The 119,695-nt window shown below is 34.7% G+C and overlaps 8 protein-coding genes, 2 long non-coding RNA genes and 1 other non-coding gene across 26 annotated transcripts; 5 read left to right on the top strand and 6 right to left on the bottom strand.

Moving 5' to 3' along the window:
- Positions 1 to 4,460: 4,460 nt before the first annotated feature.
- On the bottom strand, positions 4,461 to 4,975 carry LOC148779311 (uncharacterized). The gene is made up of 2 exons (XR_016048398.1): positions 4,886 to 4,975; positions 4,461 to 4,764 (listed from the first exon to the last, which is right to left on the bottom strand). It is a non-coding gene; the product is annotated as an uncharacterized LOC148779311 (long non-coding RNA).
- A 561-nt stretch (positions 4,976 to 5,536) lies between these two features.
- LOC148779310 (uncharacterized) lies at positions 5,537 to 10,481 on the top strand. The gene is made up of 3 exons (XR_016048396.1): positions 5,537 to 5,628; positions 5,730 to 5,786; positions 10,148 to 10,481. It is a non-coding gene; the product is annotated as an uncharacterized LOC148779310 (long non-coding RNA).
- Positions 10,482 to 17,824: 7,343 nt separating this feature from the next.
- On the top strand, positions 17,825 to 35,646 carry LACS2 (long-chain acyl-CoA synthetase 2). Of its 7 annotated transcripts, none has more exons than XR_016048394.1 (19): positions 17,825 to 18,074; positions 23,141 to 23,204; positions 23,360 to 23,449; positions 24,483 to 24,536; positions 25,324 to 25,372; positions 26,211 to 26,287; positions 27,692 to 27,731; positions 27,822 to 27,916; positions 30,077 to 30,241; positions 31,162 to 31,272; positions 31,384 to 31,471; positions 31,581 to 31,647; positions 31,762 to 31,850; positions 31,944 to 32,061; positions 32,674 to 32,919; positions 33,156 to 33,295; positions 34,031 to 34,213; positions 35,013 to 35,132; positions 35,331 to 35,646. XR_016048394.1 is itself a non-coding variant. In XM_006856116.4 (19 exons), exons 1-19 carry the CDS (start codon positions 17,929 to 17,931, stop codon positions 35,376 to 35,378), a joined length of 1,977 nt encoding a protein of 658 aa, XP_006856178.2. In that variant the 5' UTR covers positions 17,825 to 17,928; the 3' UTR covers positions 35,379 to 35,646. The 7 variants fall into 7 exon arrangements, 4 of the variants coding, with proteins under 4 accessions (XP_006856178.2, XP_088712919.1, XP_088712920.1 ...); XR_016048393.1 differs by having other exon boundaries at positions 31,759 to 31,850; XM_006856116.4 differs by having other exon boundaries at positions 31,775 to 31,850.
- On the bottom strand, positions 34,731 to 38,421 carry LOC18445991 (uncharacterized). The gene is made up of 5 exons (XM_006856117.4): positions 37,887 to 38,421; positions 37,357 to 37,434; positions 37,090 to 37,192; positions 36,866 to 37,002; positions 34,731 to 36,515 (listed from the first exon to the last, which is right to left on the bottom strand). Exons 1-5 carry the CDS (start codon positions 38,226 to 38,228, stop codon positions 36,282 to 36,284), a joined length of 894 nt encoding a protein of 297 aa, XP_006856179.2. The 5' UTR covers positions 38,229 to 38,421; the 3' UTR covers positions 34,731 to 36,281.
- A 10,343-nt stretch (positions 38,422 to 48,764) lies between these two features.
- On the bottom strand, positions 48,765 to 48,841 carry LOC148779309 (small nucleolar RNA SNOR75). The gene has a single exon (XR_016048698.1). It is a non-coding gene; the product is annotated as a small nucleolar RNA SNOR75 (small nucleolar RNA).
- A 6,235-nt stretch (positions 48,842 to 55,076) lies between these two features.
- On the bottom strand, positions 55,077 to 60,881 carry LOC18445992 (Cold acclimation protein WCOR413 family). Its single transcript, XM_006856118.4, has 4 exons — positions 60,555 to 60,881; positions 56,851 to 56,958; positions 56,679 to 56,749; positions 55,077 to 55,494 (listed from the first exon to the last, which is right to left on the bottom strand). The coding sequence occupies exons 1-4, from the start codon at positions 60,728 to 60,730 to the stop codon at positions 55,241 to 55,243; spliced, it is 609 nt and encodes a 202-aa protein (XP_006856180.1). The 5' UTR covers positions 60,731 to 60,881; the 3' UTR covers positions 55,077 to 55,240.
- Positions 60,882 to 71,553: 10,672 nt separating this feature from the next.
- Positions 71,554 to 76,232, top strand: LOC18445993 (octanoyltransferase LIP2p, chloroplastic). Of its 5 annotated transcripts, none has more exons than XM_006856119.4 (4): positions 71,554 to 72,183; positions 73,327 to 73,591; positions 74,283 to 74,433; positions 75,758 to 76,232. In XM_006856119.4, the coding sequence occupies exons 1-4, from the start codon at positions 72,059 to 72,061 to the stop codon at positions 76,069 to 76,071; spliced, it is 855 nt and encodes a 284-aa protein (XP_006856181.2). In that variant the 5' UTR covers positions 71,554 to 72,058; the 3' UTR covers positions 76,072 to 76,232. The 5 variants fall into 5 exon arrangements, with proteins under 5 accessions (XP_006856181.2, XP_088712917.1, XP_088712915.1 ...); XM_088856789.1 differs by having other exon boundaries at positions 71,556 to 72,183; positions 75,766 to 76,232; XM_088856790.1 differs by having other exon boundaries at positions 71,562 to 72,183; positions 73,369 to 73,591; positions 75,766 to 76,232.
- Positions 76,233 to 76,293: 61 nt separating this feature from the next.
- LOC105421565 (pentatricopeptide repeat-containing protein At2g15690, mitochondrial-like) lies at positions 76,294 to 80,337 on the top strand. The gene has a single exon (XM_011629428.3). The coding sequence runs from the start codon at positions 78,728 to 78,730 to the stop codon at positions 80,222 to 80,224; it is 1,497 nt and encodes a 498-aa protein (XP_011627730.1). The 5' UTR covers positions 76,294 to 78,727; the 3' UTR covers positions 80,225 to 80,337.
- A 1,547-nt stretch (positions 80,338 to 81,884) lies between these two features.
- LOC105421574 (BURP domain-containing protein 2) lies at positions 81,885 to 83,302 on the bottom strand. Of its 2 annotated transcripts, none has more exons than XM_011629472.3 (2): positions 83,155 to 83,302; positions 81,885 to 82,872 (listed from the first exon to the last, which is right to left on the bottom strand). In XM_011629472.3, the coding sequence occupies exons 1-2, from the start codon at positions 83,194 to 83,196 to the stop codon at positions 82,027 to 82,029; spliced, it is 888 nt and encodes a 295-aa protein (XP_011627774.2). In that variant the 5' UTR covers positions 83,197 to 83,302; the 3' UTR covers positions 81,885 to 82,026. The 2 variants fall into 2 exon arrangements, with proteins under 2 accessions (XP_011627774.2, XP_088712914.1); XM_088856788.1 differs by having other exon boundaries at positions 83,175 to 83,301.
- A 4,897-nt stretch (positions 83,303 to 88,199) lies between these two features.
- LOC105421566 (pentatricopeptide repeat-containing protein At2g25580-like) lies at positions 88,200 to 103,014 on the top strand. 4 transcript variants are annotated; one of them, XR_002282973.2, is made up of 4 exons: positions 88,200 to 89,954; positions 101,602 to 101,682; positions 101,771 to 101,935; positions 102,130 to 102,573. XR_002282973.2 is itself a non-coding variant. In XM_088856787.1 (2 exons), exon 1 carries the CDS (start codon positions 88,429 to 88,431, stop codon positions 89,947 to 89,949), a length of 1,521 nt encoding a protein of 506 aa, XP_088712913.1. In that variant the 5' UTR covers positions 88,200 to 88,428; the 3' UTR covers positions 89,950 to 89,954; positions 102,945 to 103,014. The 4 variants fall into 4 exon arrangements, 2 of the variants coding, with proteins under 2 accessions (XP_088712913.1, XP_011627731.1); XR_002282972.2 differs by having other exon boundaries at positions 101,602 to 101,935; positions 102,130 to 102,647; XM_088856787.1 differs by lacking the exons at positions 101,602 to 101,682; positions 101,771 to 101,935; positions 102,130 to 102,573 and adding an exon at positions 102,945 to 103,014.
- Positions 103,015 to 109,018: 6,004 nt separating this feature from the next.
- LOC18445996 (BTB/POZ domain-containing protein At5g66560) lies at positions 109,019 to 116,674 on the bottom strand. Of its 2 annotated transcripts, XM_006856122.4 has the most exons (4): positions 116,567 to 116,674; positions 116,304 to 116,373; positions 113,640 to 115,064; positions 109,019 to 109,703 (listed from the first exon to the last, which is right to left on the bottom strand). In XM_006856122.4, exons 1-4 carry the CDS (start codon positions 116,602 to 116,604, stop codon positions 109,116 to 109,118), a joined length of 2,121 nt encoding a protein of 706 aa, XP_006856184.1. In that variant the 5' UTR covers positions 116,605 to 116,674; the 3' UTR covers positions 109,019 to 109,115. The 2 variants fall into 2 exon arrangements, with proteins under 2 accessions (XP_006856184.1, XP_020530316.1); XM_020674657.2 differs by lacking the exon at positions 116,304 to 116,373.
- Positions 116,675 to 119,695: the final 3,021 nt, after the last annotated feature.

Below are 119,695 nucleotides of genomic sequence, written 5' to 3'. Positions count from 1 at the left end.
ATGAAATCATGAAACATCTTTATCTCCTGCATTGCAATATGTGTGTGGCACATGTGCACATACACACGCATATAGGCTGGCATTCACATATCAAAATAAAGTTTGGGGTTGAAAATATTGTCTAATAGTCACTTAGGAACACACTATGTTCTTGATCCCACATGAAATATAATTACTTAATAGTATTCAGTAAATCTAAGATTTAGGGATCTATGATTTCATCAATATTTTTGTTTTTTTTTAACATTAACACAAACTTTCCGTTACCTCAAAATAGTGTTACACGATAAAAGAGAAACATGAAGTAAGACAAGGGGAAGCATTAGGAAAAATTGATAACCAAAGAAGGGGAGTTAGCTCTTCCTTTGGCTAAGGCACTTGTCGCTCATTCGCCTAATTGAAGCAATGATGCATGATAGCATTGAATGAAAAAATGATAATCTTAATCTCATGAAACAAAATTCTAAGATTCCATGGAACATTGCACTCTCCTCTACTCCAAACTATGACATTGTCGAGTCTCTTTCAATAATCTTATGCCATTCCCAAGTGAAAGGAGTTTTAATCCTTCCAAAAGACCTTTAGCCTTTGCTTCATTTGTTGTAGCAATACTACAAGGGCCTGAATATGAGCATAAAACGCGGCCCAAATGATTTCTAATAAGCCCACCATAGCCTGCTACTTCTGGATTTCCAAAGCTACTGCCATCAAAATTCAATTTAATTAAGCATAAAGGAGAAAGAGACCAAACAACAACTCTTCAGCTAGATTTCATGTTATCCAAGGTTGCCATTGCTTAGGGGTTGTTAATGACAAGACTTTTTGGTATAGAGCCCCTATCTTTGTGAGAGGAGAACCAATCTGCTATTAAAGCTAGTAATAGCTCCTTCCAACACTCTTTGATTTCTCTCCTTTTACACTCCCCAAAGGACACTTACCCACAAAGAACGTCAGAATATATTGGCCACCTTTGGAAAAAAAAAATATATATATATATATAAATGGGTTCAGTTTGTATAGAGCCTAGGCTCTAAACATTCAAATAGTGATGAGAAAATTTTAATATTGGAAATCTTTGAGATAGCCTTCAAATATATTTTCATATTTATTTATAAATTTTAAAGCTTTAAAAATAGTATAGATCGACAGATCTATGAAAACTTGAAAATCTTGAAAATTGACTGACTGTCCAAAAATGTGTTACAAAATACACTATTTCCAAAACTTGAAATCCATTTTTTTCTCATATCAATGTCGAGATGATCGGTTTGAAGATATTTGGGCGTCAAAACAACCTCTTCTTGAAATTTTTGATGTAGAGGCTCAAATTTGATTGTTTAGAGCCTCGGGTCTATATAAACTTCTTCATATATATATATTGGCCACCTTTGGAATACCATGGGATAACCATTGAGCGATGAGCTGACCACCTTTGGAATACCATGGGATAACCATTGAGTGATGAGCAACCTGTAATGTTCTAGAATTGGGATGGATAAATTAAAGCAATGACGAACTCAATTCCAAAGGTCCTAAATGAAAAGGGCAGAAGGGGAATAAATGTTGGGTCGTTTCATCGCTAGCTTTGCACAGAATGCAAACATTTTGTTAAAATGAGACGTCGCTCGCTTAAGTTATCCACAATGGCTAGCTTGTCTTGACATAAGATTCAAAGAAACAATTGTACTTTAAGCGGAACAGGAAGTTTCTTTATTTGGGAAAGTCCTGAATCCAATTATCTATATTGATCACAGAAGATAAGGGCATAAGCTGACGTATCCGAAAAAGCTTCTGAGGTAGTAAGGCCTCTGATCACATCATCCTGTACATTAGGGAAAAGCTGGACATTATTTAACATGTCCAACAATGTTTGATACTCAAGGATAAAAGTATCAGTCATTCTCCTATACCTACAATGAATAGACCAAACAATTTTAATATGAGCATCCCCACTAGCCTCCATCACCGTAGCTAGTGGGTTTGAAACTTTAGGGAACACTTTTGAGAAGGTATTTAAGAGGGTAGTCACCAAACCATTTATCATACCAAAAAAGTGTAGATTCCCCATTACCCACTACTTTCTAAAAGTGACAAAGATAATTAGGTCTCTCAAAATCCATCTCTCTCCAAGTATGGGAAAGATTGGGCTTATTTCTTGGGTTTTATAAAACCATACTACTAGTCGATCCCATATTTTTCTCTCAGAACTTCTACCCAAAAGGAGCATTATTGGGTATAAATTCTCCACTACCATTTTATAAGTAAAGCAGAGTTCATGCTTTTCAATCTACGAATACCCAAACCACCTTCTTTTATAGGTGCACACACCTTAGCCCAACTAACCAAATGAAGTCTTTTCTTTTCTTCATCATCTTCCCACAAAAAGTTCATCATAAGTCTCTCAAGAATGCTAATAATCTATGTATGCATTCTAAATAAAGACATATAGTAGACTGGACGGTTGGATAGAGTAGATTTAATAAGTTTATATCGACCTCCTGAAGACAAAGTCTTGATCTTCCATAAATCCAATTTTTTATTAAATATCTCTACCATTGGATCCCAAATAGACTTTGAACGCCTCGAATCCACCAAAGGGATATCCAAGTATTTGCAAGGCATCTTCTCAACATCACATCCTAGTAAACCAGCCATCCTTGAAACTATATTATGAGGACATCTAATACCGATCAACGTGGTTTTAGAGCGATTAACTTTCAGCGCTGTTGCCATTTCAACACTCTTTAAAAATATCCACAATCTATTGTTTTCCATTACATTTGAATCACAAAAAAATTATGGTATCATATGCATACTGTAAATGTGAAGCAATCAGACCATCGTTCCCAACTTCAATGCATGAAATACGGCTATGTGAGGATACACCTCTTAGCATAACATTGAAACTTTTCGCCACCAATGTGTATAGGAAAAGGTGATAAGGGATCCCTTGTCTGAGGCCTCTAGAGCTCCTAAAGAAGCCAGTTGCCTTACCATTCATGAGAATTGAGAAGACAAAAGATGATAGACATCCCACAATTCAGATCCTCCATCTCGATCTAAAAGCCATATTGGCCATAATACTTTGGAGCATATTCCAATCCACCTTATCGTAAGTTTTTTAAAATCTATTTTATAGAGAAGGCAACCTTTTTTCTCTCAGATTCTAGAATGTATACATTCTTGAACTACCAAAATGCTATCCATAATTTGTTTACCCTGAACAACCAAGTGAATTACCTTTCGCAATCTATTAGCAAGTATTTTTGCAATGATTTTATAAAGACTACCCAATAAGCTGATGGGGTGTATGTCTTTCACATCATCAATTACCTTGTTCTTAGGAATCAAGGCAATGAAGGTGGAATTCATTGCCACATTAATTCTACCTCTCCAATAGAATTCCTCCAATAGTTGAACTAGATCATCTTTTAGGAGATCCCATAATGTTTAAAAGAAAGCTAAGGGAAAGCCATCGGATCCCAGAGCTTTGTCTCTCCCAAGACCAAAAACTGCCCCCTTAATTTCTTCTTCATCAAAATTTCTTTCTAGCCAAAGTGCTTGATCTAGGGGTAGTTTCACAAATGGTAGGTGTTGAATAGACATAATTATCTTATTATCCACCAAGAAAACCTTCTTAAAATGAATTCCTAAAGCATTTTCAATGGCTAGTCCATCTTCACATTCTGCCCCTTGAATTTTCAGGTTTTGGATGGGAATTGCCCATTCTCCTGGCATTAACAATAGCATGGAAGAACTTTGTATTTTATCCCTTTCCTTCAACCACTTCACTCAAGATCTCTATTTCTAATTAATCTCTTCGAACTTGAGTAATTCCTTGTACTTAGCCACCCAAAAACTTCTATTACTTACTTGTTCATGGTTCAAGAAATTTCCCTTAAACTACAAATTATCCATCTCCTTAATACAACCTTTTGCCTCACTAATTTTAGACTGCAAATCTCCCCATACAGTTTATTTCCAACATACAATTTTTTCTTTCAGCAATTGTAGTTTTTCTTTTTGTCATCTGAAAACTTTTCCAACCATCCACTACTATGTCTTTCCAAAATTCATCAATTAAAGAAATAAGAGAATGCTCTTAAAGCCGAGTCAACTCGAATCTAAAGGGAGCATGACCAAGAAGAGGTACATGGTCTGAGGCAATTTTGGGCAGGGCCTTAACACCCCAATTTTGAAAAGAAATGAATAAACTCATAAGTAAATAAAAATCTATCCAGCCTCGTAAGCACAGGGTCATTCAAATTGTGATTAGACCAAGTGAAATTAGTTCCGATTGAAGGAATAACAATCAACTCATGCTGCTGAATAAATGATTCAATGAGACGCATACAAGGAGATATACAAGGATTGGAAGAAGATTCACTAGGCCACCGTATGATGTTAAAATATCCACAAACACACCACGGCAAATTGAAGGTGCCAAAAACAACAGAAAATTCATAAAAAAAAAAAGCACCTCTTTCAACTGATCTATTAGGGCCATAAACCACTGTTAAACACCAAAAAAAAATTATCCAATGGTCCTTGAAAGACAACGGAAATATGTCTTTAAAAAATAATATGCCGAGAGGCTACCTAAAAAGATAGATCCCAAAGCAACCATATGCCACCTGACAAACTTGAAGCATCCACACGCAAAAATTCCATTGGTTTATTACCTCAAACCAAACAAACAAAAGTAATATTCGGGGCCTCCAACTTAGTTTTCCTGAAGCAACAAAAGAAGCGATGTTGAGACCCCTGACATTCCAACACAAGATTTCATTATGTCGGGTAGCCCTCTCTACGTTTGTCAATCTTAAATTAATCAGCAAATACATAAACCCACTGGCAGAGAGTGTGCACGAAGTCTAGAGCTTACCTCCCCTCTGTCATAGTCAATGATGGTTACTAGATTATCGAGCTCCGTTTGAACATGGCCTTTCTTTATGGTCTTCTTCCCCTTGCTACAACACAACCTATCTTCAATTTCTTTCTTATTCTTCAGTTTCAATGCATCCGTGATGTTGTCTAAGGATTCACCGTAATTAACTTGCATGGTATCGAAAAGGATGAATTACGAGGGCCATCTCCTTATCATTATTATCGAAAAGGTCTACATTGGGAAACTCTTCAGTAGGTTCAGCAAAATCTTTTGTTAGGGAGGGGATCATCTTCCCCAGCGTCTCTCGAAAAATGCATGGCAATAGGAGGAACCACGAGGTAAAAACACTTCCTGGTTTACCGGTGATCTCGTTTTCTTCCTAACACAAGTATTCTCTTTTAGGCATTCTCTACACCCAAAATTCTTCCCTATGAGTAGGGATAGCCGCCTCATCCTCTGGATTTTCTTCGACGTAAAAAACCATTACCGGAAGCTCTAAGTTTTTACCTTTCTTCTGTTCTCCAATCAACATCCCTTTTTGTAAAAAGTCTCTTCTTCCTTCTCGTTTTGCTTTCTCTCTTTGATATAGCCAAGCTTCAATGAGGAAGCAGCAATGGCGGTACGGTGTCGAGAGAGAAAAGAAAGTGGTGCAAGATGTGGGAGGAGATGTTTTACTCGAGAAACTCTTTGAAGAAGATACATACATCCATACACGAGGCCAAAGGATGCTTCCTCAAGAGGTGTGTATCTATTGCGGCAAGGGACGTGCACAGTTTTCGATTTTGAATTCAAATTTTTGTTACCACCCATTTTCTCATGATCCGTTTTCCTTGGAGTGTAGACCTGGCGCTAGATTGACCGTTGGATTTCCATGAGTTTCGAGATCTACGTTGGTCAGGTCGTTTCTCTCTCTCTCTCTCTCTGCACCACTCCATTGTTGCTGTAGGAATCTGAAAGTACTGGCTCATCATCTCTTCTACTTCTCTCTTTGTAATCTTGCCTAGAAATCTGAGTCGGACACCAATACTTCCATTAAGAACACGGATCCCTAGTTTAAAATCAAAGCCCCTTAGCATCAGGATACCATCTTTTGGATGATCCAAACCTCACCAAAAAGACAAGAGACTGGTAGTTTGTCGGGTTCCAATCTATTTTGATCAGGCCACCACACAGATTAGCCACTTCTCTAAAAACAGTTGTTGACCATGCTATGATTAGATACAGAAAACCAAGCAGATCTTGGTTTGATCAAAGAGGTCTCTAATGAAGGGACCTACTTTTCTGCCACAAGATCCAAACCTCTATACTTTCAAAAATGTTGTAAAACAACTTTATTAGCTTCTTCACAGGATCCAAAAAAACATATAAGCTTACCTTCGGGGATCGACGATCAACAATGACCAGGAATAATTGTTCACCCACTTTTGCAAAGCACCAATCTCACCCAAGTCATTCTTAAATGTGACTATCCCTTCTGAAAGTATTCTCTTTTTCCGTTCTTTGATGATTTCATCACTAACAAGCACGGTAGGGTTTATGTGAAGGTGGGTTTTAAATGGGTGCGGTTTGTATAGAGCCTAAACTCTAAACAATCAAATTAGAGCCTACCTTCAAATAGTTTTGAGTAATGTGGTTTCAATATTGGAAATCTTTGTGATAGCCTTAAAATATATTTTCATCTTTATTTATAAATTTTAAAGCTTCAAAAATAATGTAGATCGATATATTTATGAAAACTTGAAAATCTTAAAAGTCGATGGTCCAAAAATATGTTACAAAATACGCTATTTCCAAAACATTGACTTTGATATCGAGATGATGAATTTGAAGATATTTGAGCATCAATCATCTTCTAGTGAAATTTTTGAGGCAGGCTTTAATTTGATTGTATATAGCCTCGGCTCTATATAAACTTTTCCCTATTTAAAATAAAAAAGTTAAATTTTAGATTTAAAAAGTTAGAAATAGAATTTTTAGCTGATTGACACATGAGGCAACATAAAATCAAATGATATTTTATATGTTTATACGTGCTATTAGGTGAACCTATGACGTCTTATATCAATATTCAATACTACCCCAACTTATATAGAACACCAACCTTTTGGTGGCACACGTGGGATAAACACATACCCTTAGATACAATACTTTATTCACACGTAGGCACAATTCTGTTTTAAGTATGTAGAGTTATTTTTATGGGTGTGGTTTGTATAGAACCTAGGCTCTAGACAATCAAATTAGAGCCTACCTTCAAATAGTATCGAGAAATGTGGTTTCAATATTGAAAATCTTTGTGATAGTCTTAAAATATATTTTTATATTCATTTATTAAGTTTAAAGCTTCAAAATTAGTGTAGATCGACAGATCTATATAAACTTGAAAATCTTGAAAATTGACGGTCCAAAAATGCATTACAACTCACTATTTCCAAAACTTGAAATCCATTTTTTTCTCATGTCTATACATCTTGATGTCAAGATGATCAATTTGAAGATATTTGAGCATCAAACAACCTTTTCTAGTGAAATTAGGTGGGCTCTAATTTGATTGTTTAGAGCTTCGGCTCTATATAAATTTTTCCCTATTTTTATTAGTATTATATGTAAAAAAATTTACATACATATTATAGTTTCCATTATTAGGGCTCTACCGAATTGTTTCTATTATTATCATCATTTCCATTTTTTTCATGTCACAATAAAAATAAAAAAAAAAACGATTTTATTTTATTTTTCAATTGTTGAACAACGAAAAATCTAAACGTTCAAGAGTTGACACTTCAACTTCTGACAAGCATTTCAATACAACTCGTTGTACCGCCCTAAGCATTAGCTTTAGTTAATATTAATATTATTTTTTTTAACAAAAATCGTCTAATTTAATTTAAATTCGTATCGTTATTGTTTTTAGTACTCTACGTAAATGACTTAAAAAGCAAAAACTTTTTAGAGTTGACACCAAATGCATGAAACAAGTCGATGTCAGTATTTCCTTTGAGTGATCGTTTTATGTCCATTTTTTCTAGTGAACTTTTTATTACTTCTTTCTGAACTGATACAGACCTAGTGAAATAACACTTATCGGGTAATAATTCCATGCAACTGTTGTACAGTTATATGATGCAACAATTTTAAAAAATTATTTTATGGTTATTTGTTTGATCTAAAATTTGAAATATATACTATTTTCATTCTAATGAACAATCACAAAAAAAGAAAAATTTGAAAGCATAATCTAGAAAATATTTTTTTCGCCCAATTAACATAAGCCAATCATTTTGGTGAGATGCTTAGATCTACGCTTTAGAAAGATTTTTTTCATTTCCAATTTTTTGGATGGATTTATTATCATTAGATGAACAATGTTAAAAAATAAAAAAATGATTTTGAGTTTATAAAGGCTAAGATCTTGAAATTCACAAAATGAATGGTTTAGATTCGTTTTTGGAGGGGACTCATTTTGACCATATCTAGAATTCAAATTGATTTTTTTTTTTTTTGGGATTGATTATTGAGATGAAGAGAGTGTGTGCAAAATTGAGGTCATACAAATACCATGAACCTGGTTTTCTAGAAGCGTCGTTGCATTATACTATGATACAACCGTTGTATTGGATTATTGCTCAACACTTACCAATTATCACTGACCGTGTGTAAGACCCGTTAAACCTATAATTAGACAAGCAAAATTTAGAAAAGTTCCTTTTTTTTTTTTTTTTTTTTTAAGGCAAATTCTACAAAGTTATTCAATGAAAATAATAATAATAATAATAATGATGAATGTGATACAACGCTTGCAAGCCTGTCATGCCCTTTTTAGGAGGGGGCACAGATATATATTCAATTAATTACTAAGATTTCCTCCAAAATTATTGTAACTAGTCAATTTTTTTTTCTTCAATTTTATTTTTTATAACTTGCAAGTCTTTTAAATTTGGGGATTGTATACAATGAAACCATTCATCTAATGGCCAAGATTGATTGTAACCACCTTCTACCAAAAATAAATAGTTTTATTATTACTTGATTTTATACGATGCAAATCTTTTACTACATATAACTCAATAATTTTTTGTTTTATAAGTTTCAAATGTTAGATGACTTGCTAATATTTTATTTTTTATGACTTGCAAATCTTTTAAACTTAATATTATCCTTTTATTACCATGCAAATCTTTTGAACTTTATAACTTTCTAAATCTTTTACACTTTACAACTGGCAATTTTTTTACATTTAGGATTTAGCAAGCTAGATCTTTTACTTTTTCATAACTTGCTAATCTAAGCTGGTGCCAAAATATATATTGATCCCCATGAAAAACTTGTACTCGTATCTCAAACTTTTAGTATACCCTAAAGGCCATGTCTCTCTTTCGCTTTCCTCTCTCTTTGGCTACTTGTTAGTCTTCTCGTTCTTTCTCCTGGTACCTTTTAACTCTTCGATGCATTTTTGTAGAGCTCAAGTTTATTAACAATTTCCCTTTTTCATGAATAAATGCTGTACTTAGATTTTTATTACGGGAAATTATAAAAAAGTATACTTTAATTTTTGTCTAATTGAAAAAAAAAACCTCTCAATTTTCATAAACCTCGTCCACACATTTTTTTATTTCTCAAGTTGACATTTTTTTTTTATAAAAATATCCTTCAAAGTAGTCATATTACAGTGAAGGATATATCATTACATTACTTTAAGTAATGTAATGTGGTGGTTATTACCGTAGTACGACTACCGTGAAACTATTTTCATAAAAAAAAAAAAACCAAAATTGAGGAAAAATGATGTAGATGAAGTTTATGAAAGTTTAAGGTTTTTTTTTTTCAATTAGGTGAAAACTAAGGTATATTTATGATAATTTTCCTTTTATTTATTTATTTCAAATTTTTTTTTTTGTTAGATTGATTATAAAATATGATGTGCAAATGAAATGTTTGTTGGAATAAGCTAATTTCGTTTTTTTTTTGGACACACATGAGCACTTTCTCAAAATGAGTTTCCCCACCCCTTCCTTTAATATTGTGAAAGGCGTGCATAAGAGGGGATTTTCGTCCGTGCTGTCGTCCAAAACTCTTGAATAGTCGAAAATGTGTATAGTTGATAATTAAATTTCTTTTAATAAATTTCCCCTTTTTTTTTTAAATGAAGTCAATATGCACTAAATAATTATTCTTCAACTTTTATTATCTTTTCCGTTTTTTCAAAAAAAAAAATTCCTTGACATACATGTGTCTTTTTGTGCTGTTTGGTTTTGGCAGAAGTGAAGCTGGGCTGGTCCCGAGCCGTTGATGGAGAGATTCAACGTGTTGATGAAGGGATAAAGCCCATAATATGTGCCCCATATGGAGATCGCTGCCGTTAGCATTGCAACATTGATGATAGCTGCTACCCTACTAAAGAGAAATGTTTAGGGGATTGCGGTACCATGGCCAAGTAGGAAACACAAATACCTAAAATAAACAAATTTTTCCTATGGTGTTTATATTTTTATGGCATCATGGAATAACTAATTTTATATACAATATTGCCACAAGTAGGGCTGGCAAATTTCCATAATAGTAAGTGTTTCCAATGGTTTTTATCTTTATGGCATCTACAGTGGGAGTATATTGACTATTTATTCTCTTGGACAAAACCCTATTTAGGATTAACCTCCTCAGGATGGTCGGTACCACAATATGATGTCTTGAGTTTCATTTTTAGGTCGGGTAGAGGGCCCTTTCACAATAATTGTGATCTCCTTAGATGACGATGTTATTTTACATGGCACAACCACGGATTTTTTTTCTTTCAAACTTGTTCGCTTAGTTGAGGAGGTTATTTTGTCGAAGGAAAACTTATTATATTTCCCCACCCATATATATTTTTCCTACATCTCCCATCCCCCAGAACTAGATGAACGAATGAAATGATCACAATTGTAATGTCTTTCCCAAACACCTTGATTTTTGTTTTTTCTAGAAATGATATTGATACCAAATTTGGGGCGTTGAATCCTCTATACAACTCGCACTTACGAAAAAACATAAAAATATTCATGACAGAATAAAATGATCAAAATGCCCTTAAAAGATTTAAAGGTATTTTAGTAAATTTATTTTTTACAAAAAATTAATAACTTTTTAGGTGAACCCCATTGAGATGGTGACACAAACCAAACTTCATGTCCATGAGATTTGTAGAAAAAAAAAACTGGAAAATAAAAAACTCTGAGACGTCAAATTTAGATCAAATGGTCAGTGGCTCAATTGTGACATTATGGCCAAAGCCATCCCAGCTATCCATTCAGATTAAATGGTTGGGAGATGGGGATATAGGGAAAATGTATATGGTTAGGTAAGTGACTTAAAATATAAGTCCGACTCTATTTTTGAGAAAAAATTTTATTAAAAAAATTAAAAGCGGCCCTATGTTGGTAACATCAAATAGAGGGCAAATAAAAAAGAAAATAAAAATAAAAAAGGCATGGGGGATGTACCTGTACATAACGCTTGAAAAAATAGGGACCTTTCCATATTTTTCCATTTGTTTTTGCGTGTGGAGGTATATTTTCTTCCATTTTTTAATTATAAATCATGAGGTTGAGATAATCAATTGGAGGGTTTTCCAACATAGAAACAATATTTTTCAAATATGAAATGAGGTCGTGTCATCAGATCAGCTTAGATTGAATCTGGACCGTTGAACCTATGTGTAGCTGTAGGCTAGTAGGCCTACGCTAGCATTTCATATATATATATATATATATATATATATATATATATATATATATATATATATATATATATATATATATATATATGGGGGTATTTTGATCAATCTATATTATATTAATTATTTTTTTTATATTTTTATTAGGTGTGCCTCACGAATATGTACACACGTTCCATATTTCAAATCATTCTAATAAGTAAAAAAAAAAAATTAAAACACTATCAGACAACTATGACTGTGCGATGAAGTTTGGATGGTGATGAGGGTAGGCGAAATCACTGTTCATTTTTTCCTATAAGCGTTTTGTAGTATCTTATATATATATATATATATATATATATATATATATATGGAAAAAGTTTATATACCTTATAATGTAGAACTACGGTTGCCCCTCAAAATCCATCGAAAAATGTAGTTTTAATGTTGAAAAACCCTTTGATTGATTATCTTGATATCGAGATGTATGACTATGAAAATAAAAATATTTTAAGTCTTAGAAATAGTGCATTTTACAACATATTATCTACACCATCCATTTTCAAGATGTTTATATGTTTATAAATCTACTTGATTTTAACCATTTTTTTAATTTAAAATTTTATAATTAGATATAAAAATAGATTTTGAGATAATCCTAAGAACATTTTACATCAAAATTATATGCCATGATAAAATTTGAAGGTGCACCTTACCTATACACCTACAGACGCATTCGCATGCGAACTGCACCATATATATATATATATATATATATATATAGATATATATATATATATATATATATATATATATATATATATATATATATATATATATATATATATATGAAGGTCACAATTACTTATAACCATCTGATGTGAAATCTTAATTTGGATATCACAAAGTTTGAAAAAATTTATTTTGAACTTTGAAGTTGGTTAATGAAATAAATGCAACCACCTAATTGCTCATCTAATGGTCAAGATCAATTGTGACCACTTTGAACAAAAGGTAAATAGTCTCACTATATATATATATATATATATAAGAAAAAAGCTGGGTTAACCCACTAGCTCATATGAACATATAAGCCCAACAGCGTATATTGAATTCCTATATATATGAAAAAAGTTGGGGTTAACCCACTAGCTCATATGAACATATGAGCCCAACGGCCCATATTGAATTCTTATATATATATATATATATATGAAAAGTCTTTTCAACGCCTATAGGCGAAAATGAATAGTGATTTCACCTATCCTCATTACCGTTCAAATTTTATCGCGCGATCACGATTATCTGGTAGTATTTTACTTTTCATTTTTTTTTCTAAAAATCGGAAGGACCTGAAATTTAGTGGGTATGTATATCTTATTGAGGTGTATTTAATAAAAATATAAAAAAAAATCCGTAAAAAATAAATTAACCAAAATATCTCCAAAATGTTTTGGAGGTATTTTGGACAATTTGTTCATGTAAAATATTTTTTTTATAATTTTCAAAGATTTTCTTATGTTTTATGAATATGTGCTCCAAATTTCATATCATTCCGATTCGTAGAAAAAAAATGACAAATGAAACACTACCAAACAATCGTGACCGCACGATGAACTTTGAACGGTGATGGGGGTGGACGAAATCAGTGTTCATTTTCGCCTATAGCCGTTGCGTAGTGTTTTCACTGTTCATTTTCGCCTATAGCCGTTGCGTAGTGTTTTCCATATATATATATATATATATATATATATATATATATATATATATATATATATATATATATATATATATATATATAGAGAGAGAGAGAGAGAGAGAGAGAGAGAGAGGCATTGACAAGGGGGTAGGTCTTCCTTATTGTTGCTATTGAATTTAATAGATACATTAAGAATAGTTCTCAGCTTTATTAAGGAAACCATGCAAGTATTTATCTAGTCCTCAAGTAGTATCCAAATTTAATTGTTCCCACCAATTCACTGTACAAATCCGGTACTTTTTCAATTCTATCGCATTTCCTTATATCATTTTCTACCCAAAAGAAATCAAATTACAACAATTTTCGTGTAATTATGTAAAAGAAAAAGTTTATATAAAGTTTCAATTTTAAAATGTAGAAATAAACGTGCATGTCAAAAATCCTTCATAAAATGTTGTTTGGATGTTTAAAAACCTTTTGATTGATCATCTCAATATTGAGATGTGTGACTACAAAAAAAAAAAAAAAGATTTTGAGTCTTAAAATAGTATAACGTCTATTTTTAATATTTTCAAGTGTTTATAGATCTACTTGTTTTGAACTATTTATTAAATTTAAAATTTTGTAATTAGAGATGAAAATGGATTTTCAAACCATCTTACGATTTTTTTGACACCAAAATTATATTTGTAGAAAGATTTTAGAGATGCCCTTGATTTGGTTGTTTAGGGTTACAACTTACAACCTTATACAAACCACACCTTTGTGTAGATGTGCTTGTGGTCCCCCGGGAGTACGCCACACGCGTCCTTTTTCAAATGCATTCATAAAGTCTTGTTGGCCGTCACGTGTCAAGCAAAAGAGATCTACTCATTTGGCTAAGCCTTTAATCACAAGTGACACGTGGGAAGCGGCAGGCTCAAGAATCCAACGGCTGAGAATGCATCGAGATGGAAATTCCCGCGTAAAGATCTCACTAGCTGCCTAATGCCTGCCAAATAAATGCGACAAGCCATTAGTTACCGAAAATACTCCCTTCTGCTCCAATAAATTTCGAGAATACTCCCAAATCTTGTCAAATGACGAAACACTCCTCAAAATCCTCCTAACTTTGCGTTAATGCCCGCGACGGCGACGACCTATTCCACAATGCCGCGTTTAGGGCATGTTCGTCATCGTCGAGATCTCATGCGATGAGGTTATTTCGTGATATATATACCATTTAATGAAGGTGGTTTTGTAAACCCCAAAACCTGCTATTGTCCAGCTATAGCAATGAGACTAATTCCTTGGAGGACCACAGTATGGAAAATACTCCTTTGCCGTCCCCTTTGGACCGACCAAGACTTTAATTTTTGGATTCATATATCCATTTCCTTTTTAACGAGCAATTTTGTCCCTTATTTTAGTCATTTTTGCTTATTAAATGAAGGGAAAAGTGTATATAAGGTCTCAACCTTATACTATATAGGTAAGGTGCACCTAAAAAACTCACCAATGGTTGTTCCCGGAAGATTATCAACTCAATAATCTTGACATTGAGATTCATAAACATGAAAAAAAAAAAAAAGGATTTATAGCCCTATAAATAGGTCATTTTTTAACATATTATATGGATCATTCATTTTTCAAGATTTTTAAGTGTTTATAGATTTTTGTCACAATTTTTTAAACTTTAAATTTCATAATTGGGGATAACAATAGATTTTTATATTATTGCGAGGCTTTATGGCACAAAACCGCACTTTCAGCATAGAATTGAGGCGCACCTTACTTCAATAACATAAGGTTAACACCTTATACAAAAGCTAAAAAAAAAGTTGTAATAAAAAGAAAAAGTTAAAACCCCCTCGACTCAACTTTTTTAACATCATCCCCCGACAACTTTTTAAAATACTAAAAAAAAACAAATATTGTTTTCTTTTGCACTTTTTTCGGTGGTCAAATAAATTATGACTAGAATACCCCTCTTTCTGCCATATACCCATATTTTCATAGTGCCGGCGAAACACATTTTTTGTGTCGGTCCACATATTTTTTTCACTGAACCAACATGAACTCATTTTTCTGACTGGCACAAAAAAATAAAAGAAAAAATGGTCAACGTAAACATGAGTCAGATGGGATATTTTGGTCCAAAAAAAATATTTTTTTTGAATTGGAAATAGTTGCAAAAAAAACCAGTACTAGGGTTTTTTAGTGTTTTAAAAAGTTGTTGGGGGAAGGATGTTAAGAAAGTTGAGTAAAGAGATGTTTTAGTAATGGAAAAAGTTTATACAATCTTAAAATGTAGAAATAAAGATGCACATCAAAAATCTATTGTAAAAGGTTGTTTGAATGTTGAAATCTCCTCTAATTGATCATCTTGACATCAAGATGTTTAAATATAAAAAAAGAAAATATTTTTAGCCTTAGAAATATTATATCTTGCAACACATTATCTAGACCATCCATTTTCAAGATTTTCATATATTTAGAGATCTACTTGATTTTCCCTACTAAAAGTTAGGCATCTAAGCTGGTTATTATAGACCATGATGAATAATAACGTGCGGATTATAAAATAGATGGAAGCAAAAACTCGAAGTGGGAGTCCACTAAATTGGACTTAATTGGGGCGGACAATGGGTCTAAGTTAGATGAGCTAATAGAGATGAAAATTATCAACATCATTTGAGTTTTAACCCAACTATTTAGAGTCGGCTACATGAATCTTGTTATGTCATTTCACTCTTTCCAGAGCCACATCTTCAATCAAACCATAGGTAACATTTATTTTTCACGACTTCCATCTATGTTTTTTGGAGCCTTCCCCTTTCCCTTTGAGTTACGAGAGTGAAAAATATAGTATGCTTGTTAGAGAAAGAAATGAATTTTTAAAAAATGCAACTTTCTTAGAAGAGTCTTTTGAATTATACACCTAGATCGGATGTCCAAAAATTGGATTGTTTGCATTCAATCCTGTGGCGTGGCTTTTCTCATGACCATCAACGGGGTGTTTGCAAATTAAATTTTTTTTTTCTTAAGTTGTTTGCTAGGTCTTACATCCCCAAAAACCAGTCTTGTAGGTACTCCGATGGTGTTTTACTAGTAGGAGAGAATGTAGTGCTCTCTCTAAAGCATAAAATCTTTTTTGGATCACATTTGTTTTTGATGCATTTCATTTTTGGGGGAGAAATAGGTTCACGCATAATTATTCAATGTTGCATACCAGTGATTTGAAAACGGGTAGCACAGGATCGTCCGGTCCGACCTGAGAATCGGTCATCCTGTTTCAGTTCTACATATAAATAGAAAGATGACCATGTTTAAATGGGAACTAGCTGTTTTATATGGTAAAATAGTGATTCTTTACAGTAAAATGGAGATCCGGACTGTAGTTTCACCTTCCAGACCAGTTTTTGGTAGGTTCACAATTCTTTCATGTGCTTTTTTTGGTGATTCGTAGTTCTTTTTGCACAATAAAACAACGATCCGGACCATTAATTCACTTATCCATACCAATTTTTGAAGTGCCCGATCCAATTTACCACTTTGGGTTTTAAATCACTAGTGAGGACATTTAAAGGAGAGAAAACATACACACTGATAATCATTTTGGACATCAATTTTAAATTTAAAGGTTTGTGGCAGTCATCTAGACCTCCATGGTAATAAAATTGAAAACTTAATGTCTTAAAGATTATCATATTATGTTCCCTTTCGAAACTCAAGCAAAAATAGATTTACATGGATTTAAGCTTAAACAAGGAAAAGTTTATATAGAGCCGAGGTTCTAAATAGTCAAATTAGAGCACACCTCGAAATTTTCATTAGAAGAGGTTGTGTTGATGCTCAAATATCCTCAAATTGATCATCTCGACCTCAAGATGCATGGACAAGAAAAAAAAATGAATTTCAAGATTTGAAAATAGCACATATTGTGTTGCATTTTTGGACAGTCAATTTTTAAGAATTTCATGTTTTTATAGATCTACCTGATCCACATTATTTTTTAAGCTTGAAATTTTATGATTAGATATGAAAATGTATTTTAGATTTGCAGTATTGAAACTCACAAAGATCTAAGATATATTTTGGGTCCAAAATCTCTAACTGAAGTAGATATGTGTGCCTACTGACTCACCAAATGCTTTTCCTTAATTAACTATATTTTTTTGGGCAAATTAGTCAATTAGATCCCCCAAAAAGCACTGCACATTCAATTGGTTTATTACACAAGGACCAACCTGGGTATTAGATGAAAAAAAGGAGGCATTCATTGCCATCCTATTTTACGGCTACAGTGGGTCACAGAAATTTTCGATGACCAAACTACCCCACAACCAATATTTTGGCGTTTATACTCATCCCATCAATGGGAAATCATCGTAGGGGCATTTTAGTAACTTTCCTCCTTTCAAAAAAATTCCTTCCCCTCTTCTTCAATTTAATTTGACAGGTGAATTCCCACCTACAAAAGCCTGAGAAATCATAAAAAACCGCCAAATTTGGTTCAGATCAGAGCCCCTAAATTTATTGCAAACTTTCTCTGTTTCTTTCATTCAAACAAGGCGTCTTCTTCTTCTCATTTCACCTGCACGTAATTGGTTTTTCCCATTGAGAAGAAGCTCTGCTCTTTCAGCTAACCGCTTGAATTGAGAGGAAATGGAGGTTTACACTGTTAAGGTTGGGGAAGCCGAGCCAGCGCAAGGTGAGAGGCCGTCGGCTGGACCTGTTTATCGATGCATTTATGCAAAGGATGGGTTAATGGAGGTGCCGGAAGGGTTTGAATCGCCTTGGGACTTGTTCAGGTCTAGATCAATCTTGATTTCTCCATTTCTTGATTTCTGTTTAATTTAAGATGAATGTTCTGAATTATGATGTCCTTTAGGTTCTTGTAAAGATATTTGATATTTGAAGGCTTCATGAAAATGTGTATATATTTGTATTTCTTTTTTACATGGGTCATGGTGCTTGTTTTTCCAAATATTTGAAGTTTTGAACAAATTTTTATTTGAAATGCTTTGAGATATTATCTTTAGGTTTGCAAATGACATTTAGCATTTCAAAAGATTGGAATGGGTAGCATTTTGTTTTAAGGCATTTGCTGCTAATTATATGGAAATTTACATTTTCCTCTTCTAATTACTAATGTTGTAGTTTTGGGGGCTAATTGCAGGTGAAGTTTCAGAGATCATGGAATTTGAAACAGTGATTCTTATGAATTTTCTCTGTGATTGTGGATTATAAATCTTAAATGAAAGATGAAATAAATATTATGCTCCATGCCATCATTTTCTATCTTCTTTTGCCTTTTCTCGTAGATTCTTATTTGTTACATGTAAACAAAATCAGTTTTGATTATCATGGAAAGCTCATACAGTCTAAAGTTCAGGCCTGATGGAAATTTTTTGAACCACATTGTTGAATGCATGAAAGGATCTTTGTCTAGGAACAGAGAGAGAGAGAGAGAGAGAGAGAGAGAGAGAGAGATTCCTTTTATATTAATCAATGGATGGGATTTGATTTTTTGACAATTGGAGTGGTTTCTTTATTATTGAGATTCATCCTTGAGGGTGAGCTTTCCATGCATCCCCACACATACATTCCATGCATTTTTTAGGCACATCCAGTTGTTTGATACTAATAAGAGCTATCAAGATTGTTCATATATTGATAAATTATAACTTAATAAATACAACCTGTTAGATTATTTTTGGTCCACACTTCCAGCCGTCAGATCAAAAATCAAAACCATCTTATCAAAATCGGATGGCTAGAGATCGTCAAGTGGGTGGACACATGTATGAAGGGTTCCTTTATTTTGATTTGCTCTCTTAGGTAATTATTTTATTGTGGTGATCGAGATGCTGCCTTATTTCCAAATGGTCATAAATGAGTTATAGAATAAGAAGCAATAAAGAAAGAAGAAAACATGGAGAAAAGAGACATTAATGTATGGCTATAACTGTTGGCATTATGAAAGAGTTTTGAGCTAGTTGGCTTCGCCACTTATCCAGGACAGGGACAAGACACTAAATGTTGTATATCATGTTCTCAACTACCACGGTTGCAATGGACATTTATTATGACCAAAAGTTATTCTACTCCTCCCGAGTACACTGTCCATTCACTCCCTTAGGTAAAACCCAATCTAGTGTTGGTTTAAGGATCCCAAATTTTGGGGATATTACCTCTTTAACACATATATTAACCTCAATACAAAATCTTTCGTAATTGCATATTTTAAGCACTTGAAAAAATAATGTCTCAAGATTGAATAGAAACTGTAAGGTGAAATCTAAGTATTAAAAAACTCAAATTTCGAATTTTTTTTTAAAATAATCATCTGATGATTCTAAGGGGGTCACCAAAATTTTAGATTGAAAAAATCCCTCCCAACTAGGTCATCTAAGTGAGAGAGTAGAAGCAAACTGTGCTCCAAGAGGGAGCATGGTATACGTGCTCCTTAATACGATATTATCAAATACCACTATTCTAATGGTTCTTGTTGATTTCTTTTGGCTTTTTTAGAAATGATTTTATGAGATTGGAGTACGTGGGTTTCTATAAACTATAGGTTAAAAAGATAAGGATACATGTATTGGTATGGCATATTTTTTTTGGGAAAGTTTAGTGGTAGGAATTGAACTTGAGATGTAGAACGGCTAAACATAAGCAGCTAACCACTCAAGTTCAAGCCCAGTTTTTGGTGTGACACAATATTAATGTCAAGAGTACTAATTTTAGAATCACCCTTAGCAACACAATACGTCTCTAAATTGTTTAAAGAAACGAGAAGGCGAACAAATTTTTTTTTTTTGGGTAATTCAATGGGAAAGATCGGCATCTACCTGTTTTTTCAAGTAGATTAGGAGTTAGCTTTTTTGACGGTATCAGTGAAGAGAAGGTAAATTTTTAAAATAGCACTTTGAACAATTGGATTTCAAGGAAAAATGTTATGAAAAAGTTTTTTATGTTTCTAAATGCAAGTTACATGCGTCGCATTTTTTGTCAATTGATAAAGGTAGACATCCTTAAACATGTGTGCACCCCGTTATATAGTTTCTTTGTTGATTAATTTTGATTGTTGGAAGTGGATTTAATGAACCAAGGGTGTGAGTGGGTCTCCAAAAGCTAGCCCATTTAGACCCTTCCATATACGATACATGGTAAAGTCTTGATTTAAGGGCACGTTTGGTTGGTGCATAAATATTTTTCAATAAAAAATATTTCTATATGTAAACTTTTTGTAAGAAAAGCTTTTATTACAAACTTGCTTTTCACGATGTTTGTTAACATGTTTAAAAAATAATGTGTAATGAGTTACATATGTTTAGTATTTAAATATATTTTATAAATTATTAAATCTATGCATGCAATATTTAAATATTATAACTAAATATATATAGTTATATTTATTTAAATATTAAATGTTAAATATTAAATATTATTTTAAAATTAAATATAAAATGCTATATAATATATATATTTTATTGTAAATATCTATTACTTAAATAAAATAATTATATAATAAAATATACAATATATAATGTAATATATAAATTAATATACGATATAGTGTTATATAATATATTATAATATAAAATAATATATTATTCATATAAAATATTATTTATATGTTATATGTTAAAAATAAAATATTATATAATATATATTGTATTGTAAATACTGAATCGTAAATAAAAAAAGTGAATCCACGTGTGAAAATAGAAATGTGGGGAATATTTCCTCACCTCAAGAGGTGAGGTTTTGTTTTATTATGAATTTTAGACCATTTTCATGGTAAAAGTTTTTACAATGAGATGTATTTGCATATGCATTATACATCAAACAAATGTATAAAATGCAATTTTCAAGTGAAAATATTTTTTTATAAACTATTTATGCACAAACCAAATGTGCCCTGGGTAGCAATTGGGTTGAGTCGGCAATCTAGGTCTGGATTTGGGCTAGATTAGTCAACCCGGCGGATCAAGTCAAGATTTGGGTCCATCTTAGTCCATATCGGATCCAGTTGGGTCTTACGTCATGTCCGTCACTCACTCTCTCTCTCTCTCTCTCAAAATCCAAACTGACTTTGGCTTAATTAGTATTTGTCAATGTTTTGAACCGTGAATTATTGGAGTGGACCCATAGATCCGTACCAGATTGCTCCATTAGTGATTTAGACAGGTTTGAATTGGTTTGAATTAGTGATTAAAAAAATAAAAATAAAAATAAAAAAAATAAAAGGGTCTAATAAAACATACATAAGTATTAAATTCGATGACTTGGAGTGAGTCACGAAATTCAAAATTTTTTTTTGGAGCTTTTTGCCTAATCAATGATACTCTTACAACTTTCTATTTTGAAATTCAAGGGACAAAATGATTGTGCCTTCTTTGTACAATAGATAAATAGTCTTTTTTTTCAAATCCCATTTTTAAAAAGGATCCGGTTTCTATGCGGCCAAGCTCGCATATGTAGAAATATGGGTCTTTTAGCAAACTATTTTTGAGATGGATTTTAAGACCTAATTTTTAAAGGCATCATGAATATAAAAAAAATAAATTAAAATTGAAAATAATAATTTTAATAAGAAACCATTTAGACCATTAATTTTTATTGTTTTTAGATCGAATACTATTTGCATCCATATTTAAAACGAATGCTTTACATTTTTTGGAACGCATATGTAGAAATACGGTCCAACCCGCATGAAACAATTTTCCTTTTTAAAAAACCCTTCTAAATTTGGCACACAAATAAAATAAGAAAAATCAATTTTTTAATGACACCCCTTTTTCTTAAGGATTTACGACTATCATGCATCTACCATAGAAATAGTGTAATAATTTCATCATATTTTCTTACCATATTTAACAATGGATGGTGGAGACTTGAACAACTCATTTTGACCATCGGTTGTTACTTATTTGAGTAATGGGTTACCAGTACTTATGATATTGCATATGACTATTACATTTGGTACAAGAAAGTCACAATCCGTTTTAATTATCAATAATTTTTTTGTCTCACAAAATTTGAGAGTTTTTTTTTTGGATTTTGAAGTTAGTTAATAGCGCATTTCCTGTTGCCCAATTTCTCCTCTAACTATTAATAATGATTGTGACTTTTTGCATATCATATACAAATAATCATGAGTTATTTGCAATAGAATTGACATGTACAAGATGATACATGTATCCCATAACAGACTAACAAGGCGGTATTGATAACCCATATGACCACAAATTTGTGTGGCCATGTGTTTCTTCCACCATCCAATCTATGGATGGACGGTTAGAGATAAGATCTGCAATTAGGACCGTCCTTTTCAAGTCGACTATCCATGACTGTCCATTAAGCAATGGGACGGCGATTAATGCTTATGACCATTCATTTTCCATGGTCTTCATGACCAGGAATTTTTACTTTCCCCTCTCCATTTTCCCGCTTTCTCGACTGCTGAATCCCCGAAATTTCATGAAGGTTTTCTACTCGATATACTGGTTCAGAGCTCTCACCATACCACAAATAAGAAAAAGGGGAAGCTTGAGAATAGAGAAAAGGGGCCGATATTGCTTTGAATTCCTTTTAGATTCTAACGGAATCACGAATTCGAGAGAATTATCTGTTTATTGGAAGTTGATTTCTCTGGTTTTTTTGGAAAAAATAGTAGTAAACTGTGCTGGGTTATTTTTATGCTGAGCATTAGAAGCATTTTATATTTTTCTTTTTTGAATTTGTGAATGGACAAAGAAAAATCGTTTTCTGTAGGCCTCTAATTTTATTGGCATAAAATTTACCAAGTTCATTTGAATGCTAGAAATGAATTGATCTTTATTTATTTGGAATCGTTTTGATTTTTCAGAAAATCAGTGAAACGGAATCCTCAAAATCGCATGCTTGGTCACCGCGAAATTATCGTGGAGAAGGTATAATATGAAACACTATGAGTTCCAATGTCATGTTACGACTAATTCGCCATTATCTCTTCTAAGTCTACTACGTTTCACTTTGTAGTTTTTGTTTTTCTGGTTTCCTTGATGTGCGAGGTGCTTATTCTAATTGAAGAAAGGAAAATATATAGGTGGGTGGATACGTTTGGCAAACATATGAGGATGTGTACAATAAATCAATCCTACTTGGTTCTGCTATCAGGGCATGCGGCGCAGTTCCGGTATGTAATCGTCTTATATCCATTAAATAGTTTTTTGGAAATTATAGACATGGAGACACTAGTGTTTAACTACTTAGCTGAGTCCACTCAGACACTAGAGCTGGACTCAGCTGAGTTATTCCGACTAGGCTACTTGCCGAGAGAGTACCCGGGTACAACATGGCGTATTAAAAAAAAAAGTTATGCAAATTTGTGGGATCAATGTACAAAAATTATATATGTAATTTGGATTTTTTTATAATGATTTGTGTGTTTTTCTTGTCATACACCCTATTTTTATATTTTTCCTCTTTTTGGATTTTTCTGAAATGTTCTGAACTGTAAATCAATTTTTACTAAATCCATGTTTTTTAATTTTTTTTCAACTTATTTAGAAATTTTATATTGTTTTTGGTTTTGTTTCACTTTTAAAATCTTTATTTATTTTTTAGCAAATTTTTTCTTCTTTTTTTTTTTAAATTTTTTAGGCCCTGTGCATTACTTTGCCAAGTCTTAGTGGACTTTGCTAAGTTACTCGGGTCAGCCTAGGGCCCAGTACGAGGCCTGAGCGAAGTTTAGAAACTTTGATAGATTACCTGCGAGGATTTCTGTAAAAGATTTCCGTATAATATTTCACATAATTCTAAGTTTTCTCTCTAGTGTGTTTGTCTTTATATGTTTCTAATAAATCATGGCATTGCACTACTATTTTCCTTTCTTTTCTTTTCTTTTTTTTTGACTTTTTCCTTTGTCTGAGGATTGACACAGAGGCCCTCAAAAAAAAATTATTTCCATTTCCTATGAGAAAAATTTAAAATTTTCTTCACTAGTCACCTCTTCCAAAATTGTTGCAAACTCATTTAGGGAGCTCTACCTGTTTCAAACAATGCTTTATGCTTACTTTCGGAAAGAGCCAGTAAGGCCTTCCTGCAAAGTTTAGGTGCATCGTGTTGGCAGTTTGCTACGCCTGTTTGCATTAGTGCATACATGCAAAGAGGCTCTTATGTCACTATAATTTTTGAAACTAACACTGCAGAACTTTATGTGTTCCCAGGGAAGTTGTGGCATCTATGGTGCAAATTGTCCAGAATGGATTATCACAATGGAAGTATGTTTTGCTACTAAGGGTGTGTCCTTAAATTTGTATGTAGCTACGTATATAGTTTACATTGCATATGAGCTCATGCACTTAGTGCCCATCTATACAAATATGAGATGAACACGGCGTGGTATTGCACATAACTCTAGAAATGGTTTTAGAAGTGACATTTAGAATTAGAAATATTCATCCAATATTGCAAAATTAAATGGGCATTTAGAAGCAAACCTCCAATTAATAGGGAAACAGAATTTTAAGTTGGAACCATGCTTGCATACTTGCTGCCCAAGCATTTTTTATAGGTGCATTGTGTTTTTATGTAACTATGGTCCTCTGTGAATTTATGATGTATTTGTTATTTCCATTTTAATTTCTTTAATCAAATGCAATAAATGCCAGATATATGATTTTGATTTGTATCTCATTGTGGCACATCTTTCCATTTCTTTGCAGGCTTGCAACAGTCGGGGTTTCTGTTATGTTCCTTTATATGATCCTTTTCTAGAAGTGGCGTTTAGAATTAGAAATATTCATCCAATATTGCAAAATTAAATGGGCATTTAGAAGCAAACCTCCAGTTAATAGAGAAACGGATTTTTAAGTTAGAACCATGCTGCATACATGCTACCCAAGCATTTTTTATAGGTGCATTGTGTTTTTATGTAACTATGGTCCTCTGTTAATTTATGGTGTATTTGTTATTTACATTTTTATTTCTTTAATCAAATGCAATATATGCCAGATTTTTGATTTTGATTCGTATCTCATTGTGGCACATCTTTACATTTTTTTGCAGGCTTGCAACAGCCAGGGTTTCTGTTATGTTCCTTTATATGATACCCTTGGTAGGCATTGATTTTGACAGTGTAGTCTATTATTCTTTGTGGTTATTTCATGTTTCAATGAGCTCTGTAGGAAAATCAGTATAATCATGTGGAAGTAGTACTTAAGTTTGCTGATAAAGATAATGGTTGGGATAATTTTCTCCACTTCTATTTAAGATCATAAACATAATGTTTAAATCACGTCCTTTCACTATGCTGACTTTGTTTTAGACTCTGTTGGTGTAAAATAGTGATGCTGCCTCAGTGTTTTATTTTTCTCCTCTTCCCAGCGATAAATATGAGTACCTTCTGGGCTTCATTGTTGTCTAGCTCCATACCGTATGGTTGTTAAGATGATAGATGCTGGAATATGTTGTAGTTTGTATGCATGCCCGCTCTCTCTCTCTCATATTTTTGATGTATGAATTTATCACATAAGTTTCATGTACATAAGTTTCGTCGTACATATTCTTTTATTTGATACCATAAGAATAATTGATAAACTGGCATGCTCAGGAAACTTGAAAATTATTAATCACTTGGGGTCATTCAGCACCAGACAAGGCTAATTTGACTTAATGATAAAATTTGGATGCGGTGGACACACTTGAATATACCTTGCCAAAGAAACCTAACTTGATGATTTGTTGTACCCAGATATGACTAATAGACTTACTCAAACGTGTCATTTACTTGTACATGCTTAGTTATCAATTCAACATTCTTCATGATTGTTGTTATGGGCCTTATGGGTAGACTAGAATATATAACATGGTTTGATTTATGGTTGCAAGTTTATATCGATTGTTAACTTAGCTTTTCACTGGTACCTGTGATCTAAACTATTATATTGTTGCAGGTGCCCATGCAATCGAGTTTATTATCAACCATGCTGAAGTGTCAATAGCTTTTGTGCAACAGAACAAGATTCAATCTGTATGTTGATCATCCCTTCTACTATTGGCATGTCTAGTACTACATCCACAATTATACATATCCTTAACTCACAAATGTTCTCTAAGCTTTTGAATCTTGAAGGTTGATCTTGTAGGGCAACTTATGATCCTCAAATACAGCTAGGTTATGTCCACCGTATCTGTCTCTTTTACTCTTGTTTTTTTTGGGTAGTTAGGTCTCTTGCACTTCACATACACTTTTAAAGTATAGCAGACAACTGCTACATCCATTTGCATACATGTGCATACAGGGCTCACATGCTGAAAAGGTTTACTGCATGCTGAAAAAGGTTTGCTCATTGGCACTCAATGAGTTGGAAATTTTTTCTACTTATTCTTTACTCCATTCAAACAGAAAGTTAGCTTCTGTTTCTACAAGATTTAAGATGCATGGTTTCCTTTTGTGCCAGGAAGCTCAAATCCTCTGGTCAGGTCTTTTGAAGCAAGGCCAATTCCTGTCATTATGCACACCATTGACTCTCAAAACATAAATTAATATGAATCCTTCAAAAACATTAGTCAGTCAGAATGTAAACCAACTTTCTGTCACAATGAACGGATTATTCCGCAATTTCTCCTCGACTAAGTATGCAATCTCCTTTTCCGTTGACTACCAGTAGGTACCTCATGTATTTGTGTATGCCCCAAAGTAAACGAGATGCAAGAAGAGCTCTTTGATACCCAGATCTCCCTTAGGCACAACTACGATGACTCTATGATGCCATCGATGAACCTCACCCCATAATCCTTGTCTGGTTATGTTTCCCCTTTTTGATCAAATGCCGTCTTGAAAGATTTATCTGTAGGCTGCAAAGCAAAAGCCCAAGTAAATGGTGCTCTCCTAAAAATAACAGTTCTACAATCTCTTAAATATATATAAATCGTAACTCTACTTCATCTCCCTACTTGGCTGCTGCCCTTCCTAGTAGGAGACTGGAATTTCGCTTGAATCATACATAGAACAGGAGATACATGATTCCCTTACCTCGATCCCCTAGAGTGTCGGCAATGAACGTTGCATGGTCTAGTAACCATAATACAGAAACTAATCATTGTGATAGGGTCACTAATCCTCAGATCTATTAACTTTGAAATGACATGATTGCTCACAAAACAGGACTTGGCATATTTTTTACACCTCAGGGGATTTCTATTAGTTTAGGTTTTCAATGAGCTGATATCTTTTATTTTTACTTATTCTGGTAATACTATTACATAACCATTGAGTAATTTTAATTTAAAACTCAAATTATTGTTCATATTTTATTTTTGGGTTTTAGTAAATGGTTCAAAATTCAAAATTTCTGCTCATTTGTATTTGTTTTCATCTTCTTGGATCTTTCTCATTGGTGTTTTGACATCTTCCCATCAATGTTTTATGCAGATGTTATCATGCCTATCAAATTGCACAAAATATCTACGGAGTACGTTGAGAGACTATCAATTTTTTGTTTCAGTGGATATGAGGTTGATCTGTGAGACTAGTATCATATGATTTTTTCATTCTTCTTCAGCACTAGTCAGCTTCGGGAAGGTTACAGGCCAAGAAAAAATGGAAGCTGAACAAGTTGGGGTCTCATGTTACTCATGGGATGAGTTTATTTCCATGGTGAGGTCTTTGTCAGCTTTCTTTCTCTTGATTCATTGGGATATTAAATGTTTGATGATGATTCTTATTTACTGTCATATCATTTTGTCATGTCCAGTGTGTTGGCTTCTACGTAGTTACTAAATGTTTATCTATATCAACAATGCACTTGTTACATTATGACTTCAGTGATGATGATATTATTCTTAAAAATAAAGAAAAAACGAGTTTAATTTGCCATTGTTCAAGTTTGTTTTTCACTGTGTACATGATAAATGCCGAATTCCCCCTTATGTTCAAGGTCAAATGACTCATATCTTTTGTATACATGCAAGGCCTAGCAGAGCAGAAGTATCATAAAGGACATTAATATATGCAACCTTTGCTATATTTGATTTCATCTATCATTTTATGTGTTATGCAGAATATTATTTTGAGGAGATTTTTTTTCTTTTCTGCTTTTTGTTTTTTTTTGGGTTTTTGAGAGGAAGTATACCAACTTGTATTTTTAGGTGTGGCAATGCATCTTATGGCCTTTTGTATCATGAAGTTGCCTGCCACCTTGATGTTGTAGTGAAACATCATACTCTAAACTAAGCAAACTTACCTGCTGCAAATAGAGTTTAATTGCTTTTCTTTTCATACATATTTGAAAGTCTGTTATTTTACTCTGATTATACATTGAGCAGATCAGATGGATGAATCTATCTTCATTACTGAAATGAACTTCTTTTTTTTTTTTTTTGCTTCTGAAGTAAAATAAGGGAAACCTGATGTAAGAGAGACTTGGATTGAGTTATATGTCTCAACTGAGTTGCTCAATGACCCATTTGATGGGATAGCATGTATATGACTTGCATGTCTGTGCCGTTAGTTAGACAATAATCCAGAAAGCATATAATTTAATTTGATTTAATTTGAAACTTTGATTGCATCATACTTGCTTTCCATTGAGAAACCATACTTTTCATTGGATCAATCAACTCCACCAATTGATCGAATTTCACCAGCATGCCGTATAATTCCTATTCAAGATATCTAGTATTGTTTACACTTTCCTTTGGCTTTGTGACAATAACGCCCTTAGAAATTGAGGTGTATATATATATATATAGGAAAATGAACAGTGATTTTGCCTATGCTCATCACTGTCCAAAGTTCATAGCATGGTCAAGGTTGTCCGGTAGTGTTTTATTTTTCATTTTTTTTACAAATTGGAATGATCTGAAATTTGGAGCATATGTACATCTTAGTGAGGCGCATATGAAAAAAATAATTCGCAAAATATAAATTGACCAAAATACCCCCATAAATTTATAGGGGTGGTTTGATCAATTTATATTTTACAAATTATTTTTTGTACATTTTTATTAGATTCGCCTATTTTTGGTGAATAGACACTCCAAATTTCAGATTATTCTAATCTATAAAAAAAAACTGAAAATTAAAAAACTACCGGACAACTGTGACCGTACGATGAAGTTTGGATGGTGATGAGGGTAGACGAAATTACTGTTCATTTTCACCTATAGGCATTTTGTAGTATCATCCATATATATATATATATATATATATCTTACTAACTAGGATAGCGACGAGCATCTTAAATAAGATTTTCACTGAGTTAATAAGTGTACTCATTGCAGAATGCAAGGTAATGATCATAATTGCAATAATGGTCTGGATTTTCAAAATAGAAGTTTTTCAAGTTTGCATTTAAATCTTTCAATGTAGTGCTATTGAGATTCAAGTTTGCATTTGAATTTTTCAATGTAATACTATTGAGAATGGAAACTGCTCAGAAATGTTGGAAACTCCTTTTTTTTTTATCTTTTTTATATTTTGTGACTTTTACCAAAATCAATGTGTTTATGGATCACCTGAGTAGGAGGAACCTGGCATCCTTCATGTGATCGGAGTGGTTATAATGCATTAGCTGGATGCTATTGCCCTTGTGGATGTGTTTTTTCATTGCTTACTATTTGAGCACTTAATGACACAGATTTTGAAAAATGGCTTCTCAACTCGCCTTTGATCTTGTATTACCTTTTATTTTATCAAATGATTTTCAATTCACCTTTGATGTTGTATTAGCTTTTATTTTATCAACTGATCATAACTAGTTATTTTTTCTTTTGAAGTTTTGTGCAAGCTATCATCTAACTACATTTTGTGCTATAGGGGAGTGAAACTTATGAATTTCCTCAAAAGGGGAAAAGTGATATCTGCACGATAATGTACACAAGTGGAACAACTGGAGATCCAAAAGGTGTTCTCTTATCAAATGAGGCCATCATGGCAGCAATTTTTACCATTGAACATCTTCTTTTGGAAACTGATAAAGTTGTAAGTTCTTCAATCTGGACCATGATTGTTATGTATGATTTGATATCTTTTAAGCATCTTTATGTCAATTTTGGTGCCTAGTTGCAAGCATTTGAGAGAATTTTGGTTGATAACATGGATCATAACTCCTATTTGTTCTTTGCTGTATTTTCTTATTGTGAATGATTCCTCGATATTTATCACTTTAACCATTCATTCTCAGTCTAATTTATCCCAGATTGAGTATTATTGCTCTTATATATTTACCTGTGATTGTTTATCATATGGCAGTTAGCTCTTACTAGCTATTGCCGCTTTCTTATATTTGTAACGCATTTCATCATTGGAATGCTGTGCTAGTGCTGGCAAAACGGTTTTGAATATGCAATGGAAAACTTATGGTAGCTTGATCTTGTTAACTTTTGTAATAAGCTGACAATCTTGTTTGGATATCATTCAGAGACAACTACACGCATTATAGAGTAAATTGTCAGGAGCTGTGGTAACATGAAACAATAAGTTGCTCATAGTTGACAAGGAAACAATAAGCCATCCATGAGTTTGAATTTGTCAAATCCTCGAAACAGGGATTCCTATGACTTCTGCAACTTCGTTCATTGTCTTTATTTTCTGTTACTATGCATGTTCGCAATATTTTGGTCGAGATAGTTCCAGAATCTTCAAGAAAATAGGAAATCCCTTTCTTACTATTTTTGTGTGAAGGTTCGTAAGCTTACTACTGAAAACATACTCCTAACTTTGACAGAAGGTAAAATCTGTCACTTTTAGGGATGCATTGATCAATAAAACTGCCCTTGATTTATACTTGCACATTTGGCCAGACATGAAACAAATGAACTTCCTTTATTCTCGTTTAATTTTAGCATTTACTTTTCTCTAAATGGACTGGAAAGGAAAATTGACCTACTTCTTTCTTGCAGGTAACCGAACTGGATACCTATTTTTCTTTTCTCCCTCTAGCCCACATATTTGATCAGATAATTGAGACCTACTTCATATTCAAGGGTGGATCAATCGGATTTTGGCGAGGGGTACTCACAAATTTGTCTATACTTGGAAATTGTACATGATTTTGTTGGTTTCCAATTGTTTATCCTTCATTAAAGTAAGCTTATATTCAATTCTATTGCTTGACGAACTAGGACATTCGGTATTTAATGGAAGATATTCAAGAGTTACAGCCAACAATATTTTGTGGGGTTCCCCGGGTTTTTGACCGCATATATACAGGTTTGTTCCAGTGTTCATGGATTTTATTGGTTCAGTGAATGGTATGCATAACTCTCTTTTGAACTGTCTCATTTGTTTATATCTAAACTCTGCTTGTTTTACAATGAAGGCATAACTACAAAGATTTCGATGGGAGGGCCTTTAAGAAAGAAGTTGTTTGAATATGCTTATGAATAGTAAGTCTCATGGTACAACGCCGTCAATAGCATACAGATAAACAAAGTTCATTATCTGATCTATAAGAATGTGCTACAATTCAAAATTTTAAATGACATTTATTAATGTAGCAGTGTGATTTGACAGCAAGCTGAACAATATGAAGAAGGGTTTGAAACAAGACAAAGCTGCTCCTTTCTTTGATAAACTTGTTTTCAATAAAGTGAGCATATTAAAATCATGCAGAAGTTTATGTGGTTTATGGAATGCCTCTGAAAAAGTTTTTAATGGATGGTTTTCTGTCTTTAATGAGTAGATTAGACAAGGACTTGGGGGACGAGTGCGCATGATGCTATCCGGAGCGGCACCACTGCCTAAGCACATTGAGGAGTTTCTAAGAGTTTCTAGTTGTAGCGTACTATTACAAGGATATGGTAGGCAATATGCATCAGTATCTCATTGAATTTTAATTCCAAGTGCTTAGCACTTCCCCTTATCAATCTAGAAGAACCTGAATATCAGTTTTTTAACCTTTTTTGAAATCTAATGGAGAAACCATAACTACAATAACTAGATTCACAAAAAAATGGCCCTGAAGAGTTATTTGACTAGTCATGATATGATCTTTGTCTGTGTGAACGCATAATAGTCAAGATTTTGAAAGATATAGTTGTCTATATGATATTTACTGTACAGTACTAATTGTTTCAGGACATATTACCTCCATAATAACTTTATATCTGTCTCTCTGTTTCCTTAAAGTCGTCAAACTCTGAAAGGACATTCAACAAAACAGGTTAATGTGAAAATAAGGGGTCACAAATTGCAGGAATGAGTAAAAATTCCAACTTATTTATCTAGCTACAGTTCTTTCTTTTGCACTCCTGAAAATTTTCATATGTCAATGATATAATAAGAACCTTATTAAGTTTGGATTTTGCAAAAATCGAAAAATATTGCAGGATTTCATCATATGTTACTTCACCATAACAACTAACTACTTTATAGATGTGAATGCTTATATTTCTTCTTTGTTTGGTTTGCAGGTCTGACTGAAAGTTGTGCCGGGTGTCTTACATCCGTAGCCAATGAGTTTTCTATGTCGGGAACTGTTGGGATTCCTGTTACAACCATTGAGGCAAGGCTTGAATCTGTTCCTGACATGGGTTACGATGCACTTTCTGATACACCACGTGGTGAGATTTGCTTGAGGGGGAAAACCTTGTTTTCAGGTTACCATAAGCGACCTGACCTAACTGATGAGGTTCTCAAAGACGGTTGGTTCCATACAGGTAAATTTGCATAATGATCTGATCGAACATTTACCTAGTAATTGTAATTAAGATTTACACATTCATTGAAAGTTCTCTACTTGTATATCGCCATATGTGATGGCCATAATGACGTGTACTTGTGTTAATGCTTGGATCTTGTTCATGCATGCTTGTGTTTTGTGTCTCTCATTGAGTGTGTGTGAATCTTTTATGTTCCGTGTATTCTATGTACTAATATTCTAGTGATGATGAAGGTGACATTGGTGAGTGGCTGCCCAGTGGTGCAATGAAGATTATTGACAGGAAAAAGAATATTTTTAAATTGTCCCAAGGAGAATATATTGCAGTGGAGAACCTTGAAAGTGTCTACAGCCGCTCTTCTCTTGTCGCATCGGTAATTTCCAACTGTTGTACATACATGAACAATGTCATATGTTTTAGAAATGTGTTTTACTTTTATGTCATCGGACCTACATTTTTTTATGCTGTTTAGACTAGGTTTAGAGAGCCTTGTAGCTGTTAATTAGCTTTATGTCATTGACAACAGTAAATTGAAAAGGAAGTGAAAGGCAACCTTCTCAAACATGTTCTACAGTTCCAACTTTAGACAATGTACGTCTCAGACAACTGATTAGAGTGAAAAAAGATAATTAGAGTGAAAATCTGGAGATATCAGAAGCATTATATAAAATGATGCGACATTATACACTTAGCTGGGAATATTTCTTAGAACACACGTACATAGCTAGGGCTCCTTTTGGACAGACCCAATTTTGGTATGGGGCCTTTTTTCACTCATTTAGAAGCGAAAAACAGCCCAGCATAGTGTGCTCTACTATTAACAGGCTTCCCTTTTGTAATGCTGCTCATTGACAAAAAGCTGCTAAAATGTCCCTAAACTTGCAAGAAAAGAAAAACACCTGCCTTTTTCCCCATTTATGACCTCCTCCCTTCCTTTTTTTAGAGTATTTAAATTGCTCAAAGGGGCATAACAATTGGACATAAGTCAGTGATATTTTATTTGTTGTTATATGTTTTGGCTTAGCAATAAATGTTTTAGATACTTTCACCCTTTTTTTCATTCTATCTTATTTCTCTCTCTTCCCAATGGAATTTTTGGATTTTGCAGATATGGGTTTATGGGAATAGCTTTGAGTCATTTCTTGTGGCAGTGGTTGTTCCTGATGACATAGCTCTTGAGAAATGGGCAAGCACTTGTGGCATAGCTGGAGATTTTAAATCCCTTTGCAAGAATCCAAAGGCAAATAAATACATTCTTGATGAGCTCAACAACATAGGACGGCATAATAATGTAAGAAATTTTTATTTAGATGATCCAATCCTTGTTCGTTAGAGCATTTCCACAATTAAATAAAATTTTCATTCATTGACGTTGAAGGAAGAGATATTAATTATCATACAAATGATTCAACTACCCTTTATTTTGTATTTTGTACAATCGAGCATAAAAACTATGATTGTTGGAAGACAAATAGACTGATTAATAGATGTACAATCATAACAACTGCCCCTCAAACTTGAAATCTATGGCAAAGTTGGAGATGGGATATCTTATAGACCAAGAACTATGATAATTTTCTTTTTTCTGGGTAGATCAGCAGAAAAACAGTCCGCTATCCATAGTAGGAATGGAACTCATGACATCATGTTGTGACTCTCATCACCCTGACCACTATGCCTTGAGTCCATTCCTAGAACTTATGATAATTGATAATCATGGGCTTACTAAAGAGGGATCGGTAACATTGCTAGGAAGTAAAATATGTGCTAGTGATTCAGCTTTAGAGGAAATATTTTTAACAAATAAATAATCAGGCTCAATATGCTTTCTCTCAGCATGAGGCAGTAGAATATGTGCCAGTGATACAGCTTTAGCGGAAATATCTTTAACAAATAAATAACCAGCCTCAATATGCTTTCTCCCAGCATAAGTGCTTGGACGAAAATGGCCTCAATGATACCTGAGGTGTCTCAATAAGTGGAGGAACTTACTTTTCTGCTTATGTTCTCAATCCATTGTCTTTATCATCATTATCTTCTTCGTCATTTCAGAACTGAATGAATTATCTTCTCTTGATTTGTATTTGCAGCTCAGAGGTTTCGAAATATTAAAAGCAGTTCATCTTGACCCGAATCCTTTTGACATAGGGAGGGATTTGATAACCCCCACTTTCAAACTGAAGAGACCCCAGCTTCTTAAATTCTACAAGGTGCATACATGTATCAGACGATTAGCTTTGTTTCCATATTCCTAAACCACTACACTTCAATAAGTGTACAAGACAAATCATGAAAATAAAACTTGCACATTTGTTTTTTCAATTTATTTTATTTTACTAAGAAAAAACTTATTTATTCATTTTTCTTTGAAACATTTTTCTTAATTTCTTTGTCTTGGTATATTGCAGGATTTCATTGATGAACTATACAGAAGAGCGAAAGGGGCCAAAGCATGAAGAGGCTGAATTCACAGTCAATTAAGGTGTACGGGTTCAGTAAGCATACAATTGGTTTTGAGAGGCAGATATAATTAATTTTACCTATAGTTATATGTTGATATCAAATGCATGGATCTGTCATCAATGGAGAGGTTTCCCCTTTTAAGCTTTAGTTTGAAATTGAAATCCAGTACCCAAGTACCTGATGTAAAAAAGTATGAAATAATTTTGGTGAAAATAAACATTTTCTTTTGCAAGTACATATGAAAACACTCCTTTATCACTCTGGGCAATTCTTTTACTAATTCATTCTTGCTCAGCTCAAAATAAACCAGAATAATGGGTGTTGATTTTCACAGAGATTCAACAAAAGCCAGAGATATACTGGCTCAGTTATCAATATTCAAATGGGTTTATTGTGATTGTTTCAGTGATTTTTGAGGACCAGGTGAGCAATTCTCAAATCGTGAGCAGGTGGCTTTTTTTTGTCAGTCACTCAAGATTATACAGTTAACGGTCCAGATCTCTAAACTCTCCCATACACTAGAGATCTGGAAAAGCACATCGGCTTCAAGATAATCCAAACCATCGATTAAAACCATGATTTCCTTTGTGACAATCCATACAATGCATGCATTCATTTGTGAACTTTGCCATCTCATATAGCAAAATTTACATTTCTTTTGCATGAATAAGTTCTAATACAAAAGAGTTCTCTCACCTTATTTTCTGACAAAGAATATTTTACAAAAAAAAAGAAGATACAAATTGATCCTATATTTGTCTATATCTATTCTTTTCTTTTCCCTATTTCCCTTGACTATAATTGTCAAAAAACCTTGTAGTTGTTTACAGTCTTTTTTTCTTTTCTTTTTTTTCCTGTTTTCATTTACTCCACATGTGAACTCAATTGCATAGATTCTATTTCCACCACCTTATTGGGCCTCTATTTGATGAGGATAGCATTGAGAGAATGAAGATACAAGCTGCAGATGCCAAAATTGCCCCTGCAAAACAGGCCATATCAAGGCCACTAAGGAGCTGCACCTTCTTGCCCTTTTCAAGCACCCCAACCTGCAAAACCATCACAACTGCTTGCCCTATCTTTGTCTTTGCATCCCCTACTGACCCCATTTCCATCCATGCTGGTCTACCCTGAAATAGTCCCATTGAAAACTCTCGATATTATTATTGATGTTGTTAGAGAGAGAGAGATTTGATAATATGACTATGTCGGTATGGGTCCCTCCGGACCCTGATCCAGATCCGCTTGTACTCAACCCAAAAATTTAAAAATATATTTAAATATTTTGTTGAACAAATATATGTATTACTTAAACATTATAACTAAAAAATATATAATTATATTTACTTAAATATTATTTAAATAATAATATTCGAGTCGGGCCTGTAAGGGCCGAACCGCATGGCCCAATTTTTGGACCCATGCCCAGACCCGGGTCCATTGCCATCCCTACTAAAAATATAGGAAGAGTACTACTAACCTTGAGATGGAAGCGACCAAAGAGATTGGAGCTTGACATGGATGATTCATTTTCTGTGTTGATGTCCTTCGATCTTATAAAAAGCTCGTGTAACGCCATTCCAAATATGAGCATTGCAGTTCCAACAAAAAACATGTCTGCATGAAAAATATGTTAGAGAGAGAGAGAGAGAGAGAGATTACTTAAAGGCGGGTATGGAGAGAGAGATGGTAATGGATTCAGACCTATGGCTTCCATTAGCAGGAGGACCATCTGGCCTTCATCGGACCTTCGCCACATGACAACTTTAAAATACTCCACAAACGATTCCAATACGAGGAAGACACCCTGCATGCATATTCACATTATTTCTTTCATGAGAGCAAATTCCATTTTTTTATTCCATAATTATAATTATTCACTTACCCAAATGGCAATAAATTAGAAATAATATAATCGCGGTACCGAGTTTGATAGAGAGAGAGAGAGAAGTTGTGAAGCGTAGAAATTACCTCAAGAAAGCAAAGAATGGAACCAAGGAGTGATCCAGCGACGCCAATAAGTGTGAAAAACCGGCAATCGATAATGGCCTGCGCAAGTTGACGACCAGTTCTTTATTTGCTCACACGTGCCAACAAAGAGTCATTTATAAAAAAAATTTAAATTTTATTGACAGATATAAAATTAACAAATGGTCACCTGATCTATCAAGCATAAAGTCAGAAAAAATAAAAAAAATTCGAGTGGGTTAGTCTTTCCGCATAAATACTGCATACGTTTGGGCCTTAAAGTGGGAAAAACTAAAAAAAAAACACAAGGCTAGTCCTTCAGCATAAATACTACATATCTTTTAGCTTTTTTTTTTGTTATACCGGTAAAATAAAAGGGTTGTAATTTTCCATAATATTTTGTAGGCTAGAGAGAGAGAGAAGTGCGATGTGGTCGAGACTTAGGAGAATGAGAGGAGATAAAGAAAAATGTGCTTCAGATTTGAGAGAGAGAGAGAGAGAGAGAGAGAGAGAAAGAGAGGGATGGAGCATACCCTTTCGACAAATCTCTGTGCTCTGAATCTCGAAGCTTTTCCATTCAAATTCCTCATAACCTTCACCAAACGACCCGCAAACTCTTCCACAATCGGCTTCAGATCAACACTCTTCTCTGCCTGCCTCTCCTCCACTAATAAACTCTCCGTAGTCGAAGCCATCACAGGTTTTTTACCGCCGCCGCCGCCACCACAAAAGCTGTTACCGCAAGGCCCATGAAGGCCCTTCCTCACTCTCACTCTACAGTTCTTCGAAGATGATGAGGAAGAAGAGAGAGAAGAAGAGAGAGGTTCTTCGATCTGTAGTCCTTTCAAAGGGGAGTAAGCCCTAAAGGCCACCATTTCTCAATCTGAATCTTCTTTTTCCTTTCAAGAGAGAGCGAGTTTTTTTTTCTGAACCTTTAGCTTCTCTTTTGAACTTTGTTTAGAGCGAGAAAGCGAGTGTGCACTTTTATAGAGAGAGAAGATTCTTAGCATATTATTTTCCCACGTCGGAGGAAAGGGGTGGGTTTTGAATTTAAAGTCCAATGGAGGCGGGTTTGGAGGTCGAGGGGCTTTGCCCTTTCTTCTTTTAATTTTTATTTTTTTATTGGGAATATTGAAGAGTTCGTGGGTACGGCGCAGCTGAGGACCGAACACGTGTCAGTCTTACATCACGTGGCTTTTGCTGGAAGGGAGTAGTGGGAAAGGGAATACCATATTTACCGCCATGGCTCTCGCACGTCGACCCCGGAGCTACCGTCCATTTAAGAGAGAGAGAGAGTGTGTGTGTTTTTTTTGGCGTGTAGTGAGAGAATGGAATGGTTTCTCGGAGTGGCAGAAATTAGAAGCACGAGTTTCGTGTCTTCTTTCGCGTCAACGATACACAATGTGGCCCGAGGGCTAGGACATCGCAGGTCGGCTTCGGTGGACTTCAGCCCATTAAATCATATTTAGCACGGCGGCTGGGCCATGGTGAGGCCTCTTCAACCGACATGGGCCGGGCTAAGCCATTCCCTGTGGGGACCATGACTGGGGTGACCGGGTTTAAGTGACCCCTATTTTGTAAATTCTTTTACAGACCCGGTTTCTATGCCGCCTAGCGTAGAAAAGCCGGCCTATTAATAAATCTATTTTTGAGATGGATTTTTGGATTTAATTTTTAATGACATAATCTCTAACTTATGAATATGAAAAATAAGCAATTTTTAAAAATTATAAATAATAATTCTCGTAAGAAAACATTTCGACGGTTAGTTTTCATTATTTTTTTAGAAGGAACACCTACCTACTCACGGGCAAATTTTATATGCTTCCATAAAACTTATATACTTCCCCTTTTCCAACCGTCCATTCTGAATGGAGGGCTTAAATTGCCCCAATCACAATGTCACGTCTCTAAACTATTTTATTTTTAATTTTTTTTTCTATAAACTATTTTGACACTAAATTTTGGACGTCCAAGCCTCTATTAAACTCGCACCAGCAAAAACCCACTAGTATAAAATGACCAAATACCCTTGAAAGCTTCAAGGGGTATTTTGGTTATTATATGTTATCGAAAAAATATTTTTTATAAGTGTCTCCCAATGAGAAGATGACACATACCAAATTTCATATTCATAAAATTTATATTAAAAAAACTAAAAATAAAATACTTTGAGACGTCCGATCTAAGATCAAACGGTAAGTGGCTCTCTTGATCAAAATCGGACGGCTTGATAAAAGGGGAAGCATAGATCTTCTATGTTGTAGGGGAAGTATAGAAGCCTTTCCACCTACTTACATCCTTCTTTAAGATGGGTGTTGTAGACTTTTCGGACCGCATATGTCACGCTGTCCAGCCTGCATGAAACAATTTTACTTTTTTTTAGCATTTTTTATTTTAAAAAATACGCATGTGTATTTTAAAATAGAGAAAAGTTTATGTAGAGTCAAAATAATCAAATTAGAGCCTACCTCAAAATTTTCATAAAAAGAGATTATTTGATGTTCAAATGTCCTCAAATTGATCATCTCGACAACAAGATGCATGGACATTAAAAAAGAAAGGATTTCAAGTTTTGGAAATAGTGTATTTTGTAATGCATTTTTGGGCCCTCTATTGAAGTTTTCATAGATATGTCGATTTATGCTATTTTTGAAGCTTTAAACTTTATAAATAAATTCGAAAATATATTTTAAGGTTATCGCAAAGTTTTCCAATATTGAATCCACATTTCTCGATACTATTTGAAGGTAGGCTCTAATTTGATTGTTTAGAGCCTAGGCTCTATACAAACCGCACCCTTTAAAATAGGGAAAAGTTTATATAAGGTTGCAACCTTAAAAAGTAGAATTACATATGCACCTCAAAAATGTATCGGAAATGTTATTTTAATGTTGAAAAAACCCTATAATCGATCATCTTCACATTGAGAAGTATGAATATAAAGAAAAAACAATTTTTGAGTCTCGAAAATAGTGCATCTTGCAATACATTATCTAGACCGTCCATTTTCAAGATTTTCATATATTTATAGATCTACTATATTTTAACCATTTTTGGAATTTAAAATTTTCTAATTAGGTATGAAAATAGATTTTAAGATAATATTAATAATTTTTTATAATAAAATTACATGTTATCTTAAAATTTTAAGGTGCGCCTTAATTGGATTGATTAAGGTTGCAACCTTATAGAAACGGCGCCCTTGAAAATAACATTATAGTTTTCTAAACTATATTTTGTATAAAGAGAAAGATGTGGGTTTTTAGTCTTACATTAAAGATGAGAGTGTAGATTGAGTGGTATTTATGTGTGGTCATTCTCATGTCTTATACTCTTAGAACAATATAGACAATGCTTATAAAAAAAAAACGACGGAGATAATGATGGTGCATGTGCGGAGCACACGAAGCATGCGATGAGCATGCACGCACGTGAGACAGCCCTCACTTGAGCACATGTACAGGTCGGGCTCATGGTTCGATAGCTTTTTGTGAGCATGACTCTTATCATGTAGGACATCGAACCATCATTAGAGCATAGCTCTTTCCATGTGGAGCATCCAAAGTCACTAGATAATAGCTTTTTTCGTATGGGATATTCAACTGTTACTAGAGCATGTTCTTTTCGTGTGGGACATCCAACGGCCACTAACTGTTGAAAAAAATGATACTTGTAACAATAGCCATTGAGTTAAGGGCGTACATATAACTTGTGAATATTAGTGGTGCATGTAATTACTCTTACAATAAATGGGCAGTCTCTAGAAGCTCTATAAAATGGAGTCATTTTTTCCCATTTGCAAATTACACTCTCTAAATATACCATTCTTTGCGAAATTCTAGAGAGCATAACATAATGCTCATCTCTATCTCTATACAACACAAGACTCTAGTGTCTACTATGGACTTCAAGCTCGGATGCATAAAGCTTTACATCATAAAAAGAGACCCTTTTGTTTTTCGGTATCTTGAAGACGAGTTGCCCTTCTTATGTACACCTATTACAGTAGCGAAAAGAGGCAAATATCGTCTGAGATATGACTCATGCAATCCCGAAATCAAGAAGGACCCAAGCTTCAATTTTGTTAACCCCTTTTCACCCAACTGAATTTCCAACATATATTCAAGGGTGCGAGAAGAACATCCCAAATGGTCTTTTATTAGCGGACTTTTAAGAAGTGTTTATGAGAGAAAGTCCCATATGCTCTTTTGTTAACCAACTTTCTAAGAAGGGTGTTTGAGATTTTTTTCATGTACAATAACTTATGCAACTGTTATGTTTTGAATTTGACAGTGTAATTGGCAGCATAAACAGTACTTATTATTTATTTAGGTTTGTATACAATGAGACCATTTACTTTTGATACAAGGTGCTCATAATTTCTTACGACCATTTGATGTGAAATTTGATAGCTTGGATATGTCATGAACTTCGAAAAAATTTCTTTTGAAGTTTGAGCATGGTCAATGTAATAATTACAACCACTCAACTTCACATCTGGGGGTCTAGATTATTGTGACCACCTTGCATCAAAGATAAAATTATCTCATTCTCATCCAATACTTTCTTTATTTATAAATGTGTTATGAGAATGTAGATTACTTTTATTATGGTCGTAGCCATTGGAATGAGCAACATAAATATGTGGTTTATGCAGTGTTCAATTGCACGAACTAGCCATGAAAACCAGCTATAGGCTGGGTCCAGGTAACCCCTTACCGATTCGGGTAAAACAGCCGGACTTGCTAGGCAAAAAATATGTTAAAATTTTTAAAAATCCAAAATATAGGAAATATATGTTTAAAATAAAATTAAATAAAAAAATCTAAATGGGTTAAAAAAAAAAAAAAAAAAACAATCTAGATTTTAAAAAATCAATTTGTGATCAAGCATGTTTTTTAAACAATTTTTTTAAAAAAGAAAATTTAAAGAAAAATATTTATGGCCAAAATATTTTTCAATATTTTCCAAAATAATAGAATACATAAAAAAAATATGTTACAAATAGATTTTTTTTTATAATATTTTTTTTTATGATATATTTTTACAAATTTTCGAGTTGGACATCTAACTCCGCCTACTCGCTGGCGAGCCCGAGTTAAGCGAGCCGATTAGTTGAACACCGGTTTTATTATATTGGTAATTTTTCTATTCGATAATGGTATGCCGTTACTGTTATTTGATATTCTTTTAATACTTTGACGTTGTTTTCTCCTGCATTGTCGCTATAGGTGGCAACGGGTTAATGTAGCCTAGCTTGGTCTGGTCAGCTCGGCCCTAAAATATAGGGGTCTGATCCACAAAATGTGACCAAAGGGTTCGATGGGTGGCAGGCCACGACGGCAATAGGGCTGATCCTGGGCCCGAGGGCTGAGCTTGGGCCAGGGCCAAGCTGGTCAAGCTAGCCTGACCTTTTTGTTCTTTATATTTTACTTCTGTTTTCTCATTTCTTCCATTTGGCCTAGTCCGGTCAGGCCTTGCTAGGGCCAAGACCTCTTTGGCTCTGTTAGTGCTAGGCAGGGCCCGGGCTTAAGGTTGGCCCTACCCAAGCCCTACTTGTTGCAAGCCATTTGTCATCAACCCCTTCCGGTCTACTGTTATGCACAACATGTGTATATGATAAGGGAGGGGCTTCATTTTCTTTCAAGAAAACATACAAAAATCATTTACTTAAAATGATTAGGGAAATCCCCATGCGTGAACCAATCATGCAAGAGAAAGGGTGAGGTTTATATAAGGTGTCAATTTTATACTATTAAAGTAAGGTGCACCTCAAAATTATGTCGAAAATGTAATTTTGGTGTTACAAAGACTTGTGATGATATGAAAATCCATTGTTTCTCCAAATTATGAAATTTATAGTTTCAAAAAATAGTGAAAATATTTGAAAATCTTAAAAATGGACGGTCTAGATAATGTATTGAAAATAAACTATTTTTAAGACTAGAAATCCTTTTTGTTTCATTTCTATGAATCTCGATGTCAAGATGATCGATTTGAGAGTTTTCCGGCGTAAGCACAACCTTCTCTAATGGATTTTTAAGGTGCGTCTTACTTATACAGTATAAGATTGTCACCTAATATAAACATTTTTCCTCAAGAAAAATACACAAATACAAGGAAGTTAGTATGGACCCGCATAGTATCTTTCAATCACCACCGTCCAACAAAGTTGGATGATAGCGATTGAAAGTTAACATGCCGTAAGCCCGCCTTTGAACTTTTTCCCAATTACAATTTTGATTGTAGACAAAGACGTAATTTGTCTACTTCCATCGCACCTACCCATCTCTCTCTCTCATTTTCTAGCCAAGACGTGTGTGCACAGCGGAGCCTAGATACTTAATTTACAATGAAAAAGAAAAGTACACGGTTGGCATGAACCCGCACATGTAGAAATGTAGGCTTGGCAATAATTATATTTTTAAAATATAATTTGATCATGATTTTTAGACAATATATAGGCTTTAATATGGAAATCATAAACGTAAATAAATAAATAAATTTTAAAAATTAAAAATAATAATTATATTAAGAAAATATTTAGACAATTAGTTACTATTCTTTTAGATGAACCACCTATTTACATCTATAGATGCCTTATACCTCTCGAACCGCATATTGTACAAATGCGATTCAGCCCGTGTGAAACAATCGTTCAAAAGGAAAACACTGTAAAACATCCCTAGAAGGTAAAATATATTCAATGGAAGAGAAAAAAGAAGCAAAATATTTTACGCTCTTGTAGGAGCATATTATTTGTTTACTTCATCAAGTAAAATCCAATCTAGGAGGAATTGGGCCTCAAATTTTTGGGGATATAACCTCTTCAATATAGGGTTTAGCCTCACAAGAGAAAAAAAAAATAAAATAAATTACATTCTCTATGTACTCGAAAAAAAATAAGCATAAAGTTTATATAAAGTTGAGGAAACTAAAGCGCACTTCAAAAATTCAAAAGGTTCTTTCAATGCTCAAAAATCTTCAGATCGATCGTCTCCACTTCAAGATGTATGGACATGAGAAAAAATTGATTTCAAGATGTTTGATATACGGATTGAAGGTTACGGCCATAATAAATTTATAGAAATTCCATTTCAGTCCCAATGCACGAACGTAATAGACTTGTGTCTGAATTCGTTGGGGTCGCATAGCCCTCCCCCTTTTTTGATCCCACCCAAACAATTTGTTTCTCACTCGATCATTATTCATTGAGAAATCAGAAATATATCTCTCTTCGACATAAAGAGATTGAACATTTATTTGACTTTGATCCTTGTAGAGTAGAAAAGGCACTATACTGGATCTGCATGGATGCCCTGATAATACCCATAAATGACTTGTTTTAGGTAAGAAAAGAACATTACCATGTGTATATTCGGGTGTATGTTATGTTAGTCCCAATAAAATAAATAAAAAAATAAAATTGATAAATAACTTACTCGGATTTATCCGTAAGTCACACAAGAGACTGGAGGTTCCATACAAAATCCTATAGACCAAGTCTGGTGACAGGCAACTTTAAGAGTCATTTTTGGTGAATCTCATTCACTTTCCATCTCTCTTTTTCTATCTTTTTCTCTATCTTTTCTAGAGAGGTTAACCTCCTTTTATAGAGAGCACATTCATTTTGTAACTCTCGCATTCATAGTGTATTAGAGTTGAGATCCAAGTGTAACTCATGTCTTAATTCCCTTAAGTGCAGCTAATTAGGATTAACAAATTGTCACCGAACTGTTAATCTTATATAATGGGCTAAACTTGTCATTAATCTACTAATGACTCACATAATAGGATGTCATCCAAGTATTCCCACAATTTGATAAAAGATATTTAAAAATTAAATAAACATTGTATTTTTATAATATAAAAACAAATTCTTACAAGGCATCCAAACACACCACGTGGTTTTCCCTACCGTGCAACATTGTATTAAAGCTCAAATATAGATCCAAGCATATGGCCTTGCTTCATGTTAACCGCATAAGATTTCACATATACTTTAATATGGCTTTCATACCATTCTTGAAAAATAAATTTATGAGAGAAAAAAGCTTGATAAGACATTTCCAACATGGTACACATTGGTAGTTCAGTGCATCTCTCCCTCTGAGTCAAAATAAATATGTTTTTGAACCCTTTCCTTTAAAGTGGATGTTCGAGCATTAATCTCAGCAAGTTCTGATTTTACATCTTGATCATTTTGAGCAAAAAAAAAAAACTTTTTGGTGGAATATTCACTTTATGTATAATATCCTGACTCTCAATAGTTACATGCATGTCTATATGACATAGAAAAGTGGGGGAATGTCCATGACGTATATGTGTGGGATGAACTAAATCTTCATTGAATTTGATTTTTCCATTAGAAGGAACTCATAGATGTCCTGCGATACCGCCTGTGAATACTAAGCCCAAATGTTTCCGGTAAGCCACAATGGTACGATCCTAAAAGGGTCATGTAGGATCTAACTAGGTTCGTGCACCTGAAAAACTTCCCAAACCCCTTGAAGACCCAAGAAACTGTTCCGAACCCTCTAGAAGCACCATTTGTCCACCCTAAACCATACTAGAGATCAAATTGAACTTTAAAGTTTATAAACATTAGAAACAAACTAGAGATCTTCAAAAAAAAAAAAAAAAAAACAGAAACAACCTAGAGATCTCATGGAAGTTTCGTAATTCAGAAAATCCTAATTAGTGAGCCCTAAATGCACTTAGGAAGCCTAAACCTGCCTAATTAACCCAGTCCATGATGAAAACAAATCTCATGGAAGTTTCGTAGTTCAAAAAAATCTAATTAGTGGGCCCTAAATGCACTTGGGTAGCCTAAACCTACCTAATTAACCCAGTCCATGATTAAAACTTGCCTAATTTGCCTGCCTTATAGAACTTGCCAAAATATGCTAAGCTACCTCCTAAATCTTCCATTTTAGCCCTAAACTCAAGATTAGGAGTGGTGCTGTCAGGTTCGCTTCTGAATCTTCTTCAGTTAGTGAGAAAAATGAAGCAATTCAATACTTCGGCCGATTTAGGGAAGACTTTGGACTTTTTTTTTAATCTAATGTAAATAAATTAGATATTTATATAGAAGTGTATAAAAATAACAGAAAAAAAAAAAAAATAAAAAAAAAACACTTTTATATAGATTTTTCATTACTTAGGATGAAGAGGCTGAAACTTCGGCTGAATCGGCCCGAAGCAAACCCGAATTTGATCGAAACAACCCAAAGCGGCCCAAATCTGATCGAATTGGCAATACCAAGTTTCACTTCGTTTTAGTTTATGCCTAAAATCCAAAAGTTTCGACCTCTTCGGCTAAAATGAAACAAATTTGACAATATTGATTAGGAGTCTCTAACCTAGATGAGGCCTCTAACTACAATTTTAACAGAGCTAAACCTCAATTGACCGATAAAAATAATAAAATAGATATTAAAATGATATACTAGAGGGATTGAAACCATAAAACCCCATGACCCCACTTTAACACATCTACCACCATGGGGAAACATGGGAGCGTGGCAGGAAACAGCACCCGCTATTCTCAACTGAGTGCACCTAGATCACGCACGACCCACCTAGGATCATGCACGACCCAAAGTACATAAAGTTACACTAGGTTTTGCCAATAAATAGATCCTCTTGACGCCAAGACGACGACCGTGCCTTTGCCCTAAAACCCTATTTTGACCTCCGTTGTCCCTCAAACCCTAATTTTGACCTCCGTTATCCCTCAAACCCTAATTTTGCCGTAAAGCCACAGTGATAATTTTGACCTCCGTTGTCCCTGAAACCCTAATTTTGACCTAAAACCACAGAGATCTCTCCTCACCTCACCTCGTTGACCCTCAAGCATACCCTATTAAGCCCAATATTTAAAGACTATGGACCACTATGGACGGTCCTTACTGGCCTAGAAGGCCTCTCAGACTCCAAATGTTCATGTGAAAGAGCATGTTTAATTGCCTGTATTGTAACTTTTATATGACACATTCAATTTCAAATTCATCATCAGGTACTGGCTTCTTGATACATAAATGGGTCTACTTCAAATATCGAAGTCAGAATGTTTCCACTTCTGTGTGACCCACAAATGACCAGGGCTGGCCCTATGTACATATTGCCAAAAAAACTATTAATTATATAATATGTATTCTTAAACATTATAATTCTTAATAACCCTTGTATACAAATACCTTTCTATAGATATCCCATGGACGTTACTTGCCATTATTATTTTCTTAAGATCAAAATTCTCGAAACGCTCTCTATAGTGAGATTATTAAGAAAAAAAAGAATGATAAATATTTAGACAATGAAAAAAGTAACGGGGGTTTAAACGTCCCTTTTTTTTTAATTTAGGGGTTCTATAAGATTTTTATGGGGACCAGAGATTTGGGATAATAATATTAGAGATGGAGGATTAGGCCTTTTCCTTAAAAAGAATTGGGGCTTGAGTCCACCTCAATTATATTTCGGGCCTATCAAGTCCCTGAACTAGCCCAAGGTGTTTTTGGTCGATACATAGAGATGAAGAAAAGATAAATTTAGGAAATAACATATCTTCTAACGGTTGCGCTATCAATTTTCACTAGTTTCCAGTAATCACAAATCCGCTCAATTTACACAAGTTTCCAAGCATTAATTTAAATTTTATAATCAGAGAGAAAACATTCCATGCCATCACAATGATTTTGAAGCAGAACAATGATCTTTAAATACTATACAGAGGTACGCCTTAGTTTGATTGTTGAGGGCCTCAACCTTCCCATTAAAACTAAGCAAAATAAAAGGGGGGCTTTAAGGCCATTTTTTATGCAGCTCAAAAGTGCTTGAGGTTCATCACGGGCATTTAATTTCCTCGTGAAATAACCGATAGAGAGAATTAATCTCATCACTGCCGCACCAATCAACCTCTTAACCATTGTTTACAACAAAACCAAATCAAAATAACAAAAAAGAAATGGCATTCAAAGAAGTAATCAGAAATGTGGGCAAAACCAAACTGAAATAAACAAAAAAAGCCTAAAAAAGAAATGGCATTCAAATAATTAATCACAAACATGGGAAAAAATGGAATCCAAATAATGCATCAAAAAAGAGAGAAATCTTTTTCTATAAGTATAAAAGGAAACGATAATAGATTTCGTTACTCCGATCTGTTCAAGTTCGATGCACCGAATTTTAGAAAACAAAGGGCGCAAAAAAAAAAAAAATCAAACGGTCACGATAGAAGCTCAAAGAAAAAGAGAGAATATGGAACAAACTTTATAAGAAAAGAAAAACAGAGAGAAAATGGAATAAACGTCAAAAAAGAGAGAGAAAATCGAAAAAATGAAGCACAAATCATTTACAGTAGATGGGCAAGTAAGCAAACAGAGAGAGAGGGGAGAATGGGGTGGGTTTTCTCTCAGACAAATGCCTCGTTTGGCATCAAACGTTAATACGATCAGACTCGTCATCATTTTCTGCATCACTGAGAAAACCCCAATTCCTTCACAATCAAACAAAGGACTCCTAGAATAAACTACTCAAGAAACCTCAAATTAAAGAGAGAGCAGGAGATTCACTCGTCGTCATCATACTGAAACCCTAAATTCTTAGAATGAAACTCCAAAAATTTTCGAGAGAAGGAGAGAGACCATAAAATTGTTACTGGCCGCCAATGATTAGGCCGTGAAAATCTACCTATTCGTCGAAGTCGAAGGGAGACGTGTAGGCCCTTTATAGCACAACTCCAAACTAGGGTTTCTCAGGATTTGGGGCGGCGAGGTTAAAATGACTAAATTACCCTCCGTTTCGCTGGAGATGAGGTTAGGGTTGGGGAGAGAATGACTTAAACTACCCTTAGGATGCAAACCCAATGCTAGGGGTGGCAATGGATCCAGACCCGACCTGAAACGCATTAGGTATATCCGAACAGATCCGGATATGAGTTCAATATTTGGACTTAGCAGGTCGGGTCCGGGTCGGGTCTAACCCCAACTTGTACCTATAAATTGTTGGAGATAAAATACTTCAAGCTTTATTTGTTTGGGTATACTTAAGACGATATATAATAAAAAATTATAATCATCTTTAGTTATTAAACTATAAATAAAACAACTTGAAATCTAACGGCGCATTGTGACCTTGTTGCCAATAATTTGGGTATATGCTGGTAAAGTAAGGGAAAAAAGAAAAAGAAAAATAGGAAGATCATAGTGAGGGTGGCAATGGACCCAACCACATCAGGGACCCGACGAGATAGGCCCGAGTCCCGACGAGTAGGGTAATGGGTCCAACTTTTGGACCTGACGGATCCGGGTCCAAAACCTAGGCCCAAATACATTCGGGTCTGGGTCTGGATTTGGGTCTCGGTCTAGGTCCAGCCGGACTCGACCCATAAAAAAAAAATGGAAACTAACCGTCCAAATGTTTTCTTAATAAAATTATTATTTTTAATTTAAAAAATTTATTTATTTTTTCATGTTCATGACCTCAATGTTAGAGATTACATGTTCTTAAAAATTAAGTAAAAAAAGCCATCTAAAAAATATATTTTTAAGAGGGACTGCATTTCTACATGTGCAGGCTTGACTTGAATGCTGATTGCGTCTTTATACTTTTAGTTTTTCTAAATGTATGACCTTTGATAGAGAAAAATAGAACAATAAAATTCATACAGCTTACTCTAAATAATTAAAGATAAAGCTTGAAGGGTTATAAAAGAAAATATCTCCCTAGTAGCACAATCTGACCTCATCTCTAGCCACTTAAGAGTTAAAACCGGAAGTAGGAACTCGGAAAAACTAAGGAGTCTAAAATCAAAGATTTATTATCTGGATTGGAAAAATATTATGTTTGTGAAAGTTCTAAGAAGTCGAGGAACCTATGTTTGAATGAAATAAATAGCTCGGGATTTGGAAGTTAGCCCGTTTTAATGTTTATTGAAGTTATAATAAACAAAGGGTGCGGTCTGTATAGAGCCGAGGCTCTAAACAATCAAAGTCAAGCCCACCTTCAATTAGTATAGAGAAATATGGTTTCAATAATGAAAATATTTGTGATAGCATTAAAATATATTTTTCTCTCTAATTATAAAATTTAAAGCTTCAAATATTGTGTAGATCAAGTAGATCTATGAAAACTTGAAAATCTTGAAAATTAACTGTCAAAAAATGTGTTGCAAGATGCACTATTTCCAAAACTTGAAATCCCTTTTTTTCTCATGTCCATGCATCTTGATGTCGAGATGATCAATTTGAGGATATTTAAGCATCAAAACAACTCTTCTAATGAAAATTTTGAGGTAGGCTCTAATTTGATTGTTTAGAGCCTCAACTCTATATAAACTTTTTCCAAGTGATGCTAGTTAATTGAATGATATTTTGAAATCATAGCTCATCCACATTATAAAATGGATGGTTTAGATCACATAAAAACATAAGGGCGCAGTTTGTATCGAGTCGAAGATCTAAAAAATCTAAGTAAAGCCTACTTTCAAATAGGGTTGAGAAATGTAGTTTCAATACTGGAAATCTTTGTGATAGCCTTAAAACATATTTTTATCTTTAATTATAAAATTTAAAGCCTCAAAAATAGTATAGATTGAACAGATGTAAATTGACGGTTCAAAAATGCATTATTTCTAAAACTTAAAATCTTTTTTTTTTCTTATGTCTATGTATCTTGATGTCAAGATAATCAATTTGAGGATATTTGGGCATCAAAACAACATCTTCTAGTAAATTTTTTGAGGTGGGCTCTAATTTGAATGTTTAGAGCCTCAGCTGTATATAAACTTTTTTCAAAACGTAATGTTATTCGAGCATGTATATTCTGCTCCCGCAGGAGCATACTGTATATCTACTCCCTCACATAAAACACCTATTGAGGAAGATTTCGATAGTCTAAAGTTTTAGGAACTACATAAAAATAACTGGATAATTATTTTCAAAATAAAAAAATTTTGAATTTTGAGTTTTGTGACACTTAGATCTAATCTATTTTTTTTTTGTGGCACGTAGTTCTAGTCCTTCAAAAATTGGATGGCCCTATTCAATCCTGATGCTTTAGTTTTTCCTAATCCATAGAAAGTTTGTTTCGGAATTTTATTTTATTTTATTTTCCTGAGATTAATATATAGGTTGTAGATATCGCATCCTCAAATTTTGAGATATAAATAATATCTCTAACATGTGTTTTGGCCGAGGGATTAATGGATGGTATGCTCCTTTGGGAGTAGGAAATCTTTTAGGATGTTATTATTGGTCACCATAATATAAATGGTTGAATGCATATATGAGTTCTTCTCAATTATTTTCTCAAAATAAAAAAAAAACAAAGGTTTTTCTCTCTCATGGGCTAAGCTAGAATTTTAAGAATTCATGCTGCTCACCCTCATGCACATGTTTAAAATATAAAAAAAGTTATGTTTAAAAAATAAAGTAGCCTATATAGCCCTTAAAAGATGGGCCTGAGTAAGGTGCATGCAAACTCCAAAATTCATCATCTAATATTCCCCAAAATAAAAAATAAAATGGATAATGAAAAGGCCGACATTTTCGAAATGATCAAGCAGTCGACATTGTAGATCTCACCTAACAGCTATCGATCTCAACCATATAATCACAGCATGTCTAAGTATTTGAAAAAAAAAAAATATTATATGCACGAAAATAAGTTACATTTTGGGAAGTTTATTCTTCTAACCTTCTATTAAAAATATAAAAATATTTAAAAAAATTAAATAACCAAAACACCCCTAAAATTGCTCTAATTTTTTATATATATATTTTTATAGATGCACCCCAATAACATGTACAAATTTCCAAATTCTTTATTTGAATTTACATTTAAGAATAAAACATTTGTACAGTAATCATAGAAATGACCCCATCCAAAGAGAGAGAGACGAGCTCCCTAACTTCCCCTCTTCTTGCAGTGTGCAAGCTTGACCTGGATTTTTTAGAATCTATGCCTCCCAAGAACAGCTCTTCCCAAACCTTGAAGGATAAGAATATCCTTTCAATTTTTCTTTGATTGTTAGAAATTTTTCTTTGGATGTTAAGAAAATCCTTCATGATGTCTTTTTTAAAGGATCATTCGACATTTTGTTTTTGGACAAGCATACAAATCTTTATTGATAATCAAAAGAGATTACATAGTTACACGACAACAGAAGAAATTACAACACGTCTTTTTTAGCCAAAGAATCAGCTCTCTCATTCGCTTCCCTGTACATATGTGTAAAGAAACCGCGCGATTCAAACATAAATCCTGAACTTGCAACCAAAATTTCGTTAAATTCCAAAGAGACTTGGACTTACTTAATCCAGAGTACCACTTGATAACATTGAGGGAATCTCCCTCGACCACCCAGGCATCATCTCTCTTCTAGCAGCTTTATCCCTCAACCACCCAGGCATCATTTCCACCTGATTGGCTGTGGCTATCCCACAAGGCCTATGGTAGGATAAAATCTCAGCACCCAAAGAATTCCTTATAACTCCACTGCAACCCGTCGGTCCAGGGTTCTTAAAGGAACTACCATCAAAATTCAGCATCACACATCCATCACCAAGACGGTACATATAGGCCGGAGAACCAAAAAATGCATAAGGTTGCGGAGGTTAAGGAGAACATCAATCCTAAAAACACCACAACCTTCCTTTGAATTAGATAACCATAGATACACATTCTGAATCACTTTCTCTTGAACCCGAGCTATCTCTAAGCATTTCCCTTCAAAAATATGTCTATTCCTCTCAAGTCACCCTCCCAAAGAATAGACATCCTAAGGATCTGCCATTTTGTGGTACCTAGCTTTGGAATAGAGGGAATAGAGAGTTGATCAATGTATGCCTTTCAGGTTGAGATAACAAGAAACCAACTAACTGAAAAGCCCTACTCCAAATAGACCCAATAAAGAAACAGTGTAGAAACACATGATCACTTGTCTCCTCATCCGCCTTACATGGGATACAACAGTTCACAATTAATTTACCTCTCCTTCTCAAATTATCCACCGTCTAATACCTTATTCCGAGATAAAGTCCACAAGAAAAAAGTGAACTTTATGAGGAATACGCCATTCCAAATTACTTTAATATTAGGTGGTTCCCATCTCACTCTATCATGGAAAAGAAGAGAATACATTGATTTAACCGAAAAGTCCCCTTTTTTATTTAGTTCCCACACCACCTCATCATCATGATTCCAAGAAATGCGTACGGATTCTAAATCAGTCGTAAGATTGCAAAATTGATTTATCAAGCTATCCGGAATTCTATTGTAAATGAGTTGAATATCCCAAGCAATCCTATTTGGGGAGCAAGAATACACTTCCTCCACCTTGAGAGAACTATTAAATACCATTTTGAATAATTATCTATATTGAACTTTCAGCAGGTTTTGTTCTACCAATTTATGATTCCAAAAATCAATAAAAAATCAATCAAGTTACCCCTACCCACCTCCCACCTCACATTTCTGACAACTTCCTTATAAGCAAGGATCCCGTTCCAGATTTGAGACTGTCCTCTACCTCCTCTTCCTCTTCCAATAAATCCGGCATAATCCATTCCTTATGCAGCCATAAGATCATTTGTGGATCTTTCCACAATAGATCTCCACCACCACTTAGAAAGTAGTGCTTGGCCAAGAAAGGATTATTTGACATTTGATAAAAAATTATGAGCAATTTAAAATATGATCAAAAGAATTATCAAAAAAATCAACTTTTCAAGTGTGATCTGATAGATTTTGAAAAGAAAAACAAAGACATGTCTCCCTTATCAGTAACTTTTTAAAATTTTATTTTATAGCAATCTACACTTTGCTTCGGTATAGCAGCAAAAACCCGTAGACTTAAAGCTAAGCGAAATTGATAACACTGGATTGTCACCTTTCAAATATTAACAAGTATCTCAAAAAATGATTATCTATTCTTAAATAATAATAGATATCCTGCCATCGCTTCTGGTTTTTAGAGTGATTGTAAAAACGCCCTTAATTGTTAGTAACTTCCACAGTTCTATAAATAACCATAAAAACTTTCATAGTTCACACTAAGTAGCCAAAAGCTGATTGCAAATAAAATATTACTTTGATACTGAGCACTTGAAGCATGATGCTCTTACAGGAAGAACTGTACACTTACTCCCTAGGGAAAAAGAGCTATCAAAAGGACTTTATCGATATAAAATTTTTGGATCCACCAAGTATCACCAAATGATCTGTCAAGGGGACTTCTTCCATGTAAAATTTTGAGATCCACTAAACAACCATCAAATGATTATTTTTAACACTTAAATCTAGCCATACAAAAGTAAAATAGTGGACCAAGATTCGTGTAGCCGATCCCAATTAGTTGAGAAAAGGCTTTGACGATGACGATGACAAAGACAAAATCTAGCCGTGCACAAATTGCAATATTCCTTGATATAATTTTACCAAGTGAATGAACGGAACAAATGCTTTCATGTGAGTGTAGAATCATTTGATAAATAATGGATAATAGATTTACAGTACTAATTGTGTTTAATGGAGGCCATCAAAATTTTCCTCTCAAATTAGAGTTTTCTGAAACCATCGATGTAATAAAGTAACTTAGAGATCTTGAAGACAAATGGGGTTTCTATTTTTTCCTTTGTTTTGTGTGTATGAGAGAGAGAAGCATATTACAACAGACTTGAATGGAGTCAAGCACCATACATAAGGAAAAACTAACACAATTAAGCCATCAAACGTCACCAACAGGAGTCCAATTCATTCAACCAAACGACAAAAAGAGGAACAAATTTATAGTTCACATGACCAAACAATAAACAAGAACTGGAATAGTTTTGCCAAGAGTATTAAGCCAGTATCAAACCACTGGGAAATAGGAGTGCGAATTCTAGGTAAAAAGAACTACCAGATGCCAAAGGGGATATACCAAAAGTATGATGATGCCCACTGTGTTTGAGATGCCATGGCTCTGAGTGAAGGAGTTCCGGAACCCTCCTGAAGCTCGGATGTGCTCTTGCAAAAGGTAGGCAGCTATGATCAAGCAAACCACCACACCTACTACACTGTCTCTCAAAGTATGGGCGAAGAAGCTTGGAGCAGCGACGAGAAGCAGAAGCAAAGAGCCAGGCATTTCTAACCAATCTGCACAATAGTAATGATTACTTGGAAATTGCAAGAGTGACATTATGAGTCTATCATGGGGGATTTCGAGTGTGAGAAGGTCTGTTGGAGTCTTTTATATCTTTGGGTGGGTATGTCTAGTGTAAGAAATTCTTAGGAATTCAAACTTTGCTTCAGTTTATTCATGTGATGGACATATAAATGGGAAAGCTGTATTCGAGGAGTATAGAGAGAATTTTTAGTGATAAGGTAGTCAACAATGGAGTAGGTGAGAGAAAATTGGGTGTGAGAGAAAGTTCATGTCTGGAGATTCTCTCAGTCACAATGCATTCATCACATCTCTCGCACAGGATAAATGAAGTTTGTTCATCTTGCGGGCATTCCATGCATAAAATCAGCATCTCAGAATGAGAGAGTATTTAAAGAACAACAACTAAGGGGCTTTAAACCTAAACTTTAAAAGAATGCTTTTGTGTGTAGCTTTTATTTACATTTGCAACAGGAAAAGATTCAAATGTTGCATAAGAATGTAGTTTTGAAGTTCATCAAGGTCGAGGAGAGCAACTTCATAAAGCATAGGAAGTATACAAATATGAGCATTGAACAGATGAAATATTTGATGAGTTAAGTGCGAAGGATATCAATAAGAAAATAAACAATAATTTAGACATGTTTCGTCTATATTATTTGCAAGTTACATATTTGGAAATTTCACTAAAGCAGAGAGTTCACTGAAGCCGAGATGATTTTTCGATAGTCTCAAAATCAATAAAAATTCGGACTAAAAAAAACTCATTTTGCTTTTATCTTTTTTATACAACATACAACCAAGCAACCAAAAAAACACAAATCATTTCACATTATTAGGTCGCTCTATTGTGATAAACAATGCTCAAACACTGATCAAGAATGAATCATGCAGAATTAGGGCGAAAATTTTGTTCAAGTAGAAACCAGTAAAATTACTAAAGGTAATGCAAGCTGAGGCTAGGATATTGGAGTATCAAGCTGCCAAAAAGAACTTTGAAGCCAAACTCGTTCTACATTCATATAACAAGCTCATCATCATCATCATCATCATTTTAGCCTTTTCCCAATTAATTGGGGTCGGCTATGCAATATAACAAGGTCAACTAAAACATTTTCCTTATGTATTTAAAACTAAGGGAAACAGACATTAGATTGATGTAGAACAGATACCATACCTGGGAAATGACGAGGAAAGAAGAGCCTTAAAACAATAGCAATGAATGCCACCCATTTCCCAAATTCTCCTCTGCAGCATTGTGTATGATATCATTAGTGCGAATCCATAATGAAAAAATTAAAAGAAATAATAAAATACAACACCAACTCCAAGGAAAAGAAACTACTCACCTTAGAAAAGAGAACAAAACTGAAGGAAGAGAAAAGAAAATGTATGGAACTAAAAGCGCAGTCAGCATGTTTGTCCTCCAGTTTGTTCGGTCCAATATGAGTAAATATCTGCAAAATAATGAATACATCAAAATAGCACAAGATGAGTCTAGTACACCTGCAAATGTAACATGACAAAAAACATTTAGGGGTAGCATTTAAAAAGGAAGTAAACTTTCCATAATAATCACCTTGAACTCTCATATGATGAACGATGAAGAAAAAAAACAAAAAGTTCCAAAACCAATTGTCCACAATGACTTTTAAGTCCAATCTACACTAGTTCTTTTCAGTAATTGCTGTGGCTCAAAGATTAACAGGAAAATTCAATGGTTCACCAAGCAAAATATTGATGTTTGCCTTATATTACGCATGATTTTTGTATTAGCTTGGAATCAAGAAGATTTTCTTATGGATGACATTGACAGATACTCTTTTTAAGGTTTGTAAGCAATGCTTTACTTCTCATATGACGAATGATGAAGAAAAAAAACAAAAAGTTCCAAAATCAATTGTCCCACAATGACTTTTAAGTCCAATCTACACTAAGTTCTTTTCAGTAATTGCTGTGGCTCAAAGATTAACAGGAAAAGTCAATGGTTCACCAAGCAAAATATTGATGTTTGCCTGATATTACAGATGATTTTGTATTAGCTTGGAATCAAGAAGATTTTCTTATGGATGACATTGACAGGCACTCTTTTTAAGGTTTGTAAGCGATGCTTTACTTCCATAGGACAATATCAATGTATTTATCAATGGGGACTAGTGCTGCAAGTAGTTTCTTCTCCCAAATTTCGATACATCAATTAAGAGAGCCCAAAAGAAAAAACAAGCATGATATGATGTGATGCCAAGGCCATGAGGTCCCAGAATAATCTCAAGCTAAAGTTTATCTTCAATTTTCTCAGCCACAACATTAGCTCAATACAGCTTCATACGAATCAATTCTCCATACGATGCTCAAAAATTGAATGGACAGCCAGAATTGGCACAGTAATAAATTTCAAAGCCATTTTTTACTCAATATTTTTATTTTGTTTGGAATATCTGAATGAGCTTATTTCTTTATCATGGTTTAGTGAACAAAATGTTTTTCATCCACCTCGATTTATTGAATTTGGTAAAAAGTAGTTATGAAGAGCTGTTGATGAAACAATGCTTGCCTTTAGCAAGCAAAAACAAATGAAAGAAGGAGGATAGCAGGACCAAATGGATATTGGAAACAGAGCTCAACACTGATGTTTATGTGAAAAGACATAATGCAAGATCTGTAGGTAATTGTTTAGGGATTGTATACAATAAGACCATTTACCTTTAGTACAAAGAGGTCACAATTATTTCTAACCATCCGATGTGAAATCTGATAGCTTGGAAAGTTCGAGCAAATTTCTTTTGAACTTTGAGCTTAGTCAATGGATTAAATGCATCGGCCCAATTTCACATCTAATGGTCAAGCTTAATTGTGACCACCTTATACCAAAGACAAATGGTCTCATTGTATACTTTTCCAAATCTTTATCTGCAACAACCAAGACTCATTGAGGAAGAGATGTATGTTATGAAGGAAAAGGAAATAAAGCGATTAGACTAAAAAAATCCTTTATGGTTCAACACAAGCATCATTCCCATGGGACACACTATTTGAAGCATTTTTTTCAAGCTATTGGATGTAAGGTTGGTAAAAGGGAACCTTCTGTATATAGGTGAATAAAAGCGGAAGAACCATTTGTTCATAGTATTTTTGTTGCTGATGATTTGATTTATACTTTCAGTATTCAAGAAATACTTGAAGAAATTACGTGAACTATGATGCATGGTCACAAAATGACAATTCCCAACTCCCAACTCATGAAATATTCTATTTTATTTTATTTCATTTTTTTGTTGAATGTGAACTCATAAAATATTTTATTGGGATGGAAGTGATTCAAAACAAGGAAGACACTTTTATTTTTCAAGGAAACTCTACTAATATACTCCTGAGGAAATTCTAAATGGAAACTCACATGTATGCATTCATTCCCAGAGTCATCAAGGCACGGAGGTGTCAAAAAGGTTGATGCCTCAGTGTATAAAGTGCTCAATGTGATGTTTGTTAAATGTCAGCTTACACTTTGTTTAACAGCAGTAGCAAACTACTGTAAGATATATTTTGAGGCAAGACAAACTCTACAATTGTATCATCCTCAAAAAATGGTAAGGGTTTGATACTTTGGTTGGACTGTGAGAGAGTTATTTTTTGGTTTGTTACAGGATGATCCATCAAATACTTCAGGATAGTTTGAATCATGGACTGTGAGTTACTACTCGGGTGTTACATTGTGTTCATTTGAAGACGTGTCTGTTTCAGCAACATCTGTAGCATGTCAGGCTACAAAGAGTGTTGCAGACTTAGAAAATTCGCAAACAAAAAGTTTCTTAAAAAACCATTTCTACCATCAAGATTACTGGTAATCTGGCATAATCAATCAAATCATAATGAAATAAGGCATCAATTTCTCAGAGATTGGGTGTGTAACAAATGAATGGATTCAAAATATTTCAGCACAAACATCAACCTGTTGCCTTCTTCAAAAATCCATCAGAGCCAACCATTATAGATTTTTTGAGTGGCAAAATGACAAATATATTGCAGCAAAAATGAGCAAGCAGTCTCTTTTTTCACAAAATCCATCACTGCCGGGCCAACAAGTTCATCCACTTCGTAGAAATGGTAGGGGGAAATGAATCTCACATTATGGGGGAAGGGGAGGTTTGAAAAAGCAATGCAAAATTAGTCTATCGTTTTCAGAAGCTTCATTAGAACTTGAGTTCAGGGCATGTAATAACTTGCAGCAACAAAATCTGAATTTCCTCGAAAACATCTGTCCATTGGGTTCTCTATAGATCATAAAATTAACTCTTTAAGACCTTGATCTTCTAAGTGAAAAAAGAAAAAGAAAAAGTACATTCAAGACGATGTAAAACAATTAACTAGTACAAAAGTAGACTACTAAATCAATATGTGATGCTAGATATGATTTAGCAGCTTGATTTGCAAATCCGCATCCTACAAAAACCAGGGCCTAGCAACAAATTTTCACAGAGATTAAGCCGAAGGTTTCAGAAGTAAGAAATAGATGATTCATATTGCTCTTTAGTTTTGTCCCTGAAAAATGATTTGTTAATCTCATTCCAATACCAAGAAGTATTACCCAGAATTAGAAAAAATGAAAAAGTTAGATCAATTTCTTAGCAAGCTTAACATCAAAATATATCAAAATTTGACTAAAATATATCGAATATCAACCGTAAATGCAATTCCAGAAACACAATTATCACGAACACGTCAAAAACATAACGCCCATTACCCCTTTCCAACTACCTGCTCAATTTCAACCTAGTTTTGCTACCAGACCCAATTTCTCAGTACCCGACCCATTAAAACAACTGAGAAAAAAATTATCATGGAATCCATCAAGTTTATCTCAGATAAAATAAATAATTACTCATTTGAAAACCAAATCGAATAGAAACAACAACAAAGCATATCAAAATTCAGCAAGGAAAGCCACTGCACGCATAAATTACTCGAACGTACACAAACTTGACATTAAAAAAAAAAAACAGAACAGAACAAATATCAAAGAAAAAGCAAGGAATCCATCGACGCGGAAACTCACATTGCAGCGAAGGTAGCAAACCATTTGAGAATGGCTGTTCCAAGGCCTGTTCCTCCAAGAGCCAGGGCATGTTTGGCAAGCTTCCGAGCTGACATACCAAGCTCATTGAAATCAGCATTGAGTATGTCATAGTTCGCCTCATCTGTTTTCATCATCAAATACTTCAATTTCCCCATTTTTCCTCCTGTTCTCAGATCTCTTCACAAAAAGAACAAAAAATTTGCAGAGGCAGAGGGAAGAAACTCAGTTCTCCGAGATCCTTACAAGACTTTATGAAGTAAATTGTAATGAGAGAGAAGAGAGAGACAGCAATTAGTTTTTTTCTGAACTCTTATACAAGAAGGAGAGAGGGAGATGAAAGTTTAGAGAGAGAGAGTGAAATTTTTAGTTTTTTCTACCGGGAACTTCTCGTATTGTAATTGTGCAGAGACTGAGTAAATTACTTTCCTAAAAAGTAGTGTTGGAAAATGAATTTGCGCGGGTCCAATGCGCATAACTGTCCAACACGTGTGGGAGATTCATGGACGCTTGTGCTGGCCTCCGAGTCACGCACCCCTAATTTAGGAAATGAAGTTTTTCTGCAGCCTAGGTTTCATGAAAATAAAATAAAGCCCACATCCCCAGGTTTAAAATCAATTTTCAAAACTATCAATAAAGTTTTGAAATTTAAAAAATAGTACAAATTTTGTTAATCTAGTAGTACTTTTTTAGGATAAAATAGTCGGTCTAGATCATTTGTTACAATATACAATATTTTAAAAGCTTAAAATCTTTTTTTTATTTCTTTACAATCATAATGTTCATGCCCGGATAATCATTGTAAAGATTTTTCAATGTTTGAACTATAATTTTCAGTAAGTTATAAGGTGATGATTTACTTATTTTGATAGATATGCAGCCCTATCAAACCATTTTCGGGTACAATGTCAAGAAATTTTGGGAGGGTGAAAATTGGCAAAATTTTCGTATGGGGTTTGCTAATTTTAGTAAGGGAAACTAACGCAAACATTTCTTAATTTTGAGGATATTTAGACAAAAAAAAAAGCTTAAAATGTAGAATTAAAGATGCACCTAAAAAATCCATCATAAAAAGTTGTCTTGATGTTGCTAATTGATCATCTCAACATCGAGATGTATCAGTATGAAAAGAAAAAAAATATATATATATGAAAAGAAAAAAAGATTTAAAGTCCGAAAAATAATGTATCTTGCCACACATTTTTTGGACCGTCCATTTTCAAGATTTTCATGGGCTTACAGATCTCCTTGATTTGATCCATTTTAAGAGTAGTTTCATAATTAGCAATGAAAATAGATTCTCAAGCCATCCAAAGAATTTTTTATACCAAAATTATATTCATGATAAAATTTAGATGTTCTCCTTAATTGGATTGTTTTACGCTGCAACCTTATTGAAACCGCACCTTTTTAGAAAATGTCTCAAAAATTCTAAATTTCACAAAGATGTTCCATTTTTTCCAACTTATGTTTATTCACAAATTGTCCTTGAGTACCAAACTAAAGCTGTACCCTGATAATTACAAAAATAATGTTTAGTGCTCTTGGTACCGACCTTGTCTTGGCTTAATATCATGTTTGATATTGATAGTACCAACTGATTTCTGTGTTTTAAAAAGAAAAAAAGGAAGATTTTGTTCGCTACCGAGAATACCAAACAATATATTAGCCAAGACAATTTTTAATACTAGCAATAACATTATTTTCATGATTTTCAGTCTTTAGACTTAGTTTAATACTCTGTAAGTAGCAAACTTGAGGGCATTTAAAAAAAAAAAAAAAAAGTTCAAAAGAAAGGGACATTTTTGCAAACATTACATTTTTTATATACTTTTTAAAATTCCTTAAAAATAAGGCATATTTATGTTAATTTTTCATTTAAGAATCATAGTTTATTTTTTGGGACAGATTTGTTTTTTGGGTAAATAGTTGCGCCACATCAATTAAGAATCGTACTTTATTTTTGGGGACAAAGATTATGTAAGCAAACAAGCAAGTGGAGTAATTATGCAATGAATGGCTCCTAGGGAACAATAGAAGGTGACCTAGATGGCTAATATTCACAACACAAATGGTAGAATATTACCCCATATTTTCTATAGGGCATTGAATTTTTTTATTTAAATTTAGAGTGACTAGATGAGATATACAAGTATGTAAGGTGAGAAAGTTAGCCTTTCTTCCAAAAAAAATTTTTTAACAAATAGCACATAATGTTGCCCATCCAGAGATATATGAGATTTAGTTTGAGGTATTGGACCTGTACTGTTCCATAGCCCATGAGTCCTGATGATAGTTTTTCTACTTCTTTTTTTTTTTTTTGTTAGAATAAGGAAAAGGTTAAAATAAGGCCTAAACCTTATGAAATAAAATAAAATCTTACCTCAAAACTCACTTAAAATTGTTGTTCCGGTATTAGAAAACCTTCAAATTGATCGTCTCGAACTGACTATGATGGTTGTAAAAATTAAAAGATTTCAAGCTTTAAAAATAACATATATTGTAACATATTATATATATTGTCCCTTTTCAAGTGTTCATGAATTCACAATATCTATACCGCTTTTTTATCTATAATTTTTATAATCGATGGTAGAAATAGATTTTGGAGCTATCGCAACAACTTTTCATGCCCAAAGTAATTTTCATACGATGTTTCAAACTAAAGTTTACTTTTTCCATAATGCCGAGGCCTTATAGAAGCTGCATCCAATGGGACAACCAATTGAAGATAAAGCGTATTATTGTAAACTTTCTCATTTTCTGAATTATTAATAGCTTCTTGACAATGAATTCAAATTGTATATACATGAATGTGCGTGGGGAAAGGTTTCTATACTTCTCCTATTGTATGGAAGATAAATACTTCTCCCATCCAACTGTTCAATTTTGATTAAGTGAGCCACTGATTGTTTGATCTAGATCCGACGTTGCTTTAGGATATTTTATTTTTAATTTATTTTATAAATTATATGGATATGAAATTTGATAGGTGTCATCATCTCAATGGGATGCACCTAAAAAATATATTAAAAAAATGATAAAATAAAATGACCAAAATACTCTTGAAACTTTTTGCGGCATTTTGATCATTTTATTTTATGGGATTGTCTACAAAGATACCATTTGTCTTTTGTACAATATGTTACAACGATTCCCACTTATTAGATGTCAAATTGGATGGTTAGGGTGAGTCAAAAAGTTCAAGAATTTCTTTTTTGAACTTTGTCTCTATTCAATGACACTCTTACACCGAGTGATTATGACATCCTCGTACAAAAGATAAACGAAAGTTTATATAAAGTCGTAACTTTAAAAATGTAGAACATGTGCAATTCAAAAATCCATCATAAAGGTTATTTGAGTGCTGGAAAACTCTAATTGATTATCTCGACTTCGAGATGTATGAATATGAATAGAAAAAAAAAATTCCAGTCCGCGAAATAGTGTATTTTGTAACACGTTATCTGGACTTGATTTGAACCATTTTTAGAGTTTTAAATTTTATAATTAAAGATAAAAATAGATTCTCAAGCCATCTTAAGTATTTCTAATATTAAGATTACATTAAGGATAAAATTTTGAGGTGCGCCTTAATTGGATTGTTTAAGGTTGCAACCTTATGCAAACCACACCCAAAGATATACAGTCTCTTTTTAGACAAGCTCTTATTCTATTGAGAATATTTTTTTGATATTGTTTCCTGGTGAGAGTTTAAAGGAGGAGTGGATGCTCAAAATTTGGTATCAAAATAATTTTAAAAAAAATTAAAAATAAAATAGTACAGAGCGTAACATTGTGAGCCATCTAGAATAGACGGTTGGATAGGGAGAAATATCTCAGTTTTGTTTATTAGGAGAAAGTATAGAGAGGTTGCTCGCGTGTGTTCATTACAATAATACTTTTGCAAGTTTTAGTTTCCGGTTTTGTTTCGTCAAAAACTTGTGCTTTCACTATTGGGTGCTGTTTGTATAGAGCCTAGGCTCCAAACAATCAAATAGTGTTGAGAAATGTAGTTTCAATACTAAAAATATTTGTACTTAAAATATATTTTCATATTTATTTATAAAGTTTAAAGCTTCAAAAATAGTGTAGATCAATAGATTTATGAAAACTTGAAAATCTTGAAAATTGACAGTTCAAAAATGCGTTACAAAATACACTATTTCCACAACTTGAAATCCTTTTTTCTCTCATGTCCATGTATCTTGATGTCAAGATGATCAATTTGAAAATATTTGAGCATCAAAACAATATCTTCTAGTGAAAGTTTTGAGATAAGCTCAAATTTGATTGTTTAGAGCAAATTTTTCCCTTCACTACTTGTATTTGATATTTTATAAATTTGGAGAGGTAGTTTAGAGCAAATTTTTCCCTTCACTATTTATATTTGATATTTTATAAATTTGGAGAGGTAGCGCTCGGACCAAAGTCGTAGATAAGGTTTCTATTTAATTGTTTCCAGCTGGCAATGAATGCCAATGGATGGACTCCAAATTTGCTTTGGGACCAAAGTTGTAGACAATTTGCAAGTGAATGTCAGTGGTTGGACTATGAAAGTAGGTGATTCTTTGCCAAATTTGGCAATTTATGTACTGGAGGCGATATATATATATATATATATAAATAAGTAATGATCTTATGAGAACCTTCCACACGTATGTATGTAGGACCCCAAAGAATCATTATGAAATTTGACACAGATATCTAGAAAAGTTATCACATGGGTATAAGACTTGACTTTTCTAAATATCTGCACCAAATTTAATGGTGATCTTTTGAGGTCCTACACATATGAGTGTGAGAGGTTCTCACATGATCATTACTATATATATATATATATATATATATACTATGCAACGCCTATAGACAAAAATAAATAGTGATTTCACCTACCCCCATCACCGTCCAAAGGTCATCGTACGGTCATGATTGTCTGGTAGTGTTTCATTTTTTTATTTATTTTTATATAAATCAAAATGATCTAAAATTTGGAGCATGTATTCATAAAAAATATGAGAATCTTCGAAAAATATAAAAAAAATATTTTATATGAAAAAATTGATCAAAATACCCCCAAAGCTTTTCGGGGGTAATTTGGCCAATTTTTTTCCTAGATAATTTGTTTTATTTATATTATTATTAGAAGCGCCTCAGTAAGATATACATACTCTCTAAATTTTAAATCATTCTGCTTTATAGAAAAAAAATGAAAAATAAAATACTACCAGACAATTGTGACCATGCGATGAAATTTGGGCGGTGATGAGGTTAGACAAAAAAATCACTATTTATTTTCGCCTATAGGTATATCATAGTCAAAAGTTTGATGAAATGTTGTTTGTTCGTTTATATATAGTAGAAGACATGTCGCATGTATCTATGTAAATAATATTTTGTTAAATTTAAATTAGGTAAAACCTAATATTAACCGCTCATCATGCTAATTAGCATAGTCATCGAGATATGATTGGTTTGAATTAGTGAGAAAAAATATAGAAACCAATGGCTTCAGTAGGGGTATGACCCTTAATAAAACAGAATGGCGGACCTGGATTCTTGTAGCTGGCCCTTATTAGTTAGGAAAAGGCTTTGATGATGATAATGATCAAGACATGATTGGTTTAACCGACATGATCACCAACTGGCTTGGTACAAAATAAAAATTGAATTTGGTTGAAAGTCAATCAAATACTGATGTTTGATTAGTTTCGTCGGTTGAGCTAGCCATTCTTGGCCGAAGGACCAAGCAAAACAACGTCAAGTATTATATATATATAAGGAAACTATTCCTAACACCTATAAGCAAAAATGAACAGTGATTTCGCCTACCCTCATCAACATCCAAAAATTCATCGTATAGTCACAGTTGTTTGATAGTGTTTCAATTTTTAATTTTTTTAATTTTTTTTTTACAAATAAGAATGATATGAAATTTGAAGCATGTATACATCTTAGCGAGACGCACCTAATAAAAATATGAAAACAATAATTTGTAAAATATAAATTGACCAAAATCAAATTAGAGCCTACCTTCAAATAGTATCGAGAAATATGATTTTAATATTGGAAATCTTTGTGATAGCCTTAAAATATATTTTCATATTTATTTATAAAGTTTAAAGTTTTAAAAATAGTATAGATTGACAGATTTATGAAAACTTGAAAATCTTGAAAATTGACGGTCCAAAAATGTGTTACAAAACACACTACTTCCAAAACTTAAAATCCATTGTTTTCTCATGTCCATGCATATCAATGTCGAGATGATCGATTTGAAGATATTTGTGCATCAAAACTACCTCTTCTAATGAAATTTTTGATGTAAGCTCAAATTTGATTGTTTACAGCCTCGGCTCTATGTAAAATTTTCGCATATATAAAAGGGGTTTTAGGGAAGAACTAGGCCGGGACCCATACTATCCCAAAATCAATTTGATCTTTGATCGATTCCAATCCAAATCAACAATTCAAATCGGAAATCGCCAAGTTTTAAAATAGCGCTTCAAATATCATTAAACCAGTCGTTTTAGAGCTCAAAGATGTATTTTGAGTTATAAAACCCTTAAAAATCAGAGGGTACAAATGATAAGTCAACCAGCTCACCAAATCCTTTTTCCATCCCTCAATGGCATACAAGTAGGTGTACAGGCCATCTACCCACTATCTCTATTAAACGGCTCATCTCCATCATCCATATGACATATGATGTGTGAACATGTATACTATACAACATATACATATAATCTATGTAGGGACATATGAATACATATAATCTTTGTAGGGACATATGATAGGATAAGGCTGAGATAATGCTGATAATGATAATATAATCTGCATAGTGTAAAGACCATGGCTAAAAACTATGCCACATCATTATCTCCTATCGAACTTTGACTGAAAATCATGATCAATCTAAGGGTGATTTGCAACAAAATGCCATTGAAATAAAAAGAAAAGAAAGCCTTCGAAAATAGAGCATCAAACATGCCATTTGTGGAAGATTGAGAGCATCTCAACTACTTTCAAAATGACAAGAGACACATTTTTTCCTCTATGGTTGTTCTCCCATGATATATTGTGAACATGATAACTTTATTGTCTAAGGGCTATTAGAGTTATTATAAAGGAGGAGAATTTGGGTACTATTTTATTGGGTTGGGTGTCAGTTTTTTTTTTTTTGTAAAATGCTTAAGAGTAAATTAAAACAATCATTTTGGTTTTTTTGTTCTTTCCTAAAATGTTCTATAAAGAGAGAGAAAGATGTGGGTTTGAGTGTCACATTGAAGAAGAGATAGTATCTTGAGCTGTATTTAATAGCATACATTTCTATGTATTATACTCTAAGTACAAATGAGAGAGAACGCACATGTGTGGAGCACGCAAAGCATGCGACGTGCACGTGCCTGTGTGAGGGCAAGGGCACTTGATGGCACACTTTGATGCATGAGGCACCCCTCGCACGACCATGTGTACAGGTTGGTCAGGCTTGTGGCTCATTATCTTTTTGTGAGCGCGATTAATAGGTGATCCAACGGTCATCTAGCCGCTGATACGTGTGGGACATCCAATGGTCATCTAGTCATTGATAAAATGGATCTAGCCGTTGATGCGTGTGGGACATCCATCGGTCATCTAGCCGTTGATGAGATAGAAGCTTATAATAGCTGTCATCAAGTGCAAGTAGCTCATGTAACTTATAGATGTTAGGGTGCATGTAACCACATGTAACTTGTAGCTATTGGGTGGTGCATGTAACCACCACAACACTAAATGGGCAACCTCTTGATGTTCCATAACAAGGGCCCTCCTACCGGTTTGTGAGAATTAATTAATTCATCTTTCTTTTCCTTAAGTCTATTCTCTTATTCGATTCACAAATATCTTTGAAGTTGGACCAAATTAAGATCAACTATCTTGTATTTCATCTTCTTTTGGTACTCTCTCCAAGATGGGGATAACTTTCTTTTATTTCATATTCTTTTGGTACTCTCTCCAAGATGGGGATAACTTTCTTGTATTTCATCTTATTTTGGTACTCTCTCGCACACGTCTGTGTGCGTGTACGAGGGCACAAGGGCGCTTGATGGCGCACTTCACACTTCGTTGATGTAACTTGTAGCTGTCGGGGTGCATGTAACCATATGTAACTTGTAGCTCTTGGGTGGTGCATGTAACCATCATAATACTAAATGAGTCTTGGTGCTCTATAACAAGGGCCCTTCTACCCATACGATTTTAGAGACTTGAGATACTTTTTGACCCTCTCTCAATAGACAATTCTCTGCAATTCTAGCAAGTGAACCAATGGGCTATCTCTCTCTCTCTACTCGATTTTATCTCTTTCTCTCTCTAAACTATCAAGACTCTGGTGTTTATTATGTGGGTTCTAAAGTCGGATGCATAGAGCTTAGGAACATTGAAAAAGACCTATCCGTTTTCCTGTATCCCGATGATAAATTTCCATTCTTATGTACATCAAATAATCTATTGAAGGGAAGGGGGGCGCAAATATTGTTTTGAAATAGCGCTATTGTGTACCAAAAAACAAAAAGAGTTCGAGATCCTATTTTTACAAATTGTACTAGTTTCTGCCCCCATATCACCCAACCAACTCCAACATTGGGGCCCTATAAAAGCATATTTACAATTAATCATCTAAACCTCAATAATAGATAGAAAATGACTTCAAGTTATAAAAGTAGTTTATTTTATAACCTGTTTTTTAGGCCATCTATTTCAAGTATTTATAGATCGGCTAAATCTGCATCATTTTATAGCTTCAAATTTCATAGTGAAGGCTGAAAATTAGTTAGAAAGCAATCATGAAAGATTTCAATAATAGTGGAAGTTTGACGTATGCCTTTAACAAGTATCTTTAAGCTACGGTCCTACAAAATTGCACCCATTAATTTGCAGGACCGTATATTACTCATATACAAGGAAGTTAAAATTGGATACGAAATTGGAGGACTAAAAGTGTCACACAAAGTTCAAACAAGTTTGACTGAAATTAGAATATAGTCACTAGCACAACCACAACCACTGAATTCTACATCCAACAATGATTGTGACCATATGCTAAAGTACACAGTCTCATTATATATTTTTTCTAATATTTTAGGCATCAAAAAAATGTACAACTACTCTAACTCTAGCAGGACCCACCTTCCTTTAGTATTAGAATCTAATACTGGGTTATAAGTATGTAAAAAAGTATAGGATCCCTTACCATAAATTTTAAAACTCTAAAAATAGTATTTATATAATATATATAAATACTTGAAAATTCTCCTTGAAAAGTGTTACAAGATAAAAAAATTTAGGGCTTGAACATTTAATTTTATTATTGAGCTCAGAATGATTGATTTGTAGGTTTTTTGGAACTGCATTCATCGATGAGATTTGAGATGCAAATCCATAAGGCGGCAACCTACAAAATACTTTTCTTTTAGATGTTCATGCAATTGGCTCTATATAGGGACCGATGCAATTAAACGTTTAAAATTTTAAAATTTTAAATGAGGTCTTATTAGGGTGTGGTTTGAATAAGGCGCTGGCCCTAAACAATCAAAGTAGTGTGCACCTTAAAATAGTATTGAAATATGTTGTTTCAGTATCGTAAATTTGTATGATGGCCTGGAATTTTATTTTCAATATCTAATAATATATTTTAAGTTAAAAAATAGTGTAGATCGAGCAGATCTATGAATACTTGAAAAATCTCGAAAATTGAAGGTCTAGATAATACATAACAAGATGCATTATTTTCAAGACTTGAAATCTATTTTTCTTATATCCATGCATATTGAGGTCGAGATGATAGAATTGAAGGTTTTTCAACATCAAAACAACATTTTCTAATGAATTGTTGAGGTACGTCTTAATTTGATTGTTTAGAGCTTCACATTTATATAAACTTTTTCCTTATTTAAAGGAAGTCCTCTGTCCTTCCCAAAAGTTCTACGTTACGCTGACTGCATTTCAACTTTATATGAATAATTGTTAGCTTGAAAAATAGTGCAGATTTGATGCCTTGGGAAATAAAAAACAAAAAAGCAGTATATTGTCTATAACAAAGTTTAGAATTAGGCTGGGCAATGGGCGGGACCCGGGCCTGGCTAAGCCCAAACCTGATAGTAGAGGTTGTGACCCCAGCCCTATTAAATACAATAAAAGAAAACTAAAAAATAAAGAAAAAAAAGGATTGGATCCAAACGAAGCAAACCCCCCATAACTGCTTGGTCTAGGTTTGGCCTTGGGCTCGTGGCAGTCTAGTCGTGGCCCAACCTTTGACTCGTATTTTGTGGCCTAGGCCTTAGTTCTTTAGTGCTGGGCTGCCTGGACGATTGCCAGCCCTAGAATCATCTACTTTCAGGGCATGTTTAGTTAATAATTAAGTTTATCTGGAATAGACTATCTTATCTAAAATTAATATATTCAAAAAAATATTATCTTGTTAGCTATCTGATACGTATATTATGTACAATGTTTTTTAATTATTTAACTTTTTCGATGATTTTCAGTTATGTTTAGCTATATCTAGCCAAAAAAGTATGTGATATTAAGTAAATTAGTGTGAGCAAAGTAAATATAGTTTTTTGAAACGATAAACTTATATATAAAAAGATTGTATACTATAAGACCCTTTATCCGTGGAACAAAGAGGTCAAAAATAATCCAAGCCATCAAATATCGAGCCCGACAACTTAGAGTACGTTATAAAGTTGGTTGTTTTTTTTTTTTGTTGACTTTGAGCTGGATAAATGAAATATTCTTCGCCTTCTAACTTCAAATCTAAGAGACTAGAATCATTATGACATATTTGTACAAATGGCAAATGAACTTATTGTATATATTTTCATATGTAAAAAGACCTATAAGTTTATCTCAAATAACTTTATGATGGACACTTTTAAATAATGAATAACTAATAATTGAAATTGACTTTATTAAAGTAGTGAGTTATCGATAACAACCAATACATCCAAACGTGCCCCTGCCCTAGGGGTGACAATGGCTGGGTGGCCGCCACCCAGCCCGGCCCTAAAAATACTAGGGCTTGGGTAACAAAATGTGGCACGAGGGCCGGGTCTGGCCCAGGTCAAGACAAGCACGACCTTTTATTTTATTTTTTACATTTTTTTTCTTCATTTTACCCAGCGTGGCCCGACCCTCATGGGAATAGGGGTGGGCACGGCCCGACCCTCATAGGAATAGGGCAGCCCTAAGGCCAGCCCTGGCCCGGCCCGTTGCAGCCCTCCTGCACCTGTTATTCAAAATGGTGGTGAAATTCTTAAGAAGTAACGTTTTTTGGGGCAAATTCCATCTCTCTTTTGACGAGGACGGCATTTGTCACATGAGAAGGACACTGTATTTTTAAATTTTAATTATGAAGAAAACGGATGGATCTTTCCCCAAAATTGAATTTTCGCAAGTTTCTGTTATAATTCACTTTGATATTTGATGAGCACTAAGAAATCAACATGATTTTGGGGAACGCCACCTTTACTGTAACATGTCCTTCTTACGAGCGTTCGAAGAATTGGTTTAGGGCTTCCAGTTTGAAAATCAAAGGAGCTACTGTCAAAAGCAATCATGGAAAAAGGAGGTATTTTTTTCTTGTATTGATACTCCTTTTTATTCTGAAACTTAAAATTGCGAATGTATAATTGAAATTGTTAGATTAATGAGAAATTACAGCAGAACAGGTGATCGTTCTTTTCTTCTTTTTTTTCACCTCCATGTGAATTGGGTTTCATCCTATTAGATCAAAGTGTTTTTTTTTTTTTTTATATATATATTCTTATAATCAATTTTCCTTGTCGTAAAAAAACCAGACATTTCGATGGTAGTTAAAAGAGATGCAGTCCTAAGCTTTTTATTGCATTTAGAATGCTCCTACTTCATGGGTCTTCCCCTTTTTCTTTCTCTCTGCTCCAAAACCTTGATTCTCTGTTTTTTTTTTTTTTCCTTTTGAACGTGTTGTTTTCTGTTTTTCATTTCATGGAAAAAATATGAAGCTAAGAGAAATAGCATTGATAAATTGGAGTAACATTTTTCATCTAGGTGGTTATTACTGTTATTATTATTGTCTGGAGATGAATTCTATTGAATGAAGATTGATAAAGCAATCCAGAGGTTGTGTTTGTAATTCATCTCCATGAGATTGGTTAAAACTCTGATATACTTGAAAAGTATTTGAAGAAAAGCTTAAAACAAGAAAGAAAACCATCACATGTAGGAAATTCATTATAGCGCTAAGCTTACAGGAAAGCATCAATAACAAATATTTTTCTGAGAATGTATGACAAAATCTCATTGCTTGGCTGATTGGTCAGTTCCTGAAGAAAAAGTTTTCACTGAATTAAATTCTAATGAATTTTAATTTAAATTATTGATATCGGCCATCCGTCCCCAAATCATTTGGGTAAGGCTTGGATGATGATGATGATGTTGATCTCGGCCATTTATTGGCTGACTCGAATGCACCACAGTTGTTTTCCATTGCCCATTGGTTTTGTTATTTTCCATTTTTTACTTTTTATGGTTTTTAGCATATTATCCCTTAGATGAGATTACTCTTTCTAAACTAGTTTCCCCTATTGGCTGCTATCGAGAACCAGAAGAGGAGCAAACTCTTTTCTGGTTAGGTTACTGTTGGCTCTTGCGGGACTAATGGTTGTCTATTTTATGACATAAATATGATCCTTTTAACATGAAGAGTAATTTTTTTGGTGGTTTGGATCCAAAGGTGCGCATGCTATGATCTTTATAAAGAACTTATTCCTTATAGAGAAGCATGGCTATTGCAAAAGTCCATGCTGGAAAAGAAACTGGTTATGATGGACCGTAATGAAGATGATTCTGACATTGCAATCATTCTACAACACCCTCCTGTGTACACATTGGGCACAAGTAGTTCAGAGAAGTTCCTGAATTTTGATATACAAGATCCTCCCTATGATGTCTATCGAACTGAACGAGGGGGGGAGGTCACATATCATGGTCCAGGGCAGGTGAGCATTTGATTGTGTATTATGCTTAATTTTCTTAAGATAGGTTAAGTTCTAGGGGAGCTATACTGTAATTTAGTGGGTTATTGAAAGCCATAGACCATGGGGATCATCACTGTCTGATAAAATGGATAGTCATGGAGAGAAAGTAAGACCCACCATTGGGGTCATTTTCTGTTCTCGTTTGTCCTACTCTCTCTCTCTCTCTCTCTCTCTCTCTCCCCCCCCCACAGTCCATCATCATCCATCATTTCATTGGATGGTGGTTATGTTACTCTGTAGTCCTTTTGGTTATGGTATATTTCTCCCAATTCTATATGGAATCTTTCCGTACTTTTGTTGCAAAACTGCAAATTCAATTGCCCAGATGCCATTTAAGTTTGATATATGCCATGTTCCTGATTTATCTTGTTTTCCTTTCTCTATTGTATATGGTGCTCTGCTCTAGAGCTCGCATAGACTCCATGGTTTTTATGCTAGAGAATCCCCATTTATGTGAACTAGGCTCATTCATTGAGCAAATTATGGAGGATAAAATTGCTAAGGGAGTAAAAAATTTGTGCAAGCATGTTTATACTATCATTGTTGTTGTTATTATACAACTGTAATGGCGATGTTGATATGAGACTTTTTAGCTATTTTTCATTTTTTGTTAATTTTCAACTGTTCGCTGATGTTTGGTTTTGTTTCGTAGCTTGTCATTTATCCTATTATTAACCTACGATATCACAAAATGGATCTCCATTGGTACCTTCGGTCACTTGAGGAGGTTGTTATTCGAGTTCTCGCATCCTGCTTTTTCATAAATGCTTCACGAATTGAGGGCTTGACTGGAGTTTGGGTTGGTGCGATTCTCTCTCTCTCTCTCTCTCTCTCTCTCTCTGTCTTTTACACACATACACACAAACACGTGGGCTTGTTCTGAGGTAGCTAGAAGCCTTGAATCTGTCATGGCTCAACAAGGCACAAAGGTAAAAACAGTCGTTTTTTCGAAGTTCTTAAGACTTCATTTAACATACTCGTTGAAATTGTGCCTGGAATTACAGGTATTGTTAACCTGATTTTCCTTGTGTTTTCCTCGGGAATTATTAAGCTGAGTCAATTGGTTCACTCTTGAGAGATGCCTTGAGTCGATCATACTTTTTTATGCTTTTTCTAGTCTCTACTTGAAATAATCACCCACTGTGTTTTATTGTGTTGGGTCATTTTGGACTGTATAGTAGTTTTGAATATTATTGACCTCAATTCATTCCCAATTATCTCCTTATTGGTTCACTAATTTTTTGGTTTTTATCCTGACATTGTCTTGAGTGGCTTGCATCTCCCTATTGTCTTAAACTTCCATTACTGCGTTTTCTAAAGCTTCTCTTTTTTGGATCTATTAAACCAAGTTGTAAGAACCTTGTTCCTGTGATGAATTCATTAGCTCAATACTCACAAGTAGAATGCAGGTCCTTCCTGGTCATGCCTCTCAAGACTTATCCAGATACCCATGCCTATATGATCTAGTATTAATTTCTAGCTGGTAGTTTTCTGTTGAAGAAATTATAGTCTGACATCTAGTGCTTTATTGGAGATTTCTTTGCGACTGCACTTTTATCCCATAATTTCCTTTCATCAGAAATCTATACCTCCCTGTAAAGCAAAAAATGGACCCCTATCTTACGCAAGGAAAAATACACCCCGTCACTATTCATTTGGAATGGATATATTAGCGTTAATATTTCACCATATTTTATGCTCTGGATTTGTTGGCCATGTGACTATTGTTTGGCAGATTTTTATGACTGAGTTTTTTGGGGTAATTCTTAGAAAACCTTGTAGAAAATAAAATAAGGGTAAAATTGCAAAGAGAAAGGAACATAAAGAAAAATTGAAACCTACTTAAAAGTTTCTTTAAAGCTGTTTTTATTTCTAAATTTAAATTACTTCTTCAAAACAATGCAGAAAAATATAAGTAATTTGGGGAATTCAAATGATTCAAGAAGATATCTTTTTTATTTAAATCTAATAATGTTCTTGTTATATTTTTTAACAACAAATATTTATGGCTGTTGGTGTTAGAGAAGAAAAACCAATCATTCATGGCTCTTCATACATTACCTATGTAATGCATTTGTCTTAGCAGAGTTTGGGTGTGAGACTTTTAATCTGCTGTTTACTCTTTAGGCGACCAGAAGATAGCGGCCATCGGGATACGTGTCTCCAAGTGGATAACATATCATGGACTTGCACTGAATGTTATAAATGACCTTGCCCCATTTAATCATATAGTGCCGTGTGGTATAACAGACCGTAAGGTTGGCAGTGTTGCAGAGCTCGTAGGAGAAGCTATAGATCCTCACGAGCTTTTTGATATTGTTCATGCGTCTTTGTTAAAGGAATTCTCTGAAGTTTTTCAGCTCTCTCTTCAGCCTCATTCAAGTTTAGACTTGGCCATTGTGAACAATAGAACTTTAGACAATGTGAAATGTATCAGTTAATAGGATACATAGAATTAGATGGCTTTTTGCAGGTTATGGGCGAAAATTCTCAGCATATCCCACAATTAATGAACGTGAAATTGTATGATAAAAATGTTGATTATTGCCTATTTATCGCATTGTTGTGTATTATTAAATATAAAGATGATCATTTCAAGTGATTTTTTGTACATAATAGTTCCTTTTGCCAGGAGATAGTTCAGTGGAACTCAGAGGAACTAAAGTTTCTATAGGGCTACATGCACATTACCCACTGGCCGATTTGTGCGATTAGGAATTTACTCCAATCATCTTTGATTCACCGTTCCTCAATTAGTTGGAAAAAGCTTTGCCTATGATGATCTTTGATTCACCATTAAAGATAATTTCCAAAACGAAAAAAGGTTTGGGTCTAATGTCAATTACATGGACAGTCTAGCATAAATCTTCGAAGGCTACTGACTCCAATTCATTTTTTCAAATTCATCTTACATTGTAATAATTATGATTTTGAGAATTTTGGCATCCATCAAAATAGTCTATTATATTTTATATTTAACAATCAAGTCCATTTTTTATGAAGAAGACGTGTGTTTTAATTTTATCTCTTGTTTTATATATTGTATTAAGTTTAATTTGGTAAGTCCATACTTCTCATCTTAATGAATGAAAATAAATAAATTTACCAAACTATCCCTAAATGGTGTTGGGTAGTTGGTAATTTTATTTTTAATTGTTTTAAAAATAATTATAGGTATATGACGGATAAACGTACTAACATACCAAATGTGGGCTTAATCTAGGTATAAAAAAAAAGGATAAAATTAAATTACATTTTATGTTCTAAAAAATTACACTTAGTTGTAAAATATGAAATATAAAAGGATACTTAATTATAAAATGTGACATATGAAAACTATTTTTATATATCAAAAATAAAATAGGATTTATATGTAAATTTCTTTCACCGTTTTCTAATTGACATTGAACTCACGAATTAAGGGCAAAGTAGCTAACCACACACCACCATTGTATTTTACATGACAATCCACTCGTGTATGGACTGTCCATTCTTCTTGATGGCCAATTGTGGTGATCAAAGCATACCTAGGTGAATGTCCATCATCGCTAATCGCAGTTAATCTCACCCACCTATTATTGAGAATAATGGTACAAATGCCTTTGGTGTATAGTGCTTTTCAAAATGCCAAAACATATTTATACTTTTGTGGGAGTATATTGTCCATTAGTAGGTAAAACCCCACCTACAAGGTTATAATGGGAGTATATTGTCCATTAGTAGGTAAAACCCCACCTATAAGGTTATAATTAATATGGGGAAAGCTTTACATGTTTTCCTACAACTTAGAAGTTCCCTCTAGACGTTCTATCCTCTTCCTTTTCAAACCCTCCATTTTTTAATGAAGGGTTAAGATTGCTCCAATGTCACATTTCTATATTATTTTATTTTTAAATATTTTTCTATAAACTATTTTGACACCAAAATTTGGACGTCCATTTTTTTATTAAACTCGCACTAATGAAAAATATATAAAAAAAATATTTTCAATAAAATAAATGATCAAAATACACTTGAAAGTTTTAAGGGGTATTTTGGTCATTATTTTTTATCGAAAAAGTATTGTTGATATTTTTATGGGTGCGTCCCAATGAGAAGATGACACATACCAAATATCATATTCAGAAAAAATTGTATTAAAAAAACTAAAAATAAAATACTTTGAAACGTCGGATCTATGATCAAACGGTGAGTGGCTCTCTTGATAAAAAATAGATGTCTGGATGGTAAAGGGAGCATAGAACTTTTACGTTGTAGGGGTAACATAGAAAGCTTTCCCAACTAATATTAGGACCTTAAATTTTGGGGATGTAACTTTTTCAACATATGGATTCTCCTCAATAAAAATATTTTTGAGAAAGCATATAATGAGATTATTTACCTTTGGTACAAGGTGGTCACAATTAATCTTGACAATTGGATGTGAAATTGGATGGCTGCATTTATTTCATCGATCAAGCTATCAGATTTTACATCGGATGGTTATAAGTAGTTGTGATCTTCCTGTCTACATAAGCTATCGGATTTTACATCGGATGGTTATAAGTAATTGTGATTTGGTATGTAAATGGTATCATTGTATACAATCCCAATATTTCCTTGATTATAAAAATAATCATTGATTAGTTATTCCTAGATGGGTCCCAAAATTTAAGATTTAAAAGAAATTATGCCAGGAAGGCCTTCTTATCAAGGAAGTAATTCTAGTTACTTATGTCGAATTTGACGGCTGTGTTTTTTATTTTTGACCATTGAGCTTAGTCAATCACTATCCGATTTAAAGTAATCGGTTGTATATTTTTTGAAAGAAAATATATTAGGCTTCCAAGGGAGCATACGTGATTTTCCAAAATTTTCTTAGACTAAGGGGTATTTTGGTCCGGCCCTTTTGTTATCAGGGGTATTCTGGTAACTCTTCTACTTGTTTCTTGTTTTTCGCTGTATCTGGCGCTATGGATAAGAGGATATTTTTCTCCGAAGACAGTGAACCGAATAAATCTCTCTCTCTCTAAGCCTCAAAAGCTTCGTCTGAGAATCACCCTTTCCTCGCTCTAGAAAACCAGTCTGATTTTCCATCTGAAAATACGCTCTATAACCATGATTCATGGCGCCTCAACGGCTACTTTTTCAAAATTTGCCTCTCTTTTCAGGCCGGGAGACCCTAATTCACACTCTTCCTGGTCATTGCCTGCTTCTTCCTTTCATCCTATCTGTTTCAGTCGCTGTAATGGCGTGCCAAAACCCTTCTCTCTGAGCCATAGTTTCGAACATCTTTCTCTTTCTTCCATTTCGGGAAGTTCAGAGAGAATCTCTCACTTGCAACCGAGATCAAGAAGTTCTCGGATTGGTCTTCACGTGTTTCAGAAAGAAGCAGCTGATCTTCAAACTGCGAGAAAATCGACCTCAGATTTGATCAAATTGTGTAGAGAGAGAAAGGTTAGAGAAGCCATTGAATATCTTGAAGGCATGGAAAGGCAAGGAATTCATGTGAATTCAAGTACCCATCTTTCTCTTTTGCAAGCCTGCGCAGATACAAAGTCATTAAAGGAAGGGAAGATGCTCCATGAGCATATTCTGAGGTCTTCATATAAACCCAGTATTTCAATCTTCAACAAATTGATGGAAATGTACAGTAAGAGTAGGTCCATGATTGATGCTCAAACAGTGTTTGATGAAATGCCTGAAAGGAACTTAATTTCTTGGAACACTTTGATAATGGGTTTTGCGAAGAACAATCAAGGAGAAGAGGCATTGAACTTGTTTTCTCAGATGAGAGAGAGAGGATTGGCACCCGATGGTCACACTTTTCGTGGGGTTTTATCAGCTTGTATAAGCTTATCAGCAGTGGAGGAAGGTCTGGTTCATTTTGATTCTATGAAAAAGGAATATGCAATATCTCCATGGATGGATCACTATGTGGCTATAGTTGATCTTCTCTCTAGATCAAAGAGGTTTGAAGAAGCTGAAGATTTCATCAAGAAAATGCCAATGAAGCCTAGTGCTCTGATATGGCAAACGCTGCTGAAGTTTTCTAAGATCCATGGTGATCTAGAGAGAGAAAAACGAGCAGCCAAATGCTTGAATCCATCGAATACTGGATCAGGGCCTGAACGAAGCTTGAGATATGACAACCTAGAAAGAGAAATTGATGGGAGCAAACACTTAAATCAATTGAGCCCATCAAATTCTAGCGCAGACTCTGAAGGAAACCAGATTACTGGAACCAAGAACAAAGCGAAAGAGAACCCAATTCCACCAAAGAGTGAAGCTTATGAGAAGCTGAAGGGATTGAGTGGTCAAGTTAGAGAAGCTGGGTATAAACCAGATACAAGATATGTTCTCCATGACATAGATGAGGAAGCAAAGGAGCAAGCATTGCTTTATCATAGTGAGAGGTTGGCTCTTGCTTATGGGCTTATTAGCACTCCTAAAGGGAGCACATTGAGAATCATCAAGAATCTTCGAGTGTGCGGAGATTGCCATAATTGGTTCAAGATCGTTTCGAAGATCGTAGATAGAGAAATCATCCTCAGGGATAACAAGAGGTTTCACCACTTCAAAGATGGGCGGTGCTCTTGTGGAGATTACTGGTGATTTAAATTTGTTTCCATGTTGATGGCTAGTTCCATTACTTCTCTCTTCAATTTGTTGATTAACAACTATACAATATTATTGCAGGGATTTAAGAGTTTAAGTGGACTTTTATATCTCTGTTGTAAATTAAGATAGTTTCTCTTTCTTTGGATGAGTAAGTTGGGGTTGGCTATAGATACAAAAGCAGCTGGCCTTCCTACCAGCCACCTGGGTGGCCCTTTCGGGGCAGTGGCTGCTTGTCTACTTGGCCCCTTGCCTGAGGCAGAAATTCCCCTCGGGCAAGGGGCATATTTGTCATTTTTTCTCTCTTCAGGTTTTTTTTTGCGGGGAGGCGATTCGGGGTTTATTCTGACCCTACCCCATTCCACCCTCCCTCCCCACCCCCCTCAAAAAAAAAAAAAAAGAGTTGATTTGCGCCTTTCTTGAGTAAAAAGGGCCACAATGGCCTGGATTGAAAAAGTATATGATAAATCTTCCATTCGGTATTTGAGTTCTTTATGGATATGTTATATAATCTTACATTACTGAGTGAAAACTGATTTTATTGCCACGGTGAATGTGATTCAACGATTTCAATGTGTTTTTCAGTGTTCAAGCGCATATACTTGCATACATACTTGATTACCATACAAGTAAATTTTTTAATATGCATAAATGGTGTATATATGTATATATATACATATATACTATGTATGGCCCTTACATGGCTCATTATGCTCACTTAGCCCGCAACATGTGGGCTCATCCTTTCTCATTTGGCTAGTGGCGGGCTCATCCTTTCTCATTTGGTTCTCATTTGGCTGGTGGCGGGCTCATCCTTTCTCATTTGGCTGGTGGCAGTTACAAAAGCCCGTGCCTAGGAAATTATACATTTTAAATTCAAATCCCACACCTGACTAATACGGTCAACACACTGTAAAGCTAGGTGCATGGTCAGCTGCCTCTTGTGCATGGTCCATACCCATGTCCCGCTAGGCTACCCATGCTGTAACCAACCAAGCTTCAGCTTGGTAGTCTTGGTGGTCCACCAAGTCCCACCATTGTAGCCATATGGGACCATACCCAAGTCCCGCTAGGCTGGCCATGCTGTAACCAACCAAGCTTCAGCTTGGTAGTCCTGGTGGTCCACCAAATCCCACCATTGTAGCCATATGTTCGCACCATTTGTCCAAGGTTTCATACCAAGGGTCTTTAGCCACTAGCCTACACTAGCCTACATTTGTGTGCAGCATGTGTGATGTTGTACCAGCGATGCCTGTCGCTTAATCAGGGCTGAAGGTGCCCAACTCATTCATATAGTTTTGTGGGTCTTAAAAACTTACATGCCAGGAGAGAGAGCTATTCCACACCAGTCCTTACAGGACTTGCAGGTTTCGCAGTTTATTCTGTCGCTAAGGGATTCTTCGCGTCCCACTTTACGACACATGCATGATGCTAGATAAAAGTGTCTAATTGGCACAATGTGCTAATAACACTTTTCTTCCTTTTTCCTGAAGGAAGAAGAATCCAATACCAACAATATCTCAGTGGAAAACACATTTGAGTAGCTTTTAGTCTAGCCACTTCATTTAGGGGCTTGAGTCCTTTAGTTTGTCCCAATTAAAAGCCAATCAAACCCAACAAAATAAGAAACCAGAGGAAAAAGAAACTAAGAACCAAATTGAGTAAAGCAATGCTAGTCATACTTCAGTAAAAGACCCTGCATGCATCAGTATCATGCCAACAAAAACAAAAGTGGGATGAGTTACTTCTATTTCATTCTCAAAATTTTATTGAATGCTTCATTCTCAAATTATGTTGACTTAATCAGAAGCCCATACAATGTGGGTGTCAGGCAAGGTATGGCAAGCAAGCATGTGGTCCGCCTTCTTCACGCCTGCAGGGAGAGCTTGATACCAAACGGGCATGCTCCAATTCTTAAGGTTTTCATGGCATGATACAATCCCTTCCACCATGCTCCCATCTTCCCCTTCATAGCTCACCTGGTAGATTCTTCCTTCTCCAATGTAGTGGCAAAGGTAGACAGCATAAGGATAAGGCATATTATGGCACACAGCTGAGTTGGGCTTTGTAGCCTTTCTCACCAGTTTCTTCACAGTGTATGCTAGGAGCACAGAAGGTGCTTCAATGTTAGTGTGGAGCATGGTAATGTTATGGTCCATGGAAGTTGGGGTGGTATAGTCAATCATGGCCTCTAAAGAAGTGAGGCACTTGTCCTTGGCTTCCAAAGACTCGCACAAGGACAGGGTACCACGCACTTCATAAGCCTCACTAGAGGCCGGAGGCAACATGAAATGCTGTAAGATGTGTGGGATCTCAGCAGACGAGAAAGGCACAGTGTCTGCAACTTCACGAGAAAGGAAAGGAGAGGCATTGTTGAAGTCGGACTTATAAAAGTGGAAAAGCTTCTTCATTCCTACTTTGAGATCCTCCTCCAAGAAGAGGGTTGTTTCATTAGGACCACGATGCTTCTTTGAGAATTTGTCATACATGAAGCGCGGATCTCGGTTATCTGAAATTGCATGCTGCAGTCCTGACGGTACCGGATGAAGGCGGGCATGAATGACATCAGGGATCGGAGTGTTGGGGAATGCATCTGCCCAATACGTCTCCGGTGTCGCCATTACGTAGTACTGGTTCAGCCTTCCCTGCAGGTACCATACAACAAGATGTGAGAAAAGACTACGTAGTAGTACTAGGAGAAAAACATTCTACAAAAGCTTCGAGTTCCTAAGGCCGAGTGTTAACAAGAACTGAGTTTCAACACTGAGAAGAGTGTGCATCGATATTGTTAAAAAAAGGAATTCCAACTTTCGCAAGGTTTTTCTTGGATGCGAAAAGCTTCTGGCCATATTGAGGAAGTACAATATGGGGGCAAAGAGTAAAAAGCTCTTTGATATGGTATACAATATGCAAGAAGCATAAATTACTAGAAGGAGAAGCAGGACACATGAAAGAGAGAGCCTCTCCATGTTTGTTGTGGATATCAAGGCAAAGAGTCAACTTCAATATAAATAAATAAATAAAACAAAGTAAAGAGGCTTGAGGTTTAGTGAGTGTTTTTAATTTGTGTTATTGAGGGAGAGAGATTTCTCATTTATATAAGAAGAGGGCCATGCTCAAAGTAGGCAATTCCTTGAAGAGGGAAAAGCGTTTCCAGTGCATGTTTGACATGCGGCCTTTGCTGCCCCTAACCATGGGTTTGGATAAGAGCTTCTATCCAAGTGTACGATTGCCGTATAATCCAACACCAAGTGTAAAACAATGGTGCATAGGGATCACCACCCACCAATTAAATGGTGGTGGTGGTAGTGGTGGTGTTAAAGAGAGTTGGACCTAGAATTTGAATTGGGTCTTATCCTTTATATCACCATCCACAGTTTCATTGGATGGACATGATTACGACTTGATGTGGATTATGTTTTTTAAGTTTTTGATTGATTGTTAGCGTATACACTATGCTCATGTACACCTACTCTTTCGGTTAGAAGATCTACTTGGGAGGATTTTTTTTGTTCTAAAATTTTTGGAAACCTAAAACCCCGCTCTTTCTATAAATTCTTTACTTGTATTTCAAAAATAATAATAAAATTTTGACTAATTTATTTCCATTAAATTTTGGAAATTTTCAAATTTTAATGATTTGCATTAAAGTTTGGGATTTTCCAGTATAGCTATTCATAATTTTTGGGATAAGATGCAGGTATCGGATGGGTGAGAATCTCAAGGATAATATGACATGATGGTATGTCATAACTTAAAGTTATTGAATGATTATTTTAAAAAGCAAAAGTTTGAATTTTTAGGTCTTTAAACTTGAGATCCCAATCTTTAAAAACTGGGCCGTTGTCGCTCAATCTTAAGACATTATTTATTTTAAGTGCATAGGGGATGAGATTTGGAGAATTTTTTTAATTGAGGTTAGTCTGTAGCTTCAAGAGGTTGCATCCCCAAAATTTGAAGTTCTAGAAATGAGATTTACCCAGGGGAGTAAATATACAGTTTACTCCCATAAGAGCACGAAATCTTTTGGCCTCGTGCTTTTGGGTGTCTACGTGCCTTTTGCGGTGAGGGGCGGATATTATCACTATTAACAATGAGTTCCAATTGACTGGTCTTGGACTTGGGCTTTCTTTTCTTTGGGCTTGGGCTTAGGACAACTCCACTCAACCCAATGCATTTCAGATATTGGAAGGGTTTTGTGAAAATCTCTAATGGCAGCCATACTGTGGAATATTTGGAGAGAAAGAAATAGAAGAACACTCAAAGACACACACCAATCAAATTTAGAGAATTGGTGGGGCTCAAAGAGTATGTTCAAACTCTAATTGGTGTCGGCTAATTCAATTAAACTCATTTTTTATGGGAGTTCATTAGGGACCTGACCTTGTAGAAATTGGTGGCTTAATTAGAGATTATAGAGGAATCATTTTACTTTTTTTTTTCAGGTCCATGTGGTGAGATTATAACTACCGAAGTGGATGTCAGGGACCTACAACAAGTTCTAAGATTACTTTCATGTTTTAATGAGCCAAAAATTTTAGGAAATTATGCTAACGCGATTGTTTAAAGGGTAAGTGAGAGCCCCGTTGAAGTTATAACCCATTCTTGATGAAATGAAAAATCTTGATAAGTTTTTGATAAAGTTTTACATTGGTTGTCTACATAACACAACTCTGCCCTTTTATCCAGGTGTGGGATGGGTTAAGGGAACATTGAAAATCTTCACCCTTCTTAAACTTGCTGAAATAAGAGACATAATTTCTCAATATAACATTGGTTTGAATAATTGCTTCATGGAGGTTAGTAAGGAAGTGGATTCTCTAGCTAATGTTCATTTACAAAAAAACAAAAAAAAAGAGGAAGAAAAAGAATTTCTGTTTCTAATTGCACTTTCTCCAGCTAATTCATCTTTCTCTCCAATTCTTCTCTCTCTCTAATTGCACTTATGGATTAACATATGCAAAACACATCTCTAGAAAACAAAGTCGAACATGTTTTCATAAGTAAGAAAATCTAAACCAAGCTTGTCCATTATCTGTCCTAAGTAGGGCTTTTATGTTTTGGTTTTATCTTTCTTTCGGAGGAGATTGTGTAACTATTCTTAGGACTTCTTTGGTCCTCGGTTTTGTTGGATGGACCTATTAGTAGTAATCATTTTTTTTTATATCTAAGAAACATGCTTGAACGAAAAAGGTATAAATTTATATGTTAATAATAAAAAACAGGATTGTATATTATGAGACTATTTATCTTTTTTTTTATAAGAGGTAACAACTACTCATAGCCATTAGATATTAAATTAGATGACTTGGGGTGTATCATTAAGTTTAAATTTTTTTTTTTTTTTAATCTTTGAGTTTAATCAATAGCATATGTTCATAACTGCTCGATTTGAAATCTAAAAAATAAGAGTAATTATGAAATCCTAGGATCCAAAAAGATTAAAACTGATTATACTTTCAAACTTAGGAGAAGAGAGATTTTCAAAAAAACATAGCACTCTTGCAGGGAGTGAGAAAAAATAGATTTTCAAGAAACATGCAGGGCTCTGGCCACACTTGGATAAGCACGGCCCAGATTTTTTGGTTTTGGCCAAGCCAAACCTGGAAATATACCACAATTTTTGGCTTACGCCCGTCCCAAATTACATCTTGTTGAGGAGACTTGCCTGCGTAAAAATTGTATCAAGCCCAATAGAAGGAAGAGAAAAACCCTATAGAAGGAAGCCCACTAGAGGAAGCCTTTTTAAAAGAGAAATAATTGGGGTTTCCATGGCCCTCAACTCCACTTATAAATTATACTAATGAAATTTTTTAGTTTTCACTCTTGTTACAAGGAGGTTACAAATCACTTCTAACCATTAGATATCAAATTTAATAGCTTGGGATGTCATTATAACTGCCTAATTTAAAACTTGAAAGATAAGAGCGATTGTGACGACCACCTTGTACTAAAAGTAAATAATCTTTTTGAATACCTTTCTTATAAATAAGTCACTGGAAGTACAGATAAAAACTGTCCCATTGATGAAATGAATAGAAAAGTGCCCTTGGAGCATCAACAATGATTTACTACCATAACCCAAACATCCTCCACCTCCATAATAGATCACCTCATAATCGTATTTGGATGTCTTTTGTAATCCTAAAATCTAAATCCGCAAGTCTAGATAAGTATTGCTTAAAGGGACTGGTTCTCAAAATCTAAACACGTTCAGAACAATTCGAAAATGAGTATAATTTGGAAGAATGGCGGACACAAGTCTTAAATAGAACTTGTTCATTAAAATCTATGAAAACTGGATGTCACTTGAGGGCCATAATGCATTCATTGAAGGTTTTGCAGGTTCATATGAAGGGAAACTAGCTGTCTGAAATCAGAATCTTGGTAATCCTGCTTAGACAAGTACAGAACTTTGTATGGAGCACTTCTAGTATTCTAATGCCCCATGCATCCGATTCAATGGGATCGATTTTCATTCCATGAGATTGCACTTCTTCACAACTGTACTTCAATGGACAAACCCCTAATGTAGTCTGTTTGATCTTGGTCCTGAGCCAAATAGTTAAATTCTAAATGGTTGAAGGCATCATATGAATACGGATTAATATGGAAAATATGGATTTGAATCATAAAAAACTACGTGTTATAATTTATATTCATCTTTTTAACCACTTTTATATGTTGCATGGGCATTTTGAAGGGAAAAGTTTATGTATCGCTTAGGCTCTAAACCATCAAATTAGAGCCCACCTCAAAAATTTCATTAGAAGAGGTTGTTTTTATTCTCAAATATTCTCAAATTGATCATCACGACATCAAGATGCATGGACATCAGAAAAACATAGATTTCAAGTTTTGGAAATAGTGCATCTTGTAACGCATTTTTTGAACGTCAATTTTCAGGATCTTCAAGTTTTCATAAATCTACTCAATCTACACTATTTTTGAAGCTTTATATTTTATAATTAAAGATAAATATATATTTTAAAGCTATTACAAAGATTCAATATTAAAACCACATTTCTCGACACTATTTGAAGGTATGCTTTACTTTAATTGTTTAGAGCCTCTGCTCTATACAAACTGCACCCTTTGATAAATTTATTATCAAAAGTATTTTATCTTGTTTTCATTATGTGTTCCCCAATAAGGAGGAGGGATGCCCCAAATTTCATCTCTAAATGATTTGTAAAAAAAGATTAAACTTCAAATACTTTGTGCCATCTTATCAAGATAAGACTTTTAAAGGCTAACTTGTAGTACGATGATTGTGCCCATTCAAGATCATATGACTAATAAATATAGTCACATATATAAAGGTTCTATTTTAAGGGTTGGACGGTTAGATCTAAGTGCTTAGAGACCCAAAATGCAAATTTTTTTATTTGAAAAGACCCATCTCAAGATTTCAAGGTGGATCCCAAAAAAAACTTGAGATAAATAAAAGAGCATGCATACTATAGTATACATCTACTCCTGCAAGTCATAAGATAAGACCTATTTGGAGAGGTTTTTCTTCCATATAATTTTTTTTGAAAACCACCTGAGAATCATTAGATGATTATCCTAAATAAAAAAAAAGAAATTAAATTTTGAGTTTTCTACCACTTAACACTTAGTTCTTACCCTCTAAAAGTTAGAATGTTTCTTTTTAATCTTGAAACATATTTGCATAGAGGGTATAATAATGAATTTTTTTTATTGAGGTTAGTCGGAATAAAGAAATCGCATCCAAAAAATTTAGGGTCCTAAAATTAATCTTATATAAGGTTTCAGGGAGTAAAAAATAGACATTAGGAGTAAAAAATAGACAGACTGCATGAGCATGAAATCTTTTGTCTAAATAGAACCTTCCAAATGGGCAAGACTTCCATTTGAGGAGCAAATGAACAATGTAAACCCGCGGGATGTGCTATACGTACACGTCAAAAAATTAGCTCACAAGTTTCATTTTATAGAGCCCGACGCCTTGAGCCTAAAACCCTAGTCCGTATCGTCTTCGCTTCATGGTTTCCCTCTGTCTATAGGAAAGAGAGGTTTTGTTTGCTAAACAGCGCTCTCTCTCCAGGAAAGTGAAGCTTTGTTTGCTAAACAGTTTGGTTTTGTTTTTTCAGCCCCAATCTCTCATCGGTCTTCTTCTCTCCTACCTCCACTGCTCTTGCATTTTCTAAGCAAAAGGCAAGTTTTTTTTGGGTATCATGTCCAAAAGGGCCACTCTTCTCTCTCTAAGAGCCATGGCGTCTTTCTCACAGGTAAGTCCCGCCCACCATCGGGCTTCTCTCTCGAAGCTTACAGACTCTGCACAAATACCATCATTTTCTACAAAGCCCACCACTTTGATTAGATACCTTTCCACAGCAGCTGCAAGAACAGCCTATCAAACTCAAACTCATAGTTCCAGAGAGAGCCCAAGAGATTTTCAGCAATACCCTAATGATTTTTACAGAGAAATGGGGGGTTTTAACAATGTTGGTCCTGTTAAATCTGATCAAGAAGCAATAGAGCAGGCCCAAGATACAGGGCCAAACGGTACTATAGAGGAGCTGGATGCTTTTATGAAAGATGGTAAGCTCAAAGAAGCTCTAGAAGTTTTGGGGTTAATGGAAAAACGGGGAGTTTTTGTGGATAGTGGATGTTATCTGAGGCTTTTGAAGGCATGTGGTGATTATAAGTCTATAGAGGAAGGCAAAGCTGTTCATGGGCACATAGAAAGGTCTAGCAATTCAAGAATTGAAGTGAGAGTTTATAATCAGATTCTGGAAATGTATTCAAAATGTGGGGCTATGGATGATGCATATCAATTATTTGAGAAAATGCCTCAAAGAAACTTGACATCATGGGACACCATGATACATGGGTATGCAAATAACCTATTGGGAGAGGAGGCCATAGATTTGTTTACTCGTTTTAAATTGGCAGGTTTAAAGCCTGATGGCCAAATGTTTCTTGGGGTTTTCTTGGCTTGTGGTTTCTTGGGAGCAGTAGATGAGGGGCTTTTGCATTTGGAAACAATGAGTAGAGACTTTGGAATTACACCCAACATGGACCATTATGTGGGCATGGTTGATTTGTTTGGAAAATCGGGTTACCTTAATGAAGCACTAGAATTCATTGAGAACATTCCAATTGAACCTAGTGTAGATGTATGGGAGAGATTAATGAATCTAAGTAGAGTTCATGGTGACCAAGAAATGGGGGATGTGTGTGCTAAATATGTCGAACTATTGGATCCGTCTAGGCTTAACGAACAGTCAAAAAAGGGTCTTTTGCCCATTAAAGTTGAAGCAAAGGAAAGGGAGGTGAAGAAAAGTAGTGCAGAAAGCCTTAGAGAGGTAAGGAGCAGGGTTCATGAGTATAGAGCGGGGGACACTTCCCACCCTGAGAAGGACAAGATTTATGCTCAATTGAAGGGTTTGAGTGGGCAAATGAAGGAAGCTGGTTATGTACCAGACACTCGTTTTGTGCTCCATGATGTGGACCAGGAATCAAAGGAGGAAGCTTTGCTTTATCACAGTGAGAGGCTTGCTATTGCTTATGGTCTCCTTAGTAGCCCAGCTTGTTCTCCAATTCGTATAATTAAGAACCTTAGGATTTGTGGAGATTGCCACAGTGCATTGAAGATAGTATCAAAACTTGTTGGAAGGGAGCTCATTGTGAGAGATGCCAAGAGATTTCATCATTTCAAGGATGGTTTGTGTTCTTGCAGGGATTATTGGTAAACAAGGTAGCCAACTGGTAACTTATTTTTATTTTTATTTTTTGTGTTATTTTCTCACAATTGTGAGGAATGAGGATCATAGTCATTGTGTCCTGAGGCAGGTTTTGACCTATAAACTATCCATTGTTAGGCTTTGTGCCAATGATCAGATCTTTTATCTGTAGGAAAAAAAGGATTGGACTAAAATCTAATGATTTTAGGCAGATAAGGAAAATGAATATACTAAGTATTGTATCCATTTTGTGCCTCATTTATAACTTGTTAGAATTACTTGTTAATCCATTTCCAAAAAGTTTAAGTGGATTGCAGAAACATAAAAGAGTAGGTTGTTTTGCATATCTATTTTACATAAATAGGAAGTGGAGTTTCATGGCGTGTGTGCAAATAGAAGGTTTTATTTGTTCTTTTTGTTTGTATGTGAGTCAATGTAAGGTTCCGTCTCCGAAGTTAAAACTGCTTTTACTTTTACAAACCAATTAACATTTCAAGGACTTTCAATTCATCAAGAGCGTAGCCACAATTTTAGTTTAATGCCTTGACAGATTTATAAATGTAGATAGCTTGGTGCCTGCTCCATCACATCAGCATATATGCATGCCAACATGTAAACATCATGCTTAAGAAGTGAGAACACTTGAACATGTGCATGATCATGCAACCATAAAATGCAGACATTGAGATTTTCTTGTTTTCCTTTATTTTTAGACTGTTTTTAATCGGTAGCAAAAAAATTTCATTCGATATAAGGGGAGTATTTACATAATGAGACAGAGCACGTGCATGAAGTATAGATGCCGAGAAGTGTGAACCAAATACATAGTTACATACAACAAGGTGTGGGATAAGATCCTCAAAGGTCACATCCGCTTTGATCCACCTTTTTCCAAAGGATCAGCAATCTCATTGATATCCCTAAGAAGGTGGTGAAAGGATGCGGTCAATCACTTGCAAATCTTTAAAGTGTCTCCATTAACCTCTAGAAACTGAAGGCTAGTGTCACGAATCACCTTCTGTTGTTAGTGGTTTAGATAGTCTTGAGAGACTGACGCTAACCCTGTCAATAGGGATCTCGCTAGTGGTAGAGTTATATTAGCCTAGTAGGTAAGAGAAAGCCTTAAATGGCACTCCATCTCTGAAGACACCTCCTGCTAAATGTAGATCGGGGTTGGAAAGGTGCAACAATAAGGAGAAACTGCCAATTTTCTTGAACCTTATATGCCACTTGAATCATTGTATTTCCGGTCTCAAGATTATGGGCTTACTGATTCGACAGGTTTTTGTTATAATATCATATCTTCTTCCCTTGTACCCCATATCTGTCTTATACTCTTCTCATTATTATCGCTAAAATTGATAATGTTTCTCCCCTTCTAATTCACCCCAGTGGCAGATCTTGAGGAACCACCTTCTAATGTAAAAGGCACACTCAAACCATTTTAGTCCTAAGCCAAATACCCCTATTGATGGTATCTGTGATACTACGAGGCACCTTTAAGACCTTGGTAACATATCTTGAATCCTCACCTCTCACTCATACTGACTGTACTTGCCTTTTATATCCCTTCTTCAGTGCCCTGAGTCCTCCCCAAATGTCCAATGCAATTTGCTTGATAATGCGTTATTCTTGTCCTTCAGTCTTCTAATTCCCAACTCCCCTTTCTCTTTAGATTTTCCATATGATCATCATAATGGCGTGCCATGAGGTTATCACCATCTCATAATGGATTGGATGGCTATGGAGGAAATGGGTCCCACCAAACTGTCATTTATAGCATTGTATGTTCCCACTCTCTCTCCATGTTCCAACACACTGATTGGACTGTGGTCATCCTTGTTATTATGGCCATATTTATGACATCATAATTTTTCCTTTAGATTGGAGTATGTTCACTGTTTGTCATCCAGAAATCTCGACCTGACTCCATGAGCTCCTGGGTCTTATAAACAAAATGCAAAACATGACCCTAACCGGGAATAAATGGTAACAAATACAATTTTAAGATAAACCATAGAAAATAAGAGAGTCAATCATATAAATTAAAATTTAAAATTATAACTTTATATTCATTGCCTATGCAGTTGTACAATCATTGCACATCATAGTTTTTATCTGTGTCAAAGAACAAATAAAGATAAAAAGAATTTTTGAAAAACATAAAAGTGGAGCTTACGGTATATCTCCAATTAAATAAATGATCTTTTATTAAGGAAAGCAGGAGGGATTGGATTTTTAGGGTGCACCTTCTATATTATATTATTACATGCTAAATAGAACAAGAGTTTCTTGGATTTAGTTTATCTGCTAAAATTAGTAGGAAAGAATGTATCTATTAAGTATGTAACTATCATACATAGAATTCTTTTACATTATTGGCGTTAATTTGATTTTACTGTGATTTTCTTTTGAGAATATCAAGTGCCAATATTATCTCAGATATTATCACGATAAAATGAATTTATCGCCATAGTGTGGGCCTGCCCAATATTATTTCGATTAAAATCTCATATACGATAATAACAGACAGCAGATTATTTACCCAAAAAAAAAAAGACAGCAGATTGAAAAATAAGTTCTGTAAAAACATAATTAAAACGCAGACTTTTTCTTAAGTTGCAATGGAGTTCTTATCATTCTTGAACACTAAAAATTTGGAAGGACCTTAAAAATAACTTAGAATTATAAACTTAAAAAAATAATAAATCAGTATCTAAGAAAGTATTCAAATAGGGCTAGATTTTAGAGAAATTGCTAAATAATAGTGAATGTATACTTATTCCATGTGAATAAAATTCCAAGAAATATCTGACAAAAAGAACCCTAATGATAACATCCTGACAGAATTTGTTTATGATAATGTCACAGTAATAATAATACACTAAGCATCAGATCGCTTGTGTTTAGAGTTTGTAGAGAAGGTTAAATGGAAAACTGGAAAGGGATGAGAATAATAGGATGGATTAATGAGAGATGAGTGCCACATAAATGAGAGATGAGTGCCACATATAGACAGAAAGTGAATAGCTTTTTTTGTGGAAAGAAAGTTACTCTTTATTAGGAGAGAGGGTTGATACAGAATATAAAAACAAACATTAATGGGAGATCGACAATCACACTTTACACATACCGAAGTTTTTGTCACGCTTTATGGGGCAAGTTTACGTAGTCGCATCCTAGTTCATGCATTTTGTTATTTTTGTCACTTTGCAGGGGGCTTAATGTTTTTTTGTCAAAAAGAGGTTTGCCTAATCTTCTGCTACACACAATGGCGAGCACAATTTAGGTGCAGGAAGTATAGCACTGGGGCAGTCAATCGCTGTTTTCACTGCTTTGTCAAAAACGAATCACTTCTCGTAATTGTGCTTGAAACGTGTTTTAAGGTGGAGTCCAAACTTGGGGCTAGAAATCAAAAGTTACAAACCCGACCAATTCAATATACTTGATGGGATCAATTATGTAGCCCATCGGGTCTTTCGAGTCTGACCTTGAATCTCTCACAAGCAGTTTTGTACCTGAAACCGCAACCTAATTAGGCATCAGGTTGGGTTGACCTCGATCAAGTCCTCAGTGACCTGATTGGTTCTACCAGCATAGTTCCTAGTTCCATTGACATGACTAAGTGACCATTTTGTCCCAACTAATATGACTCCATAGGAGCCAAGAGATTCGCTTTTCTAAAATTTGACGTGCAGGCGTTTGCTGCAAGGACGGTCGACTGGATATGTTTGCTACAAGGATGGTCGACTGGATATCAGAGGGGGGATCTTTGTAGCTACTGGGTAATAATCCTGCTAAGGTGGCTACCAACCTCATCCAGTTAACTCCTGTATAATCAAATTTGCATGAATTAATCCTTGGCCATAACACTTGTTGAGAGTCTCTCAAGATAATTTTGATTATTTGTTTCAGCCAAAGAGGCATCTCAAAAGGCTAGTTTGTCATTGGTGAACAAAAAATGTGGGTGACCACAACACCTAGTGCCACTTTTTACTTTTTTGCGAGGCCTATATGATTTGGCCTTTCTTTTTGATGGAAGAAATAAACTGACTAGAATGCCATTGAAAATGGACCTGTTCTCTAGGTACACTGTCATCTGTAACAAGTGAAGATAACAACCAATATGTGGGGTGCTCATTGATTGTGAGACAAGGGGCTTCATCTTCTGGCATTCATAGATCCAAAGGACTAGAGTCATTGTCATTCTGCCTTTCCCAGGTATAGAGGTCTCCACATTGGGCTTCTCTCGCCATATCTACATTCTAATACAACCAAGGAATGTATAGGCAGCGTTATCTCATCGTTTGTACCATCATTAGGAATGACATCGTTTGCTATTCCAATTCAATAGACCCCACTGAAATTTTGTGTGTCGTGATCAAACTTCCCACTGACATAGTTGTGCTTCTGAAGAACATCATCTTGTGCCCGTCCATAATTTATTTATAGACAAATAGTTTTGGGTAGCGTATTTCTACAATCAATTGCAAGCAACACAGACTTCATAATGTGGAGCCCAATCTGGTGCTTTCCATTTGCTATTTGCATCATATAAGCTTCTGGAGTTGGCTTCTGAAAATGACATTTCCTTTCCACAAGAGAAAACTCAACCATCAAAAACATCTCCAAACTAAATATTTAGGTTTTCAATTGAATTATTCAATTCAAAACTGCCTTTTTCTCTGCCAAGATTCTCTTCTGCCAGAAACTATTAGAGAAAATTACCATCTTTAAAGCCATCACTACTGGCTATTTTCCAGAGTAGCTGCCGAAAATTGAGACTCACCTGGAGCAGCCAAGGCCATTACAATAGAACTAGGAATATCCCCATGCAGTTAGGCATCATATGTCTAAATTATTGGATTTTCAGTAAAAGCATACCCAGAAAGTTCCAGACATCCTTTAACAGGATTGGGGGGCAGATCTTCTGGTGAAGCATTCAAATCATCTTTTGCAGGAAAAGAAGGGATCTCATTAGAAATTGCACTCTGTTTTTTAGATCCTTAGCTTTCCCATGCTTCTATAGTTGGTAGTTAACTTCTCTGATTTCCTATAGAATACCTTTTTGCCTTTGGCATTTTTGGTTAAATCCTTGATAAGGGCTCCCTAGATGGATCCATAATTTCTTCAGAGAAGAATCAGTAAATTTTCCTCTCATGAATGGCCATTCCTTTCCAGAAACGAGCATGCTATTTTTTAGGGCTTGTTCTGGTCCATCCAGTGAGCAAATGATACAATAAAGTTGGGTTTTCCAAGGAGATGAATCGTCCACTGGGTAACACACAAATCAAGCCTTACAAAAAATCAATTCGCTTAACGCTAATACCTCATTATCCTCATATTTATCTACTGTCCAAGGGGAAATGAAACCAATGTCCTTTTCCTCAATCATGTTCGGAATGTTTCTACATCACGCATCTTATTTGTTCAGACAAAAGTGCCATCTCTGGAATAATCGGAACCAATGATGCAATTTACTGTTTGGTCATGCCATTCATGCATCCCATGGATGAGTCATTAGCTCATAGGTATTATTGATGACGATTGACCCCTCATGGACTATTCTTGTGCCAACTGTGCTCATCCAATTTCCTCTCTCTTTTTTTTTCCATTTTATTCTTCTTTCACTTTAATCATTCATTTGCCACCCATGCCAATTCAAATTTTGATTAGCACTCATGGAGTATCTTGTGATGAAGATACTACATTGCCCAAAGGCCCAACATAACCATGCAGTAAGAACCATGGTACACTTACTAGATGGATTGGTTTCAAAGCTCGGATATTCTTTATTGTGGATATCTGCTGTATCCTTTGCACTCCCACTTTTGATAAATCTACCTTTCAATCCCCCACTGATTGGAACCCTCTCATGGAATTTTGGACCTCCTCTGTGAGGTCACTGTCAGTGTATCGCATATGTCCATAACTCCTAAAGAAAGTCTATGCTCAATATTTCTTGATTCAGGGCTCTATAACAGCCACCAGGCAATTAATCCATTTTGAACCTCCTCAAATCTGTACTGCAGCCAACTCGCCCTCTGTAGGAAAAGCCATCATAAAAGTGGGTCTATCGACTTGGCTGGTACTTATAGAGATAAATCATCTTTCCTTGTTCAAAATGTTTTAATCTCCTGAATCATTCCCATTTTCCGTGCTACGTTCCTGCACCCTCTTCCCAAATTGTTTCCGATACTTGTCTCCTTTGTGTAAGCTGTGGTTTAGTACTTGCATCCTGATGCTTTGATCATTTTACTTTGCATTATGGTGCTTATTAAGAGCATATTGGTTTATCTATGACTTAAAGGGAAATTGTTTTTGGGTAAGTAAAAAGGGCAAGTCAGTGGGGATTTGGGCCCCTATCCTTTGGTGAGATTGGAGTCAGAGACTTCATTATAGGACTCGTTGGTACTACCTCCAAGGCCCCAGCCCATTCTGGAAATGCAACTTAAAGGGAAATTAATAATGTAACTTTTCATTGCATCAATATGTCTCATGATCCAGTTAGAGCTTCAATTGTTGTTGGGTGTGTCAGACTTAGGTAAACACATTGTTCAGACATTTGGATAAATAAATTTAGAGAGGGCACATACTAAAAGCCACCAACACATTTAGAAAGGGCACATACTAAAAGTCACCAGCACCCACACATCTGATTGCAATCCCAAGTCAACTATATAAAAATCTTATCAAAATAACCTTGCATCAGATTGTAATATCAGAAATTTCATAGTCTACTCAAGTACAAATACTAATGTATTTCTATTATGCTATCTCTTGTTAACTTAGGCAAAAGGTGGTAGCTATGTAGCTTATATATTGAGCATAATTATAATGTCTGGTTAATGAACCAGCAAATTTAATTATCAATAGAAAAAAGAAGAAGAAAAGGAACACATGACTGGTGTTCTTTTCGGTAAATAAGAAAAAAAAAGAAAAAGAAAAACTTATAGCTGGTAACTAATAACTATCTTGCTGCATCCAACAAACTAAATGAAAAGTTAATCGTCAGTCTCTAGTCTTGGTCCCAAAGTTCAAGAAAACGGAAACGGCTGCCCAGGCAGTTGGGGTTCCCAATCGTCTGGGCGGCCACGGGGAGGGTGTGTGTGTCAAGGTGGGCTTGTCAATTATGGGATCTAATTTCGTCTAAACTAAAATTTACATGTTTAAAAATAGGAAACTGTAAAATTGCCAAATTTTGACATCCATTAGCCATTTAAGCGAAAATACAAATTTACATGTTTCAAACTTATAAAACTGTAAATTGTCAAATTTTGTATTACAAATTTAAAACATAGCAAAAAATATGGGAACAAATAGTAATATTTTCAAATTTGCATTATAAATTATAAACAGGGGGGCATGCTTAAAAATATAAAACTGTAAAATTTCCAAATTTTGACATCCATTAGCCATTTAAGGGAAAATACAAATTTACATATTTAAAAATATAAAATTGTAAATTGTCAAATTTCGTATTACAAATTGTAAACATGGCAAAAAATATGTCAACATATAGTAATATTTTCAATTTTGCATCATAAATTATAAACAAAAGCAAAAAATACATTAAAATAGATTACGAATGTCAATTTTTCATTATAAAATATCAACATAACCAAAAAGTACAGACAAAAATATATTATAAATTTCAGTCTTGCATTAAAAGCTAGAAAAGAAGCCAAACATATCATCATCATCATTGTCTTTTCCCAATTAATTGGGGTCGGCTATAGGAATCTTGGTTCGTCATTCTGTTCTATTAAAGGCTATACCCTCAGTGAGGCCATAAGTCCCCATATCTTTCCACATAATATATTATAAAATTTTGATTTTGCACTATGATGTAGAAACATAGCCAAACATACCTAAACACATGTTATAATCACCAAAGTAGCAAGCGCTTCCTAAAAAAAAAGAAAAAACTGAAGAAGCTTCACCATAAATGTGATGCCAAAATTGCACAAGAAAATTACCTTAAAAAAATAACATAATACAATGCTCATAAAAAAAATAAAACCTTAACATAAACTTTTAAATCTACTAACCTTTCAAAACCCAATCGAAGTAGGCTTCAGTCGCTTCCTTTGGGATGCCAAAACCTCTCTTTTGCAACCTTTTTGGCCTCCAAAAAGATCCGTGTCGAATGCCTTTCGATTTCACAAGAATTGAAAACTCTGAGTTTCGCAATCGATTTTCAAAAAAATTTAGATTCAGGGTAAAAAACAGGTGTTCTTGGGAGGAAAATCACTCACTAGGATTTTGGGGGGCCAAAATATCCCCCATAACCTATTTCCCCCCTTTTCAAGGGGGGAAAATTAGTAAAAATCCCTTTTTGGTGTGGCCTATTTTTGGCTCGCCAAAAGGGCCCAGGGCGGGCATCTGCCTTGGCCTATCGCCACGTCCAGGGCCGTATAACCCGAGAGCGGGACAGTGAGTCCCGCTGGCTGCCCAGGCAGCTGGGTGGGCGATTTTTTGAACTTAGCTTGGTCCTATTGTTGAATGCCGAGTTTGATAGTGAACTTATTCTCTACCGGCATTTTATATATAGGAAGGTTGTAGAGGTCCCTTATCTCATGATACGGTTGTAGTATCAATATGTTTCTAGCTATCCTATTATACAAGATCATTAACCCTCAAATACACGATGCATGATGTACATATTTCGACATTAGAGTATCCAGCCCACCTTTGCCTCTATAAGCTCTAATATGGCAGATTAGTAGTTTAGGTTCCTAAAAGCTTTTTATTCTGTTGGGATCCTATGTTTGGGCTCTTTCTTTCTTGCATATATACTCATAGAAATGAGAATGGACTGCATGATGCTTTCTGGACTTCCATTGTTTGCAATTAAAGATAATTAATTCCTGTACCAATATTTTCTTAAGGCTTCCTTTTTACAGCATCTTGATTAGTTACTGAAAGATTAAATATCCATTTAATCATTCATCATCATCATCATCCTTGCTTTATTTTGAGTTAAAGAAAATAGTCCAATTTTCCTAGTTGCTTGAATGAATTTCTTCTTGGAATTAGTCTCAATATCTGCAATATCTTCGACTTCGTCTTCGGTTTCTATTGTGCTGCATATAAAACCCTTGGTGCCTTGGTGTTGACCCTGAGGATGCTTTACTTATCTGTAAGAGGCACTGCACACAAATTTGAAGTGCATGATGGACATAAATAATGTTCCTCAAATATCTTAAGGGAGAACTGGTTTCCTTTGACCTTTTAATAGCTGCGCTGATCTGGTCAATACTCGCCTCAATATACATGGCCTCGTTTTGTACGTCTTCTTGCTAACTGCTCTTGGTGTAAGTGCTTATAAAGTGAAAATACTGAAAGAGCCTTTCTCAAAATTCAAATATACTCACATTACATGCATCCTGTAATGATGTAACATATACCGTGTGAGATTGCCACTTTGCTTTGGTTGGTTAGGCTTTTACGTGCTCATAGCAGATGCAATATTTGTAGGGATGATACTTGGTCCCATAAAGAAAGGGTGCTTTGGATGAACTCATAGTCAAATATCATATATATATATATATATACACACACACATGGGAAGCAGAAAATTGAAACCTGTGGCGCACGGTCTCACTCTTGGTTCATCTCTATGCTCTCTCTTGCTGATGTCAGCACTATTCACATATGTGTCCTCTCTCTTTCTCTCTCTCTCTTCCCCTTATTCTCTTCTCTGTTCCCTGATCTCTCAAAAATCCTCATCTCTTTCAAAGTTTTAATTTCTCTTGAAAACCTTAATTTCTCTCATTCATCAGTCCCTGCTAAATTTCAGACATCAATCGAGAAAGAAGCTGATGCTTGAAGAATTCAACCGAGCTTCCTCTAAAATGTTTTACTAGGTTTTGGATGGGCAAGATTTGATTGGAGAATTGGCATCCAAGGAAACTAATAAAAAATAGCTATAGGCAAACTCTAGATCAAATTGTAGAAAGAGTTGAGAATAATCAGCCAATGAATGTTCAGGCAAGAGTCCCTAAAGGATTCTAGGGATCAAGCAGTGCTAAGCTTGTAGACGGTAGTAAAATGAAAGCAACAAGGGTTGAGATAGATGGTCAAGATGAAGAATTTTAGAGAGAGAGAGAGAGAGAGGAACTCTTTGAGAAAATAATTATGCCCCACATTAATCTTGTCGTGGTTCTTTCATTGTATATATAATAATAATACAATGGTGTAATATACACCTCACTATCTTGTCATCTGCAATATACAATTTCTTATCTTGTCATATGCAATACACACTTTCCTATCTTGTTACAATTTCCTAATTTTGTTTCTATTACTCGCCCTCAAACTCGGCTGGGGAGGCATTTGAAGCTCGAGTTTGATGCAAAGATCTTGAAAAACATCTTGTGGCAAAGGTTTGGTGAAGATATGAGGAAACAAAACGAGTGATAGGTAATCTAAGAGCAACCATTTTATGCACAAAATGGTAGTCTAACTCAATGTGCTTGTCTGTGAGTGAAAAACAGGATTAACTGTCATGTATAGAGCACTAATATTGTCACAAAAAAGTGTTGGTGGCTGAGGAAGAGGCAACCCAATATCCTAAAGAATAAAAGAAAGCCATGCCAATTCTGCAGTAGTAGATGTCATAGATCGGTATTCTGCCTTCAGCATTGGAACGAGCCATAGTCGATGGTTTCCTAGCTCCAAGATATGCAGTTGGAACCAAGATAGGTACAGGAACGACGAGTGGCTGGGCACCTAGCCCAGTCTGCATCAGAGAAGGCATATAACTGAAGGGAACTAGCAGACAAGATTCTTGTACCACATGATTGTGTACCATTGAGATAATGAAGAATCCACTTAATTGCTTGAAAATGGGCAATTGCAGGAGCATGCATAAATTGACACACTGTATTAACACTATATGAAAGGTCTTGTCAACTTATGGTAATGTATTGGAGTGCACCAACAATGTTTCGATAAAGAGATGGATCAGGAAATGGATCAGAATTCCCATGAATATTATTTTTCATTATCATTGGTGTTGAAATAGGTTTGGCACCGAGCATTTGAGCACAATCAAGAAGATCTCGAGCATATTTGCTTTGCGATAGAAAATTCCACATGAAAAATAAGATACCTCTATGCCAAAAAAATAGTGAAGAGGCCCAAGATCTTTTATTGCAAATTCCCTTCCAAGTTGGGAAATGAACAATTCTAGATGATCTGAATTATCGTCAGTAACAATAATATCATCAACATAAAGGAGAAAGATAATAATGCGTTGAGTAGTGCGAGAAACAAATAAAGATGAATCAACTATGCTGCAATAAAAGCCCAATGATAATAAATAGGCACTAAATCGATCAAATCAGACCCGTGATGCTTGCTTGAGGCCATATAAAGCTCTTTTGAATTTGCAGACATGATTAGGATATTTTGAGCTCATAATTATGCTCCACATTAATCTTGTGGTGGTTCTTTCATTGTATATATAATAATAATGCAATGGTGTAGTATACACCTTCCTATCTTGTCATCTGCAATATACACTTTCTTATCTTGTAATATGCAATATACACTTTCCTATCTTGTTACAATTTCTGAGTTTTGTTTCTATTACAAGATATGCTTCCTAACTTAGCGAGAACCATAACATAAAACTTGCGTGGGTTTTCTCAATAGTCCTGAAAACAAAGTTACATAGAGAAGTGGGTGCAAAAGCGGAAATTTCGGTGAGGACTGAGGCTATGGACCTTCATATGGGTAAGCTTCTGTAGGTCTCAATTCTAATTTGCAAATGGAATTGCAATTTGGAAACTGAATCAGGCAAGGGAAACAAAACTTCTTGTAGAACGCATACGACCGATTGTAAAGAAAAGTCATAGTACTTCCACAGTAATGGGTAGCTCAGTGCATTATATAGGCAAGGCTTCCCAAAAAATTTCTTCAAGAACTCAAGGACAACGAGCTAGGAAATGCGAAAGGTTTACGGTGGAGAGATCTTCACTATGTACTAGTATGTCACTTTTTTTTGTCCTTTGCATTCTGATTCAAGTTCTCTATTCTTTCTTCTTTGTTTTTCTTTTAAATAAATAGTTCTCAATTCTTTGATATAGGAGACACACTTCCTTTGATATCTTAACGTAGTTCGACTATAATTAGTTTGCGATTGATAAATCTGTGTTGTTGAGACCATCCTTTCGTCTATAGGTCCTAACAGGAGAGGATCCGAAGGAGTATTCCTAAAGATGAGTCATTCTCCAAATGAAGTTCTCATCCAATCATGTTTGAGGATAGTGTGGATGCCAATAATTTCTGATCTCTATTGGAATCAATTTTTCAAAGATTTAAGTGATGCCCATGACGAGGCTGTTCCTTTTGACAAAGTTTGGGGATCGTCAGCTCGTGGATGTAGCAATATTGTTCTTTTCAGCCATTAATCATTTATTCTTGTGCCTGTACTCTTCAATTTATGAAGAGCAGTGTAATGGGATATTTTGGGTGACTCATGGCATGGAGTTCAATAGTGAATATCACATTTATTTCATGTGGGTTAAGGACTTTCTCATCTATATTGGTTTATCTAGATATAGTCAGACTTTGGAATCAAGCAAACTACTTCCCCCAATTGTTTCAAGTAATCGGGTTCACAGCCTTCATTTGGTGAGTTTAAGTAGCTTTATTTGTATGATATTTTTCAAGATAAAAAATTGATATTATTGCAACTAGATTTCTGTGATGGCAACTGTTATTGATTCATCTCCTTCTGGGTTTCAATATTTTGTAATTGTGGGATGATGTTTTGCAGGGATATGCAATACTTGAATATATTAAAATATTTTTCCTTTCATAAGAATCTACTACAATGGATGAGAATTCTAAAATAATATTATGAGATTGGATTCAGTCGAAGAATATACATCAGATGATTTTTTTCCTGATAATATGCCTTTACTCTAATTTAGGATAATTGAGCATCTCACATTATTCATCACTCATCAGCTGTCTTGTTCCTCATTGAATAGAAACTGGGCTACAAAATAGGCTGCATGGATATATGTTAGATTTCTCAAGCACTAGTGTTTTCAGTCGATGTTGTCTAAGGTTTGAGCCGACTACCATACTACTACCTTCTATTGTGGATTATTTTGTCATGATATCTACCTGCGAGCTCTTCTGTGATTCTATTTCTAACTGCACCCTTTTATAATACTTTCATCGACGTGAGTTGGAGCGAAATGCTCCTTTGAATGGGAAGAGTTAAGATTGTTTGTCTAAGGCCTCCTCAAGAGTTCAATCACCCTTGATGATTTTCCCAACATCCCGTGATCCTCTTTGCTTCGAATTGCAACTAAGGAATTGCTTCAGTGGTTAGAGATGTGCATCCTAACAAGATGTTTGCGGGCATGCCTGCTGTGGATGTCGTATGTGTGAAGCCAAATTACATGTGTGCCACTGTGGCAGATATGCGTGTTGTATTTTTACTTTTCATTATCTTGTTTTTAGCTAATCAGATTAATCCAATGGTTGTAGTGAATGAGTCATTGTAGAAGCTATTCTCGTAAAAGGAATTGAAAATCCTTTTGGTTAGAGAAAGAAAGTGAGAGTATGAGTTCTCTTGTGGGTTTATTGTGTGCCACGTTCAAGAGATAAAGAGTGTGAAAGAGGAACCCATTGCATTGGGTTTAGCTGTGCTGTATAAGGGACATTTTAGGGAAAGAAAGAGCTCTTTGTTTGAGGGCCTTGTTTCTCATTGTAACCTCGTATCATTCTGCCAAGGATGTAGATCACAATTTGTGTCTGCACCACCTTAAATTTGGCCTTTTTGTTGTGGTTGATGCTGTATTACTTTCTATGTTGTTGCTTTGAGTTTAAAATTGTTTTCTCATGGCAAGTTCATGAGATTTAGATGCACAGCAACTATATTGGTATCATACTTGCTTATTTTATCATCAACATGTGTCATGGGGGAAGGTGCTATATGTGATTTGATATGGTTCATCGAGTGGTTGAGACTTGAGAATAGTGTTTTAGGTTTTTTTTTTCTTTTTTTTGTGGGTAGTTAGTTTTTTAAGGTTTCATTCTTTTGAAGTCCCATTAGCGTAACTTGCTGATAAGGTACTCAGTTGAATATTAATGTATTGGGCAAGAGATAGATAGAGAACTAATGCTCAAAAAAGGAAAAATGAAAGAGAGAGAGAGAGAGAAAAGAGTGGGATCTTAGTCCGGGTTGTCAGGGTGGGGTGTGTCATCATGCATGCCTCCCAAGCTCCAAGGTTATCATTCAACAAAAAAAAAAGACTAGGGAGAGAGAGAGAGAAAGTAACTTAATTTATGATAAAAATGTGGTAAAAGGTTTCTGTTAGCTGCCAACATTTACAACCATTCTCTTTCTCAGGCTTCAGACCGGTAATGGTCCGGTTAGAGAAAGAAAGTAGCTAATAATAAAAAATGAAGAACTCGTGATTTGAAACTTTCATCTCAACTCCTACCATGGAAGAGTTATTTTTAGAAAAAACTCATTGTTTGGTCAATTTTCAATATCTACTGGATAAAAATTAGGAATATTGGGGACTGCATTTTTACTTTTTCAGTCCCTGAGGTATAAAACATCTTAAAGATTGATTTAAGATTGATGCAAATAAGTGGTCCAATTAAAAATAATTGAAACTAACTGTTCAAATATTTTTTTAATAGAATTATTAATTTTAATTTTAAAAATTTATTTATATATTCATATTCATCATGTTAGAGATTACATGTCCTTGAAAATTAGGTCCAAAATCCATCTCAAAAATAGAGTTTTAAGACGTGACTCACTTCTACATGGACTTAGAGAAACCGGCCTAAAAAATTTTAATGAACAGTTATAAATAGGTTACTCAAATTATTAGCAAGACAATTTATCATATAGCGTATCAAATGAAAGAAACTAATTTATCAAAGAACTCCATAAGTTAACAAACATGGGAAAGCAGATGCCCAAGATGTTTTGTTAAAATTCTTTCAAGCACAAAAATGATTCCGAATAAAAATATTTTTCCAAAAATCAAACGTGCTCATGAGCATTAGAACTCATTAGCAAGTCAAAGTACTCTAGTAGGAAATGCCCATCACTGGTCTTATCTCACACAAATTGAGCAAACTACTAGGTTGTCACCAAAAATAAATAGTAATCTAGGCTAGCTCTTCATCATCTGTTTTTCATTGGATGGTCGAGAGTGTATTAAATCAAATCGATTTGAAATTGTAGGCAGGTATAGATCTAAACAAGGCATATCTTATGAAAAAAATATTTTGGATAAAATAATTTGATCAAAATAACCCTATAACTTTTAAAAGGTATTTTGGTCAATTTATTTTATCCAAAATTTATTTTTGTTAAAATTTTCATATGCACCTTGGTTAGATTTATATAATGAGGTTATAATCACCACTATCCATTAGATTTGAAATTTAGTGGTCGATGAATCAATGTTTGGGCACAGAGTCCAAAATAAAAAAATTTAAATATTGTAACACACTTTCATTTATTGTATTTCACATCCAATAACTAAAAGTGATGGTGACCACCTTATACCAAAACTGACCAGTCTCATAATATACAATCACTTAAAATAAAATCAAAAGATATAGGTAGATTGTTAAATAGCTCATCTCTTGTAGACATTTGGATATCAATATGAAAAATATGAAAAAGTTTATATATGGTTGCAACCTTAAAATGCAAAATCAAGATATGCCTAAAAAACCCCCCTATAATTAAAATGCAAAATTTCGATGTTGAAAAACCCTATAATTGATCATCTCGACATGAAAATATAAAGATATGTAAAAAAAAAGATTTGGTATAAAAAAAATAGAGCATCTTACATGACATTATTTGGACGGTCAATTTTTCAGGATTTTCACGTGTGTATTGATCTATTTAATTTGAACCATTTCTAGAGTTCAAAAATTTGTAATTAGAGATGAAAATAGATTACCATGCTATCCTAAGAATTTTTTCACACCAAAATTTGATCTTATATAAAATTTGGAGGTGCACCTACTTTGATTGTTTAATGTTCCAACCTTATACACATTACAACTTAAAAAATAAGAGTAATAGCTTAAAAATATATAAAAAATTATTTATCTTATTAGTTAGTCCAATTAATAAAAAAATAATTACAAATAACAAAAATAATAATTAAACCTAAATTTTGATTTGATTGGACTGACCAACGTTCACACTGACATATCCTTATTTCTCAATAACAGCACCTAGAGTAGAATTCCAATCCACCGCTTATATCAAAGAATGCGTCCTATATCAAACGAAATTTAGCTGAAATCGAAAAGAAGAGCATTAACTCTTATTTATGAGCCTGATATTTATGGATGGTGCCATTGACACAGCATTAACGAATGAAAAGAGCCTCACCAAAAACAGGGTGGACGCCACCTTTCAAACAAGGGCACATTTATGATTCATGTGCTTTCATTTACTTATACAGGGTAAAACTCCCAAATGATATCAATCAATTTATGAGATCTCACGGATTTGAAAGTGAAAATGTCTAAAGACCTTTGGTTTTAAAATTCAATGGGTATTAAAACTGAAAGGGTGTTGCAAAGCACAATTTTAAATTTTGCCTCAACATGTAATTCTTTTATAAGAAACCTTACCAAGACTTGAAAATTCACATTCAACCTTAATTATGATTTAAAATTATGAAAACCATGCAAAACCAAACATATCTATAAACACTTAAAAATAGTAAAAATAGACTACTCCAAATAACTTATTACAATATGCATTGTTTTATGGCTTTTTATTATTATTATTATTATTTATATCTATACTCTTTCGAGTTCGAGATGATCAAGTACAATGTTTTTTTACTTCAAAACACTATTTTCTACTGAATTTTTTATATGCACCTTACTTCTATAGCATAAAGTCGCAATCTTATATAAACGTTTTTTTCCAAAATTAAAATGGTCCACTTGAGCGAAAATATGGAAAAGTCGCCGTCTTTCCCTTCTCTAGAATGTGAACGACCCAAGAGAAAGTATGTGGGGAAAGGAGTGTTCTAACACCTTGTGGCGGTTTGTATCGAGAATTTTTTTATCTGGGTTTGAATTTGGCAAGATGGTGATCTAGGTTTTCCCTAGAAGCAAATCCGGTTTGGAGTTTTAATGCACTTGGGGAAAGTATAAATAAAGAAAAAGGTTTATAGATTAAAACGTAGAATTTATCATCTCCAAATCAAAATGAATGGATATGAAAAAAAATTTAAAAATAAAAAATTTGACTCTAAAAAATAGTACATCATGTAACACATTATTTGGACCGTCTATTTTAAAAAAATGTATGTGTTTATAGATCTGCATGATTTAAACATTTTTTTGAGTTTAAAATTTCATAATTAAAAGTAAAAATAGATTTTAAAGTAAGAAGGTTGCGACCTCACGCAAACCACACCCATAAATCGGGTTTCTATTATTCAGTTCTTACTTTTAGCCCAGGCACCCCCAAGCCACCGTTTTTAATCATCCGTAGCCATTAGATAGGAGAAAGAGTGTGATCCAAAAATTAAAAAGACAAATAAAAAAATAAAAATAAAAAGTGTGGGAAGTGATTGATCCGAACTCCCAGACAAACTCACTGCTTTGGAATTTAGGGTCTATTGGACATCAAATTTATTTGCGTATATACTCATCTATGCAATAAAAATTTTGAAATGAATTTCAATTTCTAGGAGAAAATGTGGAAAATGAGTTCGCCATTTTCAGCAAAGGCCACCCAAGAAAAAGCTGGGACCAGCCCACTAGTAAGCCCAACGTTTCAGATTGACCGTCACAACATCATCTCATAATGTAATTTTAATATTTTTTTTGTAAATCCAAATCACATGGAAATTTAGGCATCCATCATTTTCATCAAGGTGCTCTTAATAAAAATATTTAAAAATAATTTACAAAAAAATGACCAAAATACCATGAAATTTTCAGGGGTAATTTAATCAATTTAATTTTTACGAATTACGTTTTTTATATTTTTATTAGATTCTCTTATTTTAAAGAATAAACACTCAAAATTTCAAATAATTTGGATTTGTAAAAAAAATTAAAAATACAAAATACAATCATAACCATTATATTGACCCATACTGAATCTAGGTCATTGGACTTACATTGTAATTGTTAGCTAGTAAATGTTAGCATTCCCATACTAAATTTTTGTGACAGGAAAATGAAAGAATATATATATATACAAAAATTCTCCCAATACTTGAAATTATTTTCTATTTGAATTGCTTTGCTTCATAATTAGAATGTTGGGCAAAATTATAACTCAATAATATGGGATATCTCTCTATAGTTGTGTTATGGAGCTCAACTTACGTTGTAGCCGCAACATTATAAGACGTTTTCAAAAAAATCTTAGTTTTTAAATTGTCCTACGGACACCTCTCTCTCTCAATAAATTGTGTTAGACGCAACTATATATATATATATATGAAAAAAGTTAATATAGAACCGAGGCTTTACACAATCGACTTTGAGCCTACTACAAAAATTTCACTCGAAGAAGTTATTTTGATGCCCAAGTATCCTCAAATTGATCATCTCAACATCAAGATGCATCAAGTTTTGAAAATAGTGTACTTTGTAATGTATTTTTAAACCGTTAATTTTCAATATTTTCAAATTTTCATAGATCCATCAATCTACACTATTTTTGAAGCTTTAAACTTTATAAATAAAAATGAAAATACATTTTAAAGCTATCGCAAATATTTTCAGTATTGAAACTACATTCCTCAATACTATTTGAAAGTAGGCTTTAATTTGATTGTTTGGAGCCTAGGCTCTATACAACACGAACCCTATCGATATTGCATAACCGAACGAATAACTGCTCCTTATTACCCCAAAAAGGCAAAAGAACTGCTCGTCCAAGTTTCAGTTTCTCACCATCCATTCGTCAACTAAGCCCCTGATAAACACAATTAAAAAAAGAATAAAGTCTTTTAAAAATATTAAAAAAATTACCCACCACCCAATAAAGATTGAAACCAACATAATGAAGAAATTAATGCTACTAATCTTCCAAATGATGACACTTGCATCTCATTCCAAAAAAAAATTTGAAACCTACTCGATAAAATATAATTAAAGAAACTTAAAAAAAGAAACCACACGCGCTAAGAAAGCGAGGTTGAAGTCGAGGTTCGAGCGTGTCGCCCCTTGGCCTCTATCACTGTCCCCTCGTGCGAATCACAAACCTGCGTTTTAAACTTGCACCCAAACTTTTTCGTAAGTGACCCCCAAGCCCCGTTTTTCCCGTCTACTTTCGCGCTGAGTTTTGGGCCGGAATTTCCCTTCTTCTCGCCGGCAAACTTACCGATCATCTCAATAGCCTTCCTCATAGTCGAGCACTCTCTCTCTAGCTCTTTGACACGAGCACTCATGCTGTCCATATCAAGCCGCAAAACTTGGTTCTCACGCAGAGCGGCTCGCCATGCTTGACCGGAATCCGGCGCAGGAAATTCCAGGTTTCCTGCAGGCTGGCTTGGAAAAATTAGGTTTCCGGCGGGTTGGCCGTAACTGAGGAGGTTTCCAGCGATGACATGACGGAGCTGAAGTTGCTCAAAGAAGAGGACCTGGACTACAATCCTTAATGGGAGGCGCTCGTTTTGGGCAGCATGTGTGCAAGCTTCTAGGGTTAGCTTCTGACAGTCCATTACTGAGCATATCTTCTCTCTTTCTTCCTCTGATATCAATGGATGAGCCTGAAAACTTACAGAAAGGAGTTAGTTTTTCGCAATCAATTAGAGTTCATATCGTTTCTCTCTCTTCCTCTGCTATCAATATATGAGCCTGAGATTTTAGAGAGATCAGGTTTTTGGCAATTCATTACCGATCATACATTTTCTTTCCCTTCCTCTGGTATCAATGAATGAAGGATGAGGTTTTCACAAGGCCTAGGCTTTATGAAAACAAAATAAAGCCTCACTTTAAATCCTCTTCCGGAAAGTACTTTCAGCAACAACAACAAAAAAAAAAAATTCTCTACCATAGCTCTCAAATCAATTTCCAATGGGGCAATAAAATTTGAAACTAAAAAAATGATGCAAATATTGCAGAACTGCAAATGTTTTGAAGGTAAAATAAACAACCAGCATAATTCGTTACGATATATATTATTTTTGGAGTTTGAAATCAGAATTTTTTTTACAACTATGATGTTCGAGTCCATATGATCAATGTCGAGGTTTTCTAAAGCTTGACTTGCAATTTTCCATGAGTTATGAAGTGCCGATTCACCTATTTTGATAGGGCCGCAAACCATTTTCCATAAAGGAATATATAGTAGAGAGAGAAGAGTATGTATGAATCAGGTCCAACCGAAACTTTCGGAAAAATTGGAGTAGCTCCTTAAAATTTTGCATAAAGAATGGGCCATCCAACTAAGAGTTTTGAATATGGAAATTTCGAATTTATTATAAGACTACGAGACGAAATTTGCTTGAATCTCGGCATAATTTCGGCAGTCAGCGATTAAAAACTTATTTAGACAAGAATCGTAGACCTTCGGGATTTATCTGATTCCATGGAAAACCTTTTTGCATTTTGTAATGACATGAATAGTAACCAAAGTGACATGAAGAAATTCCGCTGGAATTTAGGCTGAATTTGAGGTTTAGAAGTGGAATAAAAGGAAAAAGAAAAAAAACCGGGTGTGGTTTGTAAAGGTGCGCACCTTTAAAATTTAACCAAAGATGTAAAATCCATGATTAATATTAATTATAAATTTTATAATATAAAAAAGGCATATCTATACACTTAAAAATCTTGAAAATAGATGACCCACATAACTCGCTCCAAGATGTGAAATTTTTTTTAGGATGGGTTGAGAATCTATTTCAATCTCTAAAATAGCTCAAATCAAGTAGATCAAAAAACACATGAAAATCTTGAAAATGGATGATCCAAATGATGTGTTGCAAGGGACACTACTTTGCATAATCGAATTGTTTTTTTTTTCATATTTATACATCTCAATGTCGATATGATCAATTAAATGGGTTTTAAACATCCAAACAACCCTTTATGATGGATTTTTGAGGTGCATTTTTAATTCTACATGTTAAGGTTGCAACCTCATAAACTTTTGTCTTTTTAAATTTTTTTTTTTTAAATCTATAGAAATGTGGAAATGTTATATTATTAGACTATTTATTTTTTATATAATGAGGTCACAATTATCACTTACCGTTAGATTTAAAATCAAGTGATTGAGGATGTGGAAATGAATTTTTCGAAAGTTGTAACATACTTTCATCTAATAAATTTCACATCTAATTGCTAAAAAGTAATTTTGACCTCTTTGTGCTAAAAATAAATTGTCACATTATATATAATCCTTATACATGTACTTATCATCTATACTTGTCAATTTGAAAGTTTTCTGACTTCATAACAATCGTTTTTACAGGATATTTAGGGCACCTTCTATCTTATAGGAGGTGGATCGATATTCAACCTTCATTTTAATTTCGTGCACTCTCCGAATATATAGCCAAATGATCCGAATTTCAAAAATTTGGCCAAAATTGATCGTAGGCTTGTGGGTAAGTAAGCCAACGGCCCTTCGATTTAATTCCTAAACGACAAAGAGTAAGGGTATGGCCACAAGCAACGCAGCGTTGTTCCCTAAATGGGCCTCGAAATGTACGATCAAGATTTGTTCTAGTGAAAAGTATCAATCAATCAAACAGTCCGACGTGACAGGACCCGCGTGTTCAGTAAGGTGGGTAAACCTGCGGTGCGCGGGGAAACTTTAAAGAAAGAGCACGTAGAGCACACTCCTGCAGGAGCAAACTATATATTTGATCTCGTGGGTAAAGGAGCTAATTGTGTTTTTTTATTTTACATATCTGGGATCCATTAAAAAAAAAAAAAAAGAAATTGCATTTTGAGTGACGAAAAACTTATGTATACCATCCAAAATTTGGAAATTCACTATTTAATCTTTTGGATGGAGGACCCGGGGAAATTTATATTCGATGGATCCCACCAACAATCTTATGAATAAGGCCAAGGACCAAATAAAAAAGGGGTTTATTTTGGAAGGGAGTAGGTTTTCCACAACTGTATCTTTCATTTTATTCTAAAGTTGCTGGCAGTGTTTTAAACCTTGGAAACCCAACCCGGGTCACCGATTTAGATGGGGGAATCAATAGGGACCGAACCACTTTCGTGATAGCATGGGTACCGAACAGCTTCCCTCTAAAACCCCCCTATTTACATTCTTTTTTTTTTTAAGTTTATTTGATAATTCTTTTAGATTTTTTTAGATCCCCGTAAATCCCCACTTCATAAAACCTATTTTCATTTGTATATTATTTTATTTTTTAACATTATATAAATCATTGATTTTAAACTAATCCCCAATCCAACGATCTGATACGAACCGCTGAACCGCTGATCCAAGTTTTAAAACTATGATGGCAAGCATTGATAAAGTAAAGCCTAGCGCCAACTAAAGAGAGAGTAAAGCTGAAGTTCCATAACACCTGAAAATGACCTCTTAAGGCAAAAGAGACAGAGCTCTCCCCCTTTATCTATGTGGAAATCAATTTTTGGAATATAGAAAATGGATATGAATCCCAAGAACTTTAGATTGACTTGGAAATCGAGAAGAAAAGAGGAATGAGTATGGGAGCTAAACGAGCCGACACCATTGAGATTCAAAACATACAGAGGTCAGTTTCAACTGTGAACGTATCCCTGCAGGAATACAAACTTGTCCTCTTTTTCCACGAAATCGTAAGGGGCAAAATTGCAATTCAATCCCAAGCACCCTAATAACCACTTGATCCAGGACTCCCTAATCTCCAAAGATTACCTAGGCTGATAAGATAGTCTTCGACAATTTATTTTCTACTTAGGATTGAAAACTACAGTTTTAAGCCCAGGTCTCAACGACCGTTCGAGAAAAAAGAGTGCGGGTTTGAATCCGGCCCAATTTAACCAAGTTGATCCGAGTGGGCTTGTTAATTCCTGAGATGGGGCTGTAGCTGATTCTGGACTGGGCTCGCCAATTAAGGTATGGTAGGGCCGGCATTAGGCTGCCCGCTCTACCATCATGGATCAAGGGTAGGGCTGGGCCAGGCATGGGCCCGTGTCATGATAGGAGTAGCCCAGTTCGCCCCCGACCAGCCCCACTAGGGCTAGGACAAGGTGGCCCAGCCAGTTACCAGCCAAAACAACAACAAAAAAAAATGTCAAAAATAAAACATACTGGATAATCGACAAGTTCCTATAGTGAATCATGGCTGGTTCACTACAACAGTTCTTGATAACCTGAGCAATTTTCGAGTCCAGGACCGACCGAGGACATCCCATGTCCAAATTAATATTGGGCACATAGAATGGGCTTGCCCATTCTCAATCCAAGTTCCATGAACTTTGTTATCCTCATCAAAGTTTTTTTTTTAATTAATTGGGCCAACTTCACGAATCATGGTCCCTGCTCTATTAATGGTCTTAGGTCATATAATCCTATATCTTGTATATTAAAATAAAATTTCTTAAAACTTTGGGGCTTATGCGTCTTCCATCCGAATCTTAGGTTTTTCTAACCCAACTTCTACCAAGATTGGCCAAGAAAATAAACAAAAATTCATATAAAAAAAAAATATGTGAAAGCGAAAATTCCGTACCTTGAGATAAACATCTACCGCTCGATATAACCCATCATCGAACACCCTTGCTTGATCAGGAAGAGCAATGGCCAAATCATAAAACTTTTCAGGCCTCAAATTCGCATCCGATGCAACCTCAGCTAAATACCCATCGATCAATTTACCAACCAAAATCAAAGGATTTCTAGCTGGTGAACCCTCAAACTCTTCCTCTTCCTCTCCATCTCCATCTCCCTCTTCATCTTCCTCTTCTCTTTCACCAGCCGTAGAGGACCGTATATTTCTACGACCCTCCAAAAAATACCCTAATATTCTCGCAACACACTCGATATCATATAAAGTCTCAATCAAATAAGAATAACTAGGAAGTAATAGATCATCTAAACTAGCTTGGTGCAATTTCATTCCAATCCTTTTCTCGATCGTAGCTCTACAAAACTCTGATGTGTTCAATATATTTGCAGTTCTAAGCAACCCAAACAAGAATTTGGTATTGGTGTCCATATTAGCATTCGTATTTGTATAAATTGGGCCGTTTTGTGTAGGTAAGTGGCTCACCACCTCTTCTAAGAGCTCCCTTTGCTCTAATTCAGAGGCTATGGACCCCGAGGAAGTAGATGACTGGGAGTAAGAGGCACGATTACGGCGTTGAAGGCCAGGAATGAATTTTTTGGCATAGCAAATTAATGAACCCTCTAGCGTTTCAGAGCTCAGGCCTCTGGTTTTCATGGCGGAAATTAAGCGTTTGTAGAAGGGGAGACTCAACACTGTAACCTCTTCGAACCACCAGTCTGGTTTGATGGGGTTTCTTGGTCTTAGCCCTGTTTCGATCCCATTCCATAAAATGGCTCCTCTAGGGCTTGTAATTCCCTGTAAAATGGCACCATTTTGCTCTGTCACAGGCCAACCGAAGAGAGATGGATCAGAAGAAGCATTCATAGCAATTGAGTCTATACATTTCTGAACTATATTTAGGTTTTCAGCAACTGGTATGAGAGTTTCACAGGATTTCAGGGCTTTTACTGAGTCCGTGAGTCTTTTGAGGACTCTCTGGTTCAAAAATGTCTCTGTTTTTGCAATGAGATTGGATTCAGAGAACTCTTCTGTCATTTCAAGGTACTCAGCTGAGCATCGAAGGGGGGCCACATTTGAAGCTGAAAGCTCAATTTTGACTCCATAGCAAAATTTAGCAGCGAGCTCAAAGGCTTCAGAACCACCTGGTAAATCAGGAAGGGAGAGCACACAAGCTTCCTCTTCTTCGTCTTCTTCATTTTCATCTTCTTCTTCCTCTTCTAGTTCAGAGAAATATTCTTGATCTGGTGTTTGATGTGGGTTTTCTTTTCTGGTTTGGGTGGGAGGATGAGATGAGGAGGTGGGTTTGGGATTCGCTTCTTGCTGGGATATGAGCCTGTGAAGCCTTCCGCTTCTTGACAACAAAGGGAACTGCACAAAGAGAGAGAATTGATAAGTTTTTCTTTGATTTTGAAAAGGCTTAACACTTTTCGCTCAACGAACTCAAGAAATTTAGAGAGAGAAAGTTCACGGCTTTTGATTTGAAGTTGCAGGACGATCCTTTCTAAATGCCCAATTTGTGTATGGAGAGAGAGAGAGAATGGTTAAGTTTTACTATTGTGAAAATTGTGCATGATGCCATTTTTATCGATTAATGCACGAATATTTGTTGGTTGTGTAACTTTCGTTGGAAGATGGTGGACAAAATTTTCGTTATTTTGTTTTCAATGAAATGGACAAATTCAAAACTAGCGATGAATTGAAATTCAATGAAAAGAAGATGGCGCCAAGGCCCATTTTTCAAACTAGCACGCCCCCACCTCTCTCTCCGTAGACCATGAAATATTAAATTTTGAATAATGGGAAAAAGGTCTTAAACTAAGAGCCATGTGGACAAAACCAAATAATTTGGAAGATAATGCAAAAATGCGTCTTGAAAACAGGAGGAAGTAGTGGGGCATCACCACTTGTGCGTGTGTCTCCAGCCTTAATTAGGTTCGCTCTGCCCCTTTCGCATGACGAAATTTCGGTCAAAATCTTTGCCGAAATCATCTTCTTCTATCCTCCATTCCAGAGGAAGTCCAATCAAAATTTTAACATTATGCAAAAGTAGAAATTAATTATCATCCGAGTACGTTATACGCAGGAAATGATTTTATAGGATCCTCAAACCTACTGAAATTTCGGAATTTCATGTTTCGGTGTCGTCCAAAAACCAAGATAACAAGGATAAGAAGTCGGAAAATAGTTTCAGAAATGAGAAAACTCTCTCGTTATTTATAACAGTCAAAATAAGCGTTACGTAAAAAAGAACAATTATAAGAAAACTGAGGTGGAAATCAGGTGGCTATCTCTCTGGTTTTTTGGAAAAGGAAATCAAAAGATTCAGCAAAGGCGAAAAGAAGCTGACCACTTTAAAAACGGTCTTAATTCTATGATTAATTAAAATTTTCTACCCCACATAATCACACACTCTCTCTTCCCTTCTCTCTTTCTCTCCCTCGGGACGTCATGGCTGGAAAGCTTCAGAATACTCCTCTCCCTCTCTCTCTCTCTCTCTCTTCAAGAGCCCTCTTCGTAATAAGCACCAAGTCTCTCTCTCTAAAAAGGAAACTGCAAACGCCAAAATTTTTTAGAAACTGCATACACACCAAGAAAGCTTTTAATTACCTTATGGAGATGAAAGGACATGCCTTCTACTTCGATCACAATATCGCTGGGTAGTCCAGTTGTACAGAACCTAATTAATATACAAACTTTTCATTAAATTTTTCACTTAACTCAAGGGCATTGCCATTAAATTCACAGAAAAATACAAAATAGAAGGAAATGGACATATAAACTATAAAAAAAAAAGTAATGAGAATAGGAAGGAAAAGAAAAAATTGAGAAAAAAAAAAACGGAAAGAAGAAGCATGAAATGGAGGACTTACCATGCCTGGCCTTTTGATGCAAGCTTCTCAGACGCCATTTTCGTTGCAGATTTTATCGTCGGCAATTTATTCTCAATAAAACCATTAATTTTGTCAGTTTCGGCTAAATTTCGGCTATTTCCCTATGAAATTTCAGCGAACTCTCTGCTTCAAGCTGGTAGTTAGAAACCGAACAAGAGCAGCACCGAGGCTTTTAATGGAAGTTAGGGAACCATTAATTTAGGAGAAAACCAGAGAAATTAGGGCTGAAAAGGCTAAGGTTCTTCAAAGCTTAAATAAGAACCAGAAACTTTGAGGTTTTCACTGTGCAAAGGCGGCATAATAAATGAAACAGAGAGCTTTCACCTAAAATCTTCGACAAAGGTCTCTCATTAAAGATAGGCGATCACAGAACTCAAAGTTAGAGCCCGCTTCTTTATCAAAATACAGTAATGTCTCCAATAAACTGAAACCGAATAATCAAAGCCCAAAAGCTCCAAATAAAATCTCTGATTTCGTTCAATTTGACTAAAATTGCAGGGATAAATAACTCAAAACCCTGATTTCATCGCACAATTCTTTATACCCTGTCCTCGAAGTTTTTCGCCATGAAAAAGCCCGAAGAATAGGCCTTAGAAGCAGCTTTCGCAGTCTATTTTCTCTCAAACTCTTTCAGCGACGCAAAGCATCAAAACGCCATGGATTAAAGCGTGAAAAACTTGAAACCTTCAGATCTGACATCGCAAAGAATATGAAGTGAATGCCTTTCCTTTTGAGTCGGCCATTTTTGCTTCTTTTCTCTTTTAAAGCTTGTTATAGCATAAAAACAAAGAGAAAAGAAGACAGTATATACAGTAATGTATAATTGTGTGCCTTTTGGTTTGGATCCAGCCGTGAAAAAGGGTAGAAAAAGGATTCTTCAAGGCATATCAGACAAACAGCGTTTGAACAAATTTCAAAAGGCGCTTATTTTAAAGCCCCCTCCAAATCTCACTTTCTCCCTCTTTTCTCCCTCTAAAACTCTCTGAAAATCTTGCGCATCTTTACCCCATTCTCTCTCTCTCTTTCTCTCTCTCTCTCTAAAACACTATGAAACTCACACCTATCTCAGTTCTCATTTTTTTCTCTTAAAACTGAAAAATCTCACTTCTCCCTCCCCTCTCGTCACGACAGTCAAGAAAAGTTGCAGAGTATTTAATTTGGAACACTGACGTAAATGACCCTAAGATTTCTCAAATGACAAAAATAACCTTCGACCACCGCCCATATTGCCGCGAGCGACGATAAGTAAGTAAGAAATATTGAGAATACCCTTTCTTTAGGGATATTAATTTGGAAATACGCGAAAAGAGTGATTTACATACCCTTTCTTTAGGGATATTAATTTGGAAATACGCGAAAAGAGTGATTTACATACGGACTTTAACGTTTTTTTTAAAATACGAACGTTTACAAGTAGAAATTACAAAGAAAGCCTGTTAAGTGTTTTTTTTTTCCTTTTTTTTATTTTTTTTAAAATTATCTTTGGGTTTGATGATTGAAATCTTTGGTATGCATTTTCTTCATTCTTTTTTAGTTTTTTTGTTAGTAGGGCAGTGCCCCAAGCTTTAGGGTGATGGCCTACTAACAAAAAAACTAAAATATATATATATATATATATTTAGTCCAAAAGTGTAATTTTGAAAAATAAAATAAAAAAGGATGGATTGACTGACTTTTTTTTGTAATTTCCACAAACGAAAATTTTCATATTTTAGAAAAAAAATGAGGGTTTATGGGTAGAAAACTATACAAAATGATTATTTATTATTAAAACAAAAAAGTTATAGTCACTTATATTTAACAATTTTCAAATGGGGTGGTAATAAGAGTGTAATTCGCCAGATTTGCAGTTGTAAAAATGAACTTTTTGAACTGCGTGGCACATTCCAAATCATCTAATATAACATCCTTAACATCCAATCGTTGAGAGTCATTGTAACCTCTTTAAACTACAGATAAATTATCTCGTAAAAATAACCCCAAACCAAATACGTTCCATGTGCCCTTTTGCTCATTTTATTCCTAAAAGTTAGCATAAGGCCGCATCTTGCTTGCAGTTTTGGCATGAGAAAGCCAATAAATTTATCTCTCAATGTATGGGGAAAATTAGATTTCAAACTCAAAAAAAAAAATGTCTATTGTAATATATATGTGAACTGTTTATTTTCAAGTACTCGTATATTTGTCAAATCTAAATCAGTTTTTTGTGCTTCTCATACCGTTCATTCTCAAGTACTCGTAGATTTGTCAAATCTAAATCATTTTGTGAGCTTCTAACTAGATTTTAACGATGTCGATGGATTTTCAAAGCTAGTTGATGCAACATTTTTCATTTTAAGTTCCAGCATGCAACTTTACTTTTTATTTTAGAACTTAAACGTACACTAAATTCAAGATTCATAGAAAGGTTTGGTAAAAAAATTTACATTGGTTGTCTATCTAACACAACCTATCTCTTTTACGCAGGCATAGGACGGGTTAAGAGAAAGTTTAAGATCTTCACCCTTCTTAGATTGTTAGCATAATGAGGTCAGATGTCATATATACATTCATAGGATTAGGATACCAAAAGTGAAATAAGTTTTGAAGAGGAAGAAAATAGAAAATGCTTTAAGACCGGTGGTATCATGATACAGGTTTGAAAGTGCATGGGGGAGATTGGCATTGATTGACTAACCAAATTGTTTAAAAAGGTGTTGAGAAAAAAAATATAGCATACGAATGGATGAAAAATATTGTAGTAGCCATTTACAAGAACAAATAAGACATACAGAAAATGTGTGAACTATTGAAAGATCAAACATCTGAACCACACTATGATACTGTGAGAGATAATGATTAGCAAAACTAAGGCCCAAAACAAGTGTATAATTAGAGAGAATGCTTGATCAACACTATTTTTAAACGGTAGATTTTATAATTAAAGATGAAAATAATTTGTTTGGCTATCATAAAGATTTCTAAATCTGAGACAACAAAATTTGGCACTATTTGAAAGTGCGCCCTAGTTTGATTGTTTAGAGCCTTAGTCTTATATAAACCACACCCTTTAAAATTAGCCAAACTAAGACAAAATATATGAAATGTAAGTTTAGTAATAATATGAGT

This window comes from Amborella trichopoda, chromosome 13, assembly GCF_054954075.1.
Source record: "Amborella trichopoda isolate Santa Cruz 75 chromosome 13, AtrichopodaSantaCruz75HAP2 v2.0, whole genome shotgun sequence".
Classification (NCBI taxonomy): domain Eukaryota; kingdom Viridiplantae; phylum Streptophyta; class Magnoliopsida; order Amborellales; family Amborellaceae; genus Amborella; species Amborella trichopoda.
The sequence above is the reverse complement of the archived record's forward strand: the minus strand, read 5'-3'. Positions and strand labels throughout refer to the sequence as shown.

What these genes read in the sequence shown, in the direction of transcription:
- LACS2 (XM_006856116.4), top strand. Translation starts at nt 17,929, where the DNA reads ATGGAGGTTTACACTGTTAAGGTTGGGGAAGCCGAGCCAGCGCAAGGT. An exon ending in GCGAAATTATCGTGGAGAAG is followed by an intron (nt 23,205 to 23,359) that starts GTATAATATGAA and finishes GAAAATATATAG; the next exon opens with GTGGGTGGATACGTTTGGCA. An exon ending in GCTCTTCTCTTGTCGCATCG is followed by an intron (nt 33,296 to 34,030) that starts GTAATTTCCAAC and finishes TGGATTTTGCAG; the next exon opens with ATATGGGTTTATGGGAATAG.
- LOC18445991 (XM_006856117.4), bottom strand. Translation starts at nt 38,228, where the DNA reads ATGGTGGCCTTTAGGGCTTACTCCCCTTTGAAAGGACTACAGATCGAA. An exon ending in CCATTCTTTGCTTTCTTGAG is followed by an intron (nt 37,193 to 37,356) that starts GTAATTTCTACG and finishes ATATGCATGCAG; the next exon opens with GGTGTCTTCCTCGTATTGGA. An exon ending in TTGGTCGCTTCCATCTCAAG is followed by an intron (nt 36,516 to 36,865) that starts GTTAGTAGTACT and finishes GGACTATTTCAG; the next exon opens with GGTAGACCAGCATGGATGGA.
- LOC18445992 (XM_006856118.4), bottom strand. Translation starts at nt 60,730, where the DNA reads ATGGGGAAATTGAAGTATTTGATGATGAAAACAGATGAGGCGAACTAT. An exon ending in GTTTTGTTCTCTTTTCTAAG is followed by an intron (nt 56,750 to 56,850) that starts GTGAGTAGTTTC and finishes ACAATGCTGCAG; the next exon opens with AGGAGAATTTGGGAAATGGG. An exon ending in CTTTCCTCGTCATTTCCCAG is followed by an intron (nt 55,495 to 56,678) that starts GTATGGTATCTG and finishes ACTATTGTGCAG; the next exon opens with ATTGGTTAGAAATGCCTGGC.
- LOC18445993 (XM_006856119.4), top strand. Translation starts at nt 72,059, where the DNA reads ATGATTTTGGGGAACGCCACCTTTACTGTAACATGTCCTTCTTACGAG. An exon ending in AGCAATCATGGAAAAAGGAG is followed by an intron (nt 72,184 to 73,326) that starts GTATTTTTTTCT and finishes TTGGATCCAAAG; the next exon opens with GTGCGCATGCTATGATCTTT. An exon ending in CATATCATGGTCCAGGGCAG is followed by an intron (nt 73,592 to 74,282) that starts GTGAGCATTTGA and finishes TTTGTTTCGTAG; the next exon opens with CTTGTCATTTATCCTATTAT.
- LOC105421565 (XM_011629428.3), top strand. Translation starts at nt 78,728, where the DNA reads ATGATTCATGGCGCCTCAACGGCTACTTTTTCAAAATTTGCCTCTCTT.
- LOC105421574 (XM_011629472.3), bottom strand. Translation starts at nt 83,196, where the DNA reads ATGGAGAGGCTCTCTCTTTCATGTGTCCTGCTTCTCCTTCTA. An exon ending in GTGTCCTGCTTCTCCTTCTA is followed by an intron (nt 82,873 to 83,154) that starts GTAATTTATGCT and finishes TGGTACCTGCAG; the next exon opens with GGAAGGCTGAACCAGTACTA.
- LOC105421566 (XM_088856787.1), top strand. Translation starts at nt 88,429, where the DNA reads ATGTCCAAAAGGGCCACTCTTCTCTCTCTAAGAGCCATGGCGTCTTTC.
- LOC18445996 (XM_006856122.4), bottom strand. Translation starts at nt 116,604, where the DNA reads ATGGCGTCTGAGAAGCTTGCATCAAAAGGCCAGGCATG. An exon ending in GCATCAAAAGGCCAGGCATG is followed by an intron (nt 116,374 to 116,566) that starts GTAAGTCCTCCA and finishes TATATTAATTAG; the next exon opens with GTTCTGTACAACTGGACTAC. An exon ending in TGTCCTTTCATCTCCATAAG is followed by an intron (nt 115,065 to 116,303) that starts GTAATTAAAAGC and finishes CTCTTTGTGCAG; the next exon opens with TTCCCTTTGTTGTCAAGAAG.